This window comes from Rhodamnia argentea, chromosome 1 (genome assembly GCF_020921035.1).
Source record: "Rhodamnia argentea isolate NSW1041297 chromosome 1, ASM2092103v1, whole genome shotgun sequence".
In the NCBI taxonomy this organism is placed as follows: Eukaryota; Viridiplantae; Streptophyta; class Magnoliopsida; order Myrtales; family Myrtaceae; genus Rhodamnia; species Rhodamnia argentea.
This window is the reverse complement of record NC_063150.1, coordinates 31,508,974-31,630,869: the sequence shown is the minus strand read 5'-3', so window position 1 is coordinate 31,630,869 and position 121,896 is coordinate 31,508,974. Positions and strand designations below refer to the sequence as shown.

The 121,896-nt window shown below is 40.8% G+C and overlaps 17 protein-coding genes, 1 non-coding gene and 3 pseudogenes across 28 annotated transcripts; 10 read left to right on the top strand and 11 right to left on the bottom strand.

Moving 5' to 3' along the window:
* The first annotated feature begins 5,968 nt into the window (after positions 1-5,968).
* LOC115743959 (aminopeptidase P2) lies at positions 5,969-12,974 on the top strand. Of its 2 annotated transcripts, XM_030679001.2 has the most exons (13): positions 5,971-6,389; positions 7,055-7,180; positions 7,336-7,455; positions 8,004-8,276; positions 8,477-8,649; positions 9,076-9,312; positions 10,212-10,363; positions 10,548-10,738; positions 11,316-11,424; positions 11,512-11,666; positions 12,283-12,375; positions 12,468-12,548; positions 12,653-12,959. In XM_030679001.2, the coding sequence occupies exons 1-13, from the start codon at positions 6,057-6,059 to the stop codon at positions 12,722-12,724; spliced, it is 2,115 nt and encodes a 704-aa protein (XP_030534861.1). In that variant the 5' UTR covers positions 5,971-6,056; the 3' UTR covers positions 12,725-12,959. The 2 variants fall into 2 exon arrangements, with proteins under 2 accessions (XP_048135894.1, XP_030534861.1); XM_048279937.1 differs by having other exon boundaries at positions 5,969-6,389; positions 11,316-11,666; positions 12,653-12,974.
* A 79-nt stretch (positions 12,975-13,053) lies between these two features.
* On the bottom strand, positions 13,054-19,519 carry LOC115743844 (annotated as a pseudogene).
* Positions 19,520-20,772: 1,253 nt separating this feature from the next.
* TRNAD-GUC lies at positions 20,773-20,844 on the top strand. Its single transcript has one exon. It is a non-coding gene; the product is annotated as a tRNA-Asp (tRNA).
* A 272-nt stretch (positions 20,845-21,116) lies between these two features.
* LOC115743950 (mannosylglycoprotein endo-beta-mannosidase) lies at positions 21,117-28,541 on the top strand. Of its 2 annotated transcripts, XM_030678987.2 has the most exons (12): positions 21,117-21,441; positions 22,263-22,401; positions 22,748-22,975; positions 23,125-23,183; positions 24,344-24,392; positions 24,781-25,011; positions 25,251-25,420; positions 25,497-25,701; positions 26,085-26,753; positions 26,836-27,063; positions 27,263-28,061; positions 28,178-28,541. In XM_030678987.2, exons 1-11 carry the CDS (start codon positions 21,272-21,274, stop codon positions 28,058-28,060), a joined length of 2,946 nt encoding a protein of 981 aa, XP_030534847.1. In that variant the 5' UTR covers positions 21,117-21,271; the 3' UTR covers position 28,061; positions 28,178-28,541. The 2 variants fall into 2 exon arrangements, with proteins under 2 accessions (XP_030534847.1, XP_030534848.1); XM_030678988.2 differs by lacking the exon at positions 22,263-22,401 and having other exon boundaries at positions 21,167-21,441; positions 27,263-28,541.
* Positions 28,542-29,529: 988 nt separating this feature from the next.
* LOC115743952 (pentatricopeptide repeat-containing protein At3g05340) lies at positions 29,530-32,784 on the top strand. The gene has a single exon (XM_030678991.2). The coding sequence runs from the start codon at positions 29,721-29,723 to the stop codon at positions 31,674-31,676; it is 1,956 nt and encodes a 651-aa protein (XP_030534851.1). The 5' UTR covers positions 29,530-29,720; the 3' UTR covers positions 31,677-32,784.
* Positions 32,785-32,965: 181 nt separating this feature from the next.
* On the bottom strand, positions 32,966-38,869 carry LOC115743951 (mitogen-activated protein kinase kinase kinase NPK1). The gene is made up of 17 exons (XM_030678989.2): positions 38,400-38,869; positions 37,700-37,741; positions 37,521-37,586; positions 37,299-37,409; positions 37,142-37,222; positions 36,950-37,027; positions 36,771-36,853; positions 35,845-35,926; positions 35,665-35,765; positions 35,423-35,462; positions 35,225-35,284; positions 35,077-35,126; positions 34,798-34,981; positions 34,473-34,709; positions 34,028-34,368; positions 33,860-33,921; positions 32,966-33,390 (listed from the first exon to the last, which is right to left on the bottom strand). The coding sequence occupies exons 1-17, from the start codon at positions 38,709-38,711 to the stop codon at positions 33,284-33,286; spliced, it is 2,037 nt and encodes a 678-aa protein (XP_030534849.1). The 5' UTR covers positions 38,712-38,869; the 3' UTR covers positions 32,966-33,283.
* Positions 38,870-48,520: 9,651 nt separating this feature from the next.
* Positions 48,521-51,920, top strand: LOC115743955 (peroxisomal adenine nucleotide carrier 1). Of its 2 annotated transcripts, XM_048284815.1 has the most exons (6): positions 48,614-48,743; positions 50,120-50,162; positions 50,243-50,351; positions 50,730-50,876; positions 50,990-51,147; positions 51,233-51,920. In XM_048284815.1, the coding sequence occupies exons 2-6, from the start codon at positions 50,131-50,133 to the stop codon at positions 51,510-51,512; spliced, it is 726 nt and encodes a 241-aa protein (XP_048140772.1). In that variant the 5' UTR covers positions 48,614-48,743; positions 50,120-50,130; the 3' UTR covers positions 51,513-51,920. The 2 variants fall into 2 exon arrangements, with proteins under 2 accessions (XP_030534853.1, XP_048140772.1); XM_030678993.2 differs by having other exon boundaries at positions 48,521-48,743; positions 50,120-50,351.
* Positions 51,921-53,080: 1,160 nt separating this feature from the next.
* LOC115743956 (protein YIPF1 homolog) lies at positions 53,081-56,705 on the top strand. Its single transcript, XM_030678994.2, has 6 exons — positions 53,081-53,258; positions 53,387-53,426; positions 54,010-54,090; positions 54,505-54,691; positions 55,367-55,634; positions 56,206-56,705. The coding sequence occupies exons 1-6, from the start codon at positions 53,202-53,204 to the stop codon at positions 56,410-56,412; spliced, it is 840 nt and encodes a 279-aa protein (XP_030534854.1). The 5' UTR covers positions 53,081-53,201; the 3' UTR covers positions 56,413-56,705.
* A 3,019-nt stretch (positions 56,706-59,724) lies between these two features.
* LOC115743953 (serine--tRNA ligase) lies at positions 59,725-62,902 on the bottom strand. The gene is made up of 9 exons (XM_030678992.2): positions 62,689-62,902; positions 62,523-62,593; positions 61,974-62,135; positions 61,787-61,892; positions 61,414-61,607; positions 61,158-61,261; positions 60,890-61,073; positions 60,595-60,774; positions 59,725-60,226 (listed from the first exon to the last, which is right to left on the bottom strand). The coding sequence occupies exons 1-9, from the start codon at positions 62,819-62,821 to the stop codon at positions 60,017-60,019; spliced, it is 1,344 nt and encodes a 447-aa protein (XP_030534852.1). The 5' UTR covers positions 62,822-62,902; the 3' UTR covers positions 59,725-60,016.
* Positions 62,903-64,492: 1,590 nt separating this feature from the next.
* On the bottom strand, positions 64,493-71,392 carry LOC115743957. Of its 5 annotated transcripts, XM_030678997.2 has the most exons (11): positions 70,470-71,392; positions 69,586-69,819; positions 68,834-69,112; positions 68,293-68,412; positions 66,950-67,591; positions 66,804-66,872; positions 66,492-66,653; positions 65,847-66,063; positions 65,407-65,751; positions 64,851-65,013; positions 64,493-64,799 (listed from the first exon to the last, which is right to left on the bottom strand). In XM_030678997.2, exons 1-10 carry the CDS (start codon positions 71,196-71,198, stop codon positions 64,895-64,897), a joined length of 2,916 nt encoding a protein of 971 aa, XP_030534857.1. In that variant the 5' UTR covers positions 71,199-71,392; the 3' UTR covers positions 64,493-64,799; positions 64,851-64,894. The 5 variants fall into 5 exon arrangements, with proteins under 5 accessions (XP_030534857.1, XP_030534856.1, XP_030534858.1 ...); XM_030678996.2 differs by having other exon boundaries at positions 64,493-65,013; positions 70,470-71,391; XM_030678998.2 differs by having other exon boundaries at positions 64,493-65,013; positions 66,804-66,869; positions 70,470-71,391.
* Positions 71,393-73,033: 1,641 nt separating this feature from the next.
* Positions 73,034-74,759, top strand: LOC115743845 (annotated as a pseudogene).
* Positions 74,706-78,591, bottom strand: LOC115743846. Its single transcript, XM_030678829.2, has 8 exons — positions 78,399-78,591; positions 77,269-77,363; positions 76,914-76,993; positions 76,777-76,832; positions 76,540-76,652; positions 75,588-75,649; positions 75,174-75,485; positions 74,706-74,955 (listed from the first exon to the last, which is right to left on the bottom strand). Exons 1-8 carry the CDS (start codon positions 78,547-78,549, stop codon positions 74,706-74,708), a joined length of 1,119 nt encoding a protein of 372 aa, XP_030534689.1. The 5' UTR covers positions 78,550-78,591.
* A 1,997-nt stretch (positions 78,592-80,588) lies between these two features.
* Positions 80,589-82,945, bottom strand: LOC115743847 (annotated as a pseudogene).
* Positions 82,946-84,336: 1,391 nt separating this feature from the next.
* On the top strand, positions 84,337-85,026 carry LOC115743848. Its single transcript, XM_030678830.1, has one exon. It carries the CDS (start codon positions 84,337-84,339, stop codon positions 85,024-85,026), a length of 690 nt encoding a protein of 229 aa, XP_030534690.1.
* Positions 85,027-86,013: 987 nt separating this feature from the next.
* LOC115743991 (alpha-crystallin domain-containing protein 22.3) lies at positions 86,014-88,736 on the bottom strand. The gene is made up of 3 exons (XM_030679053.2): positions 88,550-88,736; positions 86,769-87,136; positions 86,014-86,405 (listed from the first exon to the last, which is right to left on the bottom strand). Coding segments are annotated over exons 1-3 (609 nt in total). The 5' UTR covers positions 88,552-88,736; the 3' UTR covers positions 86,014-86,166.
* Positions 88,737-92,292: 3,556 nt separating this feature from the next.
* Positions 92,293-94,791, bottom strand: LOC115743990 (nuclear transcription factor Y subunit C-3-like). Of its 2 annotated transcripts, none has more exons than XM_030679050.2 (3): positions 94,542-94,790; positions 92,818-93,621; positions 92,293-92,525 (listed from the first exon to the last, which is right to left on the bottom strand). In XM_030679050.2, the coding sequence occupies exon 2, from the start codon at positions 93,603-93,605 to the stop codon at positions 92,844-92,846; it is 762 nt and encodes a 253-aa protein (XP_030534910.1). In that variant the 5' UTR covers positions 93,606-93,621; positions 94,542-94,790; the 3' UTR covers positions 92,293-92,525; positions 92,818-92,843. The 2 variants fall into 2 exon arrangements, with proteins under 2 accessions (XP_030534910.1, XP_048127856.1); XM_048271899.1 differs by lacking the exon at positions 92,293-92,525 and adding an exon at positions 92,547-92,731 and having other exon boundaries at positions 94,542-94,791.
* Positions 94,792-95,993: 1,202 nt separating this feature from the next.
* On the bottom strand, positions 95,994-98,928 carry LOC115743993 (signal peptidase complex subunit 3B). The gene is made up of 6 exons (XM_030679056.2): positions 98,683-98,928; positions 97,817-97,864; positions 97,200-97,262; positions 96,831-96,884; positions 96,496-96,582; positions 95,994-96,365 (listed from the first exon to the last, which is right to left on the bottom strand). Exons 1-6 carry the CDS (start codon positions 98,806-98,808, stop codon positions 96,240-96,242), a joined length of 504 nt encoding a protein of 167 aa, XP_030534916.1. The 5' UTR covers positions 98,809-98,928; the 3' UTR covers positions 95,994-96,239.
* Positions 98,929-100,422: 1,494 nt separating this feature from the next.
* Positions 100,423-102,410, bottom strand: LOC115743994 (heavy metal-associated isoprenylated plant protein 32-like). The gene is made up of 3 exons (XM_048271888.1): positions 101,987-102,410; positions 101,760-101,835; positions 100,423-101,658 (listed from the first exon to the last, which is right to left on the bottom strand). Exons 1-3 carry the CDS (start codon positions 102,017-102,019, stop codon positions 100,481-100,483), a joined length of 1,287 nt encoding a protein of 428 aa, XP_048127845.1. The 5' UTR covers positions 102,020-102,410; the 3' UTR covers positions 100,423-100,480.
* Positions 102,411-104,844: 2,434 nt separating this feature from the next.
* Positions 104,845-108,683, bottom strand: LOC115743987 (probable E3 ubiquitin-protein ligase LUL4). Its single transcript, XM_048278236.1, has 4 exons — positions 108,028-108,683; positions 106,167-106,674; positions 105,095-105,197; positions 104,845-105,000 (listed from the first exon to the last, which is right to left on the bottom strand). The coding sequence occupies exons 1-4, from the start codon at positions 108,681-108,683 to the stop codon at positions 104,990-104,992; spliced, it is 1,278 nt and encodes a 425-aa protein (XP_048134193.1). The 3' UTR covers positions 104,845-104,989.
* Positions 108,684-109,749: 1,066 nt separating this feature from the next.
* Positions 109,750-113,669, top strand: LOC115743992 (UDP-N-acetylglucosamine transferase subunit ALG13 homolog). 3 transcript variants are annotated; one of them, XM_048271913.1, is made up of 4 exons: positions 109,750-109,964; positions 110,366-110,715; positions 111,436-111,545; positions 113,179-113,669. In XM_048271913.1, exons 2-4 carry the CDS (start codon positions 110,537-110,539, stop codon positions 113,433-113,435), a joined length of 546 nt encoding a protein of 181 aa, XP_048127870.1. In that variant the 5' UTR covers positions 109,750-109,964; positions 110,366-110,536; the 3' UTR covers positions 113,436-113,669. The 3 variants fall into 3 exon arrangements, with proteins under 3 accessions (XP_048127870.1, XP_030534914.1, XP_048127873.1); XM_030679054.2 differs by having other exon boundaries at positions 109,754-109,903; XM_048271916.1 differs by having other exon boundaries at positions 109,754-109,903; positions 110,366-110,716; positions 111,446-111,545.
* A 4,634-nt stretch (positions 113,670-118,303) lies between these two features.
* Positions 118,304-121,750, top strand: LOC115743986 (probable serine/threonine-protein kinase PBL7). The gene is made up of 6 exons (XM_030679044.2): positions 118,304-118,733; positions 118,860-119,128; positions 119,910-120,301; positions 120,663-120,795; positions 121,113-121,202; positions 121,290-121,750. Exons 1-6 carry the CDS (start codon positions 118,442-118,444, stop codon positions 121,449-121,451), a joined length of 1,338 nt encoding a protein of 445 aa, XP_030534904.1. The 5' UTR covers positions 118,304-118,441; the 3' UTR covers positions 121,452-121,750.
* Positions 121,751-121,896: the final 146 nt, after the last annotated feature.

The window sequence follows — 121,896 nt, the reverse complement described above, 5'->3', positions numbered from 1 at the left end:
TAGTGAACCAAATTGATTACTTTTTAGATTTTCATTTTTATTCTAAAGTGATGTATGATATGAAATGAAGATTTTTCTTCCGAAAAAAAAAAAACTATTCTGAAGAGACTCGGAGGGAAATACTTATCCGGGTTCCCAAAAAAAAAAAAACGAACATAGGAGGACAAAGGAAAAGAGTGGTATTAAACATTGCCTCCGTTTCAACCCCAAAAAAAAAAAATATATTCTAAAGAGACTTGGAGGGAAATACTTAGCTCAGTGACCTGTTACTAGGTTTTGGTGCTGGTTTTGATTCTGGTTGTTGAAAAGTGTTGCTTGAGGCGGAGAACTGTTATGTGACTTCCAATGGTAGATGATATCTTCTCATACGGGGGATGTTTAGCAATTGGTGGTGGCTCGTTTTGAGTGGGCAGAGCTGTTTGGATGTTATGAGTTTCAGAACTCCGGCTCCGGCTGCTTCGAGAGAGAATCAGACACAGGCTGAAGATGGTCGGAGGAAGGATAATCAAGAGCCAAAGGATGCCCCCTCTTCGTCTAAACAACCACCTCCTCCTCCCCCTGTTTTTTAAACTTTTTTTTTTTTTTCAAATAGCAGTTGTTTGATTTGTTTTGTTTAAACTCTGGTGCGGACTATCCTTGACTCTCTACTACATCCTTATTATAGGCCGGTAGTTTTTGCTATTAAATAAAGTTTGGTTGGTGTGCTATATAATTTTGTGCTGCTGATGACAAAAAAAGGGGAGAAGTTGTCTCTTTCTTTATTATTCTTTCTTTGCTGGATTATATCAAGACTATAAAAAAGACAAAGATTTTACACTCGGTGATTTTATACTTAGTTTATTTTTTTTCGCGAGGGACAACACTTGGTGATATTTTTTCTATCTTTATCTTCACAAATGTCAATAAATATATTTGTTGAAAAGTTTCACTCAGTTTAATAGCTCATAATATTGTCAAATCTTTTCGAGCTTATACTTGAATTTCAGAATTTTTTTCATGAAGTTTTGTCATCATAAAAAATTGGGAGATTGTTGAAGAAAACCCTCCTTCTAAATATTTTGATTATGCCAAAACTATCATTATTTAGAGAGAATCTATATAATGGTTGTTAACTCTTTATTGCAGGACAACAAGTGAACAAAAGCTCATTTGATCTAATTCTGACAGTCAGACTTAAATGGAAGTAGTCATGTATTTTGCTTCTGAAGTAGTTCAAATGGAGTATGATACTGTCTCTGAAGATTCATCTTCTCAAGATTTATATAACATGTCAAAAGGACTTTATTCAAGCTCGTAGTCGTTGTTCAAAGCTTGTTCAAATTCGGATAGTCTACTTTTGAAAACTGCTTATGCATATAGTTCAAATTCTGCAATATTGTTCGGACAGATTCTGAAGATCCACGTTTGGCAGGTTTCCAATATTGGCGATATCTTTTTTGGAAGTTCGTGATATTTGATTGACAAGATTATTCTTCAATCAAATCAAGAGAATATCTACAATTAGATATCCCTTTCCGGAAATGAAGAATTGCTATCTATTTGATTCACTTTACTTTTGGAAACTAAAGATTTAGTTGTATGGGCTATTGAATCTAAAGAGTTCGGACTCTACTCCAACGGATACCATATCTTCTTGAAATATAGTCTAGTTCAATTACAATTGATGATGTCCAATCTATTATTGAAGAGCGATCCTTTGAAGGTTTGTCCAACGGCTAGTTTGGAAGCAAAGGAGTATAAAAAAAGATCTATGGCAACTAGCAAAGTGAGAGAGAGAACATTTAATTCTAAAGGCTGAGTGTTTCAGATTCACATTGTTACTTAAAAGAGCTCAAAGTTATTTCATTGTGAGGATTTGTAAGAGTGATTGAGAGTATCATCTCTTGTAACCTCCTTGAATCCATTCTAGTGGAATCCAGCCAGTCGGCTGTCATCGTGGGAGAGTGGATGTAGGCCTAACAAGCCGAACCACTATAAATACTGTGTGCAATATTCTCTTCCCAGAACTCTTATTATTCCGATTAGTTTATTTGCACGTACTCTTCTTGGTTTTGTTCAGTCGTGTCTTGAAACTGTTATATTTCCGCATTAAGTTTCATTTTGATTCAAAATCACCTATTCACCCTCCAATATCCGAAAGATTTGATATCTAAAAACTTAAGCTATTAGAAGAAAGCGTGATTTAATATTTATTTATTCCAACACTCCCCCTCCTCACGCTAACTGTTCTAAAAGTTTAATCTATTAGAAGAAAGCATGGTTTAATATTTATTTATTTATTTATTTATTCAAACACTCCTTCTCACGCTTAGTCCGGTCTTTTGCCTAGTACTAAGCATGGACCTTTAATTGGGGAGGCAAATAAGGGTCCTGGAAAGATTTGAACTCAAGACCTCTTGCTCTGATACCATAAAAGATTTGATGGTACCACAGCTAACTGTTCTAAAAGCTTAAACTATTAGAAGAAAGCGTGGTTTAATATTTATTTATTCCAATAGATACAACACGATTAACCATTCACTTTGACTGTCCTAAATACTTGGTACTTTTTTCACCTTCGCTCAACACTACGGCAGCAATCAAAGAGTAGGAACTGCACTGAAGATTACTTCGGATGCGAATAGTTGCACACTCTAGGAGACTTTTCTGATGATGTTGATCCTTGAACTTCTGTGGTTTTCCAACAGAAAACAATCATCTTGACTCAATACTCAAGGGAGCTATCTCACCAATATCTTTGTCTGTAAAGATCCGGGGGGCACCTGCAAAGGAAAAATATAAGTAGATGATGATGAGTTAAAGGAGACAGCCTAAATAGGATCATCACATAACTGACGACTTCGTACCAATTAAGAGAAACTAGCATTGGTATAACATCTTGAAAGAATGTCTTTTTCCCTCCAACGAACGGAATGAGAATGAAGAACCGAGAGGAATGAAGACTGAAACATAGGAGTTGCATACTTACACAAGGTAGAGGAGCGTAGCACTTGTAGCGAGTTCCACTTACCACTGTAATATAAAGAAACGATGCGTTTTGACTTTCTCTTTCTTCATTTAGAAAGTTGATCAAGAAAGCCTCCGCTCAATCGAACAGCTGAGGAGAGGGGTCATCCTTGCTAGTGTGGACCAAAAAGGTCTCATGAAGCTTAAGGCCCTACTTCCTTCAGTAGGGTAGAGAGTTATTTTATCGTGCTAACATGTCTTATGGAGTGGGCAGTTCATACATAATCTTAAGAGTCTACGCATGGAGGTGGTTTATCGTATTTTTCGATTCTTGAAAGTAGCTATTGGGAAATGTATACAATCGATAAAAATAGGAATGCAAGTAGAAGCTTATACTTTTGCAAATCGGGATGACTGATGGGAGATCTACCTCTAGATACCTCAAGCTGGTGGGTAATACTTGTGTAAATGATCATACTAGAAGACAATCTATTGTGGCTAGATTTAGTGCCGAGGCAAATTTTGAGTAATGGCAAATGCTATCAATGAATTACTTTTGCTAGGAGGCTCAATAGTTACTAGGGGAGCAAAGGCTTCAATTTGACAATCCTTTGGCGAAAGCCATTGGTGAGTTACTTTGGCTAGGAGGCTTATTAGGGGAGCAAAGCCTTCAATTTGACAATCCTTTAAGGTTCTATTGTGACAATTAAAGCAGCAATAATATCGCTTCTAATCAAGCCGAAGAAGAAAAGGCAAAGGGAGGCCAAATGTTCCAGGCAAGGCACTCTATAATCACGAAATTTTGTTTTTCATAGCCAAAGCAAGTAGAAGAAGAAATGAATATGGATCCAGCACAAAATGAGAATAGTAGTTTTGGAACCAATGAAATCTTGAAGTCACATTTTCTCTTCCGTGTTTCCAAACTTATTTCTTTGGATAAAAAAATGTGTCCCGAAAATAGAAAAATGAAATTGAGTTACTAAAAAGATTTCTATCTCAATTATGTTACCGGGAACAAAAAAGCAGGATGATTATTATGCATGTCTTGCATGTAATAAGCATAGTGATTTAAACTTAGAAAGTTAACCAGAAAAATAAAGGCACTATATTGGAGTAACTCCCAGCTTTAGCAAACAAAGCGAGATCGCTCTCTCACTTAGCAAGAAAGCAGTTTGCACCCAACATGGAACACAATAGATTCATGGAACCGAAAGAAACACAAACGAAATAAAAAAAAGGAGTGATCAAGGTCAAAATCATGAGAAGAGAAAAGAGATATTTTCTTAACACAACATATAAGGGTCGACTTTGAGCCATGATATGATTTTTTTTCTTCAAATACAAAAGAAAGAAAGAAAGGAACTTCATATATTGGTAATTCTCTCGGAGTCACGTTTAATGATTTTGACTTTTGAAAATGGCACGTAACATGACCAATTTGAACAATATTTTTCTTAAAATTATCGCTTTTGTCGCTTAAAAAAATGATCGAACAAAAAGTGTTTTCATCGTTCGCGAAAATATTAAATATGAGTTATTGTGGATCACTAATTATCTCAATTAATTTAAGTGATTATTTTTTAAAAATTATTTTGGGAAAATTTCGACTAAGGGCCTCAAGTGCTTTGAAATTCTCAAGTAAGGGCTCGAAGTTGACCTTATTTCAAATAAAGACCTCAAGTGCATTCATTATTTTAAATAAGGGTCCGAAGTGAATATTATTTCAAATAAAGCCCTGAAGTGATCATATAGTCTCAAAAGGGGTTTTAGCTCACCCGTTGATAGGGACATTTTTGTAATTTAATTCTTTTTATTTTTATTTATTTTTCCTTTTTTTTTCTGTTTTCAAAAATTTTAAAAATAAAAGTAATAAAAGGACCAAAACCCAAACTTCCTCAAGCCTATGGCCGCCGCCCCAACATCGGTGGGGCGGTGGCGATGGTCGTCGAAGTCGCCAACGCCTTGGCAAGGGCCGGCGACCCCGCCGACCGTAAATCACCCTCCTCCATCGTTGAAAGAATTCGACAAATGGAGCAAGGCAAGCACTGGTCATCATCTTCAAGTTCTTGCCCCCTAACAAACCCTAGCAGCTCCGGTCCGCTTCAAGGAGATCAAGGCCCAACTTCAAGGACTGGCTTTCCAAGCAATCCCTCCAAGTCGAGGCCGCCGTCGTCACCACTACCGGCCCCGCCCGGAGGGCGCGATTGCGATCGCAAACTTCTACAGGGCGCAACCGCCGACCCGATCTAGGGGATGAGTTGCTTGTTCCTTATCATGAAATCTGCATGGCGCAACCGCCGTCTCACCTAGCAGCTACACGAACCAATCCGCAACCACCGCCCTGGTCTTGGCGACATTCCCGACCGCAACCACCGCCCTGGTCCGAGGGAAGGGCCGTGGCCCTCCCCCAGATCCGGAGGAGGGTCACGGCCTATCCTTGCTATGGTGAGGGCCAGCCGGCCCTAGACTCTGGTCGACGGGGTCGTCGGCGCCTCGTTGTCACCCCATCGACAATAGGACGGCGGCCATAGGCGAGAGGTAGCCCCTCCCGCCTATATACCATTCTTTTTTTTTTTTTACTTTAGTTTTTAATTTTTAATTTCATTAAATTAAAAATTAGGTTAAAATTCTAAATTGACAAAAAAAAAACCTTGATCGGCAGGTGTATTTGACCGACCGGCTTGGTCAAGCCCTTATATGAAAAAGCCATGATTACTTCAGGTCCTTATTTGAAATAATGAGGGCATTTCAAGTCCTTATTTGAAATAAAGTCAACTTCGGGTTCTTATTTGAGAATTTTAGAGCATTTGAGGCCCTTAATCAAAATTTTTCTAATTATTTTTTTAGGGAAACAAACGAAAATATTAATATAAAATCTCATTAGATGGTTTTTACTTTCGGAAATGGCAATGACGTGAAAATTTTGCTTTACCGAACCAGCTTCCCGTCAGATCCCCAAAAAAATAAAATAAATAAATAAAAATTCAGCTTCCCCAAAAAACATAAAGAAATCCTCTGCTACACTTCTCACGAGCCCATTAAGCTCTCTTATCATCTCTCATTCTCTCTCCGAACTGCGAGAGAGAAACGGTTCTCTCTCTTCAAGGACCATGCACGCTCTCCGATCGCCAGCTATGCGGCCTCTCTCTCTCTCGCCAACCTCGATTCCCTCGCGGCCTCTGTGCTTCCGCTTCTTGGCTCTCTCCCTCCCTCTGTTCCCCAACTCCAGGTCCCCTTCCAAGTACCTCGCGAGGACGACCGTCGGACCTCGATTTTGCGTTCGGAGTTGCGGTTCCGTGAAGGCGAAACCGTCGTCGGAGCTCAGGAAGCGCGAGGGCGGCGGGTCGGAGCCTGACGAGAAGCTCCGAGCTCTCCGCGAGCTCTTCTCGAAGCCTGGGATCGGCATCGACGCGTACATCGTTCCTTCTCAGGACGCTCATCAGGTTCGGTTCTCTGATTCTTTTTCTTTTCTTTTCTTTTCTTCATCAGTGTTCTGCTAGTTTGATCGAATAACCTTTGTTGTTCCATTCTGGAACTGCTGAGGTACTTTGTTAATCGCATAAACCTGTTGTTCCACTCTGGAAGTGCTGATGTGTTGTGTTAGGTGAATTACATGGACGTTGGACCATGTTACAGTTGATTGTGATGTTCTATTTGGACTATCTTTCAAGTGTAAATGTACATTGCTTGAAATGGATGGGAAGCGGTTACTATGTCGGGAAGAGTGAAAGAGAATGAGCTTCTGGTTTAAGCTCACGCGGCTCGCATATTGTCAGTATAATGATATGTTTGGTTTTGGTTCGCTTAGCAGTTACTCTATTGCTTCAGTTCAAAAGAAAGGTTTTCCTATCTAGCATTCTTCCATTGAAGAATTGATGCAAGAGCTTCTTCTTTCCTGTTCATCTGGAACATGTTTAAAGGAATAAGATTATGTCCCCTTCAAGTTTCGCTAATTCTTAGGACTTGAAGATCGTTTTGTTGTTATAAAGCGAAGGTTAGGAAGAGTGCGCCTAAGGAATTGCAACTGCGTTGTCTTGTTGCTCGAGTATCGATTTCTTGTCATTGCTCTGGTGTTAATTTTTCATTATTCATATATGTTGAATTGCAGAGTGAGTTCATTGCAGAATGTTATACGAGGAGGGCCTACATATCAGGTTTCGCAGGCAGTGCTGGCACTGCCGTTGTCACAAAGGATAAAGCAGCTCTGTGGACAGATGGACGTTATTTTCTTCAGGTGTGGTAGTGAAAACTTACAATTTCAATTTGCTAAGGGTGTTAATCAAGTAGCTCTCTAGTGTTCGTAAGTACTTCTGCTCTTTCCTATGCCCGAAACTCTTTGACTCTTACATTGGTTGCTGTACTGATCGCATCTATCATTCTTATTGGTAGGCCGAGAATCAGCTAAACTCCAGTTGGATTCTCATGCGGGCTGGTAATCTAGGAGTTCCAACAACTAGCGAATGGCTCAATGATGTTCTGGCTCCTGGATGCAGAATTGGCATTGATCCTGTAAATTTTTTTATGGCTTTCATATCTTCCTGGACCATATTTTGTCCAGTTACAGATTTTCTTCAAATCAATCTGGAAATTTTGTAAATTCATGTGTCCCTCCCTTTAACTAGGAGGTCTATAGCCATTATGTGGCATAGGGGTTACATCACGTACAAAGCCCCTTTTGACATCTCTTCATCTACAAAGAGTTCTTTTTAATTCGTTAAATGGTTATATATTTCATTATAGTTCTATAGTTCGTAGAATCGGCTCTAATTTCTGCAAGAATATTAGGGTGTCCGTAAGGGTTTGTAATTCTTGCAATAGCAATGTTGAGCTTCCGGGTTTACATATTCGCTGTAATTTTATTGTGCTTTGGCATGAAAGTTTTATCTTATATTGACCTTATTCAGACTCTTGATTTTTTTTCATATCTTTCACCATTTTTGGTGTCTATATTTTTGTCCTATATTTGCTGGTTTATGCACAAACAAAGACACATTTGCTTTAGACTTTTTAATTTCATTCTCTGATGCCGCCTGTCTTTCATGGTGTGAAGTGAACAGTTTCTCTTCTCTTCTGATGCTGCGGAGGAATTAAAGGAGGCTATTGCTAAGAAAAATCATGAGCTGGTTCTCCTGTACAATATAAACTTGGTGGATGAAGTATGGAAAGAAAGGCCAAAGCCTCCAAATAAGCCGGTTAGAATTCATGATTTAAAATTTGCCGGCTTAGACGTGGCATCAAAACTCTCCTTCCTGAGGGCCGAATTTATCGATGCTGGTGCATCTGCCATCATTATATCGATGCTTGATGAAGTGGCATGGCTATTAAACCTGGTAATAATACGCAACTGAGCAGTCATATCCACCTGATACTTGAAGAGCTTTTCTCATAGTAGTTGAATTTTATTTTCTTGTGCCTATATTTGGAGTCTTATTGTTGTCTAGTAGGATTTTATTTTGCAATTTTCATCATTTTTTTCCTTGTAAGCCTGCGTAGTTTGCTGTACCCTAATATATGTAATTCCGTATTGCAGAGAGGAAGTGATGTTCCACATTCTCCAGTCGTGTATGCCTATTTACTTGTGAAGACTGATACAGCTGAGTTATTCGTTGATAGTTCCAAAATCACACCAGAAGTGATGGATCATTTGAAAAATGCAGGCGTACAGTTGAGACCATACAATAAAATTCTGTCTGAAATAGAAAAGTGAGTCCATGAGGTTCTTTTTCCCTCTCTTTTTTTTTTTTTTGTGCCTTTTTATTGTGTGAGAAAGATGCTTGCCTATTTCTGTTTTGAGTTTGCTGGAGATGGCTGGCCTGATTTGAGTGAGACAGAGAAAATATATGTGGTTTGTTGGCTTATTATTTGGCCATCAGATGAGTGCTTTCACATCTATTGTCATTCGGCTAATGCCTTGGTTCATTGTTGAGATTGGTACATGGATCCAAGCCATGTAACAGCTTGTTTGGATTGTGGAACCGAGGCTGGATAGATTTACCCTTGCCAAAATCAGTGGCCTCATTCACTAGGATGCTCTTTTACTCGGTGCTCTTAGATTCTTACTGTACTTTGGCATCATTGACGGTATGTTCCCGTCTGTCGTGCCTGTATTAAGCGATTTTATCTCTGCAGTTTGGCAAAACAAGGGGGAAATCTTTGGTTGGACACAACATCGGTGAACGCTGCGATTGTCAACATCTATAAGTCTGCTTGTGATAAGTATCTGAATAAAAATAGTAAGGCTAGGGTGCAAGATTTCATTGGTCGATCAGCCATACCATCTGGAGTTTATAGGGCTTCCCCTATCTCTTTGGCCAAGGCAGTGAAAAATGATGCGGAGTTACAGGGAATGCGGAACTCTCATTTAAGGTACTCCCAAGTCCCAACATTAGTTTCACACTCTCTCTCCTTACTCAATTCTAATTAACATCTGAGTTTACGTTGGCATCAGCATATGATCAATATGTACAAGCATCTTCCAAAATGTATTCTTGCATCTTGCTGAATAGCCTTTTGTCTTCCCTTCTTTTTTAATTTGGGAAATTAGCTTATCCATGTACAAATATGTGTATAAGCATGGCAGTTCAACAAAAGGGTACCTGTACCTGAAACCGACACAGGTGGGTAGGTAGAGAATACTTAAGGGCGCGAGACAACTCTCTTGAGTTAGTCAACTCAAGATAGTTTAGGCTAATTGTATCATTTTCGTCACCCCCACCTCGCTGCAGTTCATTCATTATGATGTCTCAATCTTAATTCCTAGAAACTGATTGATTCGAAGTCACACGAGTGAAATTTCTTCATGTGTTGGTGGGAATGCACCTGCTGGTGCATATTTTATAGGTAGATGTGCAAATTTTTTGGAGAGAGAGGTATTTATTTGTCTTTTGACCTAGTGCATTTCCAAGTTAAGAATTCTGATCATGTGTTATTGAATGACCTGAGCATTGTGGTCTATGAAGAATGCTTAGTAAATCTTTTTATTGGTACTGCCCTCCTGGTGAAAACTATATGGACTTCAGTGAGTGGATGTGTAGATTTAGCTGCAGGAGACTATATTGTTGAAATCAATATCTCTCTTGAAGTTGCAGTGTGCGAGAGTGATTTCACCGCGATAGAGGAGACACTTAGATCTGTAAATGTGAAGCCCATTGACATATTAAGTACTGCTGTTTTAGGAAGCTGGTTTGTTTGAGAAAATGTCTCTGTCTAAGTCAATATGTTTACTGAGGATCCAGTAATCTTAGTAAAATATGTTTCATCTGCAGGGATGCAGCAGCTCTAGCTCATTTCTGGGTCTGGTTGGAAGAAGAAATTAATAAGGGTGCTAAACTTACAGAAGTAGAAGTTGCAGATAAGCTCCTTGAGTTCCGTTCTATGCAGGATGGTTTCATTGATACAAGCTTCGACACAATAAGTGGTACATTTTATGTTTCAAATCTTAGATAACTTTCTGCAGTGATTCTCATTATGGAATAGATGAAGAATCTCTCTCTCTCTCTCTCTCTTGATCTCGATCTCGAAATATTTGTGCATCGCTTTTCTGGAGATCTCATTTATCACTTGTCCACTATTTCTCACTCGTTATCCATATGGATTTGCAGCTTCTGGGGCCAACGGTGCTGTCATACATTACAAACCAGAACCAGGCAGTTGCAGAGTTTTGGATGTCGAAAAGCTGTTCCTGCTAGATAGTGGTGCTCAATATGTTGATGGAACAACTGATATAACAAGAACAGTGCATTTTGGGGAACCCACACCACGACAAAAAGAATGCTTCACCCGAGTTTTGCAGGTGCTCAGTTCTTTTAATTAGTCAAACCCTTCACCCAGGCGCCCTTCTTTATCGATACATTTAGTTCCTGGAGCTTTGAATATGAGCTTTCTCCCTAATACTGGTAGCATTCTTGTAATTATGCATTTGATTTCGGTAAAATGTGCCCCTAGGACACTTGATAAGAATGATTAATTATGCTTTGTTACTTGTAGTTTTATTCATGCCATGCCAACAAGAAAATATATGTTTAATCTTCAATGTTGATTAATGTGCATTGGATATTGTTTATTAGTCTTCAGGTTGTTATCAAGCGCTCTTGGGGTACTTGTTAACAAGACCCTTATAAATTTCTGCATGAGTTTACAAACACAAATTTCTAGTTATAAGGATATTGTGCAACTAGGCATGATCTCTTTCCCTCCTGTTTTTGGTGGGGTGAAAACTGTGAATGTTCTTATTTTGCATGTATCGTGCATTGTTTTTTGTTGCACCTTTTTTTTCACAGTGTCCATCCTAATCTAATGTTTTAGGCTGACCTCTAGTGGTTTCTAGTAATTGTTCATCTCCCCATTATTGACAAAACTTTTAATTTCAGGGCCACATAGCTCTAGATCAAGCTGTTTTTCCTGAAAATACCCCCGGCTTTGTCCTGGATGCATTTGCTCGCTCGTCTCTATGGAAGATTGGCCTCGACTATCGGCATGGTACATTTCATTCCTTAGCTGGTTGGTTATTCGGAGTACTTATGAGAATACTTTCAAGCGCGGCCTCTTTTTCTTTCCTTGTAATAGGGACTGGACATGGTGTGGGAGCTGCACTAAATGTTCATGAAGGACCTCAAAGTATTAGCTTCCGTTATGGGAATCTGACCTCCTTACAGAGAGGCATGGTTGTGAGCAACGAACCTGGTTACTATGAAGACCACGCCTTTGGCATTCGTATTGAGGTAAATCATCAGTTATCATAAATAGTTAAATTCCTCGTAAGATTTATGCGAAATATTGGCACCCAAATCCAATTTGTGGGATGGTAAAAGAGATTTCGTGCCTATTCTGTAAGTTGAGGTGTGACAGAGCACAACAGGCTACACGGATCTATATGAGCGGATCCCCTGGGATAGGGAAAAGGAGGTGGTGACGACGCTGTAAAATCAGCTGGGCATACAAATTCCCTGAAAACTCCACATCCTGGATAAAGCATATGTATTTATGGAACTTATTTCATAAATTTCAGTAGCTCTTTGGATATAAGAGTTTCAGAGGTGCATTACTGCTGAACGGATGGATAATTCTCGAATCGAGTCTCTCACCTGGTCGTAACTCTAGCTGATTGCTTCTTGGGATATATCCAGCCTTTTTCTTAAGTACAACAATATTAAAAATAATAATAGTATAACTTATTTTTTTCTTTTGTTTTTGGTTCATGCAGTTGCTTTGTAATCTCCTCATATAGAGAGATTCTTGATGCAAGCGGAGCTTGTTGTGCCTTTTTGTCTATTGAAGTCGCTAATCCTTGAGATTTTTTGTGTGAGTCTTGAGATCTGACCGTCTTTTACTCTGCAGAACCTTCTTTCCGTGGTAGAGATAAACACGCCAAATCACTTTGGAGGGATCGGATACCTTGGATTCGAGAAACTCACGTTCGTTCCAATTCAGGTGCATGGTGCTTTTTCTCTGGACACGGATGTCTTTCTTGATGCTTTGGCTGTCGGTGCTCGCTCGTCCTTATTTTGTGAGCTTCTGTGCAGACTAAAATGGTGGACTCGGCCTTGCTCTCTTCCGTCGAGATCAACTGGCTCAACGACTACCATGCGCAAGTCTGGGAAAAGGTCTGGCTCTACTTCGAGAACAACTGGCTCAACGACTAAAAGAGAGTTTATAGCCCACTAAACCCAACCATTCATTTAACTTTTCTGCTGTCCTCGTTCTACAGGTTTCACCACTGCTAGACGGTTCTGCTCGTCAATGGCTTTGGGACAATACGAGACCTCTCCCGATTCAGTGATTACCAATTAACTTTCTTGTCGTTGTTATTTTTCTCGTTCTCTTAATATATTTGGGACTCTGTCCCTCTGTTGTGTGGAATTGCCATTACAATGCGTTGTACGATGATGTGCTGAATCAGCTTACAGGGGAACAGCGAGGCGCAAAAAAAAAAACGAAATGCTGTGAAAAGGTAATAGGCGAATTCATTTTTCAGGTGGAAACAAGATGTGATGGCGACGGGATTCACGTAAACTGTGCTTAAACTGCACTCTTGAAAGAGAAGAACAAAATACAGAGACCTAATTTTGTAGCGTGTTACAACCACCAGCTTCTGCGGCATACCCTATCCGTATACAAATTATATATTTAGAGTTTCAGATGCGATACTTACGCATCAGGAGACCCTTCTGAGGAGATGGATCAGATGTGGAAAGCTCAGCATACTTGTCCAATATCACCTTAGCAAAGTGGGCTTTGGCTTGAGACCTCTTGATCTGCAAAAAGAGAACGTTAATCTTCGCTATGTTTGTCCGAAATGCCACGACTGTCGACTCTTGAGGTTCATGAGAGTAGTTATTAGGTGAAAATGCACAGGCAACATCGAATCGAATCACCTTAAATGTCGGAGTGAGAAGTCCGTTCTCGACCGCGAATGGTTCAAGCACCAGCGCCACAGCCTTGACATGTTCAAAGCCTCGCAACTGGAAAAGGGAAGCAACGTGATTAGAGGCAGTCGAATGGGAACTAAGTAGAGGCTGTAGATGATCTCTTTTAGAGGACACAGTATATACCTCCGCTTCTCTGTCAACGGCGTCCATTTCAGCAAGAACGGCTTCCCACGCCTGCTGGTCATCGCATAGCTGTTCTAAAGTCGCATACTGCATGGCAAGAACCACAAATAATCCACCCATCAACAAATGGACAATCCCCTGAATGAAAAACAATTGCGAGCGTATGGTATGACCTATAAAAGGACACTATAATTCTTTATTCGGTGAATGCACTGAGACCAACGACACTGCAGGCTCACAAAATGATTGGATACTTGCAACAATCTCTGCAGCACCTCCAGTTCTACTGTAACAAATGCATGTCAACTAATCACAACATACAACGGTAATCATGATCACGCTCATTGCCATTTCAGCATGCAGAGTTCCCCTTTAGTAGCCATCGAGGATAATACGAAAGATCAGTGGGACTCGCAGGTCGCACAAAAAATTCTCGCCGAATTGAAATGAAGAAGATGGCTTGATATATATATTAGCCTACTCATAAAGATGCATAATTCCCAACTCACAATGTTCTGACGATGAAGAAATAATATAAGAACCAAAGATTACACTCCAAAAATCTAGACTTTTGGCAGAGAGAGATAAGTTTAAGGAAAACCTCTATGTTTTGCAATGCAGCCCATTCTTTCAGTGCCTCTGGGTCCGCAGCGACAACCGCCACTAAGCAAGAGTTCAAGCTATCAGCTGAGACAAACAAGCAGTCAACAGACTTTAAGGAAATTCCATACAAAGGTCGGCACGCCAGCCTATAAAACAACACGTTGAAAGGGATTAAACCCCTGTCCTCCGGTTTGACCGCGGGAACGAATCTGCTGCAGCCACTGGGCTGTCGATAGGAATAATGAAGAAAGAGAGTATCATACGTCGGGTAAAAACTCCTTCCATACCGTATACAAAGCACTGAGAGATGAACTTGCACTTGGAATATACGTTCTCAATCTTTTCTGGTGCTATATATTCACCTTGTGCCAACTTGAAAATATTCTTTTTCTTGTAATAGCACCGTGTAGGATTTAAATTGAGAATTAGAAATTGTCAGAGAAATCTCATGAGAAGACACGATTGAAAAAAAAGAGCTTCAGTGCTTAAGTCACACTCAGAAGTTTCACGACCAGTATTTGCAGTCATGATAAAGGTAAATTTCAACCTGTGACCCCTTCCTTGGATCAGGACCCCTAACCATTATGGTTAGGCGAGGGGAAAAAATGTAACTTTCGACTCACCTATCAATAATCTTAAGGCGGCCTCCCGGTAACCACAACCCAATGTCTCCCGTATGCAACCAAGAGCCATCATCAATTACCTCTCTCTTGCTCATTCAGATGAAATTTAGATTTGCAGTTAAACCAAACAGATTTGAAAATATCAGTTGAAGAGGTTGAGCACGCTTGAACTTCATCATTGTAGAATCCCTGGAAGACAATGGGGCCCCTGACACAGATTTCTCCACGAGGATAGGGTTGATCTTCTGATGTATAGTTCATTTCAGGAACATCCACGAGCTTTATTTCTGGAGAAGAGTCGGACAAGGATAGACACACAAAAAAGTCTCAACAATTAATTGCCAGCCATTTTCAATGACCTCTCTTCCTTAATTTGATACAGCCAGATTGATAAATTAAAGGACACACACTTTGAGTATGTAAAACTACAGAGACTATGTTGAACTCACCACAGGCAGGATTTGGAGACCCAACATGACCAGATAAAATGTCGCCCTCATCCATGCAGCTTATTACACAAGATGTCTCAGTCATACCATACCCTTCAAGTACTTGACAGCCAAAGCACCTGTGATATGGTGTAATTAGAAGCAACAGAATAGCAGCAAATAGAATCTGTTCATTTGGACCAAAAAAAAGAATCTGTTCATTAAAGATAAATGAATGGAGATCAGTTGTTCAAATAAGTGATACATTTCAAGCACACTTACACCCTTAAAAAGTCCATGATGTCAGGGGATAATGGTGAAGTAGCAGATCCCATGAAACGGACTTGCCCTCCAAGCTTTTCCTTTATTCTATTGAATACTAGTCTGTCCCACATAGGTGATGGATTCCGGCCTAACACATTTTTTAATCATTCAGGTCAACAGAGGCAAAATTACATTAAAAGTTAACAGCCAATCAAGAACTGTATGCCCTTATTATCTTGCAAGAAACTTCCTAGCATTAACACCTGTCAATATAGCATGCCTCTTCGAATTGAAGGCAGCTCTAAATAGCCTCTCTTTTAGCATCCCTGAAGACTTCACGGTGTTTATTATTCTTCCATAATTGAAACAAATTAGAAATCAGCACTTCTCCGTATCAAGCAAAAGATTTGACAAACAGTTGGCTGTCTCTCCCTGCATATATCCGGTTATACAGCCGAGGAACACTGCAAAAAATTGTCAGTCTCAAAGCAGAAGCCAAATCGTCCATCAGTTTCATATTGTCCTGAAAAGTTGGACTCTATTGCTAAGAGAAGTAGAATTAAACCCTCAGGGTAGGTACCAGAAATCAAGAGATATGCAACATCGTAATTGATTCTCTTACATTAATGCAGGTACACTACCCTTAAACCGTAGCCAAATCGTCCATCAGTTTCACATTGTCCTGAAAAGTAGGACCCTATTGCTTAGTAAGAGATGTAGAATTAAACCCTCAGGGTAAGTACCTGAAATCAAGTGATACGCAATATCATAATTGATTCTCTTACATTAATGCAGGTACACTACGCTTAAACCCAAATATGGAAGAATGACATCTAGCTTGTAAATCAACAGAAAAGGATGCTGATACATTTGAGTTAAGGTTAAGTATTTTAAAGGACTACATTATGGAGAATGTCGCTAATTTTCGTCATTTTCATAGGGATCTGTATTGACAAACCAAAGGAGCCAAACATGGATGTAGTCGGTCAAAAATTGTGTATAGTTTTCCAGATAAGCAACATACCCCTTGGTAAAAAACTAGCGACCCCGTAATATACTGATATGATCTGATTGGTTCTTTCGTACATGCGTGTCACAGGGAGATAGGATATATAGCTGTGGAGAAAAACATATGTCAAGGGACAGCGAAGAAAAATGAAATGACAGTTCCACGAGTTGCCAATTATGTAACTGACAAACCTTGAAAGGCTGGTTGTACATATGTAATGAAACAACAAATGATGAAGGACTCACATACCTGATGAGTTAAATTTGCTCGCTCGACTAAACCCAGCTACACTTGCAATCAAGTTTCCGTGAGTCAACACAACCCCCTTTAATGCGAGACAAGGAAGTAAATGAGTTCCACATGCACAGTGTTATGTCCTAAAACCGACATGTGCAGCATAAAAGAAACCATACTGAAAAATCCACACTTCTACCTTTGGTCTTCCGGTTGTTCCACTGGTGTAGCTTATGGTTGCGATATTTTCTGGCTTAGGGGGACAGCAAGGCTGGAGATTGCTACGGCCCTAAAGGGAAACATCTTTTAGTTGATGATTACTCAAATCCCAAACACTAGAGAGAATTTGTGATCAAATAATTTGGACAAACTAATTAAAGACATGCACATTGGCATGTCCATCACAACTTGAGGAATAAGATAACACTATAGATAATGCAGAAGGCACTTGATGCCAATAATCAGGTGAGAAGTACTCAGCTGACGAAATCTAGACCTAGCAAGCACCTATAGTCCACAAGCCCAAAAACAATTTCGGCCAAAAACAAGGAGTCCACAGCATTCAAATCTTTTCAGAGTGACAAACTTTTTAACAATTTAAAGCCAACAAATTGGCTTCTACAGCTCTTTATGCACAAAAAAGACCCAGTCACTTCATTTCATCTTGAAGGCAAGTGTCCTTGAAAAAATTCATGTTGTAACAGAATGAGAAGGGGAATACAAAGAGTATTATATTTATAAGAAGCTGGTGCCGGGACTTTTTATCTGATAATCTAAAATGACTAAACAAGTCAGCAGGACAAGCTTCTAAATTTGCAATTACGTTTTAAAAACGGGATGATAAAATTCCATGTTTATTCCAAAAATTTCTCAAACAATAAGGGATTGAGTGTTTAAGCAAAGGCTGCTATGCTAAATTCACAAGGGAAGATGCATCATACCTGACTCAGAAGTTTCAAGTATGAAATCAGCTCAACTCTCGACGTTGGTGGGAGGGAGGGCAAGTGCATATCTATTCCTCTAACTACCTATATTTCCAGAGCAGCAAGTCTAGTGTGAGCGAAAGGAAACATCGAACCATTAGTTTCCTATTTTCCAACTTCGATCTTAATACACACCACAATTAGATGAACGGATGGAATCTCAGACAAGAAGCTCAATAACTGCGAAAAACAGCAAACAAATTTGAATATAATCGGTGTGTCAGAAATATAAAATCTGAATAATAGGACACACATGTTCTGTCGTATTAGCTTGTTAGATAGACACACCTAAATGTTGTCGGCCCGAAAGACAGACTAACGACCACCGTAAGCTATTGTGCTTCACGGCGCATTTACAAGTCAGAAACAATGAGACTGAAACTTTCCAACAGATGAATTCCTCACCAAGCATAAACAATAGAAGTAGAAATTACTGTACTTTTACTGCAAAACAAGTGAATGTCAAACAATGAAAATAGATAAGTGTGAATGTAAAAAGATGTGCAATCTACTTTTGTTAGAAGATCATGTACTCCTCCATTAAAAAATCAATATACAGAAATTTCTGTTACGATAGAGAGTTAACTCACTGTGTTCAGCGTTTGGGAAGCACAGAAGACAGCCGGTACAGCTGCAATATGATGGAGTAAAGAGAGAGCCTAGCCCCGAAATTGTCATGCAACGTTCCGATATTGGGGTGATCTGTAAATCTACTGACAAGCTTCAAAGGAGAGCGTGCCGATCTACCAAGAGAAGAGAGCTTGTAGACACGTAGCTTCAAGGTACCACCAACACCAGCTCACTTCACGAGATGATAATAAGCACCTATAAACAATCCATTTCCCGGTACACAGGTCTTCAGGAAGAATCACGCTGTAATCCCTTCCTATGCAGAAAATAGAGCGAACAACTCAATGCAGGCTGAGTGTGTATAACTACATATCATTAGCAAAAGTTCTACTTAAAATGACTCGACCTACCTTCATCGCCAAAACCGTGCGCAAATGGAATAAACTTTCGTGTATAGTAATTTCAGTTCCAGCTTATAGACGTTTTCATGACACAAATTAGGCCTCTGCCAATGCTCCTACGACAAATCACCCACTGGCAACTTCAAGAAACTGTTTCTGATCAACGCACATAGGTATTCTATCTGCTTACAGTTAGCGAAAAAATTCCGTGATCAACCTCTGGAAGGGACAAGGTAATAGATAGCTCACTCAGGCTAATGAAGACCTACATTTGCACTAAGTGATGAGGCGGTGCGATCGTGAGGACCATCACTGCAGGCCCTTCATAACTACTGTATTGACTCAGCTGCTCTCCAGCGATTACGGCTTCACGATTCAAAGATTCAGAAGTCAATCGGAAGTGAAAGTACTCAAGCTACTTGGTTATTCCAAAAGAGTATCTGACTAGAGGCCTCCCGAGCTCCCCATCGCTAGTTTCTCTCACCGTCGCCAGTAAATCCGTCACCGATAAAGAAGCCATGACGGCGATTCCGTATTCAGTTTTGAATCGAGCTCATAACAAAAGCGTACAACAGAAGACGCGCGAAAGAAACTACTATCTGTGACTCGCAAGAAAGAGTGAGCGAGCGAGCTGAACATGTAGAAACAATAGAGGAAGCAAGCGAAGAAGTATGACGAGACGAGAGAGAGTCGCAAAATAAGCACGTCCGATCAGACAGCTCCCTCCGACCGGAATGAATACCGTTGAACTCGCCGGAAGCGGCATTGGCTTGTATGGCAGGGTTCGAGATCGAGACCATCGGCCACGTCGCCGTAGGGGAGGAGGTGGCTCCGAATTGCCCGGAGACGACGCCAAGCCGCAGATTCCGTGAAGTTTTCCCGGGAAGGCGATGCCGCGAAAAAATGCTCTCCTGGTCAAAAACTTTTTAATTAGTTTTCTGAACTTTCTAACTCATTTAATTTGCTCGAAATGATCTATCAATACAAAGTTATTTAGGATGGAAGAAAAATTGCAAGCTTACGATTAGAAAATCAAATTTTTTAGAACATTTTTCTAGAAAAGAAGTTTCGATGAAGTATTTTTCGTTATCACAATCTTTTCTCGGAAACAAATACACCCGTAAATATTACTTAAACTCTTAATGAATTTAAAAAAACAGTTAATATAATAAAAATCCTAAAATATGCTCTCGATGACATTAATACTCTGAACTTTTTTTTTTTGTTATAAATAATCATAAACTCTATTGTTACACTATCAATCGTAACACATAAAATTTTCTCCCGAAGAGTCTTTTAATTATAATACTTTGTAAACTCGAGGATAAATTCAAAGAAAAAGTTTGACATCTGTATGATCTTGCATTTCCCTTTCCTCACTTGTTCATTTTGCTTTCACACGTAAAATTTAGGATATCATGCCCCCCGGCTGAACATGAACATCAAAAGGGAGAGTTCTGCCGTGCCCCCAACTTTTGAAGAGGGGTCGCCTCTCTCTCTCTCTCTCTTCTCTCTCTCTCTCTCTCTCTCTCTCTCTCTCTCTCTCCACTTCAGGCTTTGCCAGAGATGGCAAGCAAATGTGTTGTGAATGGACCATTCCGACAAGAAAAGAGATGATTGCAACTGTGGAAAAAGCGAGTGGTGGCAAGCAAACATGCATGCCTTGTTAGTGAGGATTGCAATGTTCATTTGGTGAGTATTTTTTAACAATCGAGAGAGATCATCGATCGACATTATTAGTAAACGTTCAGTTTTAGAAAAAAAAAATTCAAACTACAATAACACAAGTTTTGGATACTGACGACATTATGGTTTTGTTTTTTGTCGCAATGGGTATGTGTGTTGTTCTAGTTCTATTCTATCATATACTACCATAAATGTCACACTTTGTGCAATATGTGTCATGTGCAAGTTTCGAAACTCTGCTCTCTTCGCATTCGTCCCCACCCTACTCCCCTCGAAGATCGGGATTCGAATCCCCACCTCCGAGAAGATTGGTTACTAGGGCAATCCCCAGTGGTTCGCAATCAGTATATTACAAGGTCTTTAGCGGGTACTTTCTATTTTTGAAAAAAATTAATTCTGATCTGGAAGAAAAGGAATAACTGATCGGTACGGATAAAAGGTTAATATGAATAAAAAAAGCCAATTAATCGATGATGTCGTTGTAGTATAGTGGTAAGTATTCCCGCCTGTCACGCGGGTGACCCGGGTTCGATCCCCGGCAACGGCGATTATTTTCCTTTTTTAGTTTTTCCTTTTTTTTTCCTGCCGAACTGCGCCAAAAACGACGATTGCGCGAGGTTGTAATTATTGCAATCTGTCTTATCTATGAACCGCAATCCCCACGTGGATGCCGCAACCAACAGCTTGTCCAGTTTGCATTGTCGGGATCTACTACTTCTTACTTCAGTAATCTGTCTAAGAGACCGCTGATCCGACCGTCAATCTATCTTGTGGGACCCCCACGCGATGGACTCGCGTGAAACTCCCCAGCCACGGACGGCGACGATTAGAGACCGACAGGGACTCAAGACAGACTCTTTTTGGTCAAGCAGATAAAAGGCTTGCGAGCTGGCCGTCGCAGTTCGCATCACTTGTTCACTCGCGGTCGCTCTGCGTGCAAGTATCCGCCCGAGCCTGAGGGTTGTGCGGGGAGAATGAAGGCCGCGGCGGCGCCGGTGATCGCGGGGATTGGGAAGACAAAGCTCGATTCCGGATGGCTCGCGGCGAGATCGACGGAGGTGGAGCTCACCGGGGCTCAGCTCACCACGACTCATCCTCCGACCGGGGCCGATCCTCCGTGGATGGAGGCTGTCGTTCCCGGGACGTAAGTCGTAATTTTCCCGTGCGTTTCACTCCTGCGGTGACTGCATGCGTCTGAATTGAGTTAGGAACTTCTTTTGGGCGGTTCGATTGTGGACATTGATCGTGGAGAGAGAGAGAGAGAGAGAGAGAGAGAGAGAACTGATTGTGCATTTCTTTGAAGCTAATTCTGGTGTAATTTTGTGAAAAAGCTAAGTCTGGTCTCGATGTTAAATGAATTATGTAGCTCTTGGAATGTCAAATCTTTTTAGCACGTGAAAGATGGACTGCAGATGACCCTGCAGCCAGACATGAGCAAGGTTGCTCGGAGACTAATTTTTGATATTTTTGAATGGCTTATTAAGTCTAGTCATAATTTCAGATGAATAACGAAATTGGAGTTCGATCATAATTTCAGAAGGTTACGAGTGTTGGAATTTGAAATATTAAGTGTATCTCAATGAAAAAAGCAGAAGAAATGAGATTCCCCAGTTATGAATCATCAAATGGATCAGGGCATGTAAGTGATCTGGTGAGTTAAATAGTTTTTTTTTGGGTAAGATCTGGTGAGTTAAATAGTTAGTTACAATTTTGAGGCAAAAACGTCAATGAAGTTGTCCAGAAAGAAGATAGAACTTTTTTAGGTAGGGAAGATGCTCTGATACCGGTGTTCTGTCCTAAATTAATTTTGACCGGCTCATTTTGGTCTATGTTCTTATTCAAGTATCTGAAATGTGGCTTACACCTCACTGACTGAAGAATTCTAGCATGTCCTGGTAAGAGAATGAGTTCCTTTTTACTCTCTTAGATATTTGCCTCGATTGCTGACGGCGATATAAATTGCAGTGTTCTAGGAACCCTGGTAAAGAACAAGGCAGTTCCAGATCCTTTTTATGGGTTAAATAACGAGGCCATTATAGATATTGCTGATTCTGGAAGGGAATTCTACACATTTTGGTTTTTCACGGCTTTCCAATGCAAGCTGGTACGTTGCATTCTTGCTAGAAGAATCAAGATGTGTTCTTTCTCAAGTTTTAAATGATAACATATTTGACATAAATAATTTCAAAATGCATTTTTTTGCTGGTTTCTAAAGGCCTTCATAAAAATTATCTGGTGCTAAGTTGTGTCCTGTACCATTTTTTGACAGTTGGTACTGTTTTCTCTTACTTATCACAAAATGGAGTTAATCTGGTTACCATTATTGATGTTGTTGTCTCATCTTTCACATTTTCAAAGTGATATTCTGCTTGTTGTTGAGTGTTTGTCATTTCTTTCTTTTCATGACTTTTGCTTGAGCTACTGCTTTATATTATTTCAAATTTTCACAGCCTGGAGCACAACACCTCGATCTGAATTTTCGAGCAATTAACTACTCTGCGGAAGTTTACTTGAATGGGCATAAAAAGGTTCTTCCAAAAGGAATGTTCAGAAGACATCAACTTGATGTTACTGACATTCTCCATCCTAATGGACAAAACATGCTAGCAGTTCTTGTTCACCCCCCAGATCACCCTGGAAAAATACCTCCAGAGGGAGGACAAGGTGGGGACCATGAGGTATGTACCTGCTTCTGCATAACATGTCTTCCTCTGCATTTAATAGCATTTTGGAAGTACATAATAAATATTGTCCCAGTCTAGCTTAATTAATAGTGTGATTCCTATCAGAACTGCGAAACGTTCATGTAGGATTTTTGTTTTATTAGATCGGAAAGGATGTCGCAACACAATATGTTGAGGGTTGGGACTGGATTGCTCCTATAAGGTAATCAACTCGTCATTGGAGAAGTAATACATGATAAGTTCTGCTTTTTTTGACTGAGCAATGTTGCTATCTTCTAGTAATTTAGCTTCTATTTGAATGCTTCTGAAGTCGAAAGCAGATTTTGAGCAGCTTTATTCTCCATAAATTGCTTAGCCGTTGTAATTCGTACATGTGCTTCTTCAGCTTCTGTTAGAATAAATAAATATTAAACTGCGCCTTCATCCGATAGCTTAAGTTTTTAGAACAGTTGGAATCTCATATGGTATCGTAACGGATGGTCCCGAGTTCAAATCTTTTCAAGCCCCTATTTGTCTCCCCAATTAAATATTTTGACGCTTAGTACTAGACAAAAAAACCAGACTAAGCGTGAGGGGGAGTGTTAGAATATGTAAATATTAAACCACGCCTTCATCTAACAACTTTCCCTATTTGTCTCCCCAATTAAATATTTTCATGCTTAGTACTAGGCAAAAAGACCAGGCTAAGCGCGAGGGGGAATGTTAAAATATGTAAATATTAGATCGCTAACTGTTCAACAACCTCACAACTTAAACTTTTAGAACAGTTGGCGGTGGTCCCACAAAATCTTGCAGCTTCCACACACATTGGTCCTTCAGAAACTGACTTTTTTTTATTCATGAGATTTGAAGGGACAAGCTAATAAGCTTCGTTAGATGGGAAAGAGTGGATCGTTGCAAGGATTAGTTAAACTACTTTTGAAGTTCATATTGTGTATGCTCCTATTTTTGCCCATTATATTGGTATTTTTAAACTAAAGCATTTGTGATTAGATAATCTCAATAAATCATAATACTAGCAGTTCGGATTATGTTGGGTGAGAAGCTGGAGTAGCAAATGCATCTATCGATCCTAGGATAAAGGTGGAGATAGGATGGGGACGGGACGGCTCCTAGCAAGATGTGATGTTTTGTTGCTGCGCCATACTTTTATAATATATGTGTCATCTATGGATTTCTTTGGCTTTTTATGTTTAATTGGCAAAATCGTAACTGCCATTTGCTGATGCAGTTGTCTTATTTCGTGGAATGTGGTTGAATTTCTGTAATTTTTCGCTTATCTGTTTATTTGTTGTAAAACCATTTAGAAGACATCATACTACATGCTTACTTTCTGATTGATTAGCATCTATGTTCATATAGGGATCGTAATACTGGCATATGGGATGAAGTATCAGTTACCGTCACTGGGGTGAGTGCACAGTCACTGTTTTTTGTTTGTATAAGTCCTGCAATTGAATGGTTTCAGTCCCTGGGGTTGATGCGCCAGTTGATTTGTAGCTTGGTTGAACATTCTAATAAAATAGGACAACCCTTGTTCAATAACCTGGGGCTCTAATGGTGATCATGATAAAACGCTGCTGCCATATTATGGCTTAAGCTTTTGTCTCTGCTTCTGGAGAACTTTTCTGTCTGTTAATTGTCTGGAACTATTAATTAGCATGCAAGTCACAGTCGCTTTTGAATAGTGCTGTTGGGGTAAAACCGTGTTCTGCAATTTTTCATTTATCAGTTAATTCAAGATGACTATAGTTTGTGTTTTCTTTTATTTCCAATCTGATATGTCATAATTGGTTCAGCCTGTAAAGTTAATTGATCCCCACTTGGTGTCATCATTTTTCGACAACTATAAGAGAGTATACTTGCATTGTACGACTGAGTTGGAAAATAGAAGTACATGGGTTGCTGAATGCTCTTTGAGCATCGAAGTGACTGCAGAACTTGAGGGCAATACCACTTCAATAGAGCATCTTCGGACTGAACATCTGTCAATTTTGCCTGGAGCTCGGAGTAAACATACATTTACGGAGGTCAGTAATATTGATGTATCTCAAGTGTCAAAGAGAAAATGTCTTCAGAATAACTGTTCTTTCTTTTGAAGAAGAAAAATCACCCAGGAAAAGACTTCCTGATTTTACTTCTTCTATATCCTAGCATTGATGAGTTTGGCCAATATTATTTAATATCTACAGAAAAGTTGAAGTGGAAAGTTGGATATAGAAAAAATCAAGATGATCCTAATTAATTGATTCTTGGTATCAACCGGCAGCTATTTTTCTATAAGCCGAATCTATGGTGGCCAAATGGCATGGGAAAGCAGTCCCTTTACCATGTTGCTGTCAGCATTGAAGTGAAAGGATTTGGAGAGTCTGATTTGTGGAGACATCTATTTGGATTCCGCAAAATTGAGAGCCATATTGATAGTGCAACTGGTGGAAGGTGAGGTAATTCATAATTTACGGAGAATTAGAAATTTGAATTGCATTTTTTATTGTCGATGTACTTGTGCCTTTAGGTTGTTCAAGGTTAATGGGCAGCCCATCTTTATTCGTGGGGGTAATTGGATTTTATCAGACGGATTACTGCGACTTTCAGAGAAACGCTACAGGACCGATATCAAATTCCATGCTGATATGAATTTCAACATGATCCGCTGTTGGGCTGGCGGATTATCGGAAAGGCCGGAATTTTACCATTATTGTGATATGTATGGTCTTCTGGTAACTCTCTCTCTCTCTCTCTCTCTGTTGAGATGGCACTGTCGTAGGAGCTTGTTTGGGACATTGTATACTATGTTGGATGATGAAGTCGGGTAGAACATGGATAGGACACAGAATAATATGTGTGCCGGATGTACGGAACCTTTTTTATACTAAAGTATTTGTTGACTCACAGAAGTTGCTGCAGAATAAATACTCAGTCACCTGCTTCATGATGACATGTTAAGAGTTTGTAAATGACCTCTACATAACTTGTACGGTTTATTGTCAAGTTTTGAACACAACTCGGCCAACCTTCTTTTCAGATGCTTGGTGTCATTTTTGTCTGTATGTTAGCAAAATCAATTTGTCCTGCTATCCAATCGCTTATAAAGCTTTTGTAGGTCTGGCAAGAATTTTGGATTACTGGTGACGTTGATGGACGTGGAGACCCGGTATCCAATCCAGATGGCCCGCTGGATCATGACCTATTTCTTCTGTGTGCAAAAGACACTGTCAAGCTTATAAGGAATCATGCAAGTCTGGCTCTTTGGGTAGGTGGAAACGAACAAGTTCCACCAGATGACCTCAACACTGCTCTAAAGAATTACCTCAAACTTCATCCCTATTTTGAAAAGGTGGGTGAAGATGACAAAACTTTAGAAGATTTGAATAAAGAGGAGAAAGATCCCAGCCTCTATCTCGATGGAACACGCATCTATGTTCAAGGGTCCATGTGGGATGGGTTTGCTGACAGCAAAGGTGGTTGGACCGATGGCCCTTACGAGATCCAGTATCCTGAAAGCTTCTTTAAGGATGACTTCTACAGTTATGGATTCAATCCAGAAGTGGGTTCTGTGGGTATGCCTGTTGCAGCTACCATCAGAGCAACAATGCCTCCAGAAGGATGGCAAATTCCAATCTTCAAGAAACTTTCAAATGGTTACACAGAAGAAGTTCCAAATCCTATATGGGAATACCATAAGTACATACCATACTCAAAACCAGACAAGGTTCATGATCAAATCGAACTCTATGGTACCCCCAAGGATCTTGATGACTTCTGTTTGAAGGTAAGACTCAATGAAGGGTGTTGCCATTAGTCTGTTTCTTCTGTTCAACCATTGAGTACATATTATTTTTTTGACTCATCAGGCTCAGCTCGTAAACTACATACAGTATAGAGCTTTATTGGAAGGCTGGACTTCTTATATGTGGAGAAAATTCACGGGGGTTCTCATATGGAAGACACAGAATCCTTGGACTGGTCTTAGAGGTCAATTTTATGATCACCTACTTGATCAAACGGCAGGGTTCTACGGCTGCCGTTCAGCTGCAGAGCCGATCCATGTTCAACTTAATCTAGCCACCTATTCTATTGAGGTACATCTTGCCATAGAATCCCAGTAAGAGCTCAGAGCATTATTATTCTTTCAATAGACTCGATGCACATCTTTGTTGGGGAGCAACGCTATTAAGTTATGCAGTCACACATTCTTCAGTATAGCCTAAATATGAACTCATAATTTTTCCTGTGAAATAGTAGAACTTGATAATAGCCTTTTCCGGTCTGGTTCTACAGGTTGTTAATACCACATCAGATGCGCTCTCTGGCGTAGCAATAGAAGCCTCAGTCTGGGATTTGGAGGGAGCATGTCCATACTACAAGGTTTTTGACAAACTTTCAGTGCCACCCAAAAAGACTGTTTCCATTGTTGAGATGAAATATCCCAAATCGCAAAGTCCGAAGCCTGTCTACTTCCTTCTTCTTAAACTCTACCACATGTCCGATTTTGGTATCATATCTAGGAACTTTTACTGGTTACATGTGTCTGGTGGTAACTACAAGCTGTTGGAAGCATACAGGAAGAAGAAAGTACCTCTCAGGATCACATCTAGGGCTTATGTCAGAGGTTCCACATACGAAATTGACATGCATGTGCAAAACACATCTAAAAAGCCAGACTATCAAAATTTAACGTACCGGAATGTTTTCAGTACAAGGCATAGTGGGGGAGACATTGACTTGGCCTCTTTCGATTCTGACCAAGCTGCTAAGGAGGTAAAATGCCGATCCGGTTTACTTCAGAGAGCGGGCAAATGCTTTTCGAAGGAGGCTAATAGTCCAAGCGTCACGATTATCAATGGAACCGAAGTTGGAGTTGCTTTCTTCCTTCATTTCTCTGTTCATGCTATGAAGGCAGACCGCAAGGAAGGAGAAGACACAAGAATCCTTCCTGTTCATTACTCGGATAATTACTTCTCTTTAGTACCGGGCGAAATTATGACCATCAATGTCTCTTTCGAAGTTCCAACTGGCGTTACTCCTCGAGTCACGCTGAATGGCTGGAATTACCATGGTGGGCATACTGTCCACTGAGGTGAGAAATGGTCAAAGTCCTGTCTGATATTACAATTCTGTGGAGGGAACGTGCTCTTCAGATCGATATAACTGCCCTTAAATCCTTGTCCTGGCTGTGTTTATTTTGTGTATCAGTTCCTTTGGTTACATCTTTATCAGCAGTCTCTCACCATCCGGCCGGAAGTAAGAAAGCATCACTGGGCAGGAGTCTCAGCACTTTTGCCTCTTCGCACACTCTGGAGTATCTTGTGGGATGCCGCTGGATGCTCTAACAATATCAGTCTGTCTTGAATCCTTAACAGTGTCAATTGTCGAAGCAAATGTATTTGTGAGCATGTGTGCTTTCTCCGTGCTACACTCGTTACAGGAATCTTAATTGTCTGTATAGTGATCTGTGAGAGAATAGACAGGGAGGAAAACAACCTTTTTACTTTTCTTATTCCCGGATGTTTCGCCCCTTTTTAGAAATGACAAGTGGATATCCTTCCCCTTCTCAAAAGCCCCGAAGATACCTACGTTCCCCTGATAATATAAGTCTTAAGTTGGATGGTGCCATCCTGATGTTTATCTTAATGAATCTCTTGATGGCCCACTTCAAACCAGGATATACCTGTTGATCAGCAAAATGGAATTTGATTGAGAATTCTGATCCATACATTTCAATTCATGCTATGGGTCTACCTAATTATGCTTCTGTCGGAAAAAGTAGCTTGTTCATGACTTCCAACCGCAAGTGTTGCGAGTTCCTGTAGTGGCCATAATTCCTCCAGAAATTAACGAGGGAAATCTGATAGACATAATGTCCTCTGAATATTTAGAAGTATAGCTTCGATATGGCTGCTTTTGCTTTCTTGCCCCTGCTTCGGTGAATTGCATACAAGCACACAAAAGTCTGCCTAATATCATGTTGCATCCCTTGTGCAAATGCAATTATGCACAGGCTAGCTGCATTTGCGCATTTGGTTTTCTGTTGTCAAGTACAAAACCCATTTGTCTCTTGCTCTGACTGGAAGGGATAGAAAGGCGTGAACAAACAACATTAAAGCGAGTCAAAATTAAGCTTCCTCGGCTCCGTTGACTCTCGATAGAATGGTCAAAAGATGACATGTGATAACTATCTTTCATTTTAAATTGAATTGAGTAGTTTGTAAAGTTTCAAGGGATAGAAGTCTTAAAATTCCGTGCGAAAGTGCAATCGAGGCATAAACTTGCAAAAAATATAAAGCGCTAAAACTTATCAAATTGGTATAGTCGAGTCTTTTCATTAATTCCGTTCAATTTGGCTAACGAAAAATATTAATGTGATTTTTTCTATTATTTTCTTTATTTTATGTAGCGCTAATGTAGCTGGAACGATGTCATTTTGATATATAATTTAAATTTGTCAATTTGTCGATATAAAAAATGATAAGCTTTAATACTTTCATTACCTACATGCATATCTGAACTTAAGTAGGGCATGGCCATAGTCAATTAGTCATGACTCGTGAATTGCACTCGCTTTTCCGCCGTCACAAGCCCGCCCGGCTCCACCTCTCGGCAGAAAAGCGCCGAGGAGGTCAAAGTTCTGTAGTCTACAATCGCAGTTTGCGAAGCTTGATAGACTAGCCTAAGGAAAGAACCTCGCCTTCTCTGTGGTAATCGCCGTCACTGTGTTTCTGCGACTTTGATTTTATGGATGAATTCGAAGTGGGTCTTTCGGAGACTGAGCTCCCATGTCTCTCCTCGGTCTTCTCTCGCTCCTCCGCTCCGAGCTCAGACCTTTCCAGACGCTTCATCGCAAGCTTCTACTTTTGTTCTCGACAACGTACACGTGAGCCGCCTTCTGTCCACTTGCGGCAGAGAAGGGCGTTTCCTTCTGGGCTCTTCTCTTCACGCATCCATTATCAAGAACCCTGAACTACACGACCTAGGAAATGAGGACCTCTTTCGAAATGGTCTTGTTGTTTGGAACTCTCTGCTCTCGATGTACGCGAAGTGCGGAGACATGCTGGATGTCGTTAAGCTGTTTGATGAAATGCCCGCGAAAGACACTATTTCCTGGAACACTGCGCTATTTGGGTTCTTGAGGAATGGGGAGTTTGAGATGTGCTGTAGGACGTTCAAAAGAATGTGGGAAGGGGGTGTTCAGGGTGTGGATAAAGCCACGGTAACGACGATTCTGTCTGGTTGTGATACCCGTGAGCTTTCTCGTGTAGTTGAGTTGGTGCATGGCATAGTCTTCAGGGGTGGATTTCAAAGGGAAGTTACGATTGGGAATGCTCTGATCACATCGTATTTCAAATGTGGTGGCATTGATTGGGGATTGCAGGTTTTTAATGAAATGTTCGAGAGGAATGTAATTAGTTGGACGGCTGTTATCTTTGGCCTTCAACAGAATGAGTTTTTTGAGGATAGTTTAAAGTTATTTATGAGTATGCGTAGCGGATCACTCAATCCGAATACTCTCACATACTTGAGCTCCATCATGTCGTGTTCAGGTCTACAAGCAATAAACGTGGGGCGCCAGTTGCACAGCATCACCTGGAAATTGGGTATTCAGTCAGATTTATTGGTAGAGAGTGCACTGATGGATATGTATGCAAAATGTGGAAGTCTAGAAGATGCACTGGATTTATTCGAGTCTGCAGAGACTATAGATGAGGTTTCTATGACTGTAATACTTGTAGGTTTTGCACAAAATGGGTTTGAAGAACAAGCTATACAAATGTTTCTGAAAATGGTAAAGGAAGGGTTGGAGATTGATTCTAATGTGGTTTCTGCTGTTCTTGGGGTTTTTGGTGTCGATACTTCTCTAGGTTTAGGTAAACAAATTCACTCTTTGATTATCAAAAGAAGCTTTTCGCATATTCCCTTCGTCAGCAATGGATTAATAAACATGTATGCGAAGTGTGGAGATATCGTGGAGTCACTCAAAGTCTTTAGTCGGTTGCCTTCAAGAAATTTGATCTCATGGAATTCCATGGTTAATGCTTTTGCATGTCACGGAGGTGGCTATGGAGCTCTACAGTTGTACGAAGAAATGAAAATGGAAGGTGTAAAGCCGACAGACGTTACGTTTCTCTCTTTGCTTCATGCTTGTAGCCATATTGGCTTAGTCAAGGAGGGAATGGAGGTTTTAGATTCAATGGAAAGGGAGTATGGAATTAGTCCAAGGACAGAGCACTATGCTTGTGTTGTCGACATGTTGGGACGGGCTGGTCGCCTTGCTGAAGCGAAGAGTTTCATAGAGGGAATGCCCACGGAACCTGGTGTTCTAGTTTGGCAAGCCTTGCTTGGTGCTTGTAGCATGCATAGTGATTCTGAGATAGGAAGGTATGCTGCCGAGCAGCTGATTTCTGCTGCACCCGAGACCCCTGCGCCATACATTTCGCTGGCCAATATATATTCTGCTGAAGGTGATTGGAAAGAGAGAGCAAGGACTATAAAAAGAATGAAAGAGGCTGGGGTGACTAAAGAAACGGGCATTAGTTCGATTGAGATTGAGAAGAAAGTCCATAGCTTTGTTGTTAGGGACAGGATGCACACGCAAAGTGAAATCATTTTTGAAGTTATAAAGGAGCTGTTTCCTTTGATGACAGATGAAGGATATACACCTGACAAGATTCGCTCTCTATTCTTGGACGCAGATTAGAGCAGAAGCAAGTGTAGTTACTGACCATTTGGATTCAGTCTTGTGATGAAAAGAAAATAGGATTAGAATGTTACTTGAGTTAGAAAGATATGCGGACTGGAACAAAGTATATCAGAAGAGGTGACTTGATGAACTTCGTAACGTGAGTCTGCTCAACCATCTATGACAGACAGCAAATTAAGTGGAAACATTTTTTTGGTCTTATCATAGTTTCTGCTGGGGTAGCTTTTATGTAGATATATTTGAATGTTTGAAAGTCCGCCTTATACACATGGATGGATAAATCGTCGGATGAGAAATTGTGAGCTGTCAGTTCTGCAGAATGATGGTTTCCACCATGTTTGATCTGATGTAACACTCACTTGTATCCTGAAGTGGATACAGATCCACCAAGGGCACTCTCTCTCGAACATGAAGTGGGTTTGAATCCATCTGATGCAGTTTCAAGGGTGGTTGTGAAGAATTTCTCAATTTTGTAGGTGAATTTACTGAGATACTGCTAGTCCTAGAATCAGCTGCGGTGATGACAGTGATGGAGCTTTGATTCCGAAGAACCAATGCATGGAAAAATCAGCTTTTAAGGTGTTGATGGTTTGGATACCAGGAACTAGAAATACATTGGACCTCTTCCATTTCGCGATCATAGGTAGCTTGTATAAATCTGTGAAGAATCTCATCAATTCAGATTTGGTATATTGAAAATGGGGCATAATGCTGGAGGATTTCACAGCGAATTCTCGATTCATTAGATTTGGTACTCTGGAGGTTCAATGATCAGTTGGAATCTGGATCACTTCCTGCTTGAGAGATCATTCTTTTCAGTGGGTTGCCCAGCATCAACTAAGTTGAGGCAATGTGTAGATTCCTTCTTCTGAAGATATCGCAATTCACTGTTTTGGAGTAGATTTTCTAAATAGGACTGCCAAGAATCACATACTTCGATGGAGAGAGAGATATTGTCTGTGGCCAGTTGAGTTCATGGGTTGGAATGGAGGGGATCGTTTGTTTGGACCTACAATCGAATCTCCATATGACTTAGGCCTTTCGAGGCTTATGAGGATTCCTGCTTAGAGTTTGAAGGTCTTTGCAACATGTTAAAGAAACTGAATCACCATAGCGATCGAGTTATAACAAGTCACGTCTTCATATACGTGCCATAAATGTTCTAAGACGCACACTCAATATATATTCATTAACCTGCCCTTCCCCACTGAACTCAAAGTGAGGAAAGAGTCTTTTTGAAACAAAAAGGGGGGGAAGAAGAAGAAGAAAAAGAAGAAAGCATGACATTTCTTTTCCAAACATCATGTCTAAAATGGTATGTATATCCAAGACTCCAATCACATCCTGTCTCTGAAAGAAACATTCAGCGACAGATTTCTGATCGTCTCTCTAAAATACATAATTTGCGAGCTTATACAGCCGCTACCCCTCCACTTTAGAGCATTACCTGAGTCGTGACCACAACATGAATTCTTGGTGCTCTCCGAAACTGTTTGCTATGCAATATCGATAAGAACCTTATACCGGAACTCAATCCTCTACTATCTAGGGCAGGAGCAGAAAATCAAAACCATTGACACACGCAAAACATGTGTAGAGGCTACTTATTTGCCAGGTGATGCAAACCTTGTTCGCTCCCTTTGTCGAGTAATAGTTCGATCTCTTGGGGATGGTGTATTAGTTGCTCCCACACCTGCTTGACGCATCATCTCTGCAAACAAACCACATAATTTAGCCAAGCTTCCCAGTGACACAAGTGCTGTAGTTGATAAATGTCGATTTCTGCTGGCCATATTTCAACTATGTATTTATTCAAAAAAGGAGTCCCTGAATGAGAGTTCAAACCTTCTTCGGTGCAATTAGGACAGTATTCAATCTGTCTGCTTCGGTAAAAATCAGTTAAAGTAAAAGGCATTTAATTCTCCAAAAAATGGCTAATTTGTTTACTTCGCACATGAAGATTATGGACGTCAACTTGTGATGCAGTGCACCAGTCTGACTCATGATACTGGTCACATGTTTCTCATACATAATGTAGGGAAAGAAACCAATTCGTTATGCAAGTTATATTTGATGGAACATAAATTGCACTGCACGAGTATTTGCCAGGAAAAGAAACAAAAGAATTCATAAAAGGAAAGAGAGAACCGCACGAGTTAAACTGGGAAAAGAAAATCTACCTCGTTTTGTCTTAAGCTCTTGGTCAAGTTCTTCTTTCCATATCTTTTGTCTCTCAGAGAAGCTAACATAGCGATAAAAGTTTTAGGGAGGTTAAGACTATAGCTGAGTAGCTTACAAATAAACATACGTAAATGAATTTTTTCGAAGATAACTCTAGTGAAACCAACCTTGGGCTACTTGAGTCCTGTAGACCACCATTTGCAAGACCTTTCAAATCATTGGACTGAGGCAATCCTACATCCGGTGAAGATTGATTGCTGGCATTGCCAACATTGGATATACGTCTGCTATTATTACTCCCAGGGCTTCCAGAGCCAACTCCATCTGTGGCTGTTGTTGAAGTTCCAGCCGCAGCCCGGCTAGGTGACCTGCTTTTAGGAGGTAATCTCAAGTAACTTGGTGCATTTTCATCACATTTGCTCTCACCAAAAGCAGGAGAGCAAGGTGTATTTAAACTGTTGAAGAACTCTTCATAAAGTGGAGTTTGCAGTTTCTTCAGTTCCATGGCCTGGAGTTATAAATACCCCAAGAATGTAACAACCGACAGTCAAAAAATCGACTTAACACTGCAACTGTTCAATTGCAATTTTTACATTTAATTGCCAATTGTACCTTTTCGTGTAGAAAAGCTGTGATTTTGGACTCTGTGAGTTCATCGTCCTCCTCAAGTATTGATGGTCCAGATGGAAATGAAAAGTCTTTTCCCCCCTCACTCAAAGATCCAGATGGACCAGTGGGACTAATAACTGTTCGATCAGGGTTGATGCCCATTCCTGGCGGCTGAGGTACTGGAGTAACATCAAATTTGCCCGTCCAATCGATAGAAGGTTCACTTATGGGGTTCAAGCTCTGCCAAAATAATATCATTGATCATGTGCAACATGTAAGCCATCTTGCTTTTTGTTGAAAGGTAACTCATAGAAGTCAAGCAATTTACCTTGTGAATATCAGCAGGAGATTTGCCTATGGAGTCAATCTCATCATCAATCAGACACATATCATCGTCGCTTCCATGTGCCCCCCAGCAATCACCATTTGCTGTCAACCTTTGTTGACGGAATGTTGAGCAGCTCATAGAATCCATGTTAGCAATATCTGCTCCCAAGTTCATTGACATTTGACTAGCAAAAAGTGAAAGCTACATCATCAGAAAACATTACCACTACTGAACCAGCAAAATGAAAAAACTGAAGGACATATCCATGAATGAGCTTACATGGTTTTCCCGTTTGCCATAGAAGATGCTGAAGGAATGTCAGACTTCTCCTGATTAATAGAAAAAAGAATTCAATTTATTTAAGCTGGAAAAAGCTTCCGATGTGTATGATATGGGCATGCCTCCCTGGATTATCGAGTATACAAACCATGGCAAGGGTAGAAAAACCCGAATGAGAATCCTCGTGTTCTCCCGTGACAAAGTGATGCTGCATATTATATAGAGACATGAGAACTGTAACGTGTAGTTCTGCAGATGGAAGGAGTACTATTAAAGGACAAGAGACTTCAGACATATTGAAGAAATTATTGTATGCCACTCAAATGCTACCAATAACTATAATTACCTGCAGCAGCTGAGATGCTGTTCGCCTTGCATGGGGTTCCCTGAAATCAAATCACACATATTGCACAATTAAGCAAAGGACTGGAAAGACTCTCTTCAAGCATATTGTAACAGATTTACTCCCAAAAATTACCTTTCAATGCAAAGCCAGAGAACTTTGCATGTAAAAGTTTCTCTAGGATTTAAATTTTGAAAGAAGAAAGAAAAGGACAACAAGAAGTGTGGAAAGGAATATGATCATACTTCTGCAAACACTGTAGCAGAAAATCTTTTGCCTCCTCTGAGAGATGATCTGGTATTGGAGGATGAGATTTTGTTGTTCCTATGTAGAAGAGAGCGGCAACCTGAAGGACAAGCTTGGTGACTAATATGACAGAATTTAACATTGACTATTGTACAAAACTCGTATTTCAGTGAGAATACCTCTTGGTATTGATCGCTCCATGGAGGCTTTCCGGTTGCCATCTCAATAACAGTGCATCCAACACTCCATACATCAGCAGAGCTGTGAGGAATTTCAACTATCTCAACAAAATGCAACTGATACAGAGACTAAGAAAAACAAAGTATTTTCAGCATAAAAGAACATGACAGATGCAACAGGCAAGAATTGAAGGAAAAGGCTGGTCGCCCTTGCTAAAGTGCATCAAACTCTACTGCAATGCACCGCACTTTAATTTCAATTTGCCATTTAACCTCCCTAAGATCCCTCAAGTTAACTTACTTATTTTATGAAAACAAAAAATAAGAAGCAGATAAAGAGTTTTATCCAACTTGAAAACTCTAAATAGTTTGATCAGCTCCTAGACTTAATAATTTATGGAAGTTCATGGTTTGAAACTTTAGCTGGAATAAGGTCACAAGTTGCGGCAAAATTCTCAGTAGATATGTGTTAATGAGTTTAATAACTTGTCACCAACTAAGATATTTTCTGCAGTTTTTCAGCTAGTCTCTTACTTGAAAAGGCAAATTCCACAGGTGGGCATTTCAATGTCAGGTGTAATGCTAGTAACAATAACATATTCGTCTTTATTCAACCCAGAAAGGAAAGAGACAGAGAACCATTTCATTTGTGTGCACCAAAATTAAATTACTAGCAAAACAATTTTTAAAGATATTCATTCCCAGATTGCATATTAGAGTTGTAGTTTTATATCTGAACTAAACTAAATCATGTATTTTTTGTTCATACATCTCCCATAATATTTGAACTCTATGTTATGACATGTGAGAAGAAATGCGACCAATAGAAGTATTTGGCTCTAATCATCTCATCCTTTTTTAAGAGATAAACAACAAAAGAAAAGAACTCGTTCACAAATATAATAGCAACCTTCTATAATACTTACAAGCTATGGCCTGTCTGGAGAATGACTTCTGGAGCCATCCAATACGGAGTGCCCTTCATTGATTTGGCACCTGAAATGGTAGCCTGTATAAAAACATAGATAGTGTTAAGTTAATTGACCAAGCGGAAAGCAAGAACTATGAAAAATTGAAGTGCTGAGAATATCGATATCAGGTATACCAGCTCAACTACTTGTTTTGAGGCACCAAAATCTGCAAGTTTGATGCATCCTTTATTATCGACTAAAATATTAGCTCCCTGTAAATGGAGTCATAACTTGCATTACAAACTGAGAGAGAGCAGGGGGAGGGGAGGAGTGAGTGAGAGCAAAGTATTAAAAATGCCAATGGCAATATAAAAGAAGCAATGCACCTTGATGTCCCTGTGCATAATTCCATTCTTGTGTAGATACTCAAGGCCCAATAAAAGTTGCTTGGTGTAAGTTCTTATAACCTGTTCAACATATTGGCACATAAGACCGAACTTGAAACACCCAAGAAAAAACTTCCTTAGGCAGGCAGTGTCTCACCGTTTCAGGAAATGGTCCAAATTTCCCCAACAATGATGATATAGATCCACCAGGTACAAACTCCAACAAAATGTTTAAAGAGTCTTCCTCCCTTACTGTTCCTAAATATCTCTGACAGACAGAGGTAGCAATCAGAAGACCAAAAATTAGCTAACGCTACTATTTACTTCTATTTTAAGCCCAAAGCTTGCATATTTCAAAACGAAATTGAAAGCCACTTACAACTATATTTGGATGCGAGAGATTCTTCAGCAACTTCACTTCCTCCTCAAGGCCCCTAATATGAGCCTAGTTACAATACTAAGTAAGTCATATAAAATCAACCAAAATACAAAGGATCCACAGATCATGGAACCCCAGCACATGCAGTAATATTAGACAAGTTTTTGTAAAACTCGAACCTGTGCTTTCTCTTTTGATGCACTGTTTGCTGCAATCAAAACCTGGAGGAAAGCAAACCATTACAAGACGCGACATCCATTATAAACTCCTTCCATGAACCCAATTTAAGGAAATGGATACGCCATTAATAAAACTGAAAAGATCAGCCCAGGAAAAATCTACTAACAGCAAGAATCAAATATGGGGTATGAACTTCTCATGAAATCAGCAGATGAAGGCAAGCGGTTAAGGGGAAGCACAAAGAACAACATGGAACTCTTAAGCAAAATCAACTAGAAACCGAAGCGGATAAAGTCCATTGAGTAAATCTAATTAGACAACAACTGGAACTAAGACTGAACTCAGGAAAAAAAGTCCAACGTTGGAAAATACCTAATCAAGATTCAGCTCAAGCAAATAATAGACAATAGAATGAGTGCAGAAAAAAACACAAACAAAATTAAAGCATGAGCAAAAGGCTCGTGATGAAAAGCAAAATTAGCCAGAAGTAGACCAAGGATCCTTCAATTGAACAGATCAGGCACAACTTCAGAGCCCAAAGTTCCACTAAATTTACCACCGACGTCATAAAAGTTGCTCTTCTCGAACTGAAACTGAGCAGAATCGGTTAATATTCAGAGCCAAATCATCGAATCACGCTCGAACAAGTGGAAGCAGAATCCGCCAAAACAGCCAAACCCTCGAGGCCGAGAAGAGTACCTGCTTGACGGCCAGAAGCTCGCCGGAATCGAGGTTCATGCCCATGTAAACCCTACCGAAAGCCCCGCAGCCGATCAACTCGCCTTTCCTCCACCGGATCGCGGGCGCGTTGTCCTTGGGGGCGGACGGCGACACCTTGGAGAAGGCGATCGACTTGCGGATGCACGAGTTGAACTTCTCCACTATCGCTCTCGTCGTCGTCGGCACCGGCGTCGTCGGCGTCGAGGTGGAAGCCACCGGCCCCGGCGCTTCATCGGCGTCGGGGGCCGACGACGGGCGGAACACGATCGATCGGCGGAGCGACTCGAACATGCCTTGTACTTGCAGTGTCGCTGAATCGATCGATCGATCGAGATCGAGATCGAGAGAGGGGGGAGGGGAGGGCCCGGAGGGGTTTTAGTGACGTTGTGGTTTCATTACCATTTTCATTTCATTTCGGACGGCGAAAATGGGGGGAGAGAGAGAGAGAGAGAGAGAGAGAGAGAGAGAGGGAAAAAAGGTGCGGGGAGATTCCAATTCAAATTCAAACAATCTTTTTTAGGGGAAAAAAACAAAATTAAGGAACATGACGCCCATCGATGCAAATAGTGAAAAATATTGCTCCCCCTCATGATTCTACAATTTTTCACTTTTCACTTTACACTGCTTCCCCCACGCAAAATTACAAATACAGGCAAATTTACTGTTGCACATATCCTAGGAAAAAATAAGTACTTTCTTTTTCACCTTCCAAACAGATGAATTTTTGGGCATGTGTGTTTTCATTTATGCAAAAGTAAAAGGGTTTTTTTTTGGGGGGGTTAACAAAGTGAAAAATTTCAAACTATTACTTACGTGATAAATTTACCCTAAACTAATTTTTTGACATTCAAAAACCCCGAACTAGTACGCCTATGAAAAATTTATCCTTTGTTAGTTTCCGTTAAATTTTGACAAACAAACTATTGAGTTGGATGATGCATGGCGGTTAACAAGTGTACTGTTTGAGATTTTACTCTCCATTTCTCACAACCATAGATGTATCAGTTTGAGATTTTTTTGTAATATTAATCTAATTTGACGGACATTAATAGAGAATAAAATTATCACAAGTATACCAATTTAGAATTTTTTGTAGTCAAAAAATTATTTTATGATAAATTAGTCACATGTGTATTAGTTTGGGATTTTTAGTGATCAAAAAATTAATTTTGATATAAATTTATTATATGTATATCAATTTGAGGTTTTTCGTTGTATTAACGCATTTTTTTTTCTCGCTTCTCCACTAATGTATGAAATAGTGCTCAATATGAGAAAATTATAGAATATCTGTTGACTTATGTGTCAACACTTGAGCATTTTGAAAGTTTCCCGAATGCAGAATTTGAAATATTACAAAAAGTCAAATAATGTGATCCGTAAAATTTAGATCAATATAACAGGACCTTCTCTTTGAGCATTTGGGATTTAATATTAAAGACTATTTGTTTTTTTTTTTTACTTTAAACCTATATACAAGGTAGATATTTCTTACACTAAATTATTCACAAGATTTCGTTTCTTACCCTCTAGCAAAAATTTTCACTAAACGTAACTAGTCTTCATACATGAACTGTGTGCCTGCGAGATTTCTAAATCAATATTACTTGTGCGTCTTCAGGAGCCTTTTTATCAATTTAATTTAACGAGGCACGAAATGAGAAACGGTTTTCTACGTCTCCTATTTTATCTCGACCTTCGTTGTCCAAGAATTAGAGTCTGCGCCGTAAATCTGCAAAAGCCACCATTGCTCCTCGGCCACTCTGCGAATATAGATTAAAGTTTAATTATGGGGGTGTAATAGTAGTGCGGGCATATAAACTAAAATTTCAAAATTGGCCAGTTTGATATAGCCGAGTCTCGACTTTAGTCATCTTATATTGTAAATTGTAACGTGTTGCGAATTGTTGTAAGTTGTTTTTTTTATAATATATTCGTCTAAAACTGCACTACCTTAAAAATGGACAAGACAGTTTCCTGAAAACTGTTTCGGAGAAGTGTTTTGAGTCAATTCTCTACTCTTTCCACAGCTCTTTCTCTAAGTCACGAACGAAGTAAGATGCTCCCGTTACTCAGTTACTTCAGTTATTAGCCCAAAGCGGGTTCTGAGAAAACGACCGGTGTAAATCTTCTAGCAAAAAAGCAGATTTCCACTCCAAACAATTGAAAACGGATTTGTCGTTTTCCTCGAAGATAGCTTCTTCGAGAATATGTTTCGAGGGTATCAAGTTTTCAACGAAATAAATGAAGTTTATGAACCAATAAACTTCAAAAGACCCGTTTTACTTATTCTCTCCGGTTCAAGGGGAAAATGCAAGAGATGTGGTTAAAAGAATTCAAGTATTTCAATTAAGGTTGCACTTTTTCCACTCATGTCATAGCTAAAACACTCACAATTACAATATTTTGACAATATTAACCATTTAACCAATGTGGGTTCCATCTTTTTATAAGCATCCTTTTTATTTGGTTATGGTGTCACGTTTCTATTCTTCAATCTTTTGTCGTGGGTCCCATTTTCCTCCTATTTCTTTTTTCTTCTTTTCTTCCCTTTTAATCCGACCATGGCTCAAGCCTTAGTAGTTTGACCAATAAAAAATAAAAAAAACGAACATTCTTCTTTGTGGTTGCCTCCGTCACTTGTCATCGAGGCCACACCGCACTCATTAATTTTTTAATCTCTAATCGGAGTTTGATCATTGAACTTCTTTACGGCGATCGGAGCATGGAGATTCGAACAATTGACAAATAAAGAAGCCTCTCCTCATCAAATGGACATGAGGGTCGAGTTCACAATCACCTCTTCATCCTTCTCAATTGCTTGCAATGGCAGCTCGATGATCGAGATTGGCACGGAAGAAGGAGAGACCGCGGAATCCTCACGGATCTAGAGGATTGACATTCTTGAAGGTGGCATTTTTTGTTTGCGTAAATAAGTTAGTGAGAGTAGGGGTTGTTGCATGGAACAAGTGATCCAAGGATAAAATAGACAGAATAAGAAAATAAATTGGACACCAGATGTACGTGGTTTGATCGTAGAGACCTACGTCTACGAGGAGAGTAGCAACGAATTCCACTATAGAACAAGCGATATACGGAGATTACAGATCAAACTCGAGTAACTCAAACACTCACAATGTTTCCCAAGCCCCAATTACATTCAAGAACGCATACAGTGTTTAGCCCAAATTCCTAACGAAATAATTTCTCAATCTCGCAAAGGAATTATACAAATCTAACCTCAAGATTTAATCGGCTTCGACACTTGAATTATTGATACAAATTCTGCCAACAAAACCCACGAAGAAAACCCTTGCCAAGCACCCGATCATAAACCGGCTCTTCAAGACTTCGTGCGTTCAACCCATGCCATCCGCGACGCTCGTTGCTTTTATAGATAGAGCAAAGCCAGCAAAAGTCGTTTTGCACATATTGGTCAATAACATCAACATCCAAATTTGACCGAACTATTCAAATCCACGGTTGGACTTGTCCTTTTGTTGTTATCTTCACTTTTGGACTTATCTCCTTTTTTTTTTTTTTTTTTTTTGCCGACTTCAAGAAGGAGATCTCCAAGATATCACCTAACAGAAGATATTCCACAACATGCAGTTTCGATGTCCACGAATATTCAAATTGGGACTTTCTTGATATTTATCTTTTTCTTCAATTATCCTTTTACGTTAAAGTCTTCCATCTTGGATTCTCAACGCGAGAATTATCAAAGCTAATCCTCACCCAACAAACAATTTCCTTATTCATTTATTTATTGCTGCAATTTTATATTTTCGCTTCGGGCTCAAACTCGAGACATATTTTAACAATCTCCACTTGGCTCGACGTTTGAGCCAAGTCACACTCGCTTCGGCGATAATCCGAATTTCACCTGCTACTCTCCCACAGCCATAATAAGCTCAACCGCCACAGCCGCTTTCCAAGTTCAAGCCGCACTTGAACTTCGTCATAACCGTGGACCTAATCAGAATACAAACTCCACATGCACTTTTAAGCGCTCCACAAGAACTTTCCGACACAAGCTCCTTAACCACGGATAAAGCAAAACCACCATTGCATCCATATACGTTAGGATACCGAATACGTACCTTGTTAATATCAGCAGTGACAGCAACCGTTGGCTCTACTGGCTCCACCTCCCTAAAAGCATCATCTGTGTCGATTACTACATTAGTATCCGCTACCTTAGGAGTTTCCGGTTGCAACTCCACCTCAAGTCGAACACCGTCCGGATCCGTATGAACACTGCTATAATCACTCTTACCCCGAAGTACGGGAGACTCGTCAAAGATAACTTTTCTACCGCAAACAGGTGAATTTATATTTGGAAACCACTATTGATAACGCCACTCACCTCGTGCATAGCCACGTAATATGCATTTTGCCCTCACATTGAACTTACAATCACTTACTCGATAATAACACGCGCAATCAAACATTCTAAAAATAGAATAATCAGCAACGTTACCTAACCACACTTCTTTGGGAGTCCGATATCTGATCGCAATCGATGGAGATCTATTCACCGGGTAGGTCATCATACTAAGCGCATCCGCTAGAACTCTTCTAGCCATACCAGCACTTGAAATTATTTTATGGGTTGTCTTTAGTAATGTTCTGCTCATCAATTCCGCAAATTGTTGTGGTCTACTAGCACTAGTGCGGTGTTTCACTATACCCTTTATCATGCAGAATTTATTTACCAGCTTCAAGCAGAACTCTATGCTACTGTCGGTTCACACATGCTTGATCGACTTACCAGCCTCCGTCTCAATCAAAGCTCTCAATCGCGTATTCCCGACAACAACATCAAACTTGTGCTTCGGCACAATCACCCAAGTGTTCCTCGAGCGGTCATTAGACTCTCGAACAGATACCAACGTCTCCGGGGCGAAACCTGTCCATGTCTCACCTTAAAGTTCATACAGGTCATCATGCTTTATTCCTTTCATTATCACTAAGGCATCTTGAACAACCTTCAGAACTCCACCTTGTGAAGAATACCCGCATCCAACTGAATCTATGGCACCCAAGGAAATTAAGTTCTTTTTCAATGCTGGAACGTGTCTTACTCCAGCTAATGTCCTCACAATACCATCGTGCATCCCGATTTTAACATCATCAACACCCACAACATTGCATTCAGCGTTATTCCCCAACCGCACTTTACTACTATCCGTGCACCGATAAGAAGCAAACCAGTTCCTATTTGGTGTAGTATGAAAAGAACAACCAGAATCCATAGTACATCCATCAAATGACGAATTTTTTGTGACAGACAAGACCCTATCGACACCATCGGAATTATCGCCTATAGCTGCAACATCATCTGTAGATTCAACTCTAATTCCCTTACCCGTTTCGTTTTTCAACTTTAAGTAATTCCTTCTAAAATGTCCTCTCTTGCCACAATTCCAACAGACAAGACCGCCAATCCTAGACCGATTGCGTCTATTCGAGCTCATACTACTTCTACTACTACGAGTATCGGTTCTTCCTCTACTTTCACCTACTAAAGCGGTAGATACATATTCGTCAGATTCTCTTCTACGAATGTCCTCACTTAAAATCAAATCTCGAATACCATCAAACGTCAAACTTGTTAACCCGGAGGAATTACTAACAGCGATATGAGTAGTATTCCGGCTATCGTGCAATGAGGATAATAGAATCAAAGCACATACATCATCTTCAAAGTCAATATCAACTGAACTTAATTGACTAACAATCACATTGAATTCATTGATATGATTAGCAATTAATGCACCTTCGCTCATCTTCAAATTAAACAGACGTCGCATCAAATAGACATTGTTGATCGCAGATGGCTTCTCATACATATCCGACGGGGCTTTCATCAAACCCGCAGTGGTCTTCTTTTTAATAATATTAAACGCGACGTTACGAGCGAACGTCGCTCGAATAACACCCAGCGCTCGTCTATCCAACAATTCCCAATCGGCTTGCTTCATCGTCTCCGGTTTCTCCTCGGATAGGGGCAAATGCAGCTTCATTTGATAGAGATAGTTTTCAATCTGTATCTTCCAAAAATCAAAGTCCTTCCCCTCAAATCTATCGATTTTCACTTTTACTTCTTTTGTGGCCATTGATTCGCTTCAACTAGACAAACCTGGCTCTGATACCAATTGTTGCGTGGAACAAGGGATCGAACGATAAAATAGACATAATAAGAAAATAAATTGGATACCGGATGTACGTGGTTCGATCGTAGAGACCTACGTCCACGGGAAGAACAACAACGAATTCCACTATAGAGCAAGCGATACACGGAGATTACAGACTAAACTCGAGTAACTCAAACACTCATGGTGTTTCCCAAGCCTCAATTACATTCAAGAACGCATACAATGTTTAGTCCACAATTCCTAACGAAATAATTTCTCAATCTCACAAAGGAATTACATAAATCTAACCTCAAGATTTAATCGACTTCGACACTTGAATTCTTGATGCAATTCCGCAAACAAAACCCACGAAGAAAACCCTTGCCAAACACTCGATCATAAACCGGCGCTTCAAGACTTCTTGTGTTCAACCCATGCCATCCGTGACGTTCGTTGCTTTTATAGATATAGCAAAGCCAGCAAAAGTCGCTCTACACATATTGATTAATAACATCTACATCCAAGTTTGACCGAACTATTCAAGTCCACGGTTGGACTTGTCCTTTTGTTGTTGTCTTCACTTTTCGACTTATCTCCTTTTTTTTTCTTTGCCGACTTCAAGAAGGAGATCTCCAAGATGTCACCTAACAGAAGATATTCCACAACATGCAGTCCCGATGTCCACAAATATTCAAATTGGGACTTTCTTGATCTTGATCTTTTTTTTAATTATCCTTTTATGTTAAAGTCTTCCATCTTGGATTCTCAACGCAAGAATTATCAAAGCTAATCCTCACCCAACAAACAATTTCCTTATTCATTTATTTATCGCTGCAATTTTATATTTTCGCTTCGGGCTCAAACTCGAGACATATTTTAATAGGGACAAATTCCTGCCATGGATATAGAGGCGGGCGGGTAATGATGAACCGGCGGTGACGATAAGAATAAGAAGAGGAAGACGGAGAAGCAGATATTATTGATGAGCTTGGTGAGGATTTAGGCAAGTGGTTCATCTCCTAGATTTGAATCTTCAAGGAGGTTTTCTTGTCTTGGTGATCAATCAAGCAAAGTATTTGATGTAAAATGGGAAAATGATAACAAAGAGCGAAAGGGATGGAGTAGGGTGAATAGTAAATAGATATGAGATGGATCTTTCACTTACGATAGTTTTGAATTGAGGAAGTGGATATGGAAAAGGACTAGTTGGGTAAGCAATAGGTTTCAACCAATCTAGGCTTCCACTACGACAATTGCTTATGTCGGTGAAGGGCATTTGTTTGTTTGTCAAATCTGGTGATAAATGTTGGGGTGTTAAAAACTTGTGTATTATTGGCATGATAAGGTTGTTCTAGAAAGAAAGAACATATAAATAAATGATGAGAAAGGAAGTGGCATGAAAAAGAAAAAGAAGAAAAGCAAATGAAGACTGCTTAAAAAATGTGGGATCCACAAAGGTTAATATTGTCAAAAATAATGTGCTAGGAGTGTTTTAGCCATAGCGAGAGTAGAAAAAGTGTTAATCGATTAACTCGTGTCTTCAATTTTCCTCACGTGAAATGTAATTTTCTACCCAATCCAAGTTTTTTTGTTTTCTGTGTGAGTAAAAAAAAAAAAAAGGATTTGTCTATCATCTTCTGTCTTTCAAAACAAAATAATTCAAAATTCTACATTTTTCCATCGACTCCAATTACTACATATCCGATGCAGAAAGTGGGACATTATCAAAAAAAATTCACGACCTCTTGCTTGTGCATTTTATTTTCTATATCCCCTAGGAAAGAGTTTTCATATACATAAACGAAAAAAATGTCAAGTAATTGACGTGTGTAGATAGAGATCGGGAAAATTATCAAAAAACTTCTAAACTTATTGTAATTATTTTAATTCAGTCATAATTTTTTTTTCGCCAATGTAGTCATAAATCTTCAGACATCTTACCTAATACGATTGGCTCTGGCGTTAACAATTTTTAATAGTTTAATATTTCTTTTCAAATTTTTAGTTATTTATTTTTTTCCTTCCTTCTTGACTTTTTTTTTTTAAACGCATCATAGCCGGCAAGGCAAGGATCATCGGAGCTTCCCGGCCACCAGGTGAGTGCCCCAAAGCCCTCGTCGCGTCCCTCGTCCTTCCTCTGTTTTCAAGTCTAAAACACAATCTTCTCCCTTCTTGCAATCCCTCCCGCCCACAAAAAAAAAAAAAAAGTGGCTCTATTTCTTTCTCACTTTCTCAGACCTTGTCGCGTTGCTTAACTCTCGCTACACGTTGATGGGGGAAACGTTTCTGAGTGTTTCTTAGCTAGACGGTCACCTTTACGGCCACCGGCAGAGACACAAAGGCCATGACTGACGCAATGACGAGGTCCAGCCTCAGGCGACCTCCAAGCGTTGGTCACGAACACTCTAGTTTCGATGATGAACGCGAGCTTGCGGTTGCTACCTCTTTCTTTGGTCGTGGCCGACACCGAGTGCGAGCCCCATCCTCAGGACCCCAAAGGCCGACAACCTCTAATCCGAGGTCGCAAGTCTCTGATCCGAGTTCTAGAGCGTTGGATCACGTCGATATGACGGGGTTTAGATAGAGAGAGGGAAAGACATATGGGGACGATTGCTGAGCGACGCTCCTGTATCGAATGATGGTGGAGCTCGCACGCTGGCCTTCTACCGCGGCGCTTGATGATATGATAAGATCGCCATGGATGGGATCGTAGCTTGATGCGCTCTCGTTCTTTTTCTTCTCCACGGAAGAATCTCTTGCGATTTCAGTACAGAGTGTCCTCTCCTCCTTCATCATCTCTCTATTTTATTTTCTTTTCATTTTTATGATCTTCATCATATCTTGATATGTCCCACCTATTAGATCGGATTTTTTTTTACACGGATGATATCCAAAGAAATTCAAAATTCAGATCACCGAAATATATTATATCTTATCCAGAGTTATATTCGATCTATCAAATATAACTTTAAGTAGGGTTGTCATTGGTTCGGTTCAAAATTTTTAAAAACCTGAAGCGTAACTGTTCGGGGGTGTGCATTTACTTTGAAGAGAATAAGTAATAAGGGAGAGAGAGAGAGAGGATGTGATGTATTTACCTAGGTCTTCTCATTCAATGGCGGATTTCACAGGGCTTCAACGAATGACGTGAGGAGGAACGATGCGAAGGAGATGAGGAACTGAACCGAATCGAGTCAATATACAAAAAAAGAAAGGTTGTTTTTTCCCCCTTTACCCCAATTGGAATTATGATTAGATTTTTTGACTCGATTTTAAAAACCCTACGTCAAGTGATTTCATTTGCAAACGTTGTGCAAGCATTTACCGTGATATCGTCATGAGATATATTGCGTTTTAAATTTGCATCACTCAGGCCAATTTTTTGTTTGTTTAAAAAACCCTTCAAGCGTCAATTCATAGCAACAAATAAATTAGAGTTTTATTGTGCTGCGACATATAGCCGTATCGTATCGTGTCCCATTTTATCAATTCATATGGAAAAAAGAGAGAAATCTTATGCATTAGTTACAACACCGACGTAGGGTAATCAGGGAAATTACATTATCCATTTGTCACGAATCGCAACTAGTATTTTACATTCGGCTTTGGAAACTCTTACCTGTTGTCCATCATGTTTTTCACACGTCGGGACCGGACACGTTGACTCGATTACACCTGCTGTTGACCGGGATAGAGACCCCCCACGCCGAACCCGCCTGCACCTAACCGCGTCAACGTCGTTAACAATAAATGCGGCCGCGCGGGCCTTTGGGTTTGGTTTGATCCGTCAACGCGACCGTTCAATTTGGACGGAAATCGTCCACATCCCCTCGCTTCTCACTTCCCAAGGAAAACGCCATCCCGTGGGATCTTCTCTCTCTCTGTGTTCGGCGTCTCCCTCGGCTCCGTCGTTTTCCACATTCCAGCTAAACCAATTTCATTTACACTTCTTCTTCTTGTTCTCCTCTCTCTCTCTCTCTCTCCGTGTATATAATGCGCGCAGGCCTTTGCGAGTAGGTGACCTCGTCGTCTTCGGAATCATGGCCCTTGATCTGGAATCTCTGTCGGACGCGACGTCGGGCGCCGTGGGATCGCTGCTCAGCACCACCATCTTGTACCCTCTCGACACCTGCAAGACCAAGTACCAAGCCGAGGTTCAGGCCCACGGTCAACAGAAATACAGGTCGGTTCTTGAGATCTTCGTTTCGCTTTGTATGATTTCTGTCGTTCGAGATCATGATCCTGTCGGTTTCGTGGTGGTGAATTTCGGAGTGCGCTGTGAAAGGGTCTGATCCTTCGAACCGTGCTCCTGTCCTGCTGTGTAGGATGATCGTGTTTTCGCGGGCGTTGAGATCGTTGGTGCGGCTTCGTTTTCTCTTTCCCGACGGATTTAGTTTGTTGCATTGAGTACTAGCGGATTGAAGAGAGTGATCTCTCGGTTTTGTGCAGTGAATATTTTCCTCGCAGTGCTGTCGTAGGGGTTGATGATTCCGAAATTAGCTCTTGTTTTTTTGGCTGAGAAGGGTCGTGTTTTTGTCATCGAGACATTGTTGTTCGTGCCTCCATTTTTCAGCGGCTTTGATTCTGCAGGAGTGTCTCGATCTTGGTTTGAGCGGCTGTTATTAGAATTGACCATTTGAGATGAGACCGGTTGTCGCTGCTGCTAAGCTTTGATAAAAGGGTTTTATAATTGAATCACGGAGTCTTCTGTGCCTGACAAGTAATTACATCCTGGGAGGAGAGTTATGGTTCATTCCCCATTCGCATGGTCCTGAAAAGTGAAAATTTAGCTTTGGCACTCTTGTGCAATGGCTTCCTCTTGTGCAAGCACGTTTCATTCATTGCATCTGTTGCTGCCAATACGGCAAATTCGGAGATATTCTGCCCCTATTTTGGTTCCCTCGGATACCAGCTTATAACTTCTCTCTGCCATCTCTTCTTACAAGTTTCTCTTTTCATTGTTGATCTTTGTGTGACTTTCATGATTAATATACTGTCAAACAGAGTACTAGATTTTTGGACCAAAAAAAAAAACAGAGTACTAGATTTTGGTTAATATATGTTGGAGTTGAATGAAGTGAACATAAACTGCTTGTAGTTTGTATTCTTTCTGAGAGGGTGATATTTTGGATTATTTGGCAATAGTTTGCGTTTACTGCTGGTTCATAAACCTGAATATTTCTCCTCGTTATCTCTTTGAAGTTAATTTGTGCTCACAGCTTATATGATTCTTTTTCTTTATTTATTTGGAGTCTTTTCGCTCAATGCCATTTTTTCATATTATCTTTCTGACTCAAACTCTCTCTGAAGTGCTAACATGGCATGAAATTTACATTTCAAGAGGTGTAAAATGATGTTCAAACATCGTTCTCTCAGTGCTTCCTAGATATATTGAGACCATCTCTATTTGCAATCTTTGTTTGCAGTGGCAATTTGTAGCCTTTTTCTTTGGGGCGCAAATCTCTGATAGAATTTAGTGGATCTATGTCATCTCTCTTGTAAGCTGCTCTCTGGATATTTTTGATAATTAATCCATTTTGTTTTTCTCTGTCTGCACAGGCATCTGTCAGATGTTCTCTGGGAGGCAATATCTAACCGCCAGGTGCTCTCACTGTACCAGGGCTTAGGGACCAAAAACCTGCAATCTTTCGTTGCTCAGTTTGTTTACTTCTATGGATACAGCTACTTTAAAAGATTATACATAGAAAGGAGTGGTTATAAGTCAGTTGGAACAAAAGCTAATTTGGTTCTGGCTGCTGCAGCTGGTGCTTGCACTGCCATTCTTACTCAGGTGAATCCTCTCTAAAAAAGTTCTGCCTTGCCAGTGTTCTCCTTTTACATATATAAACATACAGATAATAAATTCAAGCTTCATTCGGAAGTACATGGTACATGCACCATGTGACTCTCTCCATTGGAAATTTGGATTGAAAAACATAATTAAACTGATTCAGGTTAAGAACTCAATACCTTAGAGCATTATCATTGGCATTTGAATATGCTATGTCTGTATGAGATCTAGAAAATAAATAATCTTTTATCAAATAATATGCAAAATAGCAAGTAATATTTTTTTTTCCAATCATTTGTTTATTTTTCGCCTTTATTTTTTCATGAAGAAGTGATATTTGTATGTGATCTTGAGGGAGTTTGGTATATTGTTGTGTAGCCCCTGGATACAGCCGCTGCGAGGATGCAAACAAGTGCCTTTGGGAAATCCAAGGGCCTTTGGCAGACTCTTACTGAGGGTGATTGGAGCCATGTGTTTGATGGTCTGGGGATCTCCCTTTTGCTGACTTCCAACCCTGCAATTCAGGTATATACTTTTCGAGTGGCATAAGCATTGTGAGGACTGTTGTTGTTAATTCACTGTGGTCAAGGACTGTTAAAGTGAGAATTTTCATGAGACTGACCTTTTCTTTCCTTCAGTACACAGTTTTCGATCAGCTCAAACAAAGACTCTTGAAAAGTAAACAAAACAAAACAGACAAGGATTCGTCCCCCGAATCGCTTTCTGCATTCTCAGCTTTCGCGTTGGGTGCACTATCAAAGAGCATCGCCACTATTTTGACCTATCCTGCGATAAGGTGTACCTCTCTTTCCAATAAATCTACCTATTCTATGAGCTTTGTTTGCAGAACTAAGAACTAATTGACAATTTGTTGCATGAAGGTGTAAGGTCATGATTCAAGCTGCTGATTCCGGTGACAACGGAACAGAAAAAGCTCAGAAGAAACCTCGTAAAACACTTATGGGAGTCGTGTTCGCCATATGGAATAGAGAAGGCTTGCTGGGCTTTTTCAAGGGATTGCGAGCTCAAATTTTGAAAACCGTGTTGAGCTCTGCTTTGCTTTTGATGATTAAGGAAAAGATTAGTGCAACCACATGGGTTCTTATTCTTGCATTAAGGAGATCTCTGCTGCTCACGAGGGGCAGACTAAAAAGTGCTTGAGAGAGAATATTTTGGAATACCCGTGGACCTATTTAAAATGAGGTTGTAGGCAGGGAAAGTACATAGCCAGATTCAGAATTGCAGTTGTCGAGACTGTCACAGGTGATGATGGAATCAATATTCGTGTGGAGTGGCCTGATTTTGGACTCCATACATGGGCGCATTATACAAGCAGACTGTACTTTCATCTGAGAACTCCGAAATCTTGAGCAATAAGAATATGCTGATCCTGATCTTGCTGCAAATAAAGCATATGCCCTGCCGCATGTTGGCATCATGATGGTGCGAACTCAGTGGCTGTGAGGGTGTCGCTATGTATCGATGTGGTTTTGGTCTCTTGAAGGGACAAATTAAGTGCCCCCTGTAGAAGTTATACTTGAGTTGATGATAGTTTTTCTGTTAGCGTGATCGGTCGTCTAATGGGTTGAATGTTGAACTTCCTCAGCAAAAGGCTTCATCTCGACTTAATGGTGTCAAAAGCAGGTTCGGCTATTTACCTGGCAGGAACTGCTGAGTTCTGAGCGGTCCACCCAGATGATCAGGGATCGATGATAGGCTTCTGGTGATGAATGTTGGTGGCAACTTATGGTGCATTCGATGTTACAATAGAGGGACTTCATTTACATCACTCTAATTGTTCGAATGCTTGTTCTCGATCAAAATTTTGGTTTTTGAGTTGGTATGTAGTAATCACGAGAACACGCTGCATGTGGCTAACGCAGGATGTTTGTAAATTCAATGGTGGGATGTGAAGAAAAATTAGATAATTTACGACTCAATTGCATCGAGGCAACCTCGACTGTCTTACTTTCAATGCGTTAACTACTTTCTCTCTTGAAATAGTCCTACTACTTCGGCCTCCAAGAGCGTAAAAGCAGCTGAAAATAAAACCAAATTGTTCATTTGTCATATTTTTTGAAATCTCGTCAAGCTCCATGGTACTCGTATCACTGTCATCAGCTGATTTGGTGTGCGGCGTTCAATTATAACATGTCATGTATGGTAATCACTCGCTGTCACATCTCTAGACATTTACTATGAACTAGACTCCATGGTGTCCATGTAGCCTCTTTTTTTCGCTGTTGGACATCACTTGCCATGTCGGCTCATGACGTGGTTTAGAGACTGGCCGATACCATTTTTTCGAAACTCGAGAAAACTTGAAAATAGGAGCATGCATCACAATATTTATGGAGAATAATTTTTACTTTTAGAGCAGAAATCTATTTAATTACACAACTTTATTTTTTCTACTTTTGAAGTAATTTTTTTGCTCCAGAACTAATTTTGAAGCCACTTGAAGAAGTAGAAAAAAATTACTTAAAATTAACTTTTGACGAGAAGTTATTCTAGAGTAAAAGTGTCGCCATGCGCGTATCTAAAAAAAAACCCGCCAAAGTAAGACCGGGCTTGGCCCATTTCGGAACTGTTTTCAGGATTCTGGTAATCGGCGCAGCCCAACTTTGACCTCTCTTTTTGTCTCCTGCCACAAACGAACAAAAGTGGAGCGAAACACGCAAATGAAGAAACAATAATTGACAGAAAAAAGGAAAAAGCCAAAAGAGAAACCAAAATCCACGCTGTGAAGGGACACGCCATTTTTGCGAGGCGCGAGAGATCTGCGAAGAAGACAATCAGAGTCGCGAAGCGGCAGAAGAAGAAGGAGGAGGAGGAGGAGGAGGAGGCAAGATGATGTCCGGGAATTACACGAGCCTCGACAACCAGAAGGTGTCAGGATCTGTTCCGGTGAGTCACTCCTCGAGCGCAAACTGTTCATCACTTCTCGATTCTCGATTTTGGGTGCTGCGTGCGTGGGCGATTTTGTTTCGCTGTATGCGTTCGGATCTTAGCTTCGGTTTGCTCGATCTTTGCAGGCCGTCCCAGATCCAGGACACGTAGCTGTCAAATTCTCAGGTACCGGTGTGGAATTGTGGAGTCTTGGTTGTTTATGCGAATGAGAATGTGCTGTGATTTGAGGAATTTCTTAGAGTTTTGCCTTCTGCTCTGCGCTTGATTGCCGAAAACGAGGTTGAATGTGGATTTGTCTAAGCTGAGGCTGTCTATGCTTTGAGTTTGGTACGAGGTCCGCTTTTGACATGCGCGAATAGCTATATCATGAATCAAGCACGATTAGGAAGAGGAATAGTGGATAATTCGAGTCTGTTATCTGTAGAATTTGCCTTTTTCCAAAGCCAATCCTGTGGTGTTCGTCATACTTAGTGTTTTAGCTGTTCGTGAGATTTGGGTTGTCTTTTATGGGTAGAGAAAACGTGGGAAAGCCTGACTTGGGTAACTCTTGCGGGAGGATAGTTCTGTTGTTCAAGTCCATGATTTGCTGCATAGGTTTGATCAAAGGATCAGTTCAGCTTGTCCAGTTCTGAATTCAAAGCCCACTCAGCCTTCGTTGAGATTATCTCATTGCAATTGATGTCTCTACTGTTTGTCATCAACATCATTTTGTTTTCTTTGGAATTCAATAGAATTGATCTTTTCTCAGATTCCCATCTCCAGACTTTCCCTCCATCCGATGCAAAAGGGAAGATAGTTGGTGGCTCTGGTCCTCCTCGAGATGCTGATGGTATGCAAGACATCATCATACTTTATTTTGTGTATTTTTGGGACTTATGATAATTATTTCGTCTTGCTATTGCCTTTTTGATTTTCATCCTTGTGAAAGGCAAAATGAGGCAAGCTTAATGTTAGATTCCATTCGTCTAGCTTTTGTTCACAGCTAAACGAGCTCTGTTTAATGAGACACAATCTTGTTGATCTATGGAGTGTTCGAAGAGAAAAGGCAGTACGTGCTTGGAAATTTATATCTCAGCTTCTGTTCCTGCAATTACATATTTTCTCGCTTTTGCTGTTTCGTATTTAACTGGACCAAAAGTTACTGAATATCCTATTGTCAGGTCTAAATCTTAAAGCGGATTGAAGTTCTGTTGCAAATTACATATTTCGCTAATTTATGTACATTATCTTGATTATGATGCAGATACATTTTCAAAATCTGCACTTGGACCAGACGACTCTCAGCCAAGTGGTTGGTTTAGTATGTTCTCAGTTGCCTCCTATAAACCATATTTTGATGTCGACACTTCAGACGTGCTTGAGAGAATTAAAGATTCACTATTCCCATTTAGAGGAAGCTTTAATGAGAAAACCTCCGGCAACCCAGATCTGTAAGTTGTCCTCAGCATTGGCACCTGTGATATTTGAGTGGTACTAAATTCATGGAGTTGCCAAATAGTGCTGTGAATTCATTTCTGAAACGTGCAACTATGGAATGATAACACTCTTTGCAACTACTAGGGGAATGACATTGGTAAATCCTTGCTTTTGTATCATACGATACTTTTAAAAAGGTGCTAGATTTCATGAAAATTCATCGTGAATTTTAGCATCAGCAATGCTTTAAGTATTTAGCTTTGATCCACAGAATTTAACTCTGATAGGGATTTAGCTGTGGAGCTTTATCGCCATGGTGCAATGCTTTTGAAATATCCCTAAAATATAATCCAGTCAGCTTATTTGAAACTGAAATGCGCATGATGAGCTTTACACTTAATTGCCATTGCATGCAAACAATGTACTAGCAGGTGAATGCCTTCATCTTCATGGAAAAAAGCAGCTTCAAACTAGTTGATTGAGACATCAGCACTTTTTATATTCTATTAGTTCCTTAAAAGCTTCTTAAGGTGCATGTTTCTTTACCGATTAGCACACTTGTCTGTATCTCAGGGTTTATTTGATCTGCACTTCCAGGCATAGATGGATAGGCTCTAAGGAGAAAGTTTTGTATAATGTCGTCCTTTTGTTTTCAATCTTGCTTTAGGTAATTATATGTGAATACGCAGGTATGGACCATTCTGGATATGCACCACCCTCATTTTTGTTGCAGCTTCAATTGGTACTTTTGTCACATATATAGCTCACAAGCTGAAGAAAGAACAATGGAACTATGACATAAATCTTGTCACATGGTCTGCCGGATTATTTTATGGCTATGTTACTGTTGTACCTCTCGGATTATACATCATCTTGAAGTACTTCTCAGCACCGTCAGGCCTTGTTCAGCTGCTTTGCCTTTATGGATACTCCCTTTTTGTCTTCATTCCAGCATTGGTAAGTTTTTTGGTCTTATTTGAGAGAGAGCACTGGTGGTCTTATGTACTTGAAGTAAACAACAAAAACTTGTTGGGGTTATATATGGAGAATACAAGGACATTACGGGTGATTAATTCTTCTCATGTTCACACAAGTCCAATTAAGACATTCCACACTGATTTTACTTTGAGCATAGTCTACCACGTGCTTTTACATTAATATTGTTCTGAGATTAATATGGGAGCTCTTGTTCTTTGTTTGGTATCAATTCCTCCCAATCATTTCTTTGACTTTTTCAATTGACTTAAACAAAATGATTTCAGTGTAGGAGAAGGGGAAGTCAATGCTAGAGTCAGTTTGGTATCGATTCGTCTTTCGATTTCATTGCCATGTCTTCATGGCTATCAAAAATGCATTCCCAGTGATAATAGTGTCAACTGCCATGTTTTGTTATTCGTACATAAAAGTGAATACAATGATGCTGAGAATTCGGAGTTTGGATGAGGGTCAGGGTCCCTTTTCTACGATTTGCTATAGCTTCTTCCCAATTTTTTTTAGAATCTGAATCGTCACTATATTTTGGATTCAGTGTCTCTCCGTTGTGCCTCTGGATATATTCAGATGGGTGGTGGCTGGAGTGGCCGGTTTCATGTCTGCGACCTTTGTGGCTCTTAATCTCCGAGCCCACATTAAGTCTGCAGGGGAGAGGTGGTTTTTGATAGTGGCCGCAATCTTCCTGTTGCAGCTGGCTCTTGCCGTTGTCCTGAAGATTTATCTGTTCACTGTCGAAGTATAGCATAAATCCACAAGGAACCTTGAAGAAATTGTAGATCACAGGCATACATCTCTGTCCTTGGGACATAACATCTGTCGACTAGCGGTTTTATACATCATGTGAAAGCAACTGTATTTGTTCATTTGTGACGATACCATACTCGATTGTTTATGCGTCATAAGGTTGTGAGCCTCTTTCTCTAACCATTGTCCAGTCGAGAGGTGATCTAGATGATGTGTGGGGGACCTGGGGTTCCTGGGAGTTTGAATGGATACTCAATTTTGGTAAATATAAGACAAGATTCAATAATTCTTAACCTCTAGAGAGTTGTGATGTTTAATTGTTTTGAATTTTCGCATTTCGGAATTTTTGTAGTTCACCTCTCTTCTTTTTTGGCTCTTGCCGGAGTTTCTGAAGATTGAGCAGGTTCATCCCCCTTATTCGATCGAGGAGTCTACGTTCTATATGGGCACAGCATCTAGAAGAAGCCCCACTCTTTTTTTATGCTCTAATGGTGGTATCGATGACTTTATAGATGTTTCAAGCAAACAATATGAGAAACTGTTGGCGAGATTGATCTTGCAATATTCTGCGTGCTCCATGCAGTGAGATCTTGAGATGAATTTCTGCTTCAAGTAGTGCTATCATCTTGTCATTAGAATTACCATCCGAAAGGTCATATTCAGGAGGCTGTTTCTAGCGCTCTTAATGATTGCGTTTATTGAAATCCTGTCGACCGGATTCTCATAGCATGCTGACTTCGAAAGTTATTTCACCATTTGCACGCTCTCCAAACTGATAACAGGTTTTAGATCTTCGGCCCATTCTTTCTTTTTTTGCGCTTTTTAAGAATTTCCTTCTTCTGGGAGGCAGGTTTGGTTTGGTTTGGTGAAGTGACTTTTTCATGCACTCGTCCTTTTTTTGTCAATCCATCAGGTCAGTGCAAACTGAAAAGCTACCCGACTTTTATTGGGGTTTGGAGTTGAAGCTACTGAAGCCCTTGAAGTTATCGAAACTTGTTTCGGTAGCTCATTAAGCATGGTAACAAGGAAAAAAGAGGTAACAGGTATCAAACATCTTGGTTAGAAAGGAGATATGCAATGTGGGAATTACCAAATCCTACACAATAAAGAGGACAAACATTTGTGACGCATTAACCCAACGATGACGCGACATGTCATATGGTTAGGTGCCCCTTGCTGAAGCAAACGACCACCAAACACGCTCGTTTTCCTCTTCAAAGTCGAAAGTGGGATGACAAAGTGATGGAGAGAAAAAGACATGTAGCCCCATAGTGTCTGCACTGACTGGACTTAAGCATGTTGGACTTTAGCCAGAGGGGGGATTGGAGAGTAACGGGGAGAGTCAAAACAGGACCTGAAATTGAGGTCCCTTCTATGACCAATTTGTCCAGGCGGTGATTGGTTTAGCTTTTAGAAAGATTTGACGACTTTTTGGCCGGACCTGTTTGGCATTCAATGACTCTAGACGGCATAGACATATTTGTCAGATCATGGAACATTATCAGACATAATGAGTAAATTGAGGAGAAAAAACCAAGCACTTGTGAATTGAATTGTCAACAAATGAAGCAGCAATGGGTGTCATTATTCTATTAAGAAATTTCATTCCCCTGGACAATGCAACAGGAGCAGTTGACAATTCTTGTTCATCCTCCCTTAAAAAACTTCTTGCTTCCACAAACAATATAGGACCCTAAGCCTTGTCATTAACCTGACACCCTTTCTGACTTTGCTTTTGAGGCGTAAACACAGAGCACATTCAGAATCACCATGCCCGACGATTCCAAGTTCCAAGTGTGCTGCCTGCTGTTGATTTTCTTAACCACTTCGGCTTTGAGCACCGAATTGTGTTTTGGGACTCGGCATGTGAAGGCGAGCGTAAGAGGCAAAGATACTGTCCATACAAGGAAGATGACGACGACGACGATCCCAGCTACTGCAACGACACAAGTTGGAGATGAATTCCTTGCTGCCGAAAAGAGAAAAGTACCCTCGTCACCTGATCCACTGCACAATTAGTAGATTGGCGTAAACGACGCCTTTTATGGATCTCGGATAAAGCCATACCTTGCAAAGGTGGGGATACAAGGCATCTGATGCACCAAGTAGAAGAGCTTCTTGTTCTTCTTCTGGCCTTTCTTGAATGGTTGGTTCATAAGCAATTTTGTTGCTACCTCAGGTTCAGAATTTCACACGACAAGAAAAGTTTTCTAATCTGGATATCATTTTTGTTGCATAGTATTAAGCAAGATGCGAAGATGAATGCCTTCCATGATTTTTTGAAGATTAGAGAGTGGTCCGACTAGTTGATTATTGAGAACTCTCTCTCTCTGAATTCTTCATTTTCTTTTTCTGCTGCACAGAGCAGAATACTGTGAACTCAATAACGACAGTATCTGTCTTTATTTTATTTTTTTATATATATCTGTATATCATCTGTTAATTAACTATAGCAGGTTCAAGGTTCAAGAAATAAGTATCAAGATGTACAAAATCAAATACAATTTGCTAGTAAGTGCTATCAAATTGCCCATTTGTATACTCAAGCCTGAGTCATTCTACGATTGAACGAAGAAGCGCCTTCTTTTGCTTCAAAACATTGAAACAATTTTACCAGGGCCACATTTGCTGTTTGCTATTCGATGGATCTAAGACAGTCACTACCGTAAAATTTTCAAGTAGCAAACGAATCAAATTGGTCTGAGGTTGTAAGGACTCTCTGTTTACCACGGTATCTTATCATCATCATCCAACCTTATATTGTCGGCAATTCCCTCAAGCCTCTTTGGCACACTTCAAAAAGGTACCTTTTCAATTTAAGCGAACTGATTTTATGCTGCCACGTAACAAATGCTAAGCATCCTTTTCCCTATCAAAACACTATGCAAGGCATCACAATTGAACACTTCTCCAAACGCTACAGATGCCGCCATAGCAAGTCCAAGAACGTTCATGTTGTTGCAGTTGAATTTCCTGAAGCAGGTCTATACTCTCGATTCTCAAACAAAGCAGCTTATTCCGGTTCCTATCCAGAGTGAACCCTTTCTCTATGTAACATTAAAAATTTAACTCAAAAAATTAGCCAACAAGGCACTTATTCTCTGAATCTCTAGGATTTAGAAGTGGTCGGATCACGCCCTCTAAACAGGCTCGGCATCAGTATTCAGTATAGTTATTGCAGGTTTGGACTAAGAACTGAAATGGGCTATGCAGGAACTTGAAGCATTTCGGCTTGGACAGAAGAAGTACACCAAAATGATTGTGCAGGCGTCCTAAAGCCTATACAAGGAACTATAAAACCTAACCAGCATGAAGCATTTCGGCTTGGACATTAACCATATGACCAATCACATGAGAGAACATTCACATCCATCAAAAGACAAACCAGAATCCACATCCGACATAGAATGACTATCAAATTTAGTGATAATACTAACAGGACTGAAGCTATCTAGTTCATGGAACATTTAAGCACGTTTAAATTTTGAAGCTCAGCTTCCTCGGTGATCCCCAGGAACAGGGGCCACCTAAGTATTTCAGTTGTGAATTCCAATAGAATATGGCTCATAAAATTCTTGTCAACATTGTCTAGAAAATGAAAGCTATGCTTTAGTCTTCTTCCCTTTAGTTTCTGTTGCAGGTTTGGTCTTGAAAGGCAAGAATGTCTTCCCACCCATGTATCCTCTTAAAACTTCTGGAACGTCAACTCCATCTTCTCTCTGGTAGTTCTCAAGTATGCAGCAAATTGTCCTCTCAGTGGCAGTCAGGGTAGAATTTAGTAAGTGGACATATTGCTTCACTTGCTCATTGCTCTGACAGATTGCAAAAGGAAAAGGAAGGAAAAATCAGAGAGACAGAAATTGCATGCAAGGTGTTTTTTGCTTAAAAGTATGTTGTCAAATCAAAGTACAGACTATTGACATTACTAGCAGAACAATCACTTGCTTCCAGTCAGCCGAAACCATTAACCAGAAATCCCTAGTAGATCCATCAGAGTACAATTTGCACACAATATAACATGAATAGACTTGGACAAAGAAATTGAAAGGACATACATGATACTCCTCAAATACACCTCCTCCTCTAATGTTCTACCCCAGTGAAGCCTCCCTCACTAGTTGTCACAAATAATCATTTCCATGCATCATAAAATTCTTAAGTGCTAGCTTACAAGAGTTACCTTCTTCTGACCATATCGTATTTCCAGTCTCCTTGACTGATAATCAGTACAGTTCGAACAGGACACAAGCTCTCTGTAAGTCTGGGATGCAGGAAACCAGCCCTCAAGATCATACTTCTTCGCAGCTGCATCATTCAGAGCACCAGAAACAATTGCTACGACTTGATATGGGATCTTAAGCTGCAATAACAAAGAGACACCAGAAAGTGAATCAGACATACATGAACACAAGTTATTCATGAGGACAGCACTCCTTCAATGTTAAACATAGTGCAGCAAAGGTGAAAAGTAATACCGCCTGGTAAAACTCCTCAGAATTTTTTATCATTTCCTCATGCATTTCCCAAGACTCATTGCCATTTGGGCTGGTGAGGCAAAATTGCTCCACTTTCTCAAACTGATGAACTCTGAAAATTCCTAAAGTATCACGACCGTGGGAACCAGCCTCTTTGCGGAAGCAAGACGAATATCCAGCATACCTGGTCAAAATTCCAATACAGTGCAAATCTGATCAGAATGATGGCCACACCAAGCGACGACTAATAATCACAACATGACCGGACCTTATTGGTAGCTGGGACGGATGGATCCAATCATCAAGGTGATAAGCACAGAGCGGCTGCTCGGCAGTAGCAATGAGATATTTATCATCTCCCTCTCCTGTTACCTGATTGGACATCATTAATCAGTCCCTACAGATATGTTTATAGAAGCCGTACCAGTTATAGTCTCATTGGAACTTTAGTCACTATTACTCCCCAGATTATGCATCGCAACAAAAAGAGGGAAGAAATTGCGACAGTATTGCTCATCTGTTACCTTGTAGAGTTCTTCATCAAATTGTGCCAATTGAGCACATCTTGCCATGATATCTTGTTTCATGAAGAAAGGTGTTTGTAGGGCAGTGTATCCCCTTTTCTCCAAGAAATCCAGGCCAAAACAAATCAGAGCTTGATTAAGCCGTACTCCATCACCCTTTAAGTAGAACCCTCTACCCCCAGCAACGTCAGCACCTATATAATCCAAGCATACTGAAATTAACGGCACAGAACATTCGTGACAATAACTTTGGAGAGTAGCATTAGAAAGTGATAAATAATTAGAAAACTAGTAGAAACCTCAACGCTTGTGACTTTCAAGCACAAGTATATTTTTCAATGGCAGTACACAACCCTAAGGGTACTTCTGATACCTTTTTTCAAATCTGCAATTTCAAGAAGATCCACAAGTTCAACATGGTTCTTTAGCTTGGGCTCCAGCCTTTTTGTTCCCCAGGTCCTAACAACTGCATTATTTGCCTATAAATGTTTGAAGTAAAGAATCACTCTAAACTTGCACAAAGTATCAGAACATCACTTTCAACTAAACAGGCCAATTACCTCATCATTGCTAACAGGTACAGAATCATGCACAAGGTTCCCAACTATTTCGAGCCTTGATTTTAAGGCCATCCAAGCTTGACGTACTTCAGCTTCTTTCTCGGCCGTCAACTTCTTGTTCTCATTGGTATTCGCGATCATCTCTGATGCATCCTCACCGGACTAAAAATGCACAGCGTCATTACTCATTGAGTTTTATTCCACAATCTATACATAGGCAATGCAGATTTCACAATAACCAAACTAAGCCCAGTCTCAAAACAGTCAAAAATTGAATACACAGGGAAGACTTTCTTTCGCCCTTAAAAAGATTGTCGCACATGGGTAACTGAGTAATCTGCAAGCACGAGTGCTTCCACAAAAACACTGGAACTTTTCAGATCTATCGCAACAAACACGAGTATGGGAGCAGTCAAAATGGACAAAAACTCAATTTTCCAGAATCTATCTAGGTTCCGTGGCAATAATAAGGTCCACCGTCCAGACCTCAAGAGCATAAGAAATAGGGGAGACAAGAATGCGCGCGTGTGGCAAGGATATGGAACTCACAATTTTGAGCTGAGCCACTCGCTTGTTGATTTTGTTGAACTCCTTTCGCAGATTCTCGAGCTCAAACTGACCTGAAATCACAATCACACAGAAGTGAAAACAAGAAGAAGAAGAAGAAAAAGCCGCGCGACGATTCGGGGTGAAACGCAGGGGAAACAGCCATTACGCTGGCGCCACTCCTTGTCGAGGTTGACGATCTCGTCGACGAGATCGACGTTGGCGAAGCGACGGCGCTGGGACTCGCGGATGATCTCGGGGTTGTTCCCTTTGTCTTCCCTGAACAGATTGATGTCCAACATTTTCACCCTCTCTCTCTCTCTCTCTCTCTCTAGGGATGAAGACGAAGTGTGAAATGAAGGGCAGGAAAGCTTCTCCGCTGTAGCGAAACCAAAGTTGTCTAAAACCCTACGTGGAGGTTACGCTTAGGATACTGGCTTTATTTTGCGAAAACATCAAGTTGACTAGATAATGTTTCCTTATATGAATAGATTGAACGGAAATTCCAAATAAGGGTATAAAGTAATCACATTTTCTCAAAAAGGGCATGATTTGAATTTTTATTTCAAATAAGGATCTTAAGTAACATGACAGTTTTAGATAATGATCCGAAGTGGCCGTGGAGACTAAAATAAAGACCCGATCTAAAGGGTTTTTTCGTCATTTTACCTTCTTTATTTTTTGACCTTTTTCTTTTGCTTTTATCTATTATCTTTTTTTATATACAAATTAAAAAAGAAATTGAACAAAAAAAAGGAACATACACAAGCGGAGCCCTCCCGTTTGTGGCCGCGGCCCCACCGCTTGGGGGGGTGTCGGCAAAGGCCGGCGAGGTCACCGGCGCCTTGGCGAGGGTCGGTGACCCCGTCGACCAGAGGCCAGGGCCGATAGGCCCTTGCCCGAATCGAGAGAGGGGTCGGGCTCGACTCTCTCCTAGTTCAGGCTAGGATCGCCACCCTTCGTCAACGCCCTCACCGGTGGTGTGCATGTTAAGTTACTTTGACTCGCGACGACACATAGTTCGCATGCTAGGTTCATTTAATTAGAATTGCATGTTGGGAAAAGAAAAGGGTTCGGCCTAGGAAAAGACTAGGCGTCGTCATCTTGACATGTAGTATAAAAGTTAAGTTAATTCACATGTGTATATAATTTTCATGTTAGTTTAGTTTAGTTAAAATTGCATGCTTTTATGGTTACGATTTTGCATGGCATGAACCCCGTTACAATAGTTGCATTTAGTGTAAAGTTTGCGTTTCATGCATTGCATCATTAATAGAATCAAAATCCCAAAATGACCCCTTGTTTTGGCATATTTATTTGTCTTGATTTATTTGGTATTAATGTTATTAATTGCGCACCCACATGACCACCCTTTGTATGTTAGTAAGTTAGGGTAAAATTAACCCAAGTTGCCTACAAAAATAATTTTAAAAAATGAAAGAGAAAAGTACTGCAAAGTTTTAGAGTAATCTAGCGTAATCAAATCTCTAAACTCATAATCTGCTCGTAGTAATAAAGTATTTCTCCCGATACTTTTATTTATGTTTCTAATCGATATACCGTAAATAGATTAGTAGCGACTTTACATAAAATTTTTTTGCATGAAATACTTGAACCATAAGTCATGAATTGATATGGACTCCAAAGAGTCCGAGCTAGGTTTAACAACTTAGTAATTCATTAGTCCGAATGGAATTTTTAGATCGCGACAACTCCACTGTTTGCTTCTTGAAAGATGAACGGATTAAAAAATATTCTTTACAAAAAAAAAAAACAGATTGAAAAATATTTTCCTAAAAATAATTGATTAAATTGCTTGTAAGAATTAATTAACAAAATATTTTCATTATCAACTCTAGAATATGCTTAAATATTTTCGTGAGCGATGAAAATAGTTTTCGTTCATACATTTTCGAAAGAGATACAAGCAATCATTTTTCAAAAATGTTTTCTAAAATATTGATTTTTTTCGTGAAATAAACAGACCTAATTATAAAGAACTAGACAGATTTTTGGAGATCAGAATCATCAAATGTCTCCAACACAAGGGAAATACACAATGCACTGAAAGTGGTGCAATCCCCATCTCATTTTCACTCGAAGCACTTGTATTGTTATACGGAGAATGTGGCAACTATTCAAGCCGACTATGCTACAACAATTCCGACCAATGCTACAACACTCATGACCAAAAAGAATTTACTTTGGAGAAGACTCTCCTCCACCCTAATTATGGGCCTAAGAGAGAAAGAATGGGAATGAATTTCGGCCACACTAAGACGCCGTATAGTGCGTACTTTCTCGGAGCATTTATGGTTTTTGCCATTGATGCCTTGTTTGTGGGGAATCAGAATGACGGACCGGCAACCGTCGCGTCATGATCCATGAATCTTGATACACGGCAATTCTGGAGGATCACGGCTGATCAAATTTGCCCATAGATTAGCAAGTTTGAGAAAATATTGCTCCTCGTCCCAGACGATCATTTTCATACCTGGCTCAACAACAGCAAGTAGCATTTTAGAACCAAAATTAAGGTTTCAAGAAGAAGATTCAACGTACTTAGCCAGCCAAAGGAAAAGAAAATGAAAAAGAGACAACCTAACAATAGGGAAAATGCATGGGAATCCCATTCGAGAACTTTTACTTTCAAAACAGCATTCAGATGCAACAGATAATCTTAGCAGGTCAAGTACTTGCACGAAAATGCATGGGAATCCCATTCGAGAACTTTTACTTTCAAAACAGCAATCGGATGCAATAGATAATCTTTGCAGATCAAGTACTTGCACGCTATAAGTGGCAGTACTCAGTGATAACAGTGATCTTGGACCAGACCAAACCCCCTGATGGATAAAGAATAGATTGACGTGTAGTATTCACATACCTGGCACTGTTCCTGGATTCAACAGGGACAAACGGCAAACAGGTTCTTCGCAAGAAAAAATAGCCTTCTGAAGTACACCTACATCGAGAGTGTAAACATGTTTGATGGACTCCAATAAAGCCTTGACGGTCTCCTCATATTGGAACTCCAGAGGATCGGATATGCTTTGAAGAGCTTCTTCGAGGCCTGAACTGGACCATATAGTAGTACATTCATCTAAAAGAGCAGACATGCCAGAGAAATCTCTATAATTAAGAAGAATCCATGGTTTGTATAACATGGCTGAGGCCCCAAGAACTCCGACGGCTCTGTAAACTTCTCCAAGTGCAAGTATATGCTGCTTGCCTAAATGAAATCAAAACAACAGCACATAAAATTCGAGGCCCAAAGAAACTCTAGTTGTCACTATCTTTATCGTTCTCGGTATAGCTATAATGTACCTTCTTTGTCAGATAAAATTTGATGGGAAACATTCTTCCCCAGAGCTTGCTTCCATATTAAGGCTCCATGCTTTAGCTCTCGAGCACAAGCAGAGATCATCTTAGACCATGTGGAAACATATTTAGATTGCTCCTCAGCTGATCCGAATTTCAAGATTTTGAGTACCAAGGCTACATGCCTTAAGAGTTCAACCAGTGACTTTAAATCTCTCTCTACCTGCAGACAAACAAGATACTGCTGCTGTTAAGTTCAAGACCCAAACAACGACCCAGTCAGAGGTTAACTTTTCATCGCAGAACCAACTTATGATACTGATTTTTAACTTTAAAATTAAGCTAACTGTTCAGACACACAAATAAGCAAAGAAAAAAGGGAGAAGTTTATCCATTTTTAACCACTACATTTACAGAACAATTGCATTGGCAGCCTGGTACACAGATCTCGTAACAGGGATTCTATCTCGGATTACTTGCAAGGCAACAAAAATGTTCAGGCAGGATTGACCCAAAGAAAAGATAGATCATAGAGTGTGCAATAATCACTATCTTACAAGTATCTCAGTTGCAAATAGATTTCTGATTCGAGTTGATTACAATTAGCCAATGCATGTGATCTTCTATCAAGCACAGACAAGAAAGTCATACCGATGACAATCTACTCGACAAGCTATACTCTGCCTCAATCACATGGAACTTTTCACCAGATAAGACTTCAAGAAATGTACTGATGCTGATATCTCTCTCAGATATATTATCTGAGGGCAGTTGCAAGAAAGAGTTGTTTGAAAGCAGCTCATCATGAAGCTCCTGTAACAAGAAGGTTGAATAAGAGTTACTCCACATGTGTTGAAGCAACCGCAACAAAAGAACTGAAACAATTTTACGAATTGAAATGCGAATAGAATTGATATAATGGTAAGGAAGAAACTAAAATGATTAATTTAGTAGACACAAAACCTGAATTTCCTCATCATGAGCTTTTGCCTTCGCATTTTCACCAGCAAGATCAACAGGGCCCTGTGCCTCCTGACAATAGCATATTCTCAACGTTCAGGGTTCGAGCAACTTCATAACAAAACAAGCAAGTCATTGCATGAACAGACCTTCAGCTGATTTAGACGGCGGCGAGCAACAAGGCACAACTCATCCTTCAAATTGCCATAGAATTGAACAAGATCATCAGGTTTTAATTCAATGCGAAAACTTTGAAGTGAATCCATGGGACTGGTCATAGAGATTTCTGCAGATTTGGTCCCACAATAGACATCCTCATGCTCCCAAGAAATATCTTCTAAGACGTTTAAATTATTATTTAATCTGGACACTGGCACAGTGTGGCTTGGATTCGACCCATCGATACTTAGCCATTGAGTACTTGTGCCAAGGCTCTGAGGTTCATCTCCTCTTGGTGTATAGGCATCCTGAAAATCCCAATCACCAAAGTCGTCCTCTTGGATTGCTGAATCTGGTTCCAAATTTGTCCAGGTGGTATTCAGTGCACCCTCACTCAGCTTTTTAACATCAGCTGCAGGAGCATTCGGCATGGATTCACTGTACAGACTGGATATGAGATCATTGATGGATGTTCCTGGAGTTAGCTTAGTCCTATCTCTTGTATCAGGTGCAGGTTCTTTGATAAAAGCGTCTCCAGGAACAATTGTATCTTCTTTCTCCAAATCTTCATCACCAAAAAGAGACAGTGGCAGGGCTTCCTTTTTCCCATTCCCTTGATGTTTCTCATTTTTCTAGGAAGTAAATGACGAAAAGTCAACCAACAGAAGTATCATGTGAAAGAATCCAAAATTTAAATCTTCAAAACGATACTTCCCAGCTACAACTGATACCAAGGATTTAACCTCCATTGAAGGGCATTCTTTCCGCCAAAGCAAAAACTCGTGAGAAATTGCTGCCATTTCATTTATATGTGTACATTTCAATTTGTAGCTCTGTGTTGTATAATACATTGTGGCATCTAATATCAGACAGAAAACAAGAGGAACAGCTAAAGAATGATATCTGCTGCAGAACCTAGGAATTCAATGTCAGCTGGAAGTCTAGAGACAGGTCGACTATTGAGCATTTAGGTTGGAACAACCAGATCCACATACATTATAAGGGTCACAATAGTAAAATGTCAGCGAATATCTCGAGACATTATTCTTCGAGTCACTGATAACTCACAATTGACAGGGGACACTCTGAGATGCAAAAAAAGGCGTAGAAAAATAATGACTTTGGTGACAGCATGCTTCAATAATTTGATTTAGTTCCTTAAAATGCACGATTAAGTCCTAAATAATGAATATTACCGTAGGCAATTTCATCAACTGCACATTTATATCAATTGATTTCATGGGAGAAATCATGCATTCCCCGCTATCCTACTAACTTTATGCGCACGGCATACCTAGTAAAAATTGATTAAATCACCAAAAGAGACAAATACCTCATGCTTTGATGCAGCTTCTGATAAGGTGTCCTTAAATTCCCGAAGATTTTCAGCAGAGTTAGCACTCCTCTCCATTGTAATTGTCTTTGCTCCGTTATCAGCGAGCTTCAGATCATCCTGGCATAAAAATTTCAGAAAACAAAAAATTTAGTGTCTTAAGGAGCAATGTGTGAACTTACTTGCGGATGTGATTTCATTGAGAACACGTCCATAGATTTCCAGACATTCTTGACAAAGTTTAACACTTGGTTTGATTTAGTTAATTCTACTCCCCAGAGTTGTAATTGTCATTCTGCTAGCTTTCTGAAAATAATTCTGTCACAGGATCATTTCTCTTTCATAGACAATCATGATACAATACATTGAATATAATCGCAATCAAATCTGTCTCAAATTCAACGGAATCTAACAAACATATTCAAAAGTAAATTTGATTTCTAAACATGCATTTTGCAGTGGCAAGTGGAATAGATAAAGAGAGCCACCAAAGAATTTAATGAATTCCACATTCATATGACTCATATAAGTGATGCAGTACCTGAGAACTTGAACCAGTTTCTGAAGATGCACACCTAAAGTCCCAATCGTTTTCCTCAGTTTCGGCAACTCCATCAAATTTATTGAAATTAACTTCATGATTGGTGCCTTTCAGGTCAATCTTGGGACTTGGGCTCAAGTCATACACAGAATTTGACATGACAAATTTATCAGCAATCTGCTTTGATGAGACAAACAGATCGGATTGTCCGTGTGCACTGTTGCTAAAATCAAAAGCGGCTTCAATCGTCTGCGAACTTCTGAATGTTGCCCCATTACCCTTCGGAAAAAGAAAATCCGGGATTTCAGCAGATATTATCATGTTTCTATGGAAAATTTGTGAATGCAGAATCTTACAACTCTGGTAGAGATCTTTGTTTGCAATGCAGGGAGAAATGAAATAAAACTATCAAGCCATAAATTCCATATTGAGTTCCACTTGATTGACATTCATTGACCACTCAAACTTCATGATCCGCTTATTTGGACTGGAACCAAATCAAGTTATATCCACAAAAAGAACACCTACAGCTAATGCCAAATTTTTGTACAGTCAGCGAGAAATGATGATCTTTCTGACTTTTCTGCAAATATCTCAATTCTAATGTATCAAGATACAAATCGCCCATGTGAAGAGGAATTCTAACCACGTTACTTTCTTCTTTACCCATTCAAAGTTGAATGATGTGCAGTCAACTACGAAATAAATAGCACATACACTAATACACGAGATTAGAGAACTTCTAGAGTTACCTTACAGTTCTCCTGATTAAATTGAGTTCCAAATTCTGCACCTTTGAATTCCCAACCAAAATCGTTGCCTATATCCTCCTCTTTTCTAACAGAATCAATAACAAGCCCATTAATGCCTGACTTCAGCATGTCGAAGTTCGGAGTGGAAACATGTAAAAAATTCCAACCATTGCCACTCGAAATGGACACGTTCACATTCTCAGCTGCATCATTCTCAACTTTGTTCTGCTTTTCCTGGTTAAACAGATGGCAGAGATGTGGGTGTATTAGCATCCGGAAGACAAAAGGAGGAAAAGTGGAATCTACTTAGCCAATATGATTAGGCACTGCCAAAGACTAGAATTCTCAAGGGAAGAACAAGAGGAAAAGGGGCACATAGAGCACGTGTATGATAATGATGCGTAGAGGTTGTGCAGTGATTGCAATAGGCAGGCACAGGTAATAAAATGCAACATCTTCTAGATATTAATGGTCCATGCAACCGAAGCTTCAATTGGACACGCTTATCAGAATAGTGGTGGCCCCAAAAGGTGCGGACGTTCTTCATCTCCAAATTTGTGAAGCACAACAATGCACCCTCAGCCAGCAATGGTTCCTGAGTCTAAGTGGACAGAATGTATGATTTCAAACATCACAAGGCCAGTTGTGGACAGTGTCGGTTCCCCCCCAGAACTGTTTGATACAAATATCCTATACACAATCTCAACCAAAAGGAGACAACTTGCATTTTTCCTGTGAGCAGTTGAGCCACTTTAGGATCATTTCCTTTTTCTTAACTTTAAATACATCTTTCGAATTCTACCACTTCTGATGACTCGTAAACTCCATCAAGACTTCAAACTTAAAATGAAAAACCAAAACAAACAAATATGTCAAGCCATTACCTTAATGTTCTGGTCGTCAGACACGCTTTCCGCATCCACAAACTTAAATTCCCACTCTTCATCATCAGCTAACTCACCATTTCCGTTAAGCACAGAGGAGTCTATTCCGTTCGAACTCAACTTCAGATTCGACCCACTTTGAGCTTCAACGTTCAGATCCTGACCGTTTACCACCGAGTTTGCGTTATGGTCCGTCTCCGTTCCATTTTGATTACCGACTTTCGGGCTCCGATCATACAGATTAGATAATAATTCGTTCAATCCGACACCGACGTTCAAATCGGAACCCCTCTTCACCGAATGACCATTTGCAAGCTTTGACGCGTGACTAGCATCGGCCACTGAAGGATCGGCTGCGTCAGGTTCTCCCTCATTCTCCTCCTCTTCCCCGAATATCGACAACGGTATAGCTCGCTTAAGCTTCAGCCACTGGGCATCCGGTGAATTCGTGCTACTTGGCGCCGGAGCACAGGCCTGCGGTTCTACCGATCGATCTGCGAAGAAATCGGGCATTTTCGCCGACGATCTCGAGTTGCTCGAAGGATCGGTGATGGGTTTAGAAGAAGAGATCGGACCAAAGCTGACAAAATCGGACCAGTCGTCGTCGTTCTGAGAGGCGGAGACTCGGCCGTTGCTGGAAACGGAGGCGGCGGCCACGGAGCTGGTGGCGAAGGCAAAGTCCCCGAAGCCCTCGTCGTCGTCTTCCTCGACGTGGATGCCAGCTGCCATGGGCGAACCCGAAGAGCGAAAAGGATTGGGCTTGGAAGCTCCCGAGCGATCGCTCGCTGGGGGCGATTACGGACGTGCTTTCGACGTTTTCGATTGCGCGCGTGGTTTATGGTGGTGGCCAGCGAGTGCGCCGTGCTTGTGCGCATGCTGACCTGGACTTTGGGGCCAAGCATTGTGAAGCGTTTCCTTTCCTCCTTTATTTTTTTTGTAATTCTGAAATTTGCTATTTTTTTATCCTTTTTTTGGTCGGTTTTTATTTTTATTTCGTTAATACCACAAAAACCCTCAAACTAGTATATCTTTGATAAATTTACCTCAAATTATTTTTTTGACCACCAAAAATCTTAAATTAGTACATTTGTGACAAATTTACCCTAAATTGGTACACCTATAACAAATTTACCATATATTAATTTTCGTTTAATCTATTAGTCAAATTCCCGAGTTAAATAACACGTAGCAGTTGAGGGGTGTATCAATTTAGGATTTTTACCCTCTATTTATCACAAGTGTATCAATTTGAGATTTTTCATGGTGTTAACATAATTTAACAAAGAGCAAATTTGATAAAGGTATACCAGTTTGAGATTTTTTATGGGGAAAAAAATTAGTTTAGAGTAATTTATCATATATATACAAGTTTAGGATTTTTTATGGTAAAAAAAAAGTTATGGGTAAATATGTCACAGGTGTACCAATTTATGGCTTTTCATGATAAAAAAATAATTTATGGTAAATTTATCATATGTGTATCAATTTAGAATTTTTTGTGGTATTAACTTTTTTTTTTGTCCCATTGAAATTTGCTATTAAGTGCCATTTTTTTTTTTTTGGGTCCAACTGTTGAGTACCATTGAATGCCAAAACTCTTGGCAATGCAATCAACTTCTAAAATTGATCGATAAAGCAACGGACGGAGGAAAATAGAGAAAATTTACAAGGGTAATTTATTTCAGTGAAAAAGAATCTTTCAAGAATTAATATTTCAAACCTTTACTCGATTCGTTTATCAAAAATCATAATTAACGGAAACTATTGACCTTCAAAGAATATACGATGAGATGTGATGCATGCAAGAGCATATGCAAAAATTAATATTGATAATAACATAAATGGTCGTTGATCGGATGTGCAATGTGGTTCCTAAAATTTTAGTTTGTTCAATATGATTCCCGAACTTTAACAAATGTGTAATTTGGCCTATAAACTTTCGGTAATGTTAAATGTAGTCGTTAAACTAAATGAAAATGTATAATGTTGCAATTTCATTACTTCAAGATCGGGGACAACATTGAATATTTTTATGTAGTCTAGAAATGAAATTAAACATGTCCCAAGAGTTTAGAGACCACGTTAAATAAATCAAAAGGTTAGGAATCATATTGCATAATGGATTAAAGTTCATGGACTACATTGAACAAATTAAAAGTTTATTGACCATATTGTATATTGGGCCACAATTCAGGGACCATTTATGTTATTTTGTCAAATTTATATGATCATAACATCTTAAATCATATCAGCACTCACGAGTAGTACTCATGAAAATCCTTTTTCATTTCTATGTATGTTATTAGAAAAAGTTTATTACTAATCTCTCCTTAAGAAAATCGAGAAGAATGTGATGCCATTTATGTTCCTTTTCCTCCAATTTTTCTAACGTCAAATTATTATTTTTTTCCCTCCGAGGTGCGATCCTACACACGTGTCCACCAAATGAGAATAATCCTCCACGTGGTCCCACTCCCACTGCCACTCAGCATGACGTGGCAGCAATCCAACCAACTATACAATCCCCTCGCGTCGCCGATTCAATCTCGTCCATCCCCCTTGACTTGTCCGATTGCTGTGTCGCTTGCACTACTCTTATCTCATTCAGACTGTCATCCGCGGCTAAACTCGGCTGCCGTCGCTGCCATCACCGCCAGAGGACTCAGCTCCCGACAGCGTTTTTTCCGGCGAGCCGTCGGGTTTCCTGGAGATCGATGGCTTCGGGGGGAGACCAGTTTCCGCCGCAGAGGCAGGAGAGGCAGCCCGGAAAGGAGCACGTCATGGATCCCACTCCTCAGTTCAGCTGCCCCGACCACAAGCCTTCCGACAAGCTCCGGGTACCACGATTATACCGTAAGTGTTGCCTAAAGTATCTCTGTCACGGGATCACCAGGTACATGTTATTGTCGAGATTCGGCTCTATCTTAGATCAAAGATCATTGTAGACATCCATCGTTAGAGAAATTCGTGCGCTTAGCATCGCCATATTATTTATGTCATTTACCCCCCTTCAGGGGAGGGTGGCACTCGTGACCGGAGGCGACTCCGGGATTGGTAGAACAGTGTGCCACTCCTTCGCGCAGGATGGCGCCACGGTCGCATTCACGTACGAAAAGGGGCAGGAGGACAAGGACGCGCAGGACACAATCCAGATGCTGATGCAGGCGAAGACACCCTATGCCGAGAAACCGATGGCTGTGGCGGCTGACCTCAGGTTTGACGAGAACTGCAAGAGGGTGGTCGATAAGGTCGTGAACGCCTACGGCCGGATAGACGTCCTGGTGAACAATGCGGCCGAGCAATACAAATGCAGCACGGTCAAGGGGATCGACGAGGCGAGGCTTGAGAGGGTGTTCAGGAGTAACATCTTCTCTTACTTTTTCATGGTTAGGTAGGGATTCCACTACTTTATCATCATTAATAGAGGAGGAAGCGATCATCTCTTACACATTGTCTCCGGGGATAGACTGTTATTAGGTGTTCACGTCAATCTAGTAATTTTCAGTTTTAGTAATTTCCAGTGTTGTATAGATCACTCTTGGCACATATGGCATTGTCTGAGCAGGCATGCGCTGAAGCACAGGAAGGCAGCTCGATCATCAACACCACGTCGGTGAACGCCTACAAGGGCAATGCCAAGCTCCTCGACTACACGTCCACCAAAGGCGTGGTTGTGGCCTTCACGAGGGGCCTCGCGCTCCAACTCTTGAGCAGAGGCATAAGGGTCAACGGGGTCGTGCCGGGCCCGATTTGGACTCCACTGATCCCGGTATCCTTCAGCGAGGAGGAGACCAGGAACTTCGGGAAGGAAGTGCCCATGAAGAGGGCCGGTCAGCCCGCAGAGGTCGCGCCGTCCTTCGTGTTCCTGGCGTGCAACCATTGCTCGTCCTACATGACCGGGCAGGTCCTCGATCCTAATGGCGAGTGCTTAGTCTCAAACCCTAAGAAATATGCTGTACTTTTCCTTTTTCAAGTGAGAATGAAGTAAATGATCGTGTACTTGTGCTGCGTTTTTGGCCTCTATTGCAGGTGGAACAATAGTGAATGCATGAAGATTGGCAATGGCAAGACTACATTTTGCACGTTTTTTGTTTGGTGGGTCTGTTTTGTGTACAAAGAATACGCCTGGTTTGTTGGAGTGGTATGATGGGGTTTGTGTAGCCTCAGTGTCTATGGATGTCACATGGAACTTGGGAGTCCCTTCTGCGGAAATGTGAACCTTTTCGCTGTACAGACCTACAATATGTTCACCTGGTACTTTGTTACGCCAGTTCTCTGAGGTTTCGCCTGTGTTGTGGCATGGTTCTTTGCCAGAGGAAAAGGCACAAAAGCAATGCGGAAGACTCTGATCGGTGCCCAAAAATGGCAGTAATCTCTCTCATAATGAGGATAGTAAGACTTCCTTTTCTCTTCCAGAAAACTGGCTGACATCGCCAGCCTCGGCAATTCCAGTGGCTCGGACTGACAAACTCTTAGAATTGGTTTTCTGCAACCAAGCCGAAAACTTGAACGAAGCTTAATACCCTGTTGACCGATCAATAGTATTTATGCTTACATTTGGGTCCTGAATGTTTGTCTCAGTAGACAATACAGACAAATAGACACAGGTGGAATCAATCCAGTAATCTCTAGGATCCTGATACAGCCAATCTAAAACGCGGCCGTGCAGATGAGAGACTTCCCCTAGGCAAAGAGAAGATTTACTGTGCTCCATCCAGGTCCTCGTCAAAATCGAACAATTTCGACTGAAGAGCCACTGTGCTATCGTCAGTTGGTTCCTTGAGAGATTCCTCGAGAGAATCGATCTGAGAATCGATTCCGGGGTTCTCCCAACCGAGGCCTCGCATGTAAACATCATCATAAGCTTCCAGGTTCAAGCCCGATGCAAGGAACAGTTCTGCCTCGTCCACGAATCTGTCTGTCCTTCCTGTTAGGAAAGGCCTCGCGGCATCAAGTAACAGCATTTTGAACTCCATTTGTCTCTCTTCAGGTGCCTTCAGCTTCCTTTGGTCATACCTGTAAGGACAGGTTTTGAGTTCTGATAAAAGCTGTAAGGGATGACCCATAGAACTCTTACCGAATCAAACAATGGGTACCGTGAGGTTCATCAAAGATTACCTTCTCAAGGATGACTCGATTGTACCAAGCATATGGTGCACCACGACATCGACATCTTCTTCCTGGACATAACAAAACAAAAGATGAAGGCTTTAGAGTTCCATGTATGAGAGCATGATGTCAATCATTAAACTAGAACTTCACCGCTTTTTCAACCAGTGCCGTACTAAGAGTGACATTGAAGTAACTACCTATAAGCATGAGGTTTGGTAATTTCTTGGCGCCTAAATTCTACATGACTTATGACTGGATCATGTCGGTTGTTAATAAAAGCAGGCTAAAGGAAACGGCAGTGAGCACAGATCAACTACCACATAATTGAAGCATAGAATGCTTGAACGGAGGCAAGAATGAAGAATCTGATAATGAGGAAAATTCATCCTGGCTTTAACTGCTTGGCCAGAAATAGGCTGAAAAGTCGCTAGTAGGCATGAAATAATCTTAAACAGGAATTACTATCCAGCAAAGAAAGGAAGAGAGCTTTGACCAGGTTGAATGTATTCCTCATTTTCTCCTATTCTTTTGGCAATGTTATTTACCATATGGCATTGGCAAGCTCTTTCTTTAAGTACCAAGTTTCTAAAGATCACAATAATCAAACAGGGGGGAGAGTTCTGGGTAGAGTTTAAAGAGTTATGAGGCTTCTTAAACACTAGCATGATGCAGAAAGAGGTAATCCAAGAACATGATATAGATCCATACATATCAGGCGGAACAACCGCATTCACTTATATGGGTTTCCAACCACAGAGAGAGTTCTCAAATAGCATGATGCAGAAAGAGGTAATCCAAGAAATAGATCCATACATATCGGGCGGAACAACCGCATTCACTTATATGGGTTTCCAACCACAGAGAGAGTTCTCAAAGAGAGCAGTTTCGATTTTGCTCGATGTACATTTCATCAAGAAAGTGGATTAGCCAAGTTGAATAACTGCTATGGAATACCAACCTGCATTAGAGCTTGAATTTCCCTCTTCAACCAACTATAAAGCCATCGATTTGACTCAAGATATTTCCGAAGCTTCCAAAACCGCTTTACATCAAATGCATCACCTAAGATCCCTGATTGAACACACTATTTACTGAAAAGCATGGATCTATAACATATTTTATCGGCAAAACATTGTAGCAACAAGACAGAATCATAAGTTGGGTCAAAGATCCTGATTATAAGCATATAAATTACCTGGTTCAACATAATAGCACCGTAGCCTATACCAATGTGCTTCTGTGAAGAAAACACTGCGAATAACAGTGAGATTAATGAGGACATAAGTCAATTTTTTGAAAAGTGTAGACAAGAAATTTTTGACATAATTTTACCTATCAGAAAATATTTGACCAACATAATGCCGTTCAAACTTACTTCCATCATATCCATGGATAATCGAAAAGTTTTCAGTCTGCGTGAGCAAAATTATTCCATTTCGATCAGTAAAGGTGACTCACCATTGTAAGATGTTAAAATTTTGAATATTATGGAATAAGGAACTGGCGTCAACAGCTTAAGTTTCAATACTATAAAATCATGTGGACCGAAAAGGCCTCAAAAGTAATACTACGACTGCAAGCCAAACCCAATCCTTAAACCCCTAATGTGGGTTTCTATGATGATAAAAATGAATAAAATGAAAGGGATTTCTCTCAAAATGGATGGGTGCAAGAAATGGTTGACAACCTTACAAAAGGGACACAGTAAAGAACTTGGAGCTTCAGAGTGCTTGCTAGCAACCACTTTAGTCCACTGCACAATGCATTTGTAGCAGAATTTATCTGCAGCATGACACACTTATGTATTAGAAATACATTTCGATGGTCTATTGGGAGCAGAGGAAATTGCGTAACATTTCTTACTCTACAACACGGCATAACTGGTTTATCGCCAAAGAAAGAACTCTAAGATTCGTTTATGTTAGCTTATGCAGAGGAAATTCCTTATTTTCACTTAGACTACAAAGGAGCAACTTTTGAACAGGCTATCTAGTTATCTCCCTTCTTCCGAAGCATTCTTGGAAGACACACCCTGCTCAAGCTATCATCACCGAGGCAAATAACCACTTCTTGTGTACGCATAATCTGGCAGCACATTCAGTGTCTGTATGCAAGCTAAGGTCGCACGCTCAAATGATACGCCGCAACAGTATATAAGTTCCAGTACCATTTGAAACAACGTGACCCACGTTCATGTCAACAATGAGAGAGTGAGAGGATGCCAACTTAACAATCACCATTGTCATTCATCATGTAATGCAGGACTAGGGTCTTTCTAATATGGAGTGGCATAATTCGGCAATAAAACATCAACAACAACAACAATATTGTGCTTGAAGCCAGAAGCGTCATGATTTATTGTCAAACACTTTCTCTTCGCCATTGCTAATAACGAACTTTCTTTTAGCTATCGGACCTTCACATCCATAAGCCCCTCTGTTACTAAAGAGAATTTCTTCCAAGCAAGAACGGGGCCATTAATCTACTACGAAACCACCTGGGGTTCATACAACAGAAAACGAACAATCATTAATCTCAGCCAACAACAGTTGCAGAAGAACTTCAGTCGGAGAATCCAGTCATCTCCGGAATATCTCCGAACAGGGATTCAGCTTAGTCATGCAATTTTCATTGCAAATTGATAAGAGGGACCCCTCCAATTCGGCATACTCCAAGCAAAAGCAATAGCTGTCCGCAAATTTCGTAGCTTTTTGGTCGGATTGACGGGCTAGAAACTTACCCATATGCAATTGGTGAAAGAACAACGAAATCATAAATCAGAGAGGGAGAGAGAGAGGGAGGGAGAGGGAGACGTACGGAAACAGCGATCTAAGTAGGATTCTTGGAGGTGGGGAGTGGGGGAGAGACAGATCGGACATGGGCGAGAGCTAGAAGATGAAGAAGGAAAGCTCTCGCTGTCGGCCTGCTCGTGGCTCTCGCTCATACTCCTTCCTTGCTCTCCTTCCATCTCCCAACTCAAGCTCACCTCATTCAAAACGTTACATGGGGTTAAATCTTAATCACTTAGGTAACAAAAACAGTGGCTAACAACTTGTTTGGCCTATTATTAACTTACCAATAGGTTTCGACAAACATCAATTTGTGCTAATATTTTCAAAATTACCGACTATTCAATATTTATTTTCGTGGAGCACCAGATTAACTCAGTAAGAAGCCAACAAACTTAATTTGACTAAGGTGCCAACATTCTTTACATTAAGTTTAGACCGAGTTAATCGTTTACCAACTTTTTAGCTTGTTTCGACCCGAAAAATAATAAAATTTATTTACATTGCGAAAATCACCCACTACTATACTAAATAACCAACAATAATGTTCCCTACTCACTCGATATCAAAGTTACCGTTCGAAAATTACCGACCTCAATTTGACCGATGCCTCGATATTTGTTACGTTCGGATACTAACTAATTTTAGTCACCTGATTCTAAAAAATACCAACATTTTGTTTCTCCAAAATTACTATCTACTTTAATAATTTATCGATAGTTTTTTTTTTACTTACTTACCAGTGTGTTGAAGTTACTAACCTTTATATGATATCATGTCTCTTTATTTGATTGATTTATCAACATTTGTCAAACTTAGTCACCAAACAATTCTAGTGACTTACCCAGCTTAAAAATAATTTTTCCTTTCTTTTTGGGCCTACATTATAGGAGAGATATAATGTGGATCAAGGAAGTCATGCTGACCCTATATCATGACAAAACTAAGTCAATTTAAGAGATTATGGGAATGTCAGCTTCGGATGTTAGAATTTTGAGTGGATTTGAAAATTTAAAGACTAGATTGCACAAAAATAAAGTAAAATAGTCACATTGACCATTGACAAAAATTCAGCACCCATTTATTATCCCGTTGAAATTCAATGCTTTTCGGGAACAAAAGTTGAAAGGACAAAAATAAAGTAAAATCGTCACATTGAACATTGACAAAAATTCAACACCCATTTATTATCCCGTCGAAATTCAATGCTTCTCGGGAACACAAGTTGAAAGGAGTGGGAATATTTTCATAGGTGAAAAATGTTCTTCTAGATTAGTTTATTTTTCGCGAACCAAATATCGAAAAATTTAAAAAACGTTTTCCTGTTCTTCTAGGGTCATGTATGGTAACGTTTACTTTCCCGAGAACATATTTGGAACAGAAATATTTTTTTATATTTCCGTTCCCGATTACAATTTTCGAGAACATAAACACGTTTGACAAGTACAAAAAAAATACTTTTTTTACCAAAAGGAAGAATCTCGCAACCAAGCCGTGGGCGACGCAATGGCCGCGAGGCGGCGGGCGGGCGGCAAAGCAAGGAGGCCCGTGGGGGGGCGGTGAGGGCAATGGCCGAGGAGGGACGGCGGGCGGGCGGCGGTCGGTGACCTGCGACGAGCGGCAGTAGTCGCTTCAACTCCTCGCCAATGATGGTGGGCGGTGGTGGCTTGCACTTAGGGTCCGTATGGTAACATTTCTATTTTTGGGAACATATTTGGAACAAAAATATTTTTTTGTGTTTCTGTTCTCGGCTACGATTTTCGGGAACGTAAACGTGTTTAGCAAGTACAAAAAAAAATACTTTTTTCACCAAAAGGAAGGATCTACAATCGGCGGGCAGCGGCCTCTTCAACTCCTCGTCAACGATGGTAAGCGATGGTGGCTTGCACAAGCTCGCCCTCAAGTTATTTCTAAAAAGTGTTCCAAAATCTAGAAACAAGTGTTTTTTTTTTCTCATTTTTGCTCTAAAAGTGTTTTTGTTTCTCAAGAACACTTTTGGAATAATTTTTTACCATACGCGTTTCTGTTTTCAAAGTGTTCTGGAAGCACTTTGGGAACGGAAATATTTTTTCTGGAGTATTACCATTAAGACCCTTACTATACAGACCCTTATTTTCCGTGAAATAAAGTCAAATAGAGAAGAAAAAGTAGCGTCTAATCCATACACTAGTTGACGTGTTGACATGGTGTCACGGCTTATCAGATTTTCTCCCCCTTTCTATTTGGATCCTCTCATTTGTGTCTGAAGCTTCAGTTTACACGGCTGCAGCTGCCTTATCTGCGCCTGCATCGCGTCCACCTCTTGCTTCATCATTCTCACCTCCTTTCGTGAGCCCGGCCGGCCGTGGCTCGAGCCGGTGCTGGTTCTGAGGATCGCCTGCGTGGCCGTTCTGCAATAACCTGATCCGGAGTTAGTCGCCGACCTCGTCATGTTCACTTGCTCCATCAGAATGAATCTCGTCACCGTGTTCAGGGGCAACCGGTCGTTCATCAACGTGTGCTCGCGCGCTTCTTTCGACAGCTTGTGGTAGTCCATTGCCTTGCAGATTCCCATTCTCTCCGCCTCTGTTATGTTGGGATGTGCCTTGATGACGATTCAATACAAATATGTCAGATTAGACATGGAAACACTTTTTTCTAACCCGTATGTGCTCTCCGTGCAAGTCAGTTCTTGAGCTAGTAGACTGCCAAGAATACTCAGCTCGCCGTAGGACTTCAGCGACATAATTAAGTATCTCGCGCTACTACGTGATCGAATTGCAGCGTCTAAAAAGCGGTAGAAACATTACAGTACCTTGATGTACATATCTATAGCCCTATAGATGTTGCCGTCGCAAAACCGAGCATCTTTCGGCAATGCCTCTGCAAGGAACCGGAAGTCCTTGACCGCGAGTCTCTCCTCCCTTGCCACGAAGGCAAGGTACCCATCCACCAGTCGTCCTACAGCTAATAGTTTTGGCGAATGATTTGTCCAGACAACGGAAACATAGCATTGCACCACTCTAATGACAATTCCAATGTCGGAAGTAGTATCGCCGTCTACGCGATTCTCGACCAAGAGATCGAGCACGCGGGATTTCTCCAACATGACAGCTATTCTTCTCTCCAGCCTTTTTATCAGATCAGAGTCGGTCTCCATTAGTAGACCCACTTTGAGAAGGTTAAGAAGAAACTTGCAAGAGACAGAATCTTCCTCCGATGGAAGTACCCTCATCAAGCTCTCGATCGCAACTCGTTGCATCTGGTAAGTTTAGCTTCTGAGCTGTCAGATTATCGAGCAGCGTCACTCTTGAAAGCCATTTTCTTGTCCACACGGCTATAGATTCGCCGATGAGGTTGGGTTTCATCCCTTTTCTTTTGCACGCATCTACCTCTTCTATGAAATGATCTATCCGCAGCAGCGTGACCTCCTCAAGCCACCATTGATCAACAGAACCTTCAATTTTCGAGTATGTCGACCTATTCCCTGGAATACCAAAGAGGTTTGCACCGCAAGTACTGAAGTTGAGTGCTTTACGATTGCTGCAGGCTTTCCAAGCTACGGCCTCTGAGCACCGGATCAAAATTTTCATCTCCTTGGCCCAAGGAGATATGGTCTTGCAACTTCTAAGCACATGGAATATGTCTTCCCAAGATGAGAACAGCACAAAACTCAAGAATGCCTCGGTTTGGGGAACGAGGTTCGATTCATGATAATCACCGCTCATTTCCAAGAAATGCGCAGCACAGTACAGAGGGGCGATGTTCGATGCTGTTAGATCAAGCTTCAGACCGTAACAGAATCTCACCACCAACTCAAAAGTTTCCGCTCCGGCAGGAACATTGTCTTCTAAGTTAATAGGCTTGGAACTCTCGCTTTCTGCTTTGCTTCTCCTTTCAAATACCAATCTATTTATATATCCACTTCTTGAGACCATGGGAAGCTGGACATCAGAAAGCAATGATAGTTCAAACCAAATGCCAATATGTAGATAGAATCGAATATTTTCAATTCGTGGCCGGCGATTGCATCTTCTGCTTCAAGGAAATTCAAATGAAAGGACAGCTTGAGCTCTAGGCAATACAACATTCTACATTTAGAAGTTCAACGAGACTCCAGAAACATGAGAGCTAATCAAATTACATCATGCAAAATAAAAAGCTGCCTATCGACGGGATATGTTACCATGACCGTGTCTCGGGAAAATGCAGGTTGAACTAGTCCTACTCGGATCATTTTCGACATCAGAGTTAATGCAATCCCAAACTTCAAGTAGCATAAAACATACGATAATTCTGACGACTGGCTGTACCTTGTGCAAGTGGAAGCTGAGATTTCCCAATTGTATGATAAGATCACTCGCAGCTCCTGTCTGCATAATCCTGCATCAATTAGTTATCAGTTGTTGCTGTCGCCGCATCAAACAAAATAGGCGAATCGCAATGGAATTCGAGCGTTCATATGAACATCGACCCTTGTAACAGAGAGAGAAGGGCAAGAAAGCGAAGGAGCACTTCCACTTTGTGCCTCGCCGTACTAGAGTCCCTGATGCAAAATCAGCAGAACAATAGCCCGTCATACCAACCACCGATTCATATGCGGGAAATTTCCTGTCAAAGTTCCTTGCTCCCTATGATTGTCTTAGCCATCCCAGATTCGATGAGAACTCATTTTTGACACTGTCTGCTGAAATAGAGCATATACCAATGAAGTTATCAGCCCGAGGACATTGTTTTATAGCTGTTTCGAGCTCGATTACATCATATTATGAGCAAAGTTCTAGGAGCCTCCTTACTCCAGCGCGGATGTAGGAGTCCGAACTAGTAGTAGTTAGGCCACAAAGAGAGGTTGTTCCCTTTTGCTCTCCCCTCTGTCACTGTTTAGACGGTCGTGGACAGATTGGAGCTGTGACATTCATTCTCACCCACTCTTGTAGAGGGGGTAACTGCGCTCTTCTGTCTCAGTCAAGATGTTAACCTCAATCCACGTTGGACATGGCCATCCTTCAGCAAATATGAGAGAAAATTTCCCACAATAGAGAGCTTTTACATTGGATGGAGAGAATCTGTGTGAAAAAAGAATGTTAATATTAAATCGCGTCTTCATCAACCGTAATTTTTTAAAAATACAGTGATTATGATTTCGTAGGGTCCATGTGGTATCAAAGCACGTCTTTATGCCTGAGAAGCCGCTTGGTTTGGATAATGACATGAATTGCTAAAACCTGTGCTTACGCTAATTTATTCAGCTACTTTACTTTTTACTGGAAAATGGCACTAAAAGTCAGTAGAATTTTTTGTCGAATAATTTTAAGTTATCAAAATTTACACGAGTAACAATTTCTGCTCCCCGACAAAAGAGGGGAGCAAAAACTTAGTGCTTAAATTTAGTGCTTGAATTAGGGAAATTGTAATCTTTTGGTCTTAAAACCTATAAACTTCGTGCAATTAAGTTATAAATCTTTGTTTTGTGCATTTGAGCCTTAATTTGCAATGATAGAGGCACTTTGAGTCTTTCCTTCGTTCGATAGAAAACTCAATCTGAATAAAAGGCACCAATTTTAGGACTCAAATACTCAAAATGAAAAGCTTTTGCTTTTAAAAAGTGCCAAAAATCAAATTTTTTTAGATCCATGTAAATTTGTGGTTTAAATTATTTGTGCTTTCCAATACATGCCAAATTGTGCCGATTACTATCTACGAGCTTAATTTCAGTAGACTTAAACTCTTTATTTATTTCGTAAAAAATAAATAATTTAAAAAATAATTATATATATCACTTATAAAAAAAAGAACAAAATATAGCTTAAACATCTACGATTCAAAACATTAGACATGAAACTTTTCGCCTAAAAGCCAAGTTTTTTTTGAATGGGAAGGAGCATTTTTCACTCCTTCCAAACAAACGGTCATCTCATTCTCCTCTCTCTCTCTCTCTTCTTCATCTTTCCTCTTCCTCGAAGAAGAAGAAAACACGCAGAACCCAAATGCAGACGGCACTTCCCTTCCAGTCGCAATGCCTTCACTTCCGGCACTCATTCCTCTCGCATCACGTCATCAAGTCGAAAACTTTCTTCCCCAGCAACAACCTTCCGATTATTCCATCGGAAGGTTCGATCCTTAGGCGCAAACGCTTCTCAAGTAGATCCGTTTTCTCAAGAAAGACGAAGAAGAAGGGATCGGGGTCGCAGAGACTTGCGAGACTCGTGCTCAAATTAGTACCCATTATCGCCTCGAATCTCAATGCGTCGCCCCGCCCGTTGCAGTTGATAGCTGAAGAATTGGGCGGCGGAGATGGGAGCGGAGGAGGATTAGGGTTCCGGGGAGGCTCTGGGTGGGGATGGTTTGATGGCCGGAGGCGAGGAGGGGCGCGAAAGTTAGGGTTTTGGGTGATCTTGGTGGTGGGTGGACTGAGCTTGATGTTTGTGAGGGAAATGGAGAGCCTGGCAGTTTGCAGGATTTTGGGTTTGGGCTTGTCGGCGCTTGGCCTGATTGAGGGGTGGAGCAAGAAGAAGGGCCCGACGGTGGTTAAAAATTGGATTTTGGGGATTTGTTTTCTTGGGGCTGTGTCGTTTTGGGGGCTGAGAAAGGAGGAGGTACTGCAACGGAGGAGTTGGGTTCAAGGACTGTCCAAGTCATTGAGGAGACGGAGAAGAAGACCAGGAAAATTTTGGTAGCTTAGAGATACTGGTGAGAATTTCTTTTTACATAATTTGGGGGACTAGAACGGATATGATGTATAAGACGCAGGAATTGGGCGAATTCGATGCGTTTTCCTTTGGGGAAATATTGGCGACAAGCGACGATGTAGTGAATCGAATTTGCATCCTCCGTAGTAAATCAACTTCCTGAAAGTATTGATCTATGAATCATCATCTCCTCATCCAGGGGGAATGTGTCTCTAAGTTACATTGGTATCCCGTATATCATTACTAGAAATCTGGAAATCGCTAGGGCGTGGCTGTGCCAGGACATTTTTGTGGCATCTCGGATGTACCGTTCATCATCATCACAACGTGTCATCGTAATTGGGTGTAAAAATGTACTAAAATGTCGTAGTACGCCATTACATTGATTTATGACGATGTGACGAGTTGTTGTAATCAAGTGTCGAACAATCGTGTAAAAGAAAACAAAAAAATTGGGGATACGGTGATCATATTGTAACTCTCTTCCCTTTTAACCAGATCACCCGGAAAACAAACCCAAGGGAGGGCGAGAACCTTCCATGAATTTGAGTTTGGCCGTCAAGTCTTGGAAATGTTCAGTAGAATGCTCGTAAACTATCATGTGCTGCTACCCCAAGCACACGTAAGTGGGAATCATAAAGACTATCCTGACTGATAAGTATCATTACTTGCAACCAGGAAAAAAGGACTTCAAAAGCAACACTCATAATGTGATGTAAACAATGAAGTCACATGTTAATCATATGTTGTTTGCTGCAATCGTGAACATGCTCTGAAAATGAGGCCACCTAAGCGTGACACCATGGTCCGCTATGTGACATTATCTACATGGAAGGCTCTTGCAATTGGCATTCTTCCTAGCATTCATCAAGTTAAGACAGGAGCGAAAAACAATCTCAGCTCTCTAAACCATGCGTAGACTTAAAACAGCAGAACAGACTTCTGCAGTGAAAAGAGAGGCGGTGAAGAACACACGCACTCGAGGGCCAGTCCTCATGCCCTCGAGGAGACTCTAAAAGTCGAAGCACTCTTTTCTATCCTTCTTTCTAAATCAATGAAACCTACATCTGCATCATGATTGACAGCTAAAACAGTGTGATGCTCTTGCCTGTGCTCTTACAGAGAGCTCTAGTAGTGCCTCTTCTTTACAATACCTTCTAAAATCCCATTAGTACCAAAAAAACCAGTTAGCTGTTGATGATTAACAGGACCTGGTAGCTGAAACGAGATCGAGAAGTGTCCAGGTGGGCATAAGTTTTGCGTCATCTTGAAAATTTGGGAATTCTTCACAATTGTCTTCTCACCAGTAGTTGTTACTCCTTTTATGAATATTTTTCCATCAGGCTCCACATCACATCTGAAATCCTCTGCATGAGCAAAAAATGATCAGCTTCAAAACAGAAAACTTCATGACATGAGCAAACGGAATCAGAAAATTCACTTTGCAACAAGTCTCAGAACATCACAGCATCCAGATTATACAAGTGACTTCTGAGTGCACAATTCAAGAGTATATGGCTAACTTCAATTTGAAGAGATCTCACTACTGATCCTCATAACTTTCAGCGACATCAGCAAATATATGATCATGCTGCAACATAAGTTTATTCGCTCCAACATAGTAAATCAAGTTTAAGCATTTCAAATTTACGAATCTCTCCTAATAAAATAAAGTAAAGTATAAGCTGTGAAGCGAAGAAATTAATAAGTAACAAGGTACCAATACATACTTTCATCCCTTGAGACTCCAGGAAGGGAGACCCTAAACAGGTAAGAGTCCTCGCATTCTCCAATGTCTACTGCTCCAACCACTGGTCCCATCTTTCCCATAGCTGCACTGCCAACCAGTCCAACCCCAGATTTAGTGGCGGCAAGCAGTTTGTCCCACTCTTCTGTAGAATGAGAGGGGAAATACATGAGGGAGGGCCCAACATTTTCCACAGCTTCTGCCTCCATCTCCGGCTGTGAGGGAACAACATTGCTTTGTGATATAGGTGGACCAAAATATGGCACGCTATTGAGAGGTGCAACATCGAGGATTGGCAGCTGCGGGTTTATGTGCTGCTCGGTTCCATTATTTGTCTTTCCTCTTGATGACCTATATAAGTTAAAAAATAACCAAGAAGTGCTCAGACATGCGAAATTTCATGAATAGGATAATAGTACCAACCAACTTCTTGAATTTTCATACAATACTTCAGTTTCATATAAGAAGAATTCAAGCACATCACCAACAAATTTTTCAGATCAACATTAGCTCTGAAAGGGATTCACAAAACATAGGATAGACTTGATAATAAGTTCAACAATAAAGCAGAATCTCATGATAAATCAGTGCCTATCAAAGTATTCTCCCTCTCCTCATTTTAACCCTACTAAAAAATATCCATGACACAAAAGGCCTGTTTGGTAAAACCGAAAATTAAGTGTTAACAATTCAAGTATTGAATTTTAAGTGTTGATAATTTTAAGTGCTGAAAATACAATTAAAAAGTTGTTTAATGATAATTAAATAGCTGAATATCATTAGTCTCTTACCTAAAATAGAAAAAAAAAGACCATTATTGGTGTCAATATATTTAGAAAAATTCTATTTACCCTCCCTCACTTACCAGATTAAGTGATTTTTTTGACTTAATTGAATTATTTAACTCAATTATGTTTAAGGTCATCAACCAAGCTTATCGAACAAGCCCTAAAGTCATCTGAAACAAATTAGAGCTTCAATGTCTCTTTGTGACATTGATATCATGTGAAACTAGAAGATTAGAGGGTGGTTTGAAACAGCACTATCCAGTTTCTAGTTATGCTATACACAATGTGACTGTATACAAGTATACCCCTGAAACGACCTATACTGATAAACAGAATTATCTTTTAACAAAATGGATTAGATATATTCTATTCAGCTTCTCCTATTATCCATAAAGATAAAACTGCAGCGCAGACCCCTGCACTTTGGTCAATATACAAATATCTCTCCCTTGTCCATATTCCGATCTACGGATTTCAGACACTAACATGACAAAGGTAGGCTTTCCTCTACAAAAACAGTTGAAAAGGATTATTACAGAGTGAAAATCTACAGCTCACATCGGCTTCTTTCTGCGAAACAGTAACTTTCTAGCTGCCATTGTAAACTGATTATACCCACCCATTATATGTTTAACTCGACCTAAATAAATGGTGATGGATGGCTCAAGAATCACGAGAAATTTGAATCTCAAAGACATGATCCCTCGTCCTCAAACAATGAATGGTAGAACTCTAGGTTGTGAACCCAACTTATGTAGTAGAAAAACTAGCCACCCAGTAATAAAGCCCCCTGTTTTAAGCTGCACCTGCTCAACAGTCCAACAGAGCTCACGAATTGCAACTCATACCAAGGCTGAGGATCAAATGTCCAATACCACTTCTCACATTTGATACGACCACATCAGCAATTTCACTCTCTGAACTCGCTTTCCGAGCACAAAAATCATGCGGAAAAAAGAGCTTCATTCATACTCACATCTCGAGATATCTACGAAATGACCGGGGCCCGCCAAAATCGCTCGTCAGCCCGAGGTTTGCGATCTGAAACGCACGTTTTTTAAGTGGCGAATCGCGCTGGCTGTCCGGATCGCCTGTCGCGTCGTTCTTCCAGCGATCTTGCCGTTGAAAGAAGGAAGAAGAAGAAGAAGAAGAAGAAGAAGGGGGCGAAGCTGGTCGAATCGGAGCCCTAGAGCTGGAGGACGAGGTAGACTTGCTCGCGTGTTCGGTCGGCCTCTTTTGGGCTTTCGATTTTAAAGCTTTGTAGGCTGCATTCTAAGTGCATTGAACTTGACCCATCCATTCAATATGAAAGCTCTGTAAGGCCCGCGAACGTGAACAGGTTAAGTCTGGATATTCGGCTCGCGAAGAATCCACAAATTACGGGAAAAATTATCAAAAAAATTCCTAAATCTATTACAATCGTGTCAATTCAGCCCTAAATTATTTTTTTGTTTTGATTTTAGTCCTAAAATTTTTACAATTATGTCAATTCAATCCATCCGAAGAATTTTGGCCAGCCGACACACACACTTGACGTGGACATCGGTTGGCTAATGACATAATATTTTAATAATTTTTTTAATTTTTTAATTTAGCTATGGCCGAGCAAGGCTATCCTCACCAGATTTGGGCTAGCGAGATCGAGCCTTGCCTGGCTGTGGTGAGGCTCGACCTCGCCGTCGCCGAGTGAGGACGGCCGAGCCCCACCCAACGATTGCGAGGTTGAGTCTTGCCATGGCTAGGCAAGGCAAGATCTGGACTAGCAAGAGCCTCACTGGTTGTCCTCTGGCCAGTCACCGAGGTCTGGCGTTCAACTGGAGGTAGGAGGGGAAAAGGGAAAGGGAAGGAAAAAAAGAAAAGACAAAGATAATAAAAAAATTCAAAAATTTATTAAAATATTATGTTGCCGGCCGGCAAAAATTCATATTTGCGTTGGACGGTCAAAGTTCGCCGAATGGACTGAATTGGTACAATTGTAAAAGGTTTAGGATTGAATCGACATAAAAAAAAAGTTTAGGACTAAATTGGCACAATTACAATAGGTTGATGACTTTTATGGTAATTTTTCCCAAGTTACGCAATCCAAAAAAAATCGAAATAGGAATACTTTTGATGTTTTATCATCTTAACTGGGTTATCTTTATGCCTTCCTCGGAGGAATTAGAGAAAGGAATTCGCAAACTTAACCAACATAATGGCATGAACGGGATTTAGACATAGAAATAAGGGCGAGGAAAATAAATCAGACATCCAAAGTTGCCTTCCAAATAATAATACGACACTCAAGTTGAATAACTCTCTTCTTCGTGAAAATGAGAACAATGTCTTTTGCTTGTGTAACCCATTGAAGAAGAACACAGGTTATGGGAACAACATGATTGAGAAGGGTAACAGAGATCTTCTCTAGCAAGCAATATACCAAAAAACAGAGAAGAGAAAAGAAGACAGGACAAGCTGATCTTGATTGAGTTGAGACATTGCTCTTCTCTGTTTTGCCGAGATGCGTGAATTGTCAATTGTTGGTATCTGCTTTCTTGATAAGGATAAGAATAACAGGAGCATTGGACACAGAGCACCCAATCTGTTCACTCCACTGCCCCTATCAACACCTTTTCTTATGCTTGAGAGGATGTTGCGAACAAAGCGGTAAAGAAAGTTCCGCCTGTGGAGCCTCTTCTGACCGTTATGGTCACTACTTTAGTGTTGTGACCTTGCAGTCAGGCTTGAACATCTCAAGAGTGATGCCAAAGTTCGAGTATCAACTGAGTCTTGGAATTGGATTTCTTCCCTCAGATCGAACATGAGAAGGAGCGCAGTGATGTTGTGGCAAGCAGCAGAACCGAAGTTAGGAGGAGCAGAACTGCAGCGGCGGGACAGGCGAGCTTCGGGCTCGCAGGCATTATGGAGGCATATCCAGCTCTTCTGAATCTGGCAACTCACAGGCCCCAAGTTCACCCATCTCATGGCTGCGGTTTGAGCCTTTGGAACTTCGGTTTTGTGGCCGCCATAAAGATCACTTCATTTCCTCTCTGTTACCATTCTTGGATTCAGTTGATCTTCGAACTTGGCCTTGTGCTTTTGAGTGCAGCAGCATTGATTGTGACCTTCAAGCCGACGGCAAGGTCACGCTCAAAAGAGTGACCACAACCTCAGAAGACGCTTCACAGGCTTAGGGTGGCGTTTGAGATGAGAACTTATGTCTGCCCGGAGACTTCTCCATCTCGTTTCAGCTGCCAGGCTCCACCAAAATCGAACTCTTTTTGGCTGATGTTGGCACAAGTGTAATTTCTTAGGGAGAACCGGAGAAGTGAAGAAGCAGATGAATAGCTGATGGATGTCAATGTGGCTGACGAGGATTTGCTATATATGTTAGTCCCAGGTTTTTGCCAGATCTTACTCGGTTGTTATGCGTTAAGAAGCTTTTAATTTCTTGGTTTCCCCCTTGCTCTACAATGCAATCGAAAAGTAATGAAAAACTTCCATTTTGAGCTCATTCGACCTGCTGATTTCGCTTGGATATGGTCATTATTGTGCAAGAGTCGGGATATCGGCCATCTGACCATTTGGCCTGCAAGTTTTGCATCGGTGTCGGTTAATGGTGCTTAAGAAACGGGCATTTTCCCTTCCGCGCAATGTAGCCATCTGATCTGTTTGGTTTTTACTAGTCGCCACAATAGATGCGCAGAAGATATCGGCAAGATATATCGTTCTTTCTTATGGTGTTACTTCTTTGTATTAGGATTATCGAGTTGCCGGATTAATGATGTTGAAGCACTAACGAATTCTCTAAGACTTACTTTCAAGTTGCTGCAGCATTTAGGCGGTGAACTTTTTTGCGGATGGCAGGGTAGAAATCAGAGGAATGACCGCAACAGGCGACGAGATGAATCACAGGTCTAAGGAGGTGTTTGAGCGGAGAATTGAAAACCTTTTTCGGACCAAGCGCTTCTTACTCTCTTTTTGAGCTGCCCGGACCTATCGATCACACAGTTCATCGGCGACTGGACCTATCGATCACACAGTTCATCGGCGACTTCGGCGCTTGATGGGATTTTCCAGGGGTTCCTAAAGAAGCAGATCGACAATCAGTAAATCTGGCAACTGAGGCTTCATAGGAGTTCTGACTTCATAAAGCGAAATTGTTAGAGTGCCTCCGGGCAGTTGCTAAGGTTCTTCAATTATGCTTTGTTAAGATAAAACTTTCCTTAACAGTTTTTCCATCTCTTAACACAAGTCTTTGTCCATTCTATGAGCTATATTTGCCCTTTAAACGGGAAGCCAGACGAAGAGTGTAAGATGTTTGGACCGTCGGCCTTCGTTTCAAATGGCTTTCATCTACAATATCAACACTTCCAGGTCCTAGATTAGTCCGAGGGTGTTATCTGGCTTTTCTGGTCTCTCGTCCTGATCTTACCTAGATTTGGCTCAAATCACAGTGATAAGACAGAAGGGCTGGAATCAACCTTTATAGTTTCAGTATGTGCTTAGGGCACATAGGATTGGCACATACTATCCACAAATATGTCCTGTATTCTGGAATTCGATGCCCATCGAACAATCGAACAATCTCCAAACAAATCTATCCATGAATTTGACTGTGTCATGCCGAAGCACTACGAGCAACTGCATTTTAAGGGTAAACGAGGAGACGGATTAAGTCAATTCGAGGAGGTGTAGAACTTAGTGCAGAATGAATTCATGATCCTTTTGAACAAATCAGATACCAAAATGACCACTGTTTTGTATCTTCAGGTAACTAAAACAGGGAAAATTGAGAATGAAACATAGGCTAAATCAAGATCAGCAATGAAACATAGGCTAAATCAAGGTCAGCTACTGATGTCAATCATATTATGCGTAATCTTCACTCTTCTCCAGTCAAAATCATGTTATCAAATCAGAAGGCCAGTCATTCCATTCTTCGGATACCAAATGTCCTAAATGCGGAGAATCTGTCAAAGAAGATACCAAATTAGTTTGATCTAGAATGAGTAATCATGGATTCTGATATCCGAAAGCACAATATATTAGCACATGCCAATGACAATGCTAATCACTTCATTGATGACCCCATACAATTTAACTTTCGGATGCATGTGCAAGCACATGGTCACATGCATATGAGACCATAAGCGGGTCATTCCCAAAGAAGTCACAGCTAGAATTCAATTCAAGCCCACATAATGTTATATCAATTCCATAACTATATTAATTAAGTTAAGCAGAATTCGTAAATAAACTTACATTTTCTCCTCTACTCCATATCATAGCTACTGATGATCTGAGGGAGATTGCTGTTGCTCTGAGGTCTCCGGGCACATTTGTTGAGCCATGTACGGGTACATGGCGGGATCAACCACACCCTTACCAACAAACATCCCCGGAGGCCCGGCCTGACACACCTGCTGTGACGGAACATAGCAATACGGTAGCCCATCCATGGGACCGCTGGCAGGCAGCCCTCCTCCTGGAACTGCCCCAAGCACTTCCTCCTTCAGCTCCTCCCTAGGAACAATATCCACCAAAAAGTCAAAGACATCGGTCCGGGTGATTGCCGCTGCGATATCGTTCTTCTGGAGCGTCCGCCTCTTGTTCTCCTCAGTGTGGTTCCAGGAGCGCAGTGTCAGTTCCAGGATGAACATCTCACAGGCCCTAGCAAACACGATCGGCGCCTCGGCCGAGATCATCCTCACATCCTCATCAGCCTTCATGATCTTCTTGATCCTGGCCAACGGGAGGCTGTGGTTCTTGAAGTCAGTGACCCTGTCGATTTCTTGATACTGGTTTGCCCAGAAAGACTGGAGCTGTTGCTGCAGTTGCTGCTGCTGCTGCTGGTGAATTTGCTGATAGGCCAGTTGGTTATGTGCTAGCTGGGATCCCGGTGGCTGAGGCTGACTAGTCGGCTGAATGGGCGCGTAACTCGAAGGGCCCATCATCTGGCCTGGCTGATAAGACATCGTGCCATATGGCAATTGAGCTGAGCCAGGAACAACCCCAATTGGTGGAGGTTGACCGTGTCCTTGCTGATCCATCTTGATTCAAGCACAACTAAGCGCAAAAAAGAGAATAAGGATCAGCTGCCAACACAAATAAGAATGAACACTGTTTCGATCACGGTGAATGCGAGTTCCACATATGGAGGAGCGCGTATCGCAGTTTTGATAAATGAAGCAAAAAGGAAACTAAAGGAATTCCACTTTAGCACCTTTATGGACTGTGAAACTGGGAGCAGAACGGAGAATAATAGCACTCGGTTTCGCTCCAGATTACACATAGTAAAGCTCTCGGATCAGACATTCTAACAAAGCACAGAATGATCACGTAATCGTGCTATCAATTATCCGAGCCCTCCACAAGGCTAATGGAGAGCATATTGCCCCATTAGCATTCTAGATTCAGGAAACTTTTCAAGGAAAAAAGAAAAATGAACCAGATTTGTGAATACTCCAATTCTTTAGAGTTGATGCCTTCTGGTGAATACCTGGGAGGAAGGCAAAATCCACGGAAGGATTCGTCTGGTTCCAACTCGAAAGGGAGAAGAACGATTTTGTCTCGTACCCGGAAAATTCCAGCTATCCATATAACTAATAACGCTATCAACAAGAAAGCACCAAACATCGATGAATAAAATCCCATCAACTGCACCATCAGAATTAGCTTGAACCAGAAATTTCAACATTGAAAAAGAAACCAAGGTACACCATTACAGCACAAACTAATGTGACCAGTCTCTATCACTGGTCCATCAGATCCGAAATGTTTGGATCATGACAAACACCGAGCCAAATTGGAGCCAAGAAAGTCACCAACCAAGCATCATCGTCCGAACACTCAATCCATGAATCAAACACAAGATTTCATGCGTTTAACTGATGAATCTTTTCTTTTCTTTTCTTTTTGCTTTCTTGTTTTGCGTTTGCATGGACGTTTGTGAAAAATTCAGGAAGAGAGACGAAGAGGGTGTGTACCTTCTTTACGTGCAAACTCGAGGCTGTCGAAAAGGAGCAAGCCGCACGAAAAAAGAAAGAAAAAGGCAAATACGTCAGAGAAGCTTTTGGATCTGATATGATGTTCTTCTCCTCCTTCTGCGTGCGAAGGAAAAAGTGCGTAAAACGAAGGCTTTTTTGACGAGGGGTGATTTGTGCCGTACACAGGGGCAAGATCTGATCTTTGGACTTTTGGTGTTTCTTATGTTGGTAATGATTGATGTCTGGTTTTGTTGCGACATGTGCCTAAGAACTCAACTGAACGTAAAAAAAGAAAAAAGCACAAAAAAAAATTGAGAAGTAAAAAAAAAAAATGTTCTTTTGTCTTTCTGTTTTGTCACTTTCAACATTTTGTCTTCGTTTTTTTGTTATGGCGTGTTTGCCCCCGGATGGATCCATATTTTACTGTCAATGTCACATGGACATGTTGACTGTTCATGAGGGTCGCTCGCTGGTGCTCAATCTTTCCTCTTGAGACGAAACTGATGATGTTATAGCAGTGAATTTTGCACCACTGGCTGAGAAAATGTGCTTCTGATATAACTAATTAGAATGTTTGAAATTTTCTAAACAATTTATACCACGAAATCGGGTTGGAAAAAAAAAAAACCGAAGTGCAAGCGAAAAGAGAAGAAACCGTATGTCCATTCAAATTTAAACGATATGAACTAAGCAAGTATATGACATAACTTTGTTAATGGTCAGTTTATTTCGACGGTACTGAAGACAAGGTATAGGAAATATTGTTTAAACTTTTGAAAAATAGTGTCTGATCATATTTGCCATTATTTAAATCTAGAGTTAATACTGATAACGAAAGGCAAAATCTTGTCCTCTTCCGTGGAGAAAAATCAATCTAGAATGATTACGTATGTGTTTGGTTAAGGCAAAATAATTCCATTTCTCAAGCATACTCTACAGGATATTCTGATGTAGCTAAAAGACTATCAATTCAGTGAATGAGATTTCACATTGAGAGTGACATGACAGTTGGTCTTTGGTCAAAGACTTGACGGTTATGTGCCTACATGCAACTGAAAAGAGGACAGTGTGCTGATGGACAGTAGGATTTTACTTACATCAAGCATCATCCACAGCCGAAGAGGTTGTCTTTGGAATCTTTTTGCAACCAGATGACGATGGATCCAGCTCATTTCCTTGGCTATAACCGTTCCGACAGTTTACCAACATGTATCGCTCACCGTACCAAACGGAGGAAGTTATTAAATCCGTGGTCACTAAATGTTAGTAACTCACAGCTACAAAACTTTGCATGACCCAGAAAGAGGCAGCTTTTGCAGGATGCTTCAGCTACCAAATATTTTTCAAACACCAGTTGAACCTAAAGGTACCGCTGGTATGGTTGTATGAGCATCGACTTGAGTGAGCATTACATGCTTCCACTGATCTAAAAACCTACAACTGCCCACACAATTCCAGTAATCGAGTTCTCAGCTGTTCCAAACATATAAATATTTCACAATCACGTGACCACAGGCCATGCGCATGCTACTGAGCGCAAAGGCAAAATGGAAAAGAAGAAGGCCTATCCTTTTAGATGTGTATTCTAATTCGGGAAATCAGCTCTCTAAGTTTCTGATTCTAACTTTGTCCAACACGTTCTATCCATATGAATGCTCTAAGGCACAGCAACAACGCAACACAAGTCTCTCTCGTGTCTCATCTATATTCCTCTGGAAAGCGGTACCCCGACGTGACTAGTTTGTCTGCAAACATCTTTCCAGTCTTCGGCATCACATGCCAGTGCAATGTCAAGTTGAATTCTTTGCCACGAAGATTACCTCCCTATAAGAAATAAATTACAGTTAGGCTTGTGGATGGCCCAAAAGAAAGTGTAAAGAACCACCAATTCAGTGTAAAGAACACTCAATTCAGAAAAACTTGTTAGAAACTATTATCAGAAAGACTGGATTACCTGATCAATTAGACGGTACTTATTGGATGTCTGGATCCAGAACTTTGCATGCTCTTTGGCAGGGATAATGCCATCCCACACAGATACCTGTTCAGAGATGTTTCCACAGAAAAATAAGAGCATATTCACAGTCTTTGATGGCTAAGCTCATGCAATCCAGTGCCACAAGCATTGGAAATTACGCAACTTATGTGCCAAGAAATGGCAATTTATGCTAATTTTATCACCATCAACATCAGTGAATGTGAGTGCTTTCACATTATCATGAAGGAAAAATGACGTTGATCAGAAAATATCAACAAAAATCTTTCTTCTAAATGTCATCTTAAGTTTACCTGATTCAATGAATTCGTTGGGGTTTCATATTCTGCTGCTACAAAGACGAAAACCTGCAGGCAGTTCAAGGGACTATTTAATAACACTTTTCTTCCTTTTGGAATCAATTGATGATGCAGAATATAGCTCAATGGCTTCAATCCAATAAAGAAATAGGTTGCGGTAGCACAATTCTTCATTTCAAATTCTCTATCTTTACAGACTAAGTGAAATCTCTTTTCTTGACTTATCTGAAAATAGCAAGGAGAGTTCCATTACAGAAGAAATTAAAAATTAATGTAATTCCCTACTTGCATAGGTGCTTTAAATTCACACAACCACTAAAGGCCACAACTTTCAAGAACTACATGGTATGTGCTATTTCTAACCTGCTTGGTGTTCCATGTAAACAAGGACTGCAAGTCTGCCGTTATATTTAAGGTCAAGCTGACCTGCATACAACAAAAAAAAGAGAGTCCATTCAACTAATGAATAATTCAATTCATTCAGAGAAAAAGAAGATTTGTGTGGACCACGACATCAATCTCACAAGTCCATGCAACATAGTGAATACAAAGGCAAAAGATCTGAATGGCCAGCAATGGATGAGGTATGACAACAGCGTGGGAAGATCGACCAAATGAGTGGGTAAGACTGATATAACACAGAGGAATTTATCTATTTCTAAGTATAAGGCATATCTGTCAGAGAATTTATCGTTCCAGTGAAAGTTTGCAGTACTCTCGACTCCAATTCCACCAGAAATGAAAACATGACAAGCACCCAAAAGACGGTCAGATAAAACAAATCCAGTTATGCCCATAAGTAAACGCACAGATTTCCAACCGATCAAAAAGCCCCGTCTGCTTTTGACAAAAAAAAAAAGCCCCATCTGCTAGACTATTCAAATGATCATACCAATGAATCTACTGATTGTGGCACACCCCAGGTAACTTTCGCAGGAATGAATGTTGCAGATAGCAAAAAACAAGAAAAAGAAGCATACCTCATCATTCCCATCAGGATGTCTCTGAAACCAATTAATATTCAAAATCTGCATGGATTGCCAACACCATTGATCAAATAAAATGAACAAAAAGATCAATTAACCCAACATGCCAATCAACCATCCTACTTATCGACAGTCAATCACGAAAACATAAGGGAAGAAACCTGCATCTCAAAATTACCTAATGGAAGTATGAAAAAGTTCTATTTGCACTGCCCACATAGATTTATATATACAGATATAGGCAAGAAAAATGGCAAAAAAAAATCTACGCTATTGAAAAGTTTCACATGAAATACAACAAAGAAATAATTTATGAGCAATTCGATAAGTGAAGCGATATCAGGGCAATGAACTCACGGTGTTACAAAGGAACCTCCTCATTCTTAGACTGTCAGTATAAACTAAACAGATAAGATCAACCTTCACGGGCTTGTCTTTCAGAAGGAAAAAAAAAGAAAGAAAAGTCCTGAAAAGCTACACAGAAATTAAATAACCACAGCAAAATCAAAGCTCACGGGTATCTGGGAATCCTTTAGATTTTCTATCAAATTGTATGCCATGTTCACGTCAAGGTGCTCCATGTAAAGGTCACACACTTGCAGGTTTTACGCTGAATCAATTGAGGATAATATCACAGAGCACATCCTCGCGAAGAGAGGAATGGGCCAGACATAAAAGAAGCACGCTCAGCCTCCGTTCAACGCCACTACACACAACGCCCGCTGAGCACCTAAGACTCAAACTCGACATCCATCGAACGGATCAAAGGCGGCGAGCTTTCAGATCCGAGAAACGCAATCGAAAGAAGCAACAACGCGGCGTGGAGACAACCAAAACGAGCGAGCGGGCGAGTTACCGACCTGAATTTCGGCGGAGGGAGAAGGAGAGTTGAGGTTGTCGGAGAGAGAGGCCATGGCGCAGATCAGCGCGAGGATGGTTAGGGCAAACGTGAGCAGAGCGTTCGCTCTGTAGCCAAAGGAGTGCATTTCTTCTCTCTCTTTCGCTGCTTCGGCTTCGCCAATCCCTTCGCGCTCTCGCTCGCTCGCTCTCTCTCTCTCTCTCTCTCTCTCTGTCGCTCTACAGTAGAGAGAGAGTGAGCGTGCCGGAGTGGGAGTTTTCGGTGGCCCGGCGGTGGTCGTGACTCGTGACGCTCTAGACCTTCGCTGATTGGACACAGGGAGTGAACTGGGGGCCACCAGGTGGGCATAAATGCTGACGTAGCTTTTCTTTTCGACCCAGGCCCAAATCCCGCTCGGGCCGAACGCAGGCCCAAAATCGCAAGCCCCGAATACTTCTCGGGACCGATTATCACCGATTTAAAAAAAAAAGAAAAAGTCCTAAAACTTATTATCAAAGTGCAAATGAATCCTAAAAATTTTAGAAAGTGTAATTAAATCATAAAAATTATCAAATTTATATTATCGAGTCCTTCCGTTAACTCCATTCAATTAGGTTAACGAAAAATATTTGAGTGACATTTTTTATTACTTGCTTTCTCATACGTAACGTTGACGTGGCTTAAAAAAAAAAAAAAGATAAATCCAAAACAATGCATTTTGACAAAGCTGTGCCAAACGCGCTGCCTTTTTTTAAAGGTGGCCTCATACTCACAAGTGCAATAAGCTTGGGTTTTTGATAATTTTCACCATCATTACCTTCTCTGTCTCCACCGAATTCTCCCAAACGGTCTAAACATCAAAGAGTCAAGGCAAAGTCGAGGGCTATGTGACCTACGGCCTTAAGGAGTGGTGCAGCCGAGGGTGTGCGACCTCAAGCAGCCCAAGCGAGGCAATGCCAAGGGTTGCTCGACCTTGGTGACCCCGACTTGAGGTCGCAGCATAGGCTATTCGATGATGAGGGTCATATGACCTTGGTGACCTAGACTTGCGCAAACCCAAACCCTTGGTGATCTAGACTAGTGATTATTGACTCAAATGTGCAAATCTAGACCCTTTGCGACCTTCGGCCACCATCATGGACCGTCAGTGAGCCAAACTCGAGTGTCGGCTAGGCATGAGACCGGCAATGAAAGGTGGAATGTATGGTTCACAGCTAAGGAGAAGATGAACAATGATTTTGAAGGCAAAACTAATTAATATGAAAATATAAATGAGGTCAAATTGGTAGAAAAAAGATTCGTTAACCCTAAAAACAGCACTCTAGAGAACAACAAATGCCAGAACTTGGTGGGACTTTCATTGGGTTAATGGACTTTGGAAATGCTAACTTTGGCTCGAAGGCCTTCGAGAATGTTGTACCAAACACCTTAAACTTTTTTCCCTAAAGCTTTTGAAGGCCCAAAGAAAAGCACCGTCTTTGTTAAAGTTGGCCTCATATTTACTTCCTCAGACCTCTAAATTATCCATCATTACGCATGAATTACAACCCCAAAATGTTCAATTCATGTCTATGTTCATCATTAATTTGCTAGGCTCAGTCTTCATGTCAATGCCAGCTTTCAATAGGAACGCCAATTGTTCAAAAGGATAGCAAACTTGGGAAATGGTACATCCCAAACCTTCCCAACTTTGAATTTAAAAGGAGGCCGCCAATCTAATTACAACACTAATAGCTCAGGACACAGGAAATCTCGCTTCATGTTTTTGCAAAATGTTGTTGGGTGGGGGGCAAAACTCAAAGAGAGCTGCTTCCCTGGCTTTACATGATGCTGCAACTCTCAGTGTTCTCATCACTGAACATGTGCGTGTAAGGATCAGAAAATCCTCTTGGTGTTGCTGTGGTCATGGGCATGGGATGATGATGGTGGTAGCTCATCATGGGATGTGGCCTCCCGCCATACATCATGGGCATGGGCCTCAGCATCTCGTTCCCATGGGCTCTTTGCTGGTTCATCATCATCATCATGGCCATGTGTTGTTGTTGGTTATATGCATTTCCTGGGCCTGCCATTGGCCCATATCCACCACAATTCACTGCCATAGGTGCAGTTAGTCCTTCAACCGCTGGAAAGTTCCCCATCTGGCCCTGGTGGCCCATTGGGTAGTTCCCAATCTGCCGCACCGGAACCCCGAACCCGGCCCCGCCGCCGCCGCCTCCCCTGCGGCCGGCTCCACCTCGGCCTTTGCCGGGACTGGTGAAATCGATGTCGAAGCCAGGATCCATCTCCTTGGTTCCATTCCTCCAATCACTCTTGCCTCCACCACCACCATTGCCATAGTTTCTGTTGATAGCTCCGTTCTTTGGCCCACTTTGCTTTGGATTTCCCCCGTTGAAGCTGTTTTTGCCATTTTTGCCTCCATACTTATCGTTCTTCCCACCTTTGCCATATTTGCCCTCGTTCTTCTTGGCTTGGCCTTTTCCCAACATGGGTATGCGAAAGATGCCACCTCTCTTGGCTTTCTTCATTCCCTTAGTACCTGTTTGCCCGTGAGCACCGCCACCCCCCTTGGCGGACGGCTTGCGTGGTGTTCGTGGCCCGAGATCGAGCTCAAAATCGTCGAAACTGTCATCGCTCGCATAGTCTTCGTCGTCCACGTCGTCCACGTCGAGATCGAACGTGACTGATTTCTTACCTCTGGGAACAATCTGCATCATATCGTTGGACCCTTTTGGCTGGACATGCCCAAATCCAATGCCACCACCACCCTTTTGGAAATTCTTGTCTCTCTCACCACCATTACCCTTGGGGAACTCGATTTGCATGTTATTGAACTGACGGTTGAGGTGGTTCTGGTTATGGAAGCTCTTTTCCTGAGCTCTCCATAGCTCTGCATGCTTCCCTGACTTCGCGAGCTTCTTGATGACTGTCCTGGGGTCGACATAGCCCATCACGGCCACCTTCCCGAGCTCCGCGTCAATGGAAACATTCTGCACCCCTACATGAAGACATTGCGTGAGGAACAGAGAACTAGCGACACCGATTATACCCAAATCTGATTAAACAGAGAATCAGTGCAAAGAGAAGGGGAAGAAGTACCACTTATTTTCTGCACCAGCTTCTTCACTTTCTTCCTACAGCCATCACAGTGTATGTTCACTTTCAAGACACAAGTCTGCAAAATCCAAGCCCAGACATGGTAAGATAAAACCATAACACACTTGCCAAGCAGTTTATTTACATCAGAGAGTTTGCGCCGTTCCTTGAAAATCTGAACCGAACCGAACCCTTGACACCCCTATAGATCAGGACTAAGAAAACACTACCTGGAGCCTTGGCGGGCCTTGCTGTTTCAACATTCTAGCTTGGCCACGAAGAAAACCCGATCAGGTGCAGAGAACAGAGAGGCCTCTTTCAAGCTGCAGAGGCACTTTGACCAGCAGTAAATAGGTGCTGTGACTCGCTAGCTCTCTTTCTACGTACTGTGCTGCTTGGGCAGAGACGAATATCATGAGACGGAAAGAATGAATCGTCAAGTATGCGTTTTTATAACTCAAGAGAGGAATGTGAATTGCGATTTGCACCTTTGCTTTTCTCTGCCTTTTCCTTTTGGCTCCTCTACCCTGGTTTTTCCCTCTGCTTTTTGCTGCCATGTTACCGTTGATCCATCTAAAAAGACTCGAATCAAGAAGGAGAAAAATTGGAGAGATATTACGAGGTACTTTCGTCCGGGAAAGAAGTGTAAACGGGAGGATGTGAGAGAGAGAGAGAGAGGCATGACAACTCCTGATTCAAAAATCAACTTCTGCTTAGAAATTGTTTTTTTTTATTTCTACTCGGAAGAAAGAAGTTGATTTTTCTACTTCTGCTTCGAAAGTTGCTTTGAAATTGATTTGGTAACAGTTAAAAATTTCTACTTTTAAAATATTATTAACACAAAATCTTATACGAAAAATTATTGTCGATGGCCAAAAAATTTTCACTTTATTTTTTATTTTTTTAAAAAATAATTTTTATCATTAAAAAGTAAATAATACTTTTTAATATTAAAAAAATATTATTTATTTTTTACTCCGGCAGTTGAAGACGGCAACTTGACGATTGTAGAGGACAGTGGCGGATTGTCGATTGGCGACGATGGGTGGCAAGCGGTGGTGGGCCGCGGCAACCGACGGTGGCGACGCATTGGTGGGTGACGATGGGTAGTGCTTGGAGGTGGGAAGGGTGGCAGGTGGCAATCAACGGTGGTCGGCTTTGGACGGCGGCGACCGGCGGAGGTCGGCGATAGGAGGCGATAGGCAGTAGCTCATTGAGATCATCGGAGGTGCAAATCGAGAGGCGACGGTGGAGGTGGAGGCGTGGTTGAAAGTGAGAAAGCTTATGGGCCTGGTTGAAAAGAGGGTGAGGGGTAATAAAAAGAGGGGGAAACGAAAAATATTTTTTGTGTTAAGAAGCAATTTTTTAATTTCTCAAATTAAGGGAAAAACAACTTGAGAAGTAGACATTTCTATCCGAAGTAAAAAAATTTATCAAACGAATTTCTACTTCAGAAGTTGCATTATCAAATAGATTTCTTCAAAAGTATTTTTGAAGCAGAAATCCACTTTCAGAAGTGTTATTATACGCATCCAAAGCCGCCACCACCACCACCACCACCATATGGGTGTTTATGGGGGAGAGAGTGAGAGTGAATGGGGGAGAGATTTCTGAAAATTTTGAACTGTGATCTTAGTAGACACGTGTCATTCAGTGAATAGATGTAGGTAAAAATGACGTGGCACCGGATACCCAATATTTTGTCCCACAAGAGGCTCGAGCTTAACCCCGAAGAAAGCAAATATGTCCCCAGTCCAACATATACGTTTTGGTCGGAAAACTGCTTTTCTTTCTCTTTGGCAGTCCAACCTTTGACCGTTTCGCCCCCACCAAAAAAAAAAAGAAAAACTTCGACCGACTTTTTTTGTGTGTCCTCACGCCCCGTAAGCATACAGATATCTTGCATGCATTTTGTTAGACCAAAAGAGAGAAAAATAGCATGTATTCGCACCCTTCATCCTTATTAATACCAATGTGAAGTTACGGTGGATTAATGGAGACAAAAGTTGGAAATGATTTTGCCCTTGTGTTTTCATTAAAACTCTAATTTAACCTACAAAGGGGTCATCGCATTCGCACATCCGAAAGCGACTATAAAGAATTCGAAAGAAATCAATCAAGCGAAGAATATACACAGCCAACTCGTGCAAACAAAGAAGCTTCTCCGAGTTGAGTTGATGCTGCAAGTCTGAAGATAGATAGGTCGTCCCTGGGGCATTCCACTTTCATGCAGAACAGCATGCCCAATTCTCCCACTCGTTCATCCAAGTAACAGTGTAGCACAAGGTGTATGCATGTGATCCCTTCATCCAAAATTCGTCATTGTCCAACATTCCGTGAAGTTCCAAGATTAGTCGTGGAAGGTCCTAGAAATTTCTCGACGTGCAAAATGAATTTGACACGCCCGGGACAGTATAGTTAACTCCGCATTAATCTCACACGAACCCATGATTCTTATTGTTGCTGCCTTGCATATGTACATGAAGATTGCCTTGAATTCATCAACCAGCCAGAAGAAACAACGAAAACCCAGATTTCGTTCAATCGATCTCGATGTCTGGGATGCGTCAGGTGCACAAGTGACAGCCCGGAGACACCCTTTGAATTTCGGGGCAGATCCCGATAAAGAGGTACAATGTGGCGCAGGAGAAAGTGAATTGAATGTACATGGGACAGTGCTTTTAACCTGTAAAGCAAAGATCAAAGAAGATACAATTTGTATTGAAATCCTCACTTTTGTCTCCGCTTCCACGACACTCAAATCTTTGACCCAACCTTTTGAACATTTGAAGCTTCCTCTTTTCTCCTTTATGTAAAGCTTATGTTGCAGTTTATTCCTTCTCCTGACATATAATCTGTTCATATTGAAGGGACCCCTCTGGACAAAGGAAAACACGACCAAAGACCCTTATACAAAACTACGGAGAGAGAGAGAGAGAGAGTGCTGAAGCTCAAATTTATAAGACTACTCAGGGCAAAAGAGCAGAAATAAGTTATTCCCTTCTCTTTGATGGGTGAGGGATGAACGTACAAGATCTCACGCCTATTTATAAAATGGAGATAACTTTAGCCTGAAAGGCATGTAATACCCCCAAAAGATGAAAGAATCGTTTGTATGAACAACCGCTTCCACAAGCAACGGAAGCTGCTTGCTAGCATTATGATACAAGAAAGCTATATGAACACCACCGGTAACAAGTCATGTGGCTTCTTCGGAAAGAAAAGAACCTTGCTCATGACGGTGCTGGAAGACAAAGGTAGACAGTTTGTTGTTATGCAATGTCAGTAAATTTCACACCAATTAATCACAATAATCCATACGGTCATTCAATCGGTACCTTTATCTACTTTTATTTCAAGGAGTTCCTGAATCGGCTGGCGACATATTGGACATTTGTTGAATTGGAGCCTCAACTCTTTCGCACACTCACTGCACATACACTGCAAAAAGCAAGGAAACTTTGGTAAATGCCACTATCAAACCCTAGGAATAGAAACCAAGTAGACTGCCAGAATAAAAAGTCAAATCAAACAAGGCCGATTGACAGAATTCTTGCAAGAGAGAAATTGAGTTTATGTTAATTCCTGGATTCACTACAAGTGTCTATCAAGAGACATCACGTAACTGTGGCCATTTGTACACTCCAAGCTAGACTAAGATTCTAAATAAATTGATCCATCTGACAAGGATGCCAAACTCCCCACAGTAAGAGAACAGCAATCATCTCAATTTAGGTCACTTGATTTCCACCTGCGGAACTGTTTCTTTGATTCTAAAATATTAATGATATAAGAATGACAATTCTGTCAAGATAAAAAAACATGCACAAGTCTAGGCAGAATGTTTAAGAACCAAATGGCATGGCCAACTAAATACTGCTGCCAGAAGTCAAATCTATTAACAAGAACAATCTCGAAGAACCAGAGATGAGGACATCAGGTACATACAATAGCAACCAAGAAAGTTTTACAGCAAACAGTAGCAATCGGTACAGCAAACACTAGTAATCAGGAAGGTAAACGGTTTGGCAGCCATGGGACATACTGGACCTAGGAGAGAGGTTCAACGTGAAGAAAAAATTCTTGCTGCATGGAGCAAGTCCTTTTGCAAAGTTGGGATCACTATGGAAATTTTTTTTTGGCAGTCAAAAACAGCAGAAATAGGAAGCCCCTCTTTTGGAACCAACAGATTGACCATTCATCCACCTAATAGTTCAAGTACCATTTTCTCATGCCACAAGATGGAAACCTTTTATATGACATCTTGACCTAAGTTCACTGCAAGTCCAACTATTTTTATTAAAAATATTTCCACAATTATTAGCACCGCTGTTTTTGGGAACTTGGAAGAGGGGGAAGGGGTTCATTGTATGTATGCTAAACTTCAAAACTAAAGTTCAAAACTCTCACCATATGTCTGCAAGGCAAAACAGCTGTATCCTTTGGCTCAGTCATGCAAATGACACATTCTTTTCCTGGATCAGTGTCCTCAAAGGCAGTGTCTTCTGCATTGCTAATTCCATATATCTCACGAAGCTCATAACGAACTCCCTCAACCCACAAGATTTGCTTAACGACTCTCACTCGAAAATTGCCCTCATCAATTTTCTCTAGGACTGCAAGAGTAATCTGAGCCTGGGAAGATGATGCAGGCGAAGACTGATTGGGCTGCTCATCCACGGGAGATGGTACATTTGTTTCAGCACAAATAACAAGAGGGAAAACATCTTCATTTTGGGAGGGCTTCGAAAGCTCGTCCACATCAAAGAAACCAAGGTCAATGCCACTTCCGGAAGGTTGACAGAACTTCTGGCCCACTCCCTTCTGAAATGGAATTTTTTTGGGTGCATGCATCTCAGGATATATAGGACTAAAAGTGCAGTTGTCCCCTTCCTTAGCAAAGTAAAGTATGGTAATACTGCCCAAGGGGAGAAACTAAGCGGTTAGATAAGTATGGACAAGTCATTCTCAGGTAAAGATACAGATTACCATCAGTTTGCAGTTATAAGGACAATCCACCAAAAAATTGACAATAGACAATGCAACAAACAGACTAAGCCTGATGCTAAGTAATTAAGCACTAGTTTCAAATCCTTAACCATTCGTTATATATCATTGTTGTATCTGACATCCAAAGAATCATAGGCAAAACAGTTGATAAATCCTTTACAACTCGACCATAGATTCTAAGATTTTACACCTGATCTTTAGGAAAAACACAAACTGGCACAGTAAGCTCTGACCAACGATATAATGAAATTAAGGAATTGTTCCCCAGATTATGCTCTTTGAAAACCACAAAATCCATTATGCATTTTGGATTACCAGCAAATTAATCATTTACTACTAGAAAAACACAAAAGACAATACAAGAATCAAAATTCTAATAGGACACACTATGGAGAATTCCACTATAGATTTCTCGCGGTACATTCTCCAAAAGTGCTGCACAAATATGTGTAACTATATGAAGTCTCCAAATGAGGTTGGAAAGTTGATGCTCTCCATAAGAATCACTATGAGGTATTATGAGCATAATGGCCTGTTACTAACTAATAACCTCAGGGCAACCACATTTCTGACCAATCTATTCACAAAATAACTCTACCACAATTCCTGCCAGGAGCAAGTATGTTATCTGACTGAATAAAACTGCAAGGAAGAATCGATTGCCAAGAAAGAACTGCAAGACAAATGAGGAATGCATAAGCTCCGGTCAAATGTCAAAACTGAAAGTGAACAACCATCCAAGGAAAAACAAAAACCAAAATATGCATGTCGAAAGTGGCATATGAGCATCAACCTCCAAAATCCATTTCTCAATATCCATCTGAAAGTGAGATTTTATAGATGCGACGATCCCGTAATAGCACCATGGAGTTTCATATACATATTGTAAGCAGCCGGGATATGGATTATCAACTAAAACATCGTCTAATTAGCTCGGTAGTTAACATTTGCTATGCAATATGTGAAACTCAATCACCTTCGCGAAAACAAAAATTGTCTCTGATTTATTCGACATTCCATAAGAAAAACTCTGCCCGATCCATACTCACTGGTTGCCCAATATCTCCTATCAGATATAAAATTTTCTCCAACGGGTGAGTGATGATTCTAATTCCACAACTATTTGGACTTGAACGAGATAACAATTTATGGGAGATCTATCAGTACTAACTATCGGGGTACTACACCATTCGAACGAATCGCTAATGAGAAGATAAATACCGATCTTCCCGGGATTTGGTAAAAGAAGTCAATCACATACCTGCCATCCACAAGCGCATCGAAAGTGAACGAAACCAGGTGTGAATCCGAGCTCTGCTCGTCGAGCAAGAGCTTGATCGTGTCCTTGTGCACGTTAACGTCGTTCTTGACCTTCTTCGCCGTCTTGTGGTCAACGTACGGCGGTGGCGCCGCCGCGGCAACGGGTCGCACCGGGCCGCCGGAGGCCCACGCGCCGTTGCCGTAGTAACCGAGGAACTGCGAGTAGTGAGGATGGAGCTGAGCCTGAGGGTAGCAATTGACCGGGACAGGCGCGTAAGTGCGGGAGCTCGAGGGCGGGTGTGGAACGTAAGGGCCGAACTGGAGCGGGATCGGAGGCCGCGGAGCCGGCACGTACGGCGGAGGGTGCGGAGGCGCAGGGTAAGGGTTGTAGCAGTAGGCCTGAGGAGGAGGAGGAGCAGGTGGAGCGGGAGGAGGAAGCGGCGGTGGTAGCGGCGACGGCGATGAAGATGGCAGAGGTCGCGGCGGCGGCTGCTGCTGCTGGTGCTGCGGCGGCCGCGGCGATGAAGATGGCAGAGGTCGTGGCGGCGGCTGCTGCTGCTGGTGCTGCGGCGGCCGCGGCGGCTGTGGCTGTGGCTGTGGCGGCGGTAATTGAGAGCTCTGGTGGTGCCTGGTGAATTTGCTCCACGAGAGACCCATTGCTGGGTAGCCAGAGAGAGATTAATCTGTGCGTTGGTGAACTAAACTGGGTCGATCGATCGGTTGAAGAGGAGGAGGAGAAGGTTGACGCCGTGACGGCGATGTTCGGGGATGAGCGCGAATCAAACGGCGAAGTCAAAAATGAATGACGGCGTCCGGTGCACGCGGGTTCTACCGATTTGTCAATTTTCGCCCTATGCCTGTCTGATATTCGTGCAAGGCCCTCGTATTTTTGCGTACACGTCTTGTATCCATCGCCTTAAAGAATAACAACGTCTACGTGAAACGATGGTTATTCCTATTTTCATCCAAAATTATCCGAACGTTCGAGTAATGTTCGATCAAATATTGTCGGATTATTTTATGTGTGAATCAATCTATTTGAAAGTCATTGATAGCCGAAACAAGAAAAAAATAAAAAACCAAAAGACGTTCAAAGTCATAAAAACTTGCAATTTCGATGTATATTGAGTCCGTCGACAGAAAAACTCGACCAAAAAACTACGAATTCAAGACTTGAATGAACGAAATCGACATATTTTAAAACTTGCTCCATACTTATCCTCCTTTCTTTTCGCCATTTAATACTCTAGGACAATGAAGTTTTGCCCCATTATTATTAGAAAAGAAAAGAATCAAAAAAGTTTTGTACAAAAACAAAATAACACAACCTAATCGAGCTTGGCCAAACTTGTCAGATGTCGGGACCCTTATCATTAAATTACTTTTACTTTTACATAAAACAAACTACAGTGCATTTGCGATTTTCAGTACAATTCATATTTGTCGAGCTTATTCTTTTAGAGTAAAATGTTCTGTTTCATTGTAAAACATGCATCGTATTATACTGAGGTAAAAATACACCGCTTCTATTTTTATGTTTTGTATTTTTCCACGTCAATTACCGATGTAAACATCTCAAGAATCATATATATATATATATATATATGTGTGTATATATATATATATATCCAAAATTTGATTATTTTATTTCTTAGTTTAATGCATATACCGATTCGTATTTCGAATCGTATAAATTTCCATCCCGCAATAGGCGGTGTTTTCAGTTTGCACGAGCAGCCTTTTTGATCCCATCTTCTGAGTTTCGCCTCTCTCTCGCTCGCTCGCTCGCTCGCGCGCGCGCCGGTGCAACACGAAGCTCACTCTCCTCCCCGGCCGTCGAGATTCATCTCTGCAATTCCAGCGTTGGGCAGAAGCCAGTAACACCTCTCTTTCTCTCTGCGCCTCCCCGATCAGCGGCTGACTTTTGCGGGGTCAAAGGTTAGCTATTTGCGAAATCCTCGAGGGTTTTCTTTGTTGCTAATCTGTAGATCTTTATAGAGCGGAAATGAAGAAAATGATCCTAAATTGGTTTGCCTATTAAACTCCGAACTTAGTTTAATTCATTTCCTCTTCCAGAAAGAGAAAAAAAAAACAAAATTTTGAGCAAAAAAAAAAAAGATAATTTTTCGATATGAATTCGTCTGGGTTCCCGAGTCAGTTACTCAGTGACGTAGGGCTGGAACTGGGATGACGCTGTTGGTGAATTAATCGCACTTGAGACAGTGAGATGTGAATTATGCCATGAGCTAGAGCTATTGCAGTCCCTTAAAGATTGTTAGAGAGGCAGTTTTTAGACAGTATTCTTGGTCTGACAATTATACATTTTTAACCGCTGCAAGTGTCTGAGGAAAGGAATGATACGCAGGACTTGCAGGGTATTTACTTGCGGTTTCGAGAAAGACTTGGTTGCTCTTTTACTGGTGACTGTGTCTCATCCGTGTTGCCGTTGACACCTTTGAAGGTTGGATTTTCAATGCTGTGTTAGAGCAGAATCGCAGTATTGATTGCAAATGGGAGAGACAGAGGATGGTGTAAGGCCCCAAAGGACCGTTTTCGTGACTGTTGGCACTACTTGTTTTGATGCTCTCGTGAGAGCAGTAGGTACTCGGGACTTTCAGCAAGAACTGTCTGCTCGAGGCTATACCCACCTTGTTATTCAAATGGGTCGCGGTACCTACACCCCCAAAAAGGTACATCTCCTTTAGTATCTCTGACAAATTTGATTGCTGATTTTGATGATTACATTTTGTTACAGTGCAACTGATTAGTTGGTTATCTCTGACAAATTTGACTGCTGATTTGATGATTACATCTTGTTACAGTGCAACTGATTAGTTGGTTTTTCATGTATTTTTTATGTGGATTCCGGATGGTTCTTTTTAGCAGAAAATAATTTTGAGGTCTGTGTCTTTGTTCTGGTATGGGATATTTTACTTGAGCTTGGATTCTTGTTTAAGCAATCAGAATAATAAGATTGGGGAATTGATCTGTATAAAATGATAATTTGCTAATTTTTCAAGTAATCTAACAGGACTTTTAGAACTTTACTTGGTTGCTATTGATCAAGATTCTTTAGTGAAAACATAGGTCAAGCAAGCAATGTGCTCATCTTCAAGTCGAATAGAACATTAATGTGGATGAGGTTCTCCATTGCCGATCCTAAAGTAGCTTTTCTATTATAATTTGACTGAGCACCTTTTTCAGGATAAGTAATGTTTTTTTCTCCCTTTTTTAGAGGGGTTGCAGGAGCGATCTTAAGTTTTGTGGAGAATTTACTTCATTTCTGATGGCTATTGGTTGTAGTTTTATGCGACTGTTCCCCTTTGTGCCTTCCTGAGTGTATAAAACTTTGAAGCATGTTTTTTCTTTTTTAATGTATCGTGCACTTTGCATTATTCATTTGAAATTCGCTGAAACAGTCTGATGGAGAAGATGGTTCTCTAGTCGTGGACTACTTCACTTTCTCATCAAGCATAGCGGATTATTTAAGATCAGCATCTCTCGTGATCAGTCATGCAGGTTTGATGATCTCTTTTGCTTATCATGACTCTCCCCATATTTTTCATCATTCCTTGTGGTAGGGGTGCTTGAAATCATGTTCTGCTGTCTGAAAGCCACTTTTATTTCATTTTTCCAACTGATTGTTAATGTTATTCACGTTGAGGCCTAATGACTAATGAGCGTAGGAAGATCTTATTATAGTTTCCCTGTTTCTGTGCATAGCACTTGTTCTATTCTGGGTTATGCCAACTGTGCGCAGTTATTAATATTTTGATATTTAATAGAAACCCAAATTGTTAAGGATTGAAAAATACAGTTTTCTGTGGATCAACATTATCTGCTGGAGATTAGTTGAACGTACAAGTCCAATGGCCTGTTGCAGGTGCCACCATACTTTTTATGAGTTTGGAAAAGGTGAAAGCTTGCATTTAACAGTCAGTTGATTGGACGTGGTGCTTCATATAAATTGCCCTATGCTCTGTCTTCACGGCACAGATTTTTTCCCGCCCCATTGCCTAGGGTATCCATATAACATATTCGGTTGCTTCTGTGCCAACTTTGGTACCTTTCACCTTTCCTTTTGCGCTTGGTAAGAATGCATCTCTTGGTATGTATATGCTTTACCCAGAGGCGCTGGTTTGAGGCCAGTTCATGACAAAGGATTTATAGGCCATGCTTCTCTCGTTGACATGACGTGCCTCCTACTTTCTCATTCTGACAGTAGCATGTACTGATTTAGCTTGATAAGTCTAAAAAGACAAAAAAACACCTGGAGGAATTGTCTGCAATCAGTGACAATGCTACATTCCTTGCTAAGTTGGATGCCAAACTTCAGCACTTTATACTTCTCAGGGTTCGGCATCATAACATAAGGCGTGCAGGTTGGGGGTCTTGTGCTGTTCTGTGTTACCTTTTCTCTGTCAGAAGCATTGAAATTCAATTTTTTTTTGGCTATTGCTTGATTCTTAACTGAGGTAAAGAATGCATCTCTTGGTATGTATATGCTTTACCCAGAGGCGCTGGTTTGAGGCCAGTTCATGACAAAGGATTTATAGGCCATGCTTCTCTCGTTGACATGACGTGCCTCCTACTTTCTCATTCTGACAGTAGCATGTACTGATTTAGCTTGATAAGTCTAAAAAGACAAAAAAACACCTGGAGGAATCGTCTGCAATCAGTGACAATGCTACATTCCTTGCTAAGTTGGATGCAAAACTTCAGCACTTTATACTTCTCAGGGTTTGGCATCATAACATAAGGCGTGCAGGTTGGGGGTCTTGTGCTGTTTTGTATTACCTTTTCTCTGTCATAAGCATTGAAATTCAATTTTTTTTTGGCTATTGCTTGATTCTTAACTGAGGTAAAGAATGATAGAAGAATTAAGAACGATAGGCAAATAAACAGGGAGTGTATTTCAATTTTTTTTTCTATTTTCATTACATTGTCGGTGCTCATTCTGCATATCCATATATATATATGACCATAAACTATCTCTGTTTTTATCCCTTTGTTATCCTTTTCTGTTTCTTCCTCCCTTTGGTTTGTTAGTGGGACAAGTTGGCTGTTGTTGCTATTTGTAAGGTGCCCAGGGGTTGGGGGTGTTACACACATGCAGAAGCACGAGAGTTGAAATTTGTTTCTCATGCTGCAGGGTCAGGGAGTATTTTTGAGACACTTAGACTTGGTAAACCTTTGATCGTGGTGGTGAATGAAGATTTAATGGACAATCATCAAAGTGAGTTAGCAGAGGAACTAGCCGAGAGGAAGCATTTGTATTGTGCTCGTCCTCAAACTCTTTATAAAACTATAGCAGATATGGATTTGGAGTCTCTCCTTCCTTATGTTCCCGGGGATGCCACCCCTGTCGCTAAGATTATAAACAGGTTTTTGGGATTTCTGGACGATTGACGAAATTACTAAGTTTGCTGAGCATTGGCTGAGTATTCTTTCTTGGATTTTTTAGAGAGGCAACGCAATGGTTTTTGTGAATAATATCAATTATTCTACAGGGTGATATCATTCCTCCTTGTGTCATCTTTACCTCTAAGATTAATGGGGCAAGAGTAGGGTGGGTCAGACATGTAGAGAAGGACAAAATCCAATGATATTCACAGTGAATACAGAATCATTCCTTTCATGTTCTGAAATGCTGTATATTTTGTCTCCATGTTTACTTTTCTTGTTGCTTGCGTGGGCTCTTGGGTATTGTTTAGAACTCGAATCTACTGCTTGTGTGAAACAGCCACTTGCGAACCACCGTCCTTCTTGAGTCACATATATGCTTGCTGTTAGGTTTTCATTTTACTGCAACTTTGACATTTACATCATTATTGCTATTATTTGGCTCGACCAGTGGCTGGTTTGACGCACTTTTTTGTTTTCCTTCTGGCGCATAGCCTTGCTTTCCGCTAGATGCAGATGAGCCTTTGTTAAATTCTTTGGCAGAGAGCACGTAACAAAAAGTTCTTTTAAGTAGAAAGGTGGACCTGAGAATTAGACCAGCCTTCATTTCATCAATTGCCAAGATGAGCTAGAAGGTTTTCCTTGTGAAGTAATGCGCGAAACGGATCATGTTATAAGCGCTTCGAATTGGGTCAGAGCTGTCGCATTTTCATTCTAATGCCTTGAGCATTTACTTGGGAACAATCGCAGGGTGTTTTGATTCGCGCACGACAATCCTTGAAGGCGTGGAAGTAGATTTCGATAGCAATTAGCAAGGCGGATATTCTACTTTGTAAATTCGCGGCGGACTGATAAGTATCTCTTCCTCTGGAGTAGCTCATTGGATGACTGATGTAGATATGTCAAGTGATGAATTCAGGAGCAGCATCAGAATATATGCAGGTGAAGACCACATGATCCCAGTGCCAGAAATGAGGCACCAAACCCTTATGAAAGAGAGATGCTGTAACAGTGACTGTGGGAGTGTTAAAATGAATGTTGCATTCACTCATTTTTAAGCAGTCTCTGCAATAGAAGGTACCAAAACCCGGGGGGCACATGACCTTTGTGACTTTTACAGACGAGCATTCGATGCAATTTAATTGGGTCAATAGCTAGAGGACAACAAGAGGCACCGTCCCACCTAATTTTACTGATGGTCCAGAGTGCTCACAATGAAACAAGGCCAGCGCCAGAGTCTTTTTGTCAATTTGCTGAGGGGGACAGTGTGCGGGTTGGAGATCATCTAATTTAGGCGTGAAACAAGGTGTCCTCGAAAGTCTTTTGTCATTTGCTGAGCAGGGGGATAATTACCAAAAAAAAATCCTAAACATAGTGTATTAATATCGATTCACTTCTAAACATTTTAATTTGGTCAATTTAGTCTTAAACCTTTTAACGATTTGTCAATGCAGTATTTTCGACCAATTTTGACTGGAAATCGCTGATGTAGCAATTCGGTCGGCGTTCACTCGTCCTAGATGGTACGGTCAATGCTGACTTGGACGATTCTCGCAATTTTTTTTTTCAATTTTTCTGAATTTTCTTCTTTCTTTTATTTTTCTTATTTTTCCTATTTCTCTTTGCCGGTCGCCGGGTTACAAGCGAGCGTCGCCCTCGCCCGAATCGGCGAGGACGTCCCGGCCATCGCCTAGGCCCTAACGACCAGTTGAAGGAAGTAGGACAAAAAAGATAAATAACAGGAAAAAAAAAGAAAAATATTCAGAAAACTTTTAAAAATATTGTAAAAATTGTCCACAACAATGCCGATCGTGCTACGTAGAACAACCAATGTCGTCGGTGATTGCTAGCTAAAATTTTCCGGAAAGGCTACATTGACAAACCATCAAAATATTAAGAACTAAATTGGAAAACTTGAAAAGGTTAGGACCGAACTTGTCAAATTGAAAAGTTTGGGGCTGCATTGACGTCTGTAAAATAATTTTATGGCTTTTTTGGTAAATATTCCCTGCTGAGTCGAAGATGTGAGGATGGGAGGTCACATTGGGTTGGCAACCTCTCATACAACTAGATGACACAATTCAAATACAATATGCAATTAGCGATTTCGATTAAGATTAATGTGGTCAAATCAATTTTTACTCAATCCTTGAGACACGACTGATGATTGTGTCATGCCATGCTCATGTCGTGTCCAATTGTTAGACACAAAATTGACTCATATAACCCTACCAAGTTAACGGGGTAATGTTAACACGACCTCTGGTTGGCCCATTGGAACACGATTAGCTAAAGCAGTATTCTTTTCATGTCATTCGTTAAAAAGATTTTTAATGGATGATTTTATTAGCTATGAACAGGTCACTTAGTTTTATTTTGATGATATGTTGTGAACGGATTACACAATTTGTAAATCGATGTTTAATGAAAAATTGAGGATATTTCGTAGAGTTGGTAGGTTGATTTCGTGTTATAACAGATCATGTAATTATGTCAATCTATTAAGCGATTATTGGATAGCGTTAAATGAATCTAGTCATGTCAATTTGTTAATTTTGCGGGTCGTGTTTGTGTCACATAAACCGACCAGATTAGTTCGGGCGACCTGTTTTATAATAAATTCTTTTATCGACACGACACGAACATAACCTGCGAACACGAATTACCACCCCTAGGATGCGTCCGATGGTCGTTAAGTGCTTGATAGTACTTCCCCCGGTATATTTAACCTAAAAAAGCTGAAGGATTTCTCGCTCTATAATTCATTTCGGAATGTAGATTAATAAAATTGCTTGCGTACATCTTGTTGGTGAGTGCCCTATAACCTTTTTTTTTCAGTTGTAACAGATGCATTTTCAGACACCAAAATATATGACACAATTAGTGATGCTTAACAAGTGCTTTCGGCAGTTCCCAATTCCCTACCATTCTGATCGCCTTTGGATTTAAGTTTGAAGGTGACTGCTCCAGGATTTACTGCATTTTGGAAGTTCTTGGTATTGCTGAATCGAAATGCGACAGACCAGAGCCTCAGAAGAATCCAATAATGATAACATTCAGACCGGTTCATACTTGGGTTAGGAAGACGACAAAAGAGTGTCTGATTTTCCCCGTTACGTAATTCATGCACGTTCTCCTAAGATTCCGATCGGGAAGATTTCAAACTTGAAAGGCTTTTTCCATGAGGAAGAAAGAACCAGACATGTCTGTTAAAATAGTTGCATGGACAATATTCAAATGTAGAGAGTGTTTGTGTCTGTCCGGAGGGTATTTGACTTGCAGCGCCAATGACGGGTTGCCAGTCTAGGGTTTTGTTTTCATTGTTTATATATTAGAGAGATAAGTACGGTGGAAGTTCTAAAACTTATTATGAAAGTGTAATCAAATGCTAAAACTTTCGAAAGTGCGATCAACGGAAGGGTTTGATTCTACTAATTTGGCAAGTTCTACGACTTAATTGTACTTTCTGAAAGTTTTAGGACTTATATTGCATTTTCTAACAAGTTTCATGACTTAAGTGTTTGTGTCCATTGGTCATTGATGGTCCTATTTCTGCATGAAATCCAAGAGGGTATTTGACTTGCAGTGCCAGTGATTGGTTGGCTGACTAAGGTTTTGTTTTCATTGTTTATGTATAATATTGAGGGTTAATATCACGAAAAACCCAAACTAGTACAACTATCACAAATGTATCAAAAACTAATTTTTTGACCACTAAAAACCCAAAACTTGTAAACATGGGACAAATTTATCCCAAGCTGATTTTTTGACCATCAAAAACTCTAAATTGATATACTGGTGACAAATTACCCTATGTTAGTTTATTTTAAATTGGGTTATTACCACGAAAAATCTAAACCGGTACACCCGTGACAAACGGGTTGTAAAAACCACAAACCGGTATACCCATCAATTATCATGTGTCATCAAACTTAGTAATTTAAAGGTAAAATTTGATGAAAATTAACGGAAGATAAATTTATCACATGTGTACTAATTTGTGATTTTTGTTGTTCAAAAAATCAATTTGAGGTGAATTTGTCACATGTGTACTAATTTAGAGTTTTTCGTGATATTAACCCTTATCTTTATAGTTGCAAGAACCAAAACCTCTGATACAAGTTATAGTCTATGTGCGGTAAAGTTCCGCAAATTCCTGAAGAACATGAAATGTTTGGGGCTAGTGTGCCATGGCTGAAAAAGGGCTGGCTCTGAGAATCTTCCTGCTAGAGTACCAAAGTTTCATGAGGATAAAGATTGAGAAGTTTGATCGATTGTTTAGTGATTGTTATGTGGATGGAGATGGATGTGGATGTGGATGTGGATGAGCAACGAAGCAGAAGCTTCCAAACTTTTCTCTGAAACATGGACAGAGACAATTCCTGAGGATGGTCCAACACAAGGGACGAATGAAGTACCCCAATACCCATCTTTATATTTGCAGAGCGACCGAGAGACCAATTGCCCCCTCCTTCTTAGGATAGAGAATCCAGTTTTTCCCCTATTTTATGGTACAGACTGATTGCATGGGTATGGTATGAAAGATCATGCTATACTTGTCCTTGAATATTCGAAACTTTGATATCCTTTTGAAAAGATGCTCGTCTTAGAGAGATAGATCAAATATCATGGAGTAAAATATCACAAGATTTAACGAGGAATGTCGATTTTTACCGTGTCAATATTAGGTTTGAAGGCTCTTTTTGTAATGTGATGGTCGTGCATCTGATATATATATTTATAAAACTTGAGACGGTGAATGTGTCGCTTATATAATATTATTTGGGAACAATAATTTACTGGCATCCATTGAATAAATATCCATTAGGACACTTTTCGTATATATTCCTAGTTTGCAAGTCATTGTAGTCTAACCTCTCTGGAGGGGAAAACCCACCCCCTCTCCTTCACAGATTCAACCACATTTAAACCTCCCTCCCTCTCTCTCTCTCTCTCTCTCATATTGAACTTCTGCAATTTCTAAGTTTCATCTCTCTCTTTCCTTCACACTCATGGAGACCAGCACAACTTCTGCAACTTCCAACCAAACGCATCAACGCCACCACCATCACACACCTCCTCAGCCCCACCACAACCGCCATGGCCTTCCACTCTCCAACTCGGTCTTCGCCATCATCATAACCGCGACTTCATCGGTTGCTCTCCTCGCCATTTTCTTCATCATCTTACTCCTCCGACGGCTCAAGTCCGCCAAAAAGAATGCAGATAGGGAAAGCAGCAACACAAGCTTCAACAAGTCCATCAGTCTTCCTCACAACACCACGATCTACAGCTCTAGCCCAGGTAAGCTCAAATGGGTACTTTAAAAATTCAAAATTTTGCAGCAAAACAGCTGGCAGGGGTGACCAGTGCTAGCGCAATCTAACATTGTTTTCATCGTTCTGTTGCCATGTTTGAATTCCGGCACAGATATGAAGGGAGGGTGTTTGAATGGAGGGAATTTGGGGCTAGGATCACTCGGGCCAGCGAACAGTGGTAACAACAGGTATAGGAGAGGAGTGCAAGTGTTCACATACAGGGAGCTTGAAGTGGCCACAGAAGGGTTCAGTGAAAGGAACGTGATAGGGACTGGAGGGTATGGAGTGGTGTACAAAGGGGTGTTGAGTGATGGGACAGTCGCTGCAATTAAGATGTTGCATTGGCAAGGCAAGCAAGGAGAGCGTGCCTTCAGGATTGAGGTCATTCAATCTCACTTCATTCATTACCACTTTCCACTTCTGGTCTCTATTTGCCGGCCTCTCTTCCTCTCTCTCAACTGATTTAATGCTGATAACGTATTCTACTCATAATTTACTTAAAACATCTCCCCCAAACCGGATGTTCACGGCACAGTTCGGTTCCCTCGCACCAAGGGCGAATGAAATTTCAACTCGAACTTTAGATCGCTTTCGCATGATCCATAAGGTTGGGAGGTACATAGCTCTAGACTTCGCTCTCTCTCTCTCTCTCTTCTGAGTTTGAATCTGGGAAATGGTACATGATCACCATGAATGTGTCTAAAGTTCCTTCTTCTCTGTTGCTGTTAGTTCCACGTTACCAAAAGCATTAAGCAACTTGTAAGTTCATCAACTTCACAGAACTTCAGCATCTGTCCAAATTAGCCTAGCTGGTTCCTCCTACAGACAAAAGGTTCCTTAATTGCTTGTACTCGGAAGTCAAAGAAGAGCTGAGTGAAATTAAGTAATCCTTAAGAGGCATGAGCAAGGGTTTAGGGAGCGTTGAATTTCGCACCTTCGGCTCCCTTTCTTTACGTCAGGCACAGAGCTCTTATTCTATGCATAAATTCCTCGGCACTTTCTGCTCCACTACTGTGCCAGCACCTATAGGTATTGCTTTGTGAAACTGCATTTAGCATACAGCTAATGCATGGTAGTCAACATTGCACATGGATGTTAATTAAACGGCAAATATTTTACTTAGTAATCCTTTTAATCTTTGTAAAATTTTTTGGTAATGCAGGTCGATCTATTGAGTAGGTTGCACTCACCATACTTGGTGGATCTACTGGGCTACTGTGCTGACCAAAACCATAGGCTCCTGATACTGGAATACATGCCCCATGGCACACTCAAGCATCACCTGCATCCACCACACTCACACAGCCAACACAGGCTGTTGGATTGGGGGACCCGGCTAGTGATAGCCCTCGATTGTGCCAGGGCCCTAGAGTTTCTGCACGAGCACGCGGTGCCCTCGGTCATCCACCGTGACTTCAAATGCACCAACATTCTGCTCGACAGCAACTTCCGCGCCAGAGTGTCCGACTTTGGCCTGGCCAAGACGGCATCAGACAAGGTCAATGGCCAGGTTTCGACGCGGGTACTTGGGACCACCGGTTACCTGGCACCGGAGTGAGTTGTCCATTAGTTTCTCATGCATCCCATTGTTCATTTTCAGAAAGAAATCAATGGAAACAAGAAATTATGAGCTAACGTCCGTACATGGACAACACAGAGGTCCCCACTAGGAAGATCGCCAGTTTTTTCCTCACAGATTAGCTGGTTGGCAGGCAACAGCCCAGAACCATGACTAACTAAAGACCACTAGGACTAGCTGGCATGCCATCATTTTCATATCTGTGGATTATCTTAGCAGTTAGTGTGGTTTTTAAAGTAAGAATGTATGATAACTTCTCAATAGTTATATTTCACAAAGATATTAAATATCCACTATTCATTAGTTAACAACTTCACTGGTTTTTTGGCCATGCAGATATGCTTCAACAGGTAAGTTAACAACGAAGTCTGATGTATACAGCTATGGTGTCGTCCTTCTAGAACTATTGACAGGCCGAGTACCAGTCGATAGCAAGCGCCCTCCTGGAGAACATGTCCTACTTTCATGGGTTGGTATCTTTAGCCCTTCCACTATCACAATTTTGATTGCTTAATGAGAAGGTCAAATGATAAGATCAATCCAGTGCTCTAATCTATGTTATTTCTTAGTTGTTTCACTGAGCTGCAAATTTATACTAGCATTATGTTGGGCTATGGTCATTCATTGGATGCAAATCAAATGAAGTAGTAATTCTCTGCTCAAACCCAATTAGCCTGCAAAGTGTTTTCCTTTTTTTCCTGGGACCTGTTAAGTCCGTGCAATGTCGTTCCACTTATTCCAAAGCGGTAAGTCAAAGCACAAACTTAACGCTCTCGAATGTATCAGGCTCTTCCGAGGTTAACTAACAGAGAAAAAGTAGTGGAAATGGTTGATCCAGCCCTGAAAGGCCACTTTTCGAAGAAAGAGTTGATTCAGGTCAGCATGTAACTTCGCGATCTTCTAAATGCCAAACATAGATTATGCCAACCTAACTATACCATGCCGGTTTTCCTTCCCGACCAGGTAGCTGCTATTGCAGCAATGTGCGTGCAAGCTGAAGCAGATTATCGCCCTCTAATGACGGATGTCGTTCAATCGCTAGTTCCTCTGGCTAAGAACTACTCCTCAATCAGTTCTTCCAATTCCTTGAGATTTCAGAACAGTGCAGTTAGCCCCAGGTACTAGGATAAGGGATCCATACGACGGCATTTTCCTCACTGGAGGCATGAAGAATCTTCAAAATTCAGAGGGACCATTGAATACACAAGCATGCGAAAACAGGAGCATAAAAAGGAATATGGCAAGCAAAATATGAAAATCTTCACTATCAAGATTGTGCAATCTTTTTCCTAGATAAGGATGTACTGGCGCTGTCCAGAAGCTGTACATGCTCATCTTAGGCAGAGAGCTCTGTCAAGTTTTCACATTGTGGTTCCATAATTCCATATTTCATAAGATAAATAAATGTCGAATAAATTGCTCTTCACTATGGTATGACAAGAGAAATCAAATGCTGAAACCTGATCAGGAACTCACTTAATTTAATGAGAATAACAAGGATCAAGCACATGAAAATACAAGGAAAATTGGCCATTACCTGCATAAGCAAAAAGATACGATTAGAATGTCG

What these genes read in the sequence shown, in the direction of transcription:
- LOC115743959 (XM_048279937.1), top strand. Translation starts at nt 6,057, where the DNA reads ATGCACGCTCTCCGATCGCCAGCTATGCGGCCTCTCTCTCTCTCGCCA. An exon ending in ATGCGGAACTCTCATTTAAG is followed by an intron (nt 9,313 to 10,211) that starts GTACTCCCAAGT and finishes TTTCATCTGCAG; the next exon opens with GGATGCAGCAGCTCTAGCTC. An exon ending in GCTTCACCCGAGTTTTGCAG is followed by an intron (nt 10,739 to 11,315) that starts GTGCTCAGTTCT and finishes TTTTAATTTCAG; the next exon opens with GGCCACATAGCTCTAGATCA.
- LOC115743950 (XM_030678987.2), top strand. Translation starts at nt 21,272, where the DNA reads ATGAAGGCCGCGGCGGCGCCGGTGATCGCGGGGATTGGGAAGACAAAG. An exon ending in CGGCTTTCCAATGCAAGCTG is followed by an intron (nt 22,402 to 22,747) that starts GTACGTTGCATT and finishes AAATTTTCACAG; the next exon opens with CCTGGAGCACAACACCTCGA. An exon ending in GACAAGGTGGGGACCATGAG is followed by an intron (nt 22,976 to 23,124) that starts GTATGTACCTGC and finishes TTGTTTTATTAG; the next exon opens with ATCGGAAAGGATGTCGCAAC.
- LOC115743952 (XM_030678991.2), top strand. Translation starts at nt 29,721, where the DNA reads ATGAATTCGAAGTGGGTCTTTCGGAGACTGAGCTCCCATGTCTCTCCT.
- LOC115743951 (XM_030678989.2), bottom strand. Translation starts at nt 38,711, where the DNA reads ATGTTCGAGTCGCTCCGCCGATCGATCGTGTTCCGCCCGTCGTCGGCC. An exon ending in TCTCGCATCCAAATATAGTT is followed by an intron (nt 37,410 to 37,520) that starts GTAAGTGGCTTT and finishes TCTGTCTGTCAG; the next exon opens with AGATATTTAGGAACAGTAAG. An exon ending in CTCCTGCTGATATTCACAAG is followed by an intron (nt 34,710 to 34,797) that starts GTAAATTGCTTG and finishes TTATTTTGGCAG; the next exon opens with AGCTTGAACCCCATAAGTGA.
- LOC115743955 (XM_030678993.2), top strand. Translation starts at nt 48,601, where the DNA reads ATGGCCCTTGATCTGGAATCTCTGTCGGACGCGACGTCGGGCGCCGTG. An exon ending in GCACTGCCATTCTTACTCAG is followed by an intron (nt 50,352 to 50,729) that starts GTGAATCCTCTC and finishes ATTGTTGTGTAG; the next exon opens with CCCCTGGATACAGCCGCTGC. An exon ending in TTGACCTATCCTGCGATAAG is followed by an intron (nt 51,148 to 51,232) that starts GTGTACCTCTCT and finishes TGTTGCATGAAG; the next exon opens with GTGTAAGGTCATGATTCAAG.
- LOC115743956 (XM_030678994.2), top strand. Translation starts at nt 53,202, where the DNA reads ATGATGTCCGGGAATTACACGAGCCTCGACAACCAGAAGGTGTCAGGA. An exon ending in CGTAGCTGTCAAATTCTCAG is followed by an intron (nt 53,427 to 54,009) that starts GTACCGGTGTGG and finishes ATCTTTTCTCAG; the next exon opens with ATTCCCATCTCCAGACTTTC. An exon ending in TCCTCCTCGAGATGCTGATG is followed by an intron (nt 54,091 to 54,504) that starts GTATGCAAGACA and finishes ATTATGATGCAG; the next exon opens with ATACATTTTCAAAATCTGCA.
- LOC115743953 (XM_030678992.2), bottom strand. Translation starts at nt 62,821, where the DNA reads ATGTTGGACATCAATCTGTTCAGGGAAGACAAAGGGAACAACCCCGAG. An exon ending in TACCTGTTAGCAATGATGAG is followed by an intron (nt 61,893 to 61,973) that starts GTAATTGGCCTG and finishes AAACATTTATAG; the next exon opens with GCAAATAATGCAGTTGTTAG. An exon ending in CTGAGGAGTTTTACCAGGCG is followed by an intron (nt 60,775 to 60,889) that starts GTATTACTTTTC and finishes TTGTTATTGCAG; the next exon opens with CTTAAGATCCCATATCAAGT.
- LOC115743957 (XM_030678997.2), bottom strand. Translation starts at nt 71,198, where the DNA reads ATGGCAGCTGGCATCCACGTCGAGGAAGACGACGACGAGGGCTTCGGG. An exon ending in TTAATCAGGAGAACTGTAAG is followed by an intron (nt 69,113 to 69,585) that starts GTAACTCTAGAA and finishes CTTTTTCCGAAG; the next exon opens with GGTAATGGGGCAACATTCAG. An exon ending in CTCATGATGAGGAAATTCAG is followed by an intron (nt 66,654 to 66,803) that starts GTTTTGTGTCTA and finishes TTCTTGTTACAG; the next exon opens with GAGCTTCATGATGAGCTGCT.
- LOC115743846 (XM_030678829.2), bottom strand. Translation starts at nt 78,549, where the DNA reads ATGGAAGGAGAGCAAGGAAGGAGTATGAGCGAGAGCCACGAGCAGGCC. An exon ending in TACTGTGTCCCTTTTGTAAG is followed by an intron (nt 76,994 to 77,268) that starts GTTGTCAACCAT and finishes TTGCTCACGCAG; the next exon opens with ACTGAAAACTTTTCGATTAT. An exon ending in GGTCAAATATTTTCTGATAG is followed by an intron (nt 76,833 to 76,913) that starts GTAAAATTATGT and finishes TGTTATTCGCAG; the next exon opens with TGTTTTCTTCACAGAAGCAC.
- LOC115743848 (XM_030678830.1), top strand. Translation starts at nt 84,337, where the DNA reads ATGCAGACGGCACTTCCCTTCCAGTCGCAATGCCTTCACTTCCGGCAC.
- LOC115743991 (XM_030679053.2), bottom strand. An exon ending in TGGAGTCTCAAGGGATGAAA is followed by an intron (nt 86,406 to 86,768) that starts GTATGTATTGGT and finishes TTGCTCATGCAG; the next exon opens with AGGATTTCAGATGTGATGTG.
- LOC115743990 (XM_048271899.1), bottom strand. Translation starts at nt 93,605, where the DNA reads ATGGATCAGCAAGGACACGGTCAACCTCCACCAATTGGGGTTGTTCCT.
- LOC115743993 (XM_030679056.2), bottom strand. Translation starts at nt 98,808, where the DNA reads ATGCACTCCTTTGGCTACAGAGCGAACGCTCTGCTCACGTTTGCCCTA. An exon ending in CTCCCTCCGCCGAAATTCAG is followed by an intron (nt 97,865 to 98,682) that starts GTCGGTAACTCG and finishes CAATCCATGCAG; the next exon opens with ATTTTGAATATTAATTGGTT. An exon ending in AGTACCGTCTAATTGATCAG is followed by an intron (nt 96,366 to 96,495) that starts GTAATCCAGTCT and finishes TATTTCTTATAG; the next exon opens with GGAGGTAATCTTCGTGGCAA.
- LOC115743994 (XM_048271888.1), bottom strand. Translation starts at nt 102,019, where the DNA reads ATGTTGAAACAGCAAGGCCCGCCAAGGCTCCAG. An exon ending in AAGGCCCGCCAAGGCTCCAG is followed by an intron (nt 101,836 to 101,986) that starts GTAGTGTTTTCT and finishes TGGATTTTGCAG; the next exon opens with ACTTGTGTCTTGAAAGTGAA. An exon ending in GCTGGTGCAGAAAATAAGTG is followed by an intron (nt 101,659 to 101,759) that starts GTACTTCTTCCC and finishes GTCTTCATGTAG; the next exon opens with GGGTGCAGAATGTTTCCATT.
- LOC115743987 (XM_048278236.1), bottom strand. Translation starts at nt 108,683, where the DNA reads ATGGGTCTCTCGTGGAGCAAATTCACCAGGCACCACCAGAGCTCTCAA. An exon ending in GATGCGCTTGTGGATGGCAG is followed by an intron (nt 106,675 to 108,027) that starts GTATGTGATTGA and finishes CCCCTTGGGCAG; the next exon opens with TATTACCATACTTTACTTTG. An exon ending in TTTTGCCTTGCAGACATATG is followed by an intron (nt 105,198 to 106,166) that starts GTGAGAGTTTTG and finishes TGCTTTTTGCAG; the next exon opens with TGTATGTGCAGTGAGTGTGC.
- LOC115743992 (XM_048271913.1), top strand. Translation starts at nt 110,537, where the DNA reads ATGGGAGAGACAGAGGATGGTGTAAGGCCCCAAAGGACCGTTTTCGTG. An exon ending in GGTACCTACACCCCCAAAAA is followed by an intron (nt 110,716 to 111,435) that starts GGTACATCTCCT and finishes CATTTGAAATTC; the next exon opens with GCTGAAACAGTCTGATGGAG. An exon ending in TCTCGTGATCAGTCATGCAG is followed by an intron (nt 111,546 to 113,178) that starts GTTTGATGATCT and finishes CTCATGCTGCAG; the next exon opens with GGTCAGGGAGTATTTTTGAG.
- LOC115743986 (XM_030679044.2), top strand. Translation starts at nt 118,442, where the DNA reads ATGGAGACCAGCACAACTTCTGCAACTTCCAACCAAACGCATCAACGC. An exon ending in ACCGGTTACCTGGCACCGGA is followed by an intron (nt 120,302 to 120,662) that starts GTGAGTTGTCCA and finishes TTGGCCATGCAG; the next exon opens with ATATGCTTCAACAGGTAAGT. An exon ending in CGAAGAAAGAGTTGATTCAG is followed by an intron (nt 121,203 to 121,289) that starts GTCAGCATGTAA and finishes CTTCCCGACCAG; the next exon opens with GTAGCTGCTATTGCAGCAAT.